We start from the raw sequence: 144179 nt of genomic DNA on the forward strand, positions 1-144179 counted from the left end.
AAAGGGACGTTTGATGAACTGACCGTAACTCCCATTCCCTCTTCCCGGCTGTGCCGCTCGGGGCGGTGGCAGAGGTAATGTTAAGCCTGGGAAGAGGGAGGGGTGAGAGGAAGTTACGTGACTCATTATCCTGCTTTGGTTTTGGTAATAAATGAATAGTTTTCCCCAAGTCGAGTCTGTTTTGCCCGTAACGGTAACTTTAAGGATTTCTCCCCGTCCTTATCTCAAACCTCGAGCCGTTTTTCTTAAATCATCTCCCCCTATTCTCTCGGAGGGTGGGGGGAGCGAGAGGGGGGAGACTGCGTGGTTTGGTTCTGAGCGAGGCTAAACTACCACAGCATTTTAATCCCAAAGAGGGAGAAGTGAACCCAAAAGGTGTGGAAACTTCACACGTATAGGTAAGTGGTTCACACTACAGACCTGCTTTCATTTGTGGGACAGGAATGAACTTGCAAGTTAAATGCTTGAGCTCTAGTATGTGTAGGTGTGGCTGTGAAAGGAGAGGCAAAGTTCCACGGCTTCGGAAGAGCTGTTTAGTTTTTTGTTGTTGTTGTTGTGTGGTTGTTTTTTTTTTTTTTTTTTTTAATATACACACGCCCCTGCAAGAAACACCTGGAACGAGACTGAATTTTTCAGCTACTTGTGAAATCAGAAGAGGTAGAAAACCCCTTAACAGTCTTACTGCTTTATGGTGTTCTAAGTGTACCGGGTAGGGGAGGTGGGGGATGGTATGTGTATATTTAAGTGAAACACACTATTTTTGGTCTACTTCCTAAGACTATTTTGGATTTTTAGAGTGTAGGAACCTTCTTCATTTAGGAGTATTTTTCAATAAGTGAAGTACAGAATTAGCATTTAAGTTGTAAGGGTTTCATTTGGAGGAGGCAAAGAATTAATTCTCTTTTATATTTGTCCTGGTTCTGGCAGAGATGGAGCTAGTTTTCCTCTCAGTAGCCCACGTGTTTTGGATTGCATGTGGAGTTGCATTTGGATTGCATTGAAGAATGTTGATAAACCTGATGATACCAGGACAAAGTACGGCTTTGCAGGGCTCTCTAATGAGCAGGAAGTGGGAAAAAGACAGACAATAATTGACCCAAGCTGGCCAAAGAGTATTCTGTGTCATAAATGTCATGCTCAGTATATAAGTGGGCGTTGGCTGCAGGGAAGGCATCTCTCTCTGTGGCATTGCTCTCTCTGCCTTGCTGGCTCCTTCTGGCTCCTTTGCTTGCTGCTCGGAACGGGCTCTGCTTGGGACATCGGGTGGTGAGAAATCGTGCATTGTTTTGTATTTCTTAATATCCTTATATTCTGTTATTATTGTAGTTTTCCTTCGCTATTCTAGTAAACTGTCTTAATCTCAACCCACGTGTTTTCTTTTCTTCCCAATTCCCGTCCCGTCCCCCCCCACCCCTTCCCCGGGGAAGGGGGAGGATGAGCGAGAAGCTGTGTGGTGACTCTGGCTAAACCACAATAATGGTACAGAAAATGTCTCCTGAAGATTCAGTGGGGAAATTCTTGAAAGCTAATATTGTTGTGGCTAGTATGAGATTTTAGCAGTGTATGATTAACATGGGTTGTTTTAGAACTTTACGCATTCATTTTTCTTGTTTACTTGTTGGTAAAACTTGAAACCCTCAGGCATTTACAGTCCTCAGAAGTGTGTGTATGCTTAAAATTGGGTGGTGTTAAGTTACTTGGAAAAGGAATTAGTCAGAATCCTTTTTACTAAGGAATAAATAACTTTTGTTTGATAGGGTTAGGAGAATGTATGCATGGGTGCTCTCAAAGCAGGTCACGGAGAGAAGTTTACTGAGCAAAGATTGATCCTGAAGCCTGTGTGCGAAGGGAGTGCTCTTATCAGAGTTCAAATTGAACATGAAGTTCAAAGCCTATTCAGGACACGTGATTTGGTCACTAACTAATAGAAGAAAAAGGAAAGCGTGTGCCTTTTGATCTTTGTTTCAGGCAGTGGCTGAAGCAAATGCAGCGTTGCATTTACCACTGTCTGAGCTGTTCAGTGTTTGACTTCGCTGTATGTCTTGGAAGATGCATTTTAGTGTCTTGCCTTGCTCTCAGAAACCCTGGCTGAGCTGCTGCCCAGTTGAGCCTGTGGTGGTTCTGTGTGAAATAGGTCTCCTGAAAACTAGAGCGCCAGTAACTGACATGACTATAGTGATCTTAATTCTAGTTGTACACTGTCTGTATTTGTCATAGTTCAGCCCTGATCAGGACCAGACTACGCAGTCTGTCTCTCGCTCCCCCCACCCTCCGAGAGAATAGGAGGAGATGATATAAGAAAAACGGCTCAAGGTTTGAGATAAGGACGGGGAGAAATCCTTAAAGTTACCGTCACGGGCAAAACAGACTCGACTTGGGGAAAACTATTCATTTATTTTCTAAAATTAGCAGGAGAATGAGACAGGGAACAAGATAACCTCCCCCCACCCCTCCCTCTTCCCGGGCTTAACATTATCTCCACTACCTCCTCTACTCCTCCCGAGCGGCACGGGGGGGGAAAAGGGAATGGGGGTCGCGGTCAGTTCATCACGCGTTGTTTTACGCCGCTGTATCATCGTCAGGGGAAGAACTCCTCGCATTCCTCCTCTGCTCCAGCGTGGGGTCCCTCCCACAGGCCACAGTCCTTCGTGAAACTGCTCCGGCGTGGGTCATCTCTTCCACGGGGTGCAGTCCCTCTAGAACAGCTGTCCCAGCGGGCCCTCCACGGGCCACAGCCTCCTTCAGGCCTCCACCTGCTCTGGCGTGGGGTCCTCCACGGGCTGCAGGTGGATCTCTGCCCCTCCGTGGACCTCCATGGGCTGCAGGGGGACAACCCGCTCCACCATGGTCTTCACCACGAGTTGCAGAGGAATCTTGGCCAGGAGCCATATTACTCCTCCCCCTCCTTCTGAACTGACCTTGGTGTCTGCAGCCGTTCCTCACAACAGGCTGGCAGACACCTCTCAGGATCCTTTTTACATCTTATTCACTTCTCATCTCCTCTCCACTTCTTGCAACCGGGCCGGGCCGAGTCGGGCCCAGTCGGCTGCCCGGCGGGAGGCCAGAGGGTGAGGCCTGCAAGGCCCATGAGGCTCGCGCCTCCCCCTCTCTGCCCCCGCTCAGCTGCTTCACATCTTCTCCTCCTCTTTTTCCTGTTTTCCCCTACTTAAATACGTTATCGCAGAGGCGTTATCACGGGACATTCTGCTACCAATTGGCTCGGCCTTGGCCAGCAGCGGGTCCGCCCTAGGCCCGGCCGAGTCCACTGAACAAAGGGGAGCGACTTCTAGCAGTTTCCTACAGAAGCTACCACCTTAGGCCCCCCTCACTAACAAAACCAGAACAGTATTGATTTGCGTATAAATTATTGTATCAATTTCTTAATGATATTTCGCTAGAAAGACTTAGAGTGTGATTTCTTGGTTGTATCATTTAGGTCTGTAACAAACAGGAAAAGAATGTTTCTTCAGCACTTTGCAGTGTGGCTCTATCTATCAGCATACATATACTTTATGCCTGTAAGACCCCAGATCTACTGAAAAGAAGACTAGCCAGAGCCTACTTCTACAGACCAACAAACACTTTTCTGAACACACTGTAATGGGAAGATCCAAAGCTAAGATTTGTGCTGAACAAGAAGGTATTCAGCAAACTAGTTATAGTTCTGTATTTGAGTGTAGTAGAAGATGCAAGGCAGCCTGTGCTGTCCAGGCTTTGCTCCTTGATGCAGCCCCCAAAAGGCATCACAAAGGTACTGTTGGAACTATGTTACTCTCAGAGCGTTACTGACAATTAAATGTGATTCTCTATTAAACCTGTTGCTATGGGAAATTTAGCAGTGATTGCAGTTTCTGAAATTCAAACATCAAGCATAATGTATTGTATCACTCAAGTTGGAAGTGATAGATAAAAGAGCAAATGAGCAAAAAAAATCCAGTAAAACATCATGTACTACATCACTTGCCAATGCAAGGAAAAAAGAAGGTAGATGCTGATATTTGCTGCTAACATGGAAGGAAAATATATATCATAAAGTGTTTGTTTTACTCTTGCATCATCTCTATCTCAGGTTTAATATTTTGGTGCCCCTCTATTGTTTGTTTTGGGTTTGTTTAGTTTTGGTTTTTTGGGTTTTGTTTTTGTTTTTTTCTCCCCTAATAGGAAAGTGAGAATACATAAAATAATCACACTACCTTTACAAAAGAAATAACATGCAAAAATTCTTGGGATGCAGGATTCACATCTGCTGCCACAAATACAATCACACACACCAGTCAAAATAATTCATTATTATTGAAAGAACTGCCTAGCAAGCCTGGCTAAACCTGTGCCCTGTATAAATTAGGAATGGTACCTATAGCTGTCCTTTGGGGAGAAGGAAGGTATTAGGGGAAGTTCTTGAAACTCTTTTCAAGCTATTTGATCAATGAAGTAATTTCTCCACTGCAATATGATATATTTTAGAATAGTGTGCCTAGATGTAGAAAGAGTGCGGTCTATCAGTTACTACAAGAATGTTTTTTTTGTTGTTGTTGTTGTGGTGCACGAGAGCTTCCAGTTCATTGTTACTTAACTGACAAACCAGAAGATATGATGGGAGAACCTCCTTCTCCTTTGCCTTCCTACCCTAGACTTCCTTACAGACATTTTTGGAAGTTCAGCTGATGCCCTTTTGATCTGGTGAAAAGTAAAATGTGAAGAGTTCTTCATATGTGCAAAATTTGCAAATGCTGGCAAATTTCCCACCCTAGAAAACCAAATGTTGCAGTAATCAGAAATATATTTTAGGAAGCAGAAAAATCTAGCTTGACAAGGGACATCTTACCTACTTTTGGAAACTTCACTTGACCACTTTTCCTCTGTGTCCTGTTAATGAATGATGAAGATTAATGTTCACTAGCCTGTAAGAAGACTGAGGGTAAACACTTTCTGTTTTTAAAACAGAAACAGCAAATACAAATCTGCAGGGGATTAGAGGGTAATGAAAGGGCCTCAGCCATTATGAAAGGTGTAGTGTTACATAATGGCCTTAAGGCCAAAAATCTAGGCCAAGACTGTTGCAAACAAAAAACATGATACAAAAGCCTACAGTCGTTAATAATCTGTACAAAGGAAATTATACAATTAGAGTACGTCTTTTAGCTGTATTTAAACATGTTTTCTTCCCTCATTTTATGTTGTCAGTTTGACATGCATCTGTTAAGAACCAAAGAAGACGTGAAGGGACAGAAAATACCGTCTCTTCTCTGTTTATTTCACATAGGTGCTACACTTTGGGGTAGGTTTTATCTCTGTTGTTTAGTGAAAAATAATAAAGACTGCAATTATTTATCATTTTTTAATAGAGGAGAATTAATAAATTCAAACACTGCTTATTAATGGTAAAGAATCAATCTGAAGTAATGTTAGACGCTCCCAAAGCAAAAGACAACTGTTTGGAAGATGGCTGCATGTGCAAATCAATGGCACTTGTGTAAATTAATTTAGAGGAATCATAGAATGGTTAGGGTTGGAAGAGACCTTCAAAGGTCATCTAGTCCAATCCCCCTGCAAGGAGCAGGGACATCTCCAACCAGATCAGGTTGCTCAGAGCCCTGGTCCAACCCGGCCTTGAATGTTTCCAGGGATGGGGCATCCGCCACCTCTCTGGGCAACCTGTTCCAGTGTTCTACAACCCTCAGTGTAAAAGCACCATATGTAGGTGCTTACTCAGAATATCTAATTAAGCTGATTATAAGTTCAAAGATGAGAACTCTGTATTATAATATTGATTGAACCAAATTAAGACTCTTGCTGTCCCAGAGACTCATGCTACAGAAAAGCTGTGAAAGAGCTATTGGCGTGTGTGGTGGGCAGGTGCTGCCTGCAAGAGTATTTTTTTTTTTTTTGTCAGGGATAAGGAGGGGCAGAAGTATGCTTGTAGACTAGATTTAACTTATTCATTTGTACTTACCGGTTTTAGTTTTTACAGAAGCGGAAACAGTAACAGGGCTGTTTTCCAAGGATTGTATCCTCCCTTGTTCTTTCCCACCTGGGGATGATGAAGTCATTTACTGGACAAAAGGGGACAAAAATGTGCACAGCTACTACCACCAGAGGGATCAGCTGGAAAGACAAGACCCAGATTACAGACACAGAACACACCTTTTCCAGGAGAACATTCACAGTGGAAATGCCTCCTTGAAACTTAGTAACTTGGCCGTGACTGATGAGGGCTATTATAATTGCTATGTGGGAACACAGCAAACTAAAACAGAACTGAAAGTCACACTACGTGTAAAAGGTCAGTAAGACATCAAAAGTGTTTGGATGACACCAGTAGAAATGGGATTGCACCAACAGATTTTCTAGTGTTATTTCTTGCATAGAATCAAAATCTTCCAAGTCAACACAGTGCCTTTTGGGCCTGATGGTATTGTCAGGCAATTCATTTTCTCTGGTGAAACATTCTAACATGAGTTGAAAAATAACAGTGCAGAATTTGTTCTCATAACCTACTGCACCGTGATTTCTAAAGGGTAACTAGGTAGTATACTTGAATTTTAAAACATTACGTGGCTTCTTAGAACAGTATAGACTCTGGCATTGACAGTAAGTAATGCTATGCTTTCCTCTGAAATCAAACACATTATTAAATTTTGTTACCACTTATGTTTAATCTCCCCAATGTTATTTCAAAAGACCAATCACTTCAAGTTGAAAAGGATTTTGAAACTAATAGGTTTTTTTTTTTTTTTAATCTACAGTTTCCTCTTATGCACTAGAATACCATAAGACAGACACAGAAAGGATGCTGACGTGCTATGCCTTTCGCGCTTATCCAGCACCACGCATATCTTGGGTACAAGGCAATACCTCTATCCAAGAAACAGGTCAGGAAGAAACGAGGGATGGAGTTCTCTATTCTGTTAGAAGTGACCAGAATATTAGAAACACAGCTGATCCTTACTACTGTCATATTACTCTCCCTCATGAAGAGTGGACCGCTGAATGGAAGATGCAAGGTAGGAATGAATGGAAGTCTCTTCCTGCATCATTACTGAATGTCCACAGCTGTTTCCAGAACCAAATTGAATACAGTTTTTCTGCAGTGGGGCAACAAGATACGGGATGGTGCCAGAGGTTATCTCTTCCTCTTTAAAACTCATGTGTTGCAATTACAAGGCACCATATGTCCTAGAAGTAAGGATAATCACAATTCTGTAAGTTAGTTTTACTCTGAACATTTTTTCCATATTAGTTTCACATTTCAAGAGTTACGCAATAATCCAACTTTATCAAGAAAAGAATGAACTTGGACAAAATATATGGAAACCGTAGTGAACCTGTGGATTATATGAGGGAGGGGAAAGTTTGCCTGCTGCTCTAGATACTTGTGTGCTTTAGTCTGTTCGCCATCTTTTGCCAGAGTTTTATCAGTACCATTTGATCCCTTCTTTGTACTTCTCTTCAAGTGCATTCTTAAGTACCTGGGTTGAGTGCTGGGGGTGCATAGGAGTGGAGAGCAGCAAGCACTGTTCGCATTTGAGCAAACAGCAGCTCATTTTATTAATTAAGGGAAAACAGGGCTATGAAATTTCAACTCTCCATTTTGTTCTCCTCCTACAATCCCAAGCTTCTACTGGAAATTCAGTTCAAGTAAGTAACTGGTACTTTTCAACCTCTCCTGTTTCCTAGAAAGTATTTTTTAATTGAATCAAGAGCAGTGCGAGAGTAATTCCCTTGAGATGTGCATGGTTCCCTCCATTGCCCTGATTTCCCCCTAAAGTATACCCAGACGCTCTCGGTTCCTAATACCCTGCATGTGGTTCAGAGCGGGAGTAGAGTTTTAATTTACATAGAATAGCTTACAACTATGGAAGCTTTCAATTACGGTATCATAGTAGGTAACAAGTGCACTCTAAGTGTCTATTTTGTTAATCTGTCTTTCTGATCCCTGAAAGAAAAAGGTATATTTCATTACACTTTAGTTTGAATTTCCCTGCATGTGTCTATCCTGTCACTGAAATATTTTGAAAACGTACTGCTTTCCTTTTCCTTATGTAATTAATAGCAGTGTGGGGGACTGTTTTGTTTTGTCCTCATGATTTTCAGCCCCACATCTCTGTTAGAATCATAGAATCATAGAATGGTTAGGGTTGGAAGGGACCTTCAAAGGTCATCTAGTCCAACCCCCCTGCAAGGATTCATTTAGTGTCCTGTTCATTTAGATCCATGCACAGAAACCAAATGTGGTTATACCATGTCGAAATAATGTATTAGTTTCCTCTCCAGCAGACTGCCAGCCACCACAGCCTCCTTTGTTTTTCCTTGCTTTGCAGAAAATCCTTGCTGTCAACTTGATAGTTGTGCTATGATATTAATTTGTCTTATATTAATATTTTATACATTAGCTATTAGTTCCACTTACTTGATCTTTCCTTCCCCTTCCTTTTTTCTTTTTAAAGCTATTCATTAACTACGTGTTCCACACAGACAGGTAAAATACTTAAGTCCACCATAGCTGAAAGTTATTTCTAAGTAAATACAATATTTTAATTCTTTTAATTATGTTGTAACAGCTTTATCCTTTTGCTTTAAATATGCAGCTATCTGATTAGTTGCATTTTCTCTCTGCCTCCAATATGTGGAATTTCATGCTACTTTACACAGTAACTTAGACTAGGCTGAATCATTTTTATTAATGAGCCTCCCAATTAGAGGAGAAATAGGCAAATGAAAACAAACTATTTTTCATAAGTATAGCTAATACCAATTGGAATTTTTAAATGTAAGATAGGTTTGATTTTAAAATCTTCAGATGCTTCTAAAAGCATACTGTGATGCTTGAAGATGATATCAAAATATCAAAGTATGTTTTTACATTTGTCCACAGTAGTATTGGACTTAAAATTCAGATGTTATCTAAATAACCTTAATAGTATTAAAAAAAAAATATGGCAGAGGGTTTTTCAATTATCTCTTTCAGACCAACTCTCTAATGTGGAGGGAAGTAGCATGGTAATTCCTTGTGAATACAGTAGTAACTCTGCAAACATGGAAGGTTTCAGCGTTGTCTGGACATTAAACAGAAATGCAGTGACCTCAGTCCTGGCCTCCTTCAATGGTACATCTCACTCTTACCAGCCTCGAGTCCAGATTAACCAGAATGACTTTTCCCTGATGTTGCACGATCTTACTACAAATGACAATGGAGAATATCTGTGTAATGTTTCAACACTACATTACACAAAACTTACTGTGAGAACTTTGCAAGTTGGTAAGTTGCAGTTATTTCCATTTGGAGGACGGGGACCAGTGAGAGGAATGCAGAGCCAAAGGGTCAATCAGAAGTCTGTAAAAAAAAGTTACCCAAGATGTTTTTGTTTAAAGTCGTGAAGTTTCTTTTTTGCAATCAGCAGCTTGTTGTGGCAAAAATCTCAAAATCAGTGGCTGCCCTCAGTTGCTACCGACTGCCCTCAGAGCTGAGGGCACAAGGGAACTCTCAGAATCGTGTCCTAAATGCTCTGCTGATAGCAAATATGGTCTTTAAAAGGTAGCAGGGAGATGCAGGGAAGCCCAAAGATGTGGTATAAATTTGCCTCCAGAAGAAACCTTGTTGAGGAGAACACACAGCTGCTCTTCTCAAAGCTTTAATTCTACACAACAGGCCTCTTTTAGATCTGAGGATATATATGTCTATATGCATGCCTGCATTTTAATGAATTGTAGTAAATTTCCAGCTCTGAAGTCTTAGTTACAGTTATTTTGTTGTCTCTGGTTTCAAGGAGACTTACTGATTAACTTTTCAATAGATAGAAAGCTCTTACTGAAGGTTAAAAAAAATATCTCCAGCTTTCTAAAATTATAGTGCAAGCGAATTACAGATTTGTTCGAAAATACTATGCTGTTTGGGATGCAGCATCCTTAAATCTCAGTCCAAAGGGAGGAGGAGAAAAAACATTCAAACAGCAGCACATGGGCATTTTACACGATTAAATACAATCACCTAAAAGACAGAACTTTTACAGGGCATCTTATTATTATTTTTTTTTTTTTTCTTTTAAGAAAGAAGAGAACTTGAAACAAGGCAGTGGAACATGAAGAATAGAGGCAACATAGCAGAAAAGGGGCTAGAATAAGTGATAACAACTGCATATTTTTGTATTCCTTTCTCCTTCCTCCCCCGTGATAGCTTGGTTTCAGTCTGAAAACTTGATGTAGGCTGTGCTTTAAATGGCAGTGGCTATATGCAACCTGAAGGAGGGGAGTTAGATTAAATAAAACAGTTAAGCCAGACAAACACCCTTGCAGCTCAAATTGCAACATGGTCATCCGTATCCTATAAACCTAATATTGTGCCTCTGAAGCGGAGAACACCAAACACCTCCAAGAAGTTACACACTTAACTGATGCTCCTACCTTATATGCACGCGTCCATCAGTCTACCTGTGTGTTTACTGGAGACAGACAGGCACACATGTCCAGTCCAGATTTGATCTGGATCATCCTCTACAAATGCTTTTCTCTAGTTGCTCTCTATGGATGGATCTTACAATAGCCATAGATGACACCAATTCCCTCTTTAGTGGCTAAATTATTGTGCTGCTCACAGAATTTTCCTACTTGTGGACCAGAAATATATTATATAGAACAGAAAAGATGCTTACAGGAGAGATTAACATCTTTGTGGCAGCAGAGGCTGAAACCATAGGATAAGCTGGTAGAGACAGTAGGGCATAAAGGAACGAACTAGATTACTATGTTGGATAGTGGTCATGGCACAACAGCTGCTCGGCCATCAGAAGGATTTCAAGGTGCCACTGAAAAGGAGACTTTTAAGGGGAAAAATTAGATGAATTTACAATCAATCACTTCAGAGGCCTTCTCCTATGTAAAGAAAGGTTGCAGCTTAAAGCTGCTCTACCAAAGGAACATGTCTGCCTGTGAAGACAGTGCCAAGCTAAAGATAATGACTAGATTAAATGTTCTGTTTTGGGAATTCTCATTTATAACGTGTTTGCTAGACATCCATAGGGAGTTTCCAGAGGAATGTAGTATTTTTCAAATTCTTTGGATGAGACACAGCAGTGGAAAGGGAGCCTGAAGTAGAAGAACCATACTTAAAAGAGTCTTCCAGGTCTAAGTGTTCTCATGTTGTTGAAATTGTTTGGAGTAACGAGATGCTTGGTGCCACGCAGGACTAACCTCTGCTAGACAGGCTCTTATCTCCTCTGGAATCCGTTGTTGCCACCTACCTGAGGATCTGCTCTTTCTTGTGCCCACCTGGATTGCATGGTTGTTTCATGAACTTGGGAAACATTCTAGATGAAAGTTGCAAAAATTTTGCAACAGAAATTGTGAAATCTATGGTCCAGGCTGGATAACGCTTACGGGGTTGTTCTGCTGGAAATCAGCAGTACTGTTAATGGCACCAAACACTGTAACTGGAGGCAGCATTTACCATACTGGGCAGTTGATTGTTTTTAAATGGGACTTCTATTAAGAAGTCATCAAATCATATTACATGACCATACATGGCATTTTATATCAGCACAATAAAGTAAGATAATCTGCTTTCAGCTATTCACGCTTAAGTCATTAAAGTATCACTTTAAAGTCTTATAGTATGGGTCAAGTAACTTGAACATTGTTGTATTAGTAACATTAAAAAGAAACTGAAACATTCTCCATAAGTCATAGCTTTTAGATTATAGATAAGAGAAAAATCATAGCTTTGATATACTTATTGAACAATAGTGAACATTAATTTGCGATATAAAACACTTCTGTTAAACTTTTGGGAATTTGTATTTTTAAAGAAAATTCAGGTAATCCTGGGATGATTGCACTAGGAGTGATCGTTGCACTGGCACTTATAGCAGGAATCTGTTTCTTGATTTGGTGTAAGGTATGTACAATCATTAGCAGGTGTATTTTTGAAGGTACTATTAAGCTTAAGTCAGGACCTTGAATGTTTGAATAAAACGTAAATTCAATTTTAATGGGTTAAAGCACACAAAAAAACCCCGAAAATACAGGATGATAAGTTTGAGCATAAATGAACTGTCCTAATTCTTGCTATTTTCTCTGTCCAGAAGGCCCTCTTTGGTACACCTAGGGCCCAAATTACTATTTCAATTATATCCAATATCAAAGCTCACCAAAACTTCAGTGTGAAAAGTTATACTAATTTGTTTGCTTACGAGATTGTTATAACTGTATGGTCCCTGATCTCATCTCTCCTATTTACTAGAGTACAGCATCTTCGAGAAGATGCATTTTATTCTTGTGCATTTGTTATACGTTGGCTCTGTCTTATAGTATTCTGTCTTCTTTCTCTGCATTTGTGGTGCGTATCCTTAAAAAAGGAACTTTAGGTCTTAGTCCTTAGGGTACATCTTTCTGTGTCTGACAGTACGGCCTTATCTATGGAGAGAGATACCTTCAGACTCCCTGAGTCTTAAGATTTTGTCACAGCTGAATTTGGTAAGCTTCAGGAAACCTTTTACAATGGTTACCATGAGATTTGAGAACACACCAGAAAGCCAACTCTAAAATGATTGAGTCTCAATCTTTTTTCATTTTTCCCTCTCTCTTAGACATTCACTTGCGTGCTTCTTATTAGTCAATTTTAATGCTTTAGAGATGATAACATACTTTTGAGATGCAGCTGTTTGATTTGAAGAATTTAAGCAACATTCATTTATCTTGGGACCTGTTGAGATCTTTAACATACTGTAATCAGAGGAAGTTGAACAGTTTACAGGTTAACAGAGCTCCAGTTACATTGATGGAGGACTAGATGGAAGGAACAAGAATATTTTTGCTCTGTTATGTGGATGTTTATTTTACTCAGCTAAAGTTAAAATGGAAAATAGTGACTTATCTTTGTAGTGAGTGTGTCTTGTTCTTTTCCCACTGGAGGATTAATTTTACATATCAGGAGTTCTTACAAGCGTTTTTCTTTTGAGTAGAAATGCAGAAGAACAGAAATTATATGAGCACCTGGACATACCAGAAAGAAATCCCTCTCTGCACACACGGATGGTACTGAGGTTGCTACTGAAAAGAACAGAGTTCCTTCACCTTCCCTATGGAGTTACACTGAGAGCCACATGGAAATGTGATTATCTCAGCAACACTCACAAATAACTGAACTGATGGGGGGTGGGGTGGAAGGCAATTGACACTTGTATGTGAGAAGTCGGCATGAAAAATTGGAACTTGGATATCCTAAAGGGACAATTAAAAAGTTTCCACAGAAGAAGATTAAGTTTTGAGGGACTTTTTTTTTTTTTTTTGTATGAGGGAAAGAGAAGGCTGACTGTATGCACTTCATTTAGTACTTTAATGTCAAGCAAATACAACTTCCCAGTTTAAAAGTGGAGAAGATCTAAGAGAACACTGTACTTCTGAGCTGCAGGCAGTTCTGATGGGACATGTCAATCCACAGCATCTGCTCTGTCCTGCAGCTGGTGAGCAAAGGTCATCTGGCTGGTACTAGTAGAAGCTTCTAAACTGATGGTTCCTATGAAAAAGTTTACTTTGTGCTCTCACACAAAACTTATACAGACTCCGATTGGCAGGACAGATAGAAGCTAGGTACCCTGTTTTTTTGTTTTGGATTTGTTAGGATTTGTTCCAACAAATTAGGATTTGTTCCAACATAATGACGTGGGTTGTTGGCAAGATGTTTTCTTCTATTGATCCCTGGCACTTGGCAGAATAGAAACACAACTACATGAATGGAATACACTATACAGTTTCTTTGGATTTTCACTGGATGTTTATTTCTGTAAGTGCTTATATTTTTCTACATCTGCTTTCAGTTGTGCTTGATTATGTCAAGCATCTTCTTGTATCTGTCAGCTTGGACTGTACTTATTCCTCTTCATGAACCTGAAATACAATTGAGATAGTATAGAAGTGTTGAGTAAGTAAGGTAAGTTTAGGGTAAGTTCACAAGTAAATGACAAGCATTAGTGAAGACAAGTTTTTGCTCCCTGATATTACCAGTTTGTACCTGAAATAGACTAGCACTGATCTAGCCAATCTTTGCTGTCTTACTTCAGCTAACAATACAGGTTTGTTGTCCTCATGCTAGTTTATATATCTGTTTGACAGCAGATGACTTCTTTTCAACCCTGTTTAAGTACATCGTGGTGTTCCAACTGAATCACACACGCTTCCTGGAGTTTCCAGGAACAGTGATACTAGTAGTAGTAGACAAGGTATTTCGATTGCCACACAATTAAAGTAGTCTCTCCAGTGCCTTTCTCTTCCCAAAGGAGATGTGTTGTGACTTTTGGGACGGTACTTGCTGTCTGAACATGTTTCCTGGCAGCTACTGCCATCAATGCCGCAAGTTCCTTTTTGTGGAAATGACACCTCTGCGTGTACCATTGAGCTCATTTTTTTTGAGACCTCTGCTATAAGCCAGAGCTGCTAGTTTTCCAACACCAAATCCATCTGACTAATAAAAACAGGCATCCATTTTTTTTCTGTAACTTTTGCCTCTTTGAGACATAGAGAGGGTACTAGTAAGATACAGGGAATAAACAGCACTCTTAAAGAGTATTTAAAAAAATAAACTACTTTTATGGCTTACCTGTTTCAGTGTCTGTGTAATGTGTGAAATTATATGAGGTGAGTTTTATACCTAGATCTGGAATAATTTAAATAAATAATTTAAAGAAAAAGATGTGGAAATTTTTTACTGTTAAAAGCTTCAGATGCAGTATTGTTTGAGAGACCAGATCTTCATCTAGTTTTAATCTGCTAGTGCAGTAATCCCTAGGCTGTATTACATACACAGAAACCTACATTATCAGAGGGAGAGAAAGATAGAGCTTTTTAATATCACTTGCAAAAAAAAGCCCTCAAACTACCCTTTCTGGAAACTTCTGGCTGCTGAGCAGAGAGGTTAAATGACAACATCAAGAGGACAGAGAATTAATTTTGTCTAAGCATCAGATTGCTGTCCTAAAGGCTCACCTTGATATTAAAATAAAGAGTAAACTGAAACTACAAAAATGTAGTAAACAATAATTTATCCTAGTCTACATTACTTTAAGAGATCTTCCTGAATACATAGCATCCACCACTGGGTATTAAACAGTCACATTTACCCCATACAGTATAACCATACCTTTTTCATGCCAATATCTCTTGACTTGCTCCTCAGCTTATTAACTTGAGATTCAGCTATTTCAGCCCTTTCTTCAGCATCATCCAGATCATGTTGCTGTTTTCTGTACTTCGAAAGGTACAGATTGGCTTGTGCTTCCTGGTGAGAGAAAACAGTGCAGCTGATTTCCTCCTGTCCACCTGAAACAAAGCTTTCCATTTCAAGCAGACAAAAAAGTGCTCAGCATGACTAGGTAACAGCTGTATGGGAACCACTTGCCTCCTGGAGAACTGAGTTTGTTGTTTTACAGAGCTGATGTTTCCAGTGGCACTCCCCATGTTAAGTGAAGTGGGAGGCTCTCAACATGGCTTCTGAGGGGCTAGGAGGACAGAAGTCTTTCCTGTTCCTTCCATCCCCCCCTTTCCCTTGCAAATTATATTGCAACCTTAAACTTGAATACCTTTTCTTATATATAATCAACACATATGGTAGATATTTTATTTTATATATATTATAAATGCATTTATACATACAGGGTTTATGTGGATGTAAATACAAATAATACACACACACAATGTATATTTGTACAAAAAGCTTCTATGGATTAAAGACTGTGGGTTTAGAACAAAAAATTTCTCAAAGTTAAAAAGGCCCAGATGTTACTTACAGCTTCCTCTGCTTGGTGCTTGTAGCTCTTCACTTTTAATTGCAGCTTGTCAATCAGATCCTGCATCCTGGCCAGATTTTTCTTATCTTCTTCTGACTGTATCAAAACACCATTAATTGGGCTGATAGTGTAAAAAGGCCTAAAGCATCTCCCACAATGCAATAGGCATGGGTGCCATATACATTATTTTAGAAACGTATAGTTCAAAATACAGACAAGGCCTGTGTATAGATGAGAAAAATTTCTGTAGGTTGACTGAAGATGTATATAAGCCTGGATGCTGAGGACTAAAAAAAAAGTGCCCTCTCCATTTATATGTATGTAAATATAGAGACATATAAACACAGATATATATGTGCACACACTTTCAGAGGTATACACGTACTACACACAGAGTTCCTCTCTCAGGGGTGAGGAGCACTCTTGTTGTTATAAAGCATGTCATTATTTAGTGAAACACTAAATTATTATGTACAAATACACAATTTGCTTATTTTAAAAGTCTGGTTTGGACGGTTTTCTCGTAAAAGGCTCCAGGTTTAAGCTGTCACAGTCCATAAGCAGGACCAGCTAATTCCGCCTGCGCACTGTATTCTAAGAAAACAACCTTCAGCCTCCGTATACAAAAGTCAGAGTAAAACAACAGGTAGGAGGCTAAATAATCTCCTAAAGCAGATGGATGGGATTATCTTCTTAAGAATGCTGTTGAAAGCAGAAGGATTGGTGCTCTGTGCTGAAGACCTTTTTCGAAAGGCAAGCAGCAACAGCAGCTGTTAGCAAAACTGTGGGAGGCTCAAGACCAGACCTTGCTGCTCAGCAATAGGTGACAGAGCCCTGAGACTGAGCAGCCCTGTGCTGACTGATGCACAAGAGACAGCTGAACCCTTCTGGCTCTTTTTAGGAACATCAGCATAGCTGAGAGACAGCTGGGCTCTTTCTTCTCTTGCAGTGCGAATACTCATCGAAGCCTGCTCCGTATTGGTACTGTGCTAAAACTGTCCAAATCCCAGCAATAGAGGCTTCCTAACATTACTTACAATGAGTCAGGCAAGATGATGGTAGCCCTAGGGAGATGTTCCTCCTATGGCTAAAGCTTCCTACAATCAGAAAGCTCTGGGTAATGCCATCCTTCATCCTTCACTGAAACAATGAGGGAACTTAAGACACTATTTGGGAGAACACGTTTCTTTCCAGTGACCTAGCCATTACTGCAGTCCTCAGCATACCTGGTAAGTCAGCTCTTTTATGCGTCTCTCAAACTTGCGGGCTCCTTTTTGGGCATCCGAATTGCGACGGAGTTCAGTCTCAAGTTCATTCTCCAGCTCACGAACCTGCAGAAAAGGAAAACCCTTGCCATTATGCTAAGTTGGTTCACAGTTCAAGAAATGCTAATTTTCTCAGTATTTCCATAGAGTTGAATTTCAGGAACAGATCAAATATCACCTTTCCATTCTGCTTTTTCATAAATGTATTTAAGCTGCACCAGCAGTCAAAGGTGCAGATGTATGCAAAGGTGAAAAAGTTTAACTGAAGCAAGCATTGGAGAGGCTTTTTCTGGTTTTAGATGTTGGAGTTTTTGAATTTTTTTTTTTTTTTAATCAAGAGCTTGGTCATCTGCTGTCTTCTGTGCAGCTCATTGTAGCCAGATGATGAAGGGGAAGCATGCCTCCAAGAACTGCTCACCTGCATTTTGTGAAACAGAGGAAAGCATTCATAATATCCCTTATTGGCCTCTATGAGCTTATCAGGCAGCCCTGGGGTACCTACCTGGCCCCAGTTCAGTAAGCAGGAGGCAGCGGTCTGAAGTTGGATCACAAACTTACCCTGGATTCCAGTTTCTGGATCTGCTTCTTGCCACCTTTCAGGGCTATTTGTTCTGCTTCATCCAGTCGCTTCTGGAGGTCTTTAATGGTTTGCTCCATGTTCTTCTTCATTCTCTCTAAGTGAGCACTAGTATCCTGCTCCTTTTTAAGCTCCTCAGCCATCATTGCTGCCTGAAACACAACCACATTTTACAGCAGCTCTCTTATGCTATTGGATTATGTCTCAGAAGAAATGATGGAAGATGGATCTTGGATTAACCCCTATTTGGATCATTCACTGTACCCAGAGCTCCAGAGAATATCTTGTGTGTGCATATATTGTCTGGACAGAGAAGATGAAAGGACAGAATAGCCTTGGAGGCCTTTTTTCCCCCTCTCTATTCTAAGGCTGCAATTTCAGATTCCCCCTCCCTCCTCCCTTTTTTTTTTTAATTATCTATCTCTGCTATATCATGTCCTTATTTATAATGCCTGCAAGTAAGCCCCTGCCATTCATTACAGATGTTTTACGTAGAAGTTATTCAGTCTTGGTGTCTGGAGCTCTTGAAAGGTAGTAGCTTAAAACAACTGGCAGACAAATTTCCCTGCACAGCCATAGATGAGAGCTGTCTGAGCGGCTGCAAGAGCAGAGCAGTTTCTGCAGTCCGTGCTGGGATAGAAACCTCAGTCTCAACATCTTAAACAGTCCCTGGCTGTTCTGTAAGACAGGTAACAAGGGTGCCAGTTAGCTCATTCCTGCTTTGATATTTGTGCCTGCCACCAAGAGCCATTTGCAGATTTTGTATCCATCACTGAGCAGTCATCAGAAGACAGCATTCATTGCAATCCAGGCTGGAGCTGAATCAAGGACAATCAGCGTCTTCTCTCTGGCAGGCAGTGCTAATGCTGAGAAGCAGTGAAGACCATGGTACAGGAATAGCTTTGTCCAGGCACTCCAGACACATAGCTCACAGAAACCTCCAGTTTTAGCTTTTACTTTATCTGATGGTCTCATGTGATACATCAGCTGAACCCTGAAGACATTGTTTTCTCTAGGTCTGTGGGAAATGAAACTATACCTCCCCAAATTACATCTTCCCTAGAGGAAGAATGCACTCTGTCTCTCCTCCTGGGGTCTTAGATCTCATGTTTTTGCAGTAGACACTAGTTCTAGGGTACCCTGTTTGGAATTCAGTAATTTTGTTTCTCACATCGGATTCTATGTACACCACAAGACCAGTTAGCACCAGTTCAGTCTGAACTGATTTAGCCTATGCAGGTGTATGGTTTACCAGATTCAAAGGCAACATGACCTGAGACTTTGAGGATCAACATTCTTGGGGCAAAAAAAAAAACCCCAGCAAAACAACCCAAACCAAAACCTGAACATCAGGAAAAAGTCCTTCCTCTCTTTCTACCTCTAGCCTGTTCTATTTTGTAGTTTCATCAGTTCCCTGCAGATAACTGTGAAGCACTTTGGACATATGAGCTTTGTAACAAGCACAGAAATGGTGACCTGGGAAATACTCCCTTGGCTGTCCTAAGACATCGCGATACTGAAAAGATGTGAGCAAGGAACCAGCCTACTTACATCTGTGATTGCTTTCTTGGCTTTTTCCTCTGCGTTCCGGCACTCCTGGATCGATTCCTCCACTTCATTCTGCATCTGGGAAATGTCACCCTCCAGCTTCTTCTTTTGATTGATCAGGCTTGTGTTCTTTTATTAAGTTTTTCCCAAAGGAACGGTGGAAAAGGAGGAAAAGTGATGATTAGAGACATAACTCCTCTAAATATCGTAGCACACCAAGGCTTACTGATTTTTGCAACTCCTGGATTACACAGAGCAGTATCTGGGAAAGGAGAGCCAGGTACATGGTGAGGGCTGGGCGTGACTAGCATATGTAGCTTCAAACTGAGGAAATATTAAAAATACTCTAAAAGCTGTAAATATTCAGATTTTGATTCAAATAAAATAATAAGCAATAGGCTGAAATAGCAGAATGAATAAGGCAGTTCATTTTGGAAAACTAATGATTCATAATCAGTCAATGAGACGATTAGAACAGAAGCCTCATGTCATCACTGGGCTGGAGGAAACATTGCAAAACATTGCCAGCCTGTAACACGTTTTTGTTTATTTCTGACCATTATTTGGTGAAGAGAAGCTTTGATTTTGCAGCAGAAATGCTGGCGAGTCAGGGCATGCCCCTCCATGGCCCTGTAAGAACTGCAGTGTCCATCGTGACAAAGTCCAAAGGCCTATCTTAATGAAGACCTCTGATGCGGCAGAGAGCACTTTGCTGTGGTGTAGTTTCCTGCCCTGCACAATACAACTATTGTTAGAACCCAGCCTCCACAGTTTTCGTTGCTGAGTAATATCAGCACCCTGCACAAAACCAGCACCTGCGTTGCTTATCCAAATAAATGTCTCACCATCCCAGTTATGGTTTAACTAAAGCAGGAAACTGGTTTTACAGCACGGAAGAAGGAAAAAAAATATTATCCTTGTTATCTTCCATCATTGCTTTTTCTGGAAACTGTTTAAATCAGTTGGCTGAATCATCAGTTCCAGCTAACTGGAAGGGAGTGAGGTGGCCTATCTACAGAGTGACTTTACTTTCTCTCCTCATTTTCTCCCTTAAAGGAGGGCAAGGTGTGTCTGACTTATGAAAGCTACGGACGAACACTGTCAGTGCTTAACAGAGAAGGCTCAATTTAACCCAGTGAGGGAGAGAGCATGGAAAAAAACCAACCTGAGTGTGAAGAAGGTTCACACGTTCAGTGGCTTCCAGCAGTTCATGCTCTGCCAGCTTCCTTGCCCGTTCAGTCTGGTCCAGCAAAGCCCTCAGCTCATCCAGCTCTGACTGGAGAAGATTGTTTCTCCTGTCTGAGACCGCCAGCTGCTCCTTCAGGTCTTCATTCACGTGTCCCGAGTCATCCAGCTGCACCTGAAGCTCCTATAACAAAACAGATGTTTGGTTTTTTACCAGTGCAACTCCTTTTCAAGCAGCTGTGCTTACATAAGAGGACACCCTCCCCCGCCCCCCAGATTGCAGAGGCTGCATGGAGCCCACCTCAAGAATTTCAGTGTTTATTGGAGAAAGGCTTCCTCCACACTGTAAGCTGAATAGTTTTGTGGTATGTGGTGCAACAAGGGAAAAACCTGTGTGTTCAAATCTGTCAGAGCCTGCAGTTCTGCCCAAAGCAGAACTAGCTTCTTAGGCATGTGAGAGGCAATGACCTAAGAGGTGTCTTAGCAAAGCACTTTTTTTTTTTTAAGCTATTACAAATACTGAAGCAAACAACAAAGCTGAATATACACACACTCCCTGTACCGCAACCAACTGACTCACTCTCCACTTTTAAAGGACTTGGAAGCTCGCAAGAAAATAGTAGATTTTCAGTTCCTCATGCCTTGGCTTTCTGCCCCTCTAGGAGGCTGTTGCCAGCAAGGTTCTTATGACTGGATCTCATCCAGCTTGTATGCAAGTCTTGGAAAAAATCCACGTTTCAGTATTCTCTTAGACCAGTTGTGATGACTAAGGGCTTTCCCTGCACATCCTTGGGAGTAGCTTCTCTCTTAATTAGCATCACCATTGCTGTTTTGCTCTGTGCTAATGAAACCCAGCACGCACCTACCATGGGGTGCTCGGGACTGGCAGCTCTCACAGTACCTTTATTTGTGTCTGCAAGACACGTGCTGACTTTGTTGCTTCTGCAGCATGCCTGTTAGCATGGCTGAGCTGGATTTCCATCTCGTTGAGGTCCCCTTCCATCTTCTTCTTGAGCCTGATGGCCTCATTTCTGCTCCGCGCTTCAGAATCAAGGGTGGACTGCAGTGAATCTATGGCGCGTTGCTGATTTCTCCTGAAAAGGACATGAAGGGAGAATGGAATAATTTTCCTCTCTGCACAGGAGTGTAGAACTACATGCAATGGCACTTCACTTTCTGAAAGTGTCTTATTTCCAGAAATAGAAGTATATTTCTGAATAACATACATAGCACAGGTTTCTAGTGCAGCCTCTAACTGGCTGATGTGCTTCCCACCCTCAGCTAACTCCTGATCTGTAAGCACCTGCAGCATCCTTCTCCCTGGTTTCCTTTAGCAATATTGGAGCAAGGAGTTCTCTCGGATCTCTTGTAACCTCAAGCAAGTTCAAGTTTGAGCCTAACAAGAAACACTTCAAGCTTAGCAGTCACTCACCAATATATTTACTGAATCATTTACTGGAATTTTTTACATCTCAGCCTTTTTATGAAGGCATTAGTGGAGGGGATTAATCAAATAGAAGGTAGGCAGCTACATTCTAAGCTAATTACTCTAAGGACTTTTAATAGTAAATGCCATATATATGCTACAGTTTACTATGTCTTAAAGTAGATGTTGAAGCACATTTCTTATGCTCAATTATAAGGGGAAAAATTCAGGAATAGAAATCTGTGTTATGGACATCTAAAGGTAGAAGAGATTAAGTCCACTCTAATTAACAGCCTGGTCTCCCTGTGAAAGGCAGCTTAGTGTTAATTTAAAGGTTGCAAAACCTATACAGACAGGTGCTTAATTTTCTTGACTCTAGAACAGTTAAGTCCTATGATGAACATTTTGCTCTCTTACAACCAGAAGATAACTCCAAGCACAGAATATGACTCACGCAGGGAAATATTTATCTCACTGCTGGCCAAGTTTTGCTGAAAGTATTGCAGTTTTGGGAAACCACCGACTCAACAAGGAAAACCTTGAGGGCTTTGTTGCTTCAGCGAGATACTGAACTCTGCCCTAGACTCCTAGGGAACAACACAGCATGTCTGCTGAACAACTCAGCAGCAAAACACTCATAACGAAGCTAAGAAAGAAGGCATTGATTAGGGTAGCTTGTCCTGAGATCTCTGTAATCCAAACATCTGCAGGACTTCAGAAGATGGTATCTGAAAGGGCTGAAACATTCTTGCTTTGGACAAAATTAACGTATCAGTCCTTGTATCTATGCTGGCCAAGGTCTTGCACTTCCCCTTCTCTACCCTTTAGCCTACCAACAAACAATGACGTGATTCTTGGATTAATAGCACTGCAACACCAAACAATTCAAGGTAAGAATTTTCTGAAGGACCTCATTGCTGAAAATCTGCGCCAGTGTAGCATAATTTTAAGAGTGTAACTCTTCAGACTAGCATTTGTGCTGGGTGGGAGGGGAGGCAGAAAAGACATCATCCTCCTGTCATCTAATTGCTTTCCATTTTTCCCTTTTATCCCTTTCACCTGCAAGGTCCTCTCCTTTTATATTCATACTTTCTGTACTTCTGCAAATCTTACTCCTTACCCAAATAGTGTACACATAACAGCAAGCTCTGCACCTCCTCCCACAATCAGTGTAGCTATAACTGCATAAATTAACTAAATGAAGAGGTAAAGATTGCCTTCAGATAACATCGGTTTGAGCACCACTGAGGTAGTACTGATGATTTCATCTGTGGTTCCTCTTGGGAAGCAGCCATTCTAGGGGATTAGGAGAAGGCAGCTCTCTAGACCTACTTGTCTCTGTACTGTAAACATACAGACTTAGTGGCCCTTGGTCTGCTGCGACTTTGGTTGTGCCTGTCAGTTGTGTTACTGCTGCTATGTATGATGGGCTTATGTGCATGCTGGCAGAGTTGGAACTGAAAGGAATATTTGAACTTAGAAATGGCAATGTGGTAGGACTACCCTTTAGCTGTCTTGGTTTCTGGTATGGGCAGTACCTGCTGCACCAACTACCTGTGGTGCATTTAACTGGCTTACTGGTTGAGAATATTTCTGGTCTTTTGAGATTTTCCCCTTAAAAAATATGCTGCTTCCTGCACAGTACCTTATATTTTCCATTTCTTCTTCCTTTTCTGTCAGTTTCCTTTCAAACTCTGCTTTAAGCTGAGAAAGTTCAAGCTGAAAACGAAGGGTCTTGCTTTCTTCATGCTCCAAAGCTCCCTGAAATAGAAAGCACCAAGAGCTTGCAGGCCAGGAGTTGCTATATTTTTTTTTTTTTTTCAAATCACAAACTGCTGCACAAAGATGATCCCTTCACACTTTTCTTCTTTTTTTCCAATAGCACTGTTTCCTCCCTGCCTCTCCCTCTAGGCAAGGACATGAGCAGCTTACGTGGCAAAACAATGCATTTATTTGCCTTCTAATGCATGTTGGCAGCTGGAAAACTGAGCAGCAAGCTCCTCAGAGGACAAGTTGTCAAGCAGTCCACAGCTCACAAAAAAATACCTTAGGCCCTGCCTGCATGGTCTTGATATCAACAGATGTTCCCTGCTCTAAACCCCTGTACAGACACCCTCTGGAAATCCATGGGCTTGTAAGGGATAGGCAAAAGCTAAAGCAAGATTGTTGTTGGGAGGGTGAAGGGGTCCACACATCCTCCAGCTCACAAAGATCTCTCCAAATCATGAAGTGCTGAAAGCCTCTCATTTATAGAGTCTTGTTAGGCAGTATGACTTAAATGAAAGAAATATAACAGATACCAGCTTTGTATGACAAAATGCAAAAATACTCTGTCCGCTATTTCCAATTAACATGAAGACAACTCTGTGAAGCAAGAGAGATTTGTTGCTATGTCTTTGTTTTTACATTTCTCTCATATGGAAGTCAAGAACTAAGCTGACAACAGCTCATAGTGAATGAACATCTCTCTTCTTATGAGAGATGATGGAAACAGAATGGAGATTCTGAAGACAAAGCTGTACAAAATCTTTGCTAATCTCTGGCCATCATGCAGCAGCTACAGGTCAGTTGAACGCACACTTCACGCCAAAGAGCCACAACGTACTAACAGGAACAGCATGCAGGAGTACAGCGTCACCAGTGGTGAATGCCAGAGACCCAATTCACAAGGAAGGGAGAAAATCTGCATTAAACCATTTCTTTCACAATTAAAATAAGATACATCATCACTTTACTTTTGTTAGTTCCTACTGTCACTGAGCTTTAGGAAGCCATTCCACACAGTTCAGGAAAGTAAAGTGTGCCCCTTAGATCCCTCAAGAACTGATGTATTCTTTCTAGCAAGAGAAGTTTATTGACAGAGCATATAATCACTCTCCACATCTCAGAGCTGTGGAAGAAAGGCAGGCTCTTTCCTCTGCTCTGATCATGACACCTGTTTGTTTGGCTGTGAAATCCCTGCAAAGTATAAAGCATCCTGTAACAGACAAAAGAAGTTGCACAGCATTTAAGGTATTAATGGATCCCTGTCACTGGGTGATATTAGTTTTAGCAGATATTATTTAGAGTACAATTCAAAAGAATCATAGAATCCCTTTCTATGTGCTGTGTTGCTTCAGCAACACTTACACCCCTTCTTAGCTCTGCAATGCACCAAACTTTCAAAAAAAAACCTGACAACCGACCCCTTTAAGTGAATAAGCAGAATTTCCAGTTGCCTTGTTCCATATTGTTGGTTTGTTTCTGGAAACTGGGATGAGGGATCCCTCTTGGGTACATGCATACTTGTCACTGTAGAAATTAATGCAGTGATCCTAAATGTCTTTACCAAGCTCCTATTGGGAGTCAAAGATTTTCTAAACGGCCTGTTTTCATTTGGTTTCTGAGACTGCTGCTATTTTTTTTTAAGCAGGCTGCAGTATCCAACACAACATCTGAGACCTTATAAAATTTAAAGTCATCAGGAGTTTTGTGGAAATGGGGAATTTGCTGTTGGAAACTAGACACTAGAAATATCTGATAAAATAGTATAAGACCGTAATTCTCAGTAGTTCCTGTTTCCTGAAAGACTGAAATATTCGATACCAAAGTGAGCAAGGACTGGATTTTCAGGAGGTCAGGAGAAGATTTATGAGCTTTTTGAAGGGGGAAAAAGAAAATCAACAACAAAAAAAACAAAACCTACAATGCACCTCCTTTGAAAGGGCCTCCACTGATGATTTTAGAGCTCCAAAAGTCGTAAGTCACTCTTGAAAACACTGGCCAGCAAGGCCAGAGGAGCTGGGTGCAGAGGTTGCACTTGCTAACAATCAACACATTGGCTGTGTTGCTGAGAGGATAAAAAAGGAAGGATCATGATAAAGACACTCTTTCCTCTTCCTTTGAATTTCATTTCCTTACCTCTGCTTCTTCCAGAGCCAGCTGAACTTCTGACTTCTCTTGTTCAACCTGTTTCTTGATTTTTTCTATTTCATGGAGGCTCTTGTTTCCTTCACTAATCTGATTGGTCAGATCACAAATCTCCTCTGAAACAAAAAAAAAAGGATGGGTGGATTTAGTGATCAGAGTGTCCTGAACATACTGCAGTTCATGGAGTGTGAATACAGGACCCGTGCCTCAAACTGCTACCTCAAGGGCTTATCTGTGCACAAGTGCTGTCTTTCAATTACAGCAACTTTTATTACTCAACTGACTTGAAGGCAGAGACTTTCTTGTAAACACTTTTGATGTGGTTATAGTGGTTTAGTTCTTATCTGTGATCTCCAGGGTAGCAACACTGTGCTCTGCTTTGAGAGCTGTCTAGGCTTCATCTGCTGCACCTCTGTCATCTTGTTCCTCCTCTGAGACTGGCACCTCTGCCGGTGAGCTTCATTCACAGGTGAGCAAAGGGAAGCCTGCTTTCCTCTGGCCGTACCAATTTCTATGTTCAAAACCTTCATTACCAGCATCAGTCAGTGTCTCCAAACACATAGGAAAGCTAGTCTCAAGGATGAGACAAACACCTTTCCCCACAGCTGCTACAGGGCACCTGCATCCCTCCAGCTGTCTACTGGTGTGGCTGTCACAGGGCCTGAATGAAGCCTACCTTGGAGGTTCTTGTTTTCCCTTTTCAGCGTCTCCAGATGGTCCAGTGTCTCCTCGTAGGCATTCTTCAGCTTGAAGAGCTCAGTGCTGAGGCCACGGGCTTCCTTCTGGGAAGCCTCCAGCTCAGCCTGTGACTCTTCATACTTCTGCTTCCAGTCATTGATGATCTTGTCAAACCCACGTTGCTTCTTGTCCAGAGAGGCAGCTGCTGAGTTGGCCTTCTCCAGGTCAATCATCATATCTTCCAGCTCATTCTGCAGCCTGTGCTTTGTCTTTTCCAGAGAAGAGCACTTGGCATTGGCTGCCTCAATTGCTTCCTCGGCTTCTTGCAGGCGAGCGGCAAGCTTCTTCCTAGCAGGTGGGAAGAGACAGCGAAATGACCGAATGCCACTGCTGCCATGTTATCCAGAAAAACGGACACCAATGCAGTATCTCAATAAATCATTTTTGAAAGGGAAAATCGGGGGTGGCAAGGGGAATGGAGGGGGAAATCAAGTCTCTAGAGAGAAGAGACTATGACATGCAAAAAACATCTTAAATTATGGATGTTTACATGTGTCAGGTAATTTTGTTCATGTGTGTGTATGTGTGATTTGGTATTGAACTTCTGAACTGTCCAGCTTGCTACTTGCTAGCTGTAACCAGTATGGGCTGGTTGTAAATTTTGATAAGACCTGATCTAAATGAAAATGTCATGTTCCTCCAATTAAGATGGATGAGACAGAACCACCATTAGGAGGCTGGTCACACCTTGGGTTTTTGTTCATAGATTATTTAGATTTGGAACACAGAGGGCTGGGGGTCCTGGCAAGAAGAGGTCCTGGAAACAAGGGAGGGCCCAGAAAGAAGAATGTGAAGATACTAGATGAAGAAAATATACTAGAAGTGGGGGAAGATCCTGCAGATCAGAGATGTGCAGAGGCAGATACTGGAGATGCTCAGAGACCTTGCCCAATAATGCTTCAGACTGGTAACTGGGAGCAGCTGCTCAGCATGAGCCAACATGACTTTCTGCCCTACCTTCCCAGGGCAGCCATCATCTCCCTGCTGGCAAGGGAAGTCCAGATTGAGGGAACACAGCACTGGCCCAGGGCAAAGCAAGTGAGTGTGTGAGATAACCAAGTCGGGTAATCTAATCTTATTAGTTCTTAAATAAACCCTAGTGTCCACATCCACTACCCCATGGACAAAGACTCAACAGAAACATTGACCTGCTCAAGCAATGCAAAGAACAGAAGAAGGACAGCCACAAATGACAGCAATGAGTCAGAGGGATTTTCCCAACCAGATCGCCCTATTTCCTTAGTGCTATAACAAGTTCCAGGGAGCACAGTCCTGCCAGCCAAAGGCACAATGAAGCCCAGGTAACCTACTTACTTGGCATCTTCTAGCTCCTCAGTTCTCTGAATGGCATCAGTCTCATACTTTGTTCTCCACTGTGCCACTTCTGCATTTCCCTTGGAGAGAGCCCGCTGCAGCTCTGCCTTGGCTTCTTGCTCCTCCTCATACTGCTCCCGCAAAAGATCACAGTCGTGCCTGGCTGCTTGTAGAGCGTGAGCCAGGGCATTTTTGGACTGCAGGGATAGAAAGGTTACAGCATTGCAGGGTTACTTACAGCAACATACCAACAAACAGCTCCTAGAAATTCAAATGGAGATTTCAGCCTTTTTTTCTTTTTGCCTCTGGCCTTGACAGTCCAGGTCAAGTGAGGTAAGAAGTGTTTGAAGTCATTCCTCACTGCTGTCATGCTGAGGAAGCTATCAAGACTGACGATAATCTAACACTTTTGGAGAAGCATCCAAACTTTTAAGATGCAAGAGCTGAGATTTTGGCTATCCTACTGGGTAATTTTTATTTAACAATTATGGATGCTGATTATTTTCTCAAACTCTTCTCTTGTGGCTTGCCTCAATCAGGGGCAGGAACTTATATCCGTACAATTACCAGGAAGCATTCTCACTTCTGTGTCTCATTTCAGCTTTTATCCAGGCTACAAATGAACATGAATAGTTTTCCCCATTCCATCACCATGAGTGGGACACAGTCAGAGCATTACCTTGGTTTCCTCTTCTAGCTGTCTCCTAAGTTCTTCAATCTGTTGTGTAAACGATGTTTTCCCCCGGGACAGCTGACTTATCAGTGACTCCTTCTCTTCAAGTTGTCTTATAAATTCACCTGCCACAGGATTTAACCAGAAAAAAAACATAAGATGATGAAATGACAAAGTCCCGGACAACATAAAACTCCCACCTGTCCAATTCTGCTGAGGAGAAGAACTAACAGACTAACAGTGATTGGGGCTGAACTTCTGTGAAGCTTCTTCCAAAGTTGTAACCATCAGATATTTCACCAAGATAGTTTTCCTTATGCTTTTGTTGTTTTTTTGTTTGGTTGTTAATTTTAGTTCAGCTCATGGATTGGACTAGACTGATGTTTATGTTCACGTGCAGTCGTAGCTGGTTTTATTTAGATTTTTCTTCGCTACTTTACGTTGCTTTTCCACAGACTTCTTTTCAGAGGGCTGCAAAGTACCCTGAGAACCTCAGACCAACCAGCATACAGAACAGAGGGATACATATGGAAAATTTCGTTGATCACAAGAAGGGAGTCACTGCAGGGTGGAAACTGCAGCCTTACAGGAGTACATAGAACTAACAAGAAAACATGCAGGAGATTAAAAAATGTCTTTGAAAATATACAAGACAGTGGTATCTGATGAGGATCCAGAGATTAAAGAGTATTACTCTGGCTAAAAAGATAGCAATGACTTAGAGGATATGTGGTATTTTTGGTCAGATGTGAGTGCAATGCCCATGGTCAGACTGAGGAAGATGGTATTCACACAGGCAGCAGCAGCATGTCAACCCCTTCATCTTCCCTCTAGCATTGCAAGATAGATGTACATGTCCTTGTTCCCAAAACTGGGTACCTAGCCAGCACACCCATTTCAGCTCATGAGATGGTATCACAGTATGCTGGTAAATATGGTTATAGGTTTGTTTCAACAGCCAGTCCAGGGCAAGGTCCTCCTACCAAAGTTATAAAAATATTTAAGATAGGAATGTCAAAAGACACAAAGCTACGGCTCCATTCAGCAATCCTAATCCAACCACCTTCAGAGCAGATGCCATTGCACAACACACCTCACCAGTGCAGTGCTAAAACACAGTCTGGGCTGAACATGCACATACCATTCTCACTCTGGAGTTTTGTCTTCTGAGTAGTAAGGTCATTCATGAGGCGGGTCATTTCCTCCAGTTTTGTTTTTGTCTCATTCAGATGGTCTTCATAAGTGCGGCAAAGCTTCTCTGCATTCGCCTAGGGAATCAGGAGAAAAGACAAACAAAGCTGTAGCCTCCAGGCAGCCGTTTGGAAGCTGTAGCCTTCCAAATGAATGCTTTTTTTTTTGTTTGTTTGCCTTTCAGAGAAATGGCAGATAGCAAAGAAACAAGTACCACAGCAGTAGAACCGGGAATGGTAGCCCTGTGTCTGCAGTCCCAGACCACCTTCTGCATTTGTTTTCCCTGACTTGCATTCCAAATGGAAGAACCAGTGTAAAAAGATTCTGCGAGAACTTCAAAAGCAATCACATGCCTATGAAGTTCAGGCATAGCCTCCTTGTAATTGCTAGATGGGAAAATCACCTCCAATGAAAATTGCTGTACTGATTCTGCTTTCAATTGCCATTTATAATAAATTGAGTTTGATGACAGCTTTCTAACTCTCAGAATACTGAAATTTATTTTCTTCACTCACACTGAAAGCACTCTTCAGAGTGCTCTGAAAGCTACCAAGATTATCTACTCAGGAAACAAAATCCACAATTCATCCATAGGAAATAAAAATACATGATGGTCATGCAAGCCTTTGCTTTGCACTCCTTGCTAATATGGGTCAAAACTGTGAACCAACGGCAGGATCTGAGCGGACTCTGCTTAGGATGGGAGATATTCAGCCTTGGATGGCATCACCCCAGTCACCTCCAGCCTGGGGAAGCATCATTTAAGTGACACAGTTTTGTCCTCTGAGATAAGGATGAACAATATGCCTATGGCTGGGGATGCACTATGTGTTTTAGACAGGCCATCTTATTTGCTGTCCCATCTCCATGTAAGAAGGGTTATTCCACCAGCTGGGGAAGGGGGGACTGTGCACATAAGCACCCTCAGTTTGCAAGACACCTTCTTCTAAAACACTCCAGCCCTACCAGGTGTCCTGGGAAACCTTCAGACCAGCCTTAACTGCCTGTGACTTTTGGGGGTTTGGGAAGCCTCAGGACCCTTACTTTTCCCTTGACCATCTGCTCCATGTTGGATGACAGATCATCTACTTCCATCTTCAGCTCGCTTTTCTCCTTTTCCAGTTTCTGCTTGACCCGCTGCAGGTTGTCCAGTTGCTCCCCCATCTCAGCCACACTGTCTGCATGCTTCTTCCTCAGTGTGGCAGCTGTGGCTTCGTAGTGCAGTGTGGCCTCCTCGAGGTCCCGCCGCAGCTTCAGGAACTCTGCCTCACGTTTCTTGTTCATCTCCAGCTGGGCAGCTGTAGCTCCCCCAGCCTCCTCAAGTCGCTCACTTAATTCCTCCAGCTCTCGGGCCAAATCTGATCTCTGCTTTTCCACCTTGGCTCGAGCAGCTCTTTCTGCTTCCAACTCCTCTTCTAGTTCTTCTATACGAGCCTACCAAAGAGACATGAGCACCTTTGTGTCACCTTCATGGTGACTGCAATTGGAATACCTTGAAGCACCTTACAAATTCTTAAACCCTCTGCCAGCCCACACTTTACAACACAGGTGGAAGCACAGCGACTTGCCCATTTGTGTTAATAAATCACATCATGAGCTACAGTAAGAATGAGGAGTCACATCTTTCTTACAGTAGCTTGCTCTACAAGCATGAGTTCCAGCCGTTTAGGACAAGTACATTGACCTTATACTCATGTACTTGACATTCAGTTGAAGTACATGAGAGAAGTTACTTGATAGTAGGAGCAGCAGCAACAAATTGTCATTGAAGGGGAGGGACTCTTTGTTCCCATTGTAAGAGCTCTGTGACTGAAGTAACTTCTCTCTCTGGGAGTGTTAAGATAGGATTTCAAATACAGAAGTATGTAGAATTGAATGAACAATGAATATTCATTGGGAGCAGTCTTTTTTTATGAAACAATTGTTTTGACCAATCTACACTTCATGTCCAAGTTATGCAAATGTTGTTTATTCACAAAAAAGCAGAGCTGATATTTTGGGTTATGACATTTTGTTTAGACTATGCTGACTTCTTTGGCCTGTTCATTTCTGTTGAAAATTTCCTGTGTATTTGAGCCCTTCCTTAAAATTTCAAAACCATGCTTATCACTCCTGAACTCCTTCCCAGCATCCACTCTCAGTTCCATGGTTGGGAACAATATTATTTGCTTAAAACAAAACACCAGAGCCTTTCTGTCTTGCCTGAAGCCGCTAGCATTCTGTTGTCATGTGTCCTGCTGCTGGGAAGGAACCACTATAGACGGAGCATCCTGAGAGCAAAAGGGATCAGTCCCAGAAGCTTTGGTGTTGCACCATTTTGGATCTCAAAGCTTAGCTGCAGCTAGCCACAAAAAGTCTCTGCAAAGCCCTTCAGAAACTCATCCTAAGATATATGAGAAAGAAGCAAGCTGACCTGAAGCTCCTTGATCTTCTTCTGCAGTTGCATCACTATGGCTTGTTCATCTTCTATCTTGGAATTCAGCTGGCTCATTTCAAATTCTTTCCTGCCACAGAAAGGAAAATCCTACTGTGACAATTTTCCCTGTAGCTTCAAATTGGGCTTTTTCTGCTCAATAAAACTTCTACCATATCTAAAAATGAAAGCAATCCTCATGTATTGCTATTTGCATGAAAACACATCTTCCTCTGAGCAGCGGTTTCCAAGTCAAGACTCTGCATCCATTTGTGCAATTATATTTCTGGTTCTTTGTGTTGCACAAAAGTAACATTATTGAAAAACATATTTAACAGAGTCAGGTCTTTCCACAGTACTGTCATAGCTAATCAGGATGAACAACTTTTTAGAAACTTTCTTCAGCTTTCTCCTCTAAGCAATTAAAAACATAAATAACTTTCTTTTTTTTTTTTTTAAATGCTGGAAATTGTAATGAATTCTAATGTTTCAGATGATATACCATGATGCACAAGTAAGAGTGATTTTCCCTCCCTCCTTGGCTACACACTCTCCTCATGGAGTTTTGTTTTAGCCACCATCAGAGCAGGATGACACACCTGAAGGCTCTGAAATGACAGTGGTAACTGTGCTGCTTTATTTCATACAACACAACCAGCCTCTTACTTTTTTAGCTTTTCTTCCATCTGCAGCTTATCGTTCTCCAAGTCCATGACACTCTCTTGGGTCAGCTTCAAATCCCCTTCCAGTTTGCGTTTTGCCCTTTCTAGATCCATCCTCACTTTCTTCTCTTGTTCAAGTGAGCCCTCAAGCTTTAGGAACAAAGTCACTTATTAAATACATTGAACACAGATGGTTTACAACAATCAGGTGGATGCTAAGCCCAGTTTTGTGCTGAGCTCCAGCAAGTTGTGAAGCAGAAGTACTTAAGCATCCTATTTTACATTTTTTTGTTTTCTAGCAGCCAGTGAGCATATTGACTAAAGAAATATAACATAAGGATTAGTTCATGCTTTACATTTGTGCAAGCATTACAGTTCTCTTAGTAGCAAAGTTCTGTTTGACTTCATGCCAGTTACACTGCAAATGCAAACTGCATGGATTTTCCTTCATTATCACACTCCTTTCAAATGCTGAACTACACATATAAGTTTTCATAGCATTCCTGTAATTATACCTTTTACAGACAGTACAAAGACTGCATTTCTAAATCCTCAATCACTTCTAAAAGGACAGGAGTACATTTCAAAGCTTTGCAGCATTTCAGACTCATGAAAACTGTAAGTGATGGACAAACAAGCCAGAAGAAAAATGAAGGCAGAGCTAGCTTACATCATCCACTTGCTGTTCCAGTTTCACTTTAGCTTTGCTCAGCGTGTTGACCTTGTCCTCCTCTGCTTGTAGGTCATCCAGAACTTGCTGATGAGCTTCCTGCAAGGACTTTTTCTCCTTAGTAAGTTTGCTGATATTCTCATCAAGAGTCGCCATTTCTTCTGTCAGGTTTTTGACCTGTGGGAGAAAAGAAGATGGTTTTGTAAGACTTTGAAGCAAGGGATTATCATAATCTGTCTCAAATGGCTATCAGTACTGAAACTCTATGCAGGAAGATGATGGAAAGCAAGGGATCTGTCCCCTCCCCCAACCCCTTGTGGTTTTTTGAGTGAAATTGCCATCAAGGGAGCCAACATGTGCCAGTTATCATTGTGGGTTTAGTACATTCTTTCAAATGTACTGAATTCTTTTCAGTGTCACTCTCATTGTGGTGGACTCCAGCTTCTGATTCTGTCTGGGAGAAGTAGGAAATTAGCTTTACATTTACAAGCTCTAAGAAGAAGAGCTAGAAGAACTCATGGTTACAGCAGAAAATTGTTTAGTTAAAAATGCCCAAACTAGACATAATTCATTAGCTGAATTGCAGCAAAACTCTCTTCAGAAAAAGGGAAACTTAGGCTCAATGGTAACATTTTTTCCCTCATAAGGTCAAATAACTCTGTATATACTGATCCTTCAATGTGACCTCTGTAACAGACAGTGTAAAACCATCAGAAGACCAGTAGCTCTTGTCATAAAGGTAATCCATGCCCAACTTCTTTTGAATACATGGTGAAGTTCTAAAGGTACCTTGTTTTCAGTAGCATGCTTCTCTTTCTCTACTTTTGCAAGTGTTATTTCAAGATCATCAATATCCTTCTTGAGCTCAGAGCACTCATCTTCCAATTTTCTCTTCTTAGAAGTCAGCTCAGAATTCATCTCTTCCTCATCCTCAACCCGCTCCGTCAGTTCTTTGACTTTAGCCTCCAACTGAATCTTGGATTTAATCAACAAGTCGCATCGTTCCTCAGCATCCGCCAGAGTATCTTGCTCCTGGTGTGGCACAAGGAAGAGGACAGCAATGACTGCCTGGCCTTTTTCTTCCTTACTTGTCACCTATCCTCTGCATGGTCAGAGAGCCTGATCCAATACTACAGAGCAACGTAAGGAAAATTTCAGAAGACCGACATGTAATTAATGGAGCAGGATGAAATAGTGGTGAGCATGACTAGTCACATATAAGACTACTTCCATATCTAACTGCTATGGACATTGCCTTGAGCAGAACCTGTTAAGATCTGCATTGCTAGCCCACCTGTTTATATGCTAGAACATGAAAATTTCTATCCGCTTTAATTTTTGGCAAGACTCTGACAAGACCAACAGCTTATTTTAATTGAATTACATGAAAACTCTGGTCTGTAAGCCTTTGAGTTTTAAAGAACATCTAATAAATATATGAGTATATGTGTCTACTCACAGCTTGGAGCTGGAGAAGCAAATCATTTTTTTCCTGAACTAAAGAGACTTGCTTTTCCTCAAGTTCCTTTCTCCTGGCTTCAGATTTTTCCAGGGCCTCCTTCAGTTTCAAGAACTCTTCCTTCATATTGGCCATCTCCTTTTCAGTTTCTGCGGACTTCAGAAGAGGTTTGATCTTAAAGAAAAGCTTCATCCAAGGCCAGTTCTTCACAGCCATAAAAGCACGGATGTTCCACTGAATTACAAGAAGAGCGTCCCTGGTTTAAGAAGAAAACAAACAAAATTCCCTAAAGCTTAGCCTGAATTGGGAAAGTGAGATTTTTGTTTTCTTTCTTAGTTGGTTTTATGGCTTTATTGTCAGTAATATTAGGAGATTGCACTAGGTTTCAAGACATACAAGAAACTTCCTCCATGTCTCTTGATTTTTCAGGGACACAAAAAATTTCCAAATCTGATTTTTACCAGAGCTGCTAGCAACTGATATACAGTTGCTATTATTTTTATCATATGTCCACTTTAAACATTTAATTTAGGGTTAGCTAAGGCCTTAGAGACTGTAATAATAGCTCTATTAAGCATACAATTAAATGCTAATGACTATTATCCACTAAGATTTAAGAGAGTGTCTTCATACCTGCGCTCCACTATCTTCTGAAACTCAATCCGCATCAGTCTGCCACGTGCTCTTGCCTGGATCATCGTTAAGATTTTTGCAAGTCTCTCATCCCTCATTTCTTCTAGATGGCCCAAGAGACCAGCCTTGAAGAACACCTGGTACATGCACAGATGTCATTTCACCGTAATGAATGATTTTATTCTGGAGTTACACAGACCTTACTGAAATCATTCAGAAGAATGGTATTTTTATTGACACATATAAAATAAAAGAGTATAGAGGGCCAAATACTACTTGCATCAGGGACTGCACTGTATAGTTCCAAAGTTGTTTTAAAACTGGGTCTCATCTCCCCAGTTTTGAACAGGCCAAACTATTTTATTGCCACATTTTTATTGCCACAGTACTTTTCAGCTGTGGCAGGATTCAAAGCAGGTCAGCTGAACCACAACTCCCAACTCCCAGATCTCTGCTAGTGCGATCTTGTCATAATTGCATGTGGCCTCTTTTCAAAAGCTGCAGCTGATCTTGTGGTCCATATATGTTCTAGTGTACCTTTATGATTAAATAAGCTGTTGTTTTACTGAGGGCGTGGAACATCAGTTGCTGCTGTGTCCACTTGTCATGTTGCTGCAATAAAAGCTTTGTGGGAGCTTGATTCCTCTAGCACAGCTTAAAAATTAATATCACTTTGCTGCTACATTGCTGGTTCCTTGTATTATTAACTCCTCATTAATCGCCACCACCAGAAATTGTATAATATCCTATTCTGCAAATTAGATATTAGATCTATCACTTTTCTTTTTATGTAAGCATCAATGGTCTTTTCTGGTTACCTTGGTGTGCCCGAAACGATATTGGTTATGGTCAACATCTAAAGATGCCAACAGTTTTTCAGCAGCTTTTCTGCTGTCCACAAACTTATCCTCTGGGATTGCGCCTGGATTCAGAATGCGGTACCTGTTAATAACAGATGAGCAATGAGTAACTTTGGCCTAGATTCTACCTTTTTCCCCTCCTTCTTTCCTGAAAGCTTAAAAAAAAAAAAAAATAAATAAAAACCCCTCAAAACCTAGCGTAATTTCCTACTTTCATCTACACAGAACACAAGGCAAGAGCAGAATTCTGCCTTCCATATTCAGGAAAACTGAATGGAAAATAAGCTTGAATGGAATAAAATATCTCAAATAAAAATGAGAAGACATGCTTTGCTTATTTTGACTGATGGATTAGGACAGGAGTCAACACAGTTCTGTATTACCTTTGTTTAAAGTCAGCATAAAGCACCCTGTTTGGGAAACCCTTACGGCAAATGCGGATGCCTTCCAGGACACCATTACAGCGAAGCTGATGCAAGACAAGGAAAGCATCCATTGCACCTACAGGGGAAAAACAAGGCTAAATTAAATGGAGCTTCTCCATAGGGCTTAATTTTCATGTCACTGAGGGAACTGGAAAAGTGAGGTGTCGTCTCCTGAAAAAGCAGTGCCATTGGATAAGGTGAACAACACAGACAGTATTTAAGCACAATCTGGTGACTCGGAAGCAAGTATTGGAATGACAGTTCATATATGTTAAAATTTTAAGACTGTTGTATTTTCCATACCTGGAGTTTTTGATTCATTGGGGATAATGCATCGTACAAAGTGAGGGGCTGTAGATCTTAGGTTGGTCATCAGCTTATTTAAATTTTCCTAGAACAAATATATATTAAAAACACAATTAGCTTTAGCAGTTTAGTGGAATTCCAGTCATTCATTTCTTTGGTTTGCTGGTTGTTGATTTTATTAAGGTCATCTCTCTAAATAGACTCCAACAAAATTCTAAGCTTACCAAAATTATTACAGAGAAATGTGTTCAAATAAACCAAAGCGTAAGTTAACTTTATTATAGCAATCCACATCAGTTTTAGCAAAGTCTTAAGAAGACATGTGTTTTACTTACAATCCCAGAAATGTCAGAAACAAGATGAACAGCAAGCAAGTTGCAGTATCATCCTGTGGAGCATTTCCGTAAAGCCAACTGCATTTTTGCCTAGTCACTTCCTCTCTCAGTGAGGATAGTTCACCTTTCCCATCTGTTCCTCATAAAAGCTAGGTTTTTGTCTGCCTGGCCAAACATTTTCCCTCTATTGATCTTAATCAGACATCTCCCAGGCAGGTAGCAAGCTAGCGTGGAAGAAACTCATCATTCAGTGCCTACCAGTGGTCACCAAGCTCTGTGGAATCTGTTTTGTCTAGTAAGCAGAAAATAGAGACCATTAGAGGCGGAACACCATGTCATCAGCACAACGGTTCAAACTGAAAATTTCTCATATACCAGTCAGGACAACAAATGAGACAACCTGAGCTGCGTTCTTAGCAGCTTCTTGTGTTCTAGAAAGTGGGTTTCTATTTGTGGATACTTAAATTACTGTCTGAGTCATCCTTCAGCTATATTTACACTTTTTCAGCTGGTAAGATACAGGTCTCAATTTCCCATGATTTCTGTTCATGAGGAGTACCTCAAACAAGATGAAATGACATGACTAGTGGGACAGAACTACTTCCTTCCCTACCTGAGGTTTACCTACATTACAGCTTCCTAATGTTACCCATGAGAAATGGTACTAAAGGTAAATTAAAGGCCCCATTTTCCCCAGGCATGATTCTAGTGACCGTTTTCACCAGGAGCACAGGCAAGTCCCAGCAGAAGGAAATGACTCAGGAAAAAAGAGGTTATATTCCCTTCCATTCAACTTTTGTTTTCCAGGACTGCTCTAACCCTAGGATCCAATTAGAAACAATAATCAGATAGGGACCAGCAAATTACTTGTAATCAGTTCCTACTCCAAAGCCATGCATGAAGCTATAAGCCACAAAATAAGTGATAAAGGTTTTTAACAAAACTTTGTGATACATTCTCAAATAGAATGAAAAACACTTAATCTTCTGAATGCTCAAAAAAGATAAAATGGAGCAGCCTCTCACACATGTGGTTTTAACAGCAGTGTATTCACTTAGCCCAGGTCGATAACTCAGGCCCCAAATAAAATTCCCATGTTGGACTTAAATGTTTTTGTCCATTACAATCCTTAACATTCCTCTTCAATGTATTGTCTTAACTCAAAACATCAGGTGGGGAGAGGTAAACAAACCTTGTGCAATGAGGACACTGTCTGAAAAGAAGCACCTTTCTTGCGTTTCTTTTCTCCACTCTGGTCAGCTAAGAAAAAAATGAAAGAAATAGAAATCACAACATGTATCTCAGTAAGGGGTGCAGGCAGGGCACAAGAGACAGACAAACTGTTCTGATAGTACAACTTGGTTTGAATGAAAGGGATAGCCAATGGCTTGATGTCTCTGATTGCTCAAATATTACACAAAAACTTCTGAACATCAAGCGTTATGTATCACAAGTTTGCAGCTCTCTGTCCATACCCAGGATTCCTGCCAAAGACCACTGCAAGTTTTATGGATTGCATTTGCATTTCAGATTAGACAGCATCACTTGTTATGCAGAAAGTCCGTAAATATGAATAAGGCAGAAAAAAAACTTTTAGCAAAATAGAGTCATTTCTAGTTCAGTAAATAGCCTATAGGGTGAGACAATGTAGAAAAAGCTAAAGAAAAGTAATGCTTATGGAAAATTTATACTATACATTGTACTGTATAGACTGATTCTGACACGTCTGCTATGCAGACACTGAACTTGTGCAAGTAACATTTGTCTAGAAGAGGGAAATTAATATTTGTAATTTTAGATAGAGCAGCTTTGCATCCCCTGAATTTTGCTTGGAGCCTCAGAGTCAAAATCCCTCATTCTCAAAGGAATGCTGCTTTCTGACATGACCTTGATTAAGTTTCACAAGAGCCAAACATGACCCCAAAATGTACAGCAGTTGCTGTAGCTTTCTAAACACTGGACCATTAGATCATTCCCAGGAGGTCTGGCATTCTGTCACCTGTCAACAATAGTCAACATAAAAGGAGAAGTGAGGAGTGCAATGTGTTTGATGCAATTACCCAAAACCTTTCCCCCTTTTGAAAGCGATACTGCCGAGACTGGAAGAGGCTAATCTGGACAGGCTGTTCTTTTCTCCTGACACTGAGGAAAAGCAAGGTAGTATTCTGACAGACGGGAATATCCACAGGCAAATAGGCAGTTAGTAGCTTGCAAGAATTTGCTAGCATCAGGGTTTTTGTTATTTACGTCAGCTCTGCCTCTTATTCACATTATGAAGTCTACAGCCTGCTTTCTTCCTCAGAAAGTGTTTCATGATTCATGACAACAGCATTTATAGAAATGAGGTTACTAATAAACAGGCTGCAAGTGATTGCATCTTCAGGACATAAGAGCTATATCTTTGTAATGAATACCAGTCTTATTTACTTAAGATCAATTTTCTGGATGCTTGCTACTTATCTTCTCACAAATAAAACAGCTCTGTGTAATGCATACAGCTTAAACATGTTCTTAGACATGCATTAGTCTTGTCAAACAGGAAAAAAAAACAACAGCAAACAAAAAGGAAGATGTATTGGCAAAATCTACTTTGGCCAATGTGAAACTGTGTTCAGGTACCCTCAGTGTCTACTTGCCACTAATCCAACAAAATATTCTGAAACACTCTCCTGAACTTCGTATTTTTTATTTAATTCAGGGTGGCTAGCAAGGAGGACTACAGCATGGGGAACAAGGGCTCCTCTTGTTCATAGGCATTTGTTTACAGAATTTTTGTGCAACTGTTGCCCGCATATCTGAACACTTGCATGCTCGAACTCCCACTGGAGTGTTCACAACACACAGATTTCCTTGCTGAAATTGCTCAGAAGTATTACGCATTCAAACTAGCTGAATGGCCTCTTTGGTGTAACCGGCAAACTCCTACAGATGCTGTGTGCATCTAAATAATTAGTCACTGCCTCATTTAGCATTGAGTCAATTGCAGTTGAGAGAATTGTTTTGTTTCTTAAATTTGTTCCCAAGCACGCATCCTAGAAATGAAAGAAAACCCATGTGAGCTGCTTCTGCTTACCACTGTCAGCGCCAACGTAGCTTTCAAACAAGCTTGCCAGGAGTTTGTTGGATGATTTTTGGAAAATACCTACTACAGTTTCATTAAGCGGGTCTTTGTTCTTCTCAAGCCACCCAATGATGTTATAGGGAACCTACAGCAAGGCATTGAAAACAAACCAGAGGTTGAAAATGTCCCCTTTGGAGCAGCCAGTAGTTCTTTATGGTTTGGGTTGAAGCCAATGACCTTTTGTGAAGTGCTGCTCTCACAGCAGTACCAGCCACTCAGTTTTTCATCACTTCCCCTCCAATTCTCTACTTCCTAATTCCCAAACCTCTCTTCCTAGTAATTACCATCTGAATCCCGCACCCCTTCCAAACTCTCTGGTCCTTACGCCTTCTCATGGACTCCTTGCGGCTGGCTGTAGAAATACCATGTCAACAGTGTCCCAGGAACCCTACTGATAAGTGCTGACCTATAAAATGCACAAGTAAAAATTTCACTTCACAATAGCATGCTACACTGGAATGCTCAAGATTTTCTGACATAAGTTTAATGATTAAAAATCTAACTCCTGGACTTTGTGTTTAGTGAGAAAATAAGTTTCATTATTAGTACCATAAGGGGACAGAAATTCTCATTTTCTTTGCTGAATACATTAAGAACTACAGATAAAAATTAGCTTATTGTTCAATTACAATTTGAAATTAACAGCATCAGGCAGGTTCCAGCTCTGCTGCACTGAGGCTTCATATCAACTCTAGTTTGATAAAAAATTTCCTGTGTCCCTCTCCAATTCTTTCTGCTCATTAGGTCTGAAAACAGAGCTTTGAAACTGGTCAAGTTTTGACTCAGGTACCACAGTACTGGATTGTATTCCCATTCACCCCCTCATCAGCAGAGCTGTTAGCTAAACCCTCACAGCAGAATTAACCACATTTCCTTTGGCTGCTTTGACACACTTGTCCTAACGTGAGTAAAAAGTGATGTCTTTTTTTTTTTTTTTTTAACATCCCTGAAGTTAGGCAGAAATTACTCAGTTCATTTGTACAGGGAACCAAGATAGAAAGTTAGATGCTGGTGCTGTTTAATCACTAATCCTATAGTCTGAATCTGACTACAGAAAAAGTTATAAAGGCAAGGCAAGGGATATTTTCAGCAAAACCACTATTAGCCTTCCTCAGTTTATTATTTTTTTTTTATTTGTGTATCCAAGGACCAGATGTCCCGGGGTCTGGTGGACTCTTATGTCTTGCAATACTTGTGCAGAGAGAGTAGATGTCTGCTTTTACTCCTCACTGTTCCTTTGTCCCCCTCTTCATCCTTCCCATCCTCCCTTGTTGTGCGCTATGGGCCAAACCCCACCTGGAAGACCTCTAATACAAAGTCTACCTGCCAGCAGAGGAACTTACTGCACCAGCGTAATGAAGAAGTTCAAAGTGAGCTTCATATTTCCTTTTCTTATCAGGCCTGGGCTTCTGTAAGTTAGGTGACTTGCCAAGATGATTGTCGTAGAGTTTGGCTTTGAATGTCATGTCTGTAGCTTTTGGGAACATGCATTCCTCTTCAAGGATAGACAGGATTCCCAATGGCTGTGGATTTAAGAACATCTTTGTTGGAAAATGCTTAGGCTCTCTGCTTTCAGTAGCTGTACAGCCTTTAAGTTTGATCTGATTTTAAGCTTGCAAAATTTCATCTCATCCCGAGGAAGAAGCCTTTGACTATTCTGTTAAAATAGTAACCACACCTTTGACTATTCAGCATGTCAGTTCTGCCTTAGGAGGCTTTATGATGACTTCCAGAAAGGGCTTCATTTACCTTTCAAGATAGTTGGATCAACTAGCATTTTATTATTCATGTCTCAGAAAAAGATGAACTAACTTCCTAGCACTAGACAGATTGTTTGAGGGACTAGTAACATGTGCAGATGTCCTACCCTTGGAGAAGAAAGTGATCTTGGACTAAAAGAGCACTTAATAATCAGCCTTTCTACTCCAGCTGTTCCAAATGTCTTGCTAATGCAAGACTTGAAATTTCATTTTTCCTCACAGATCAGCGGGGTTAGATGCCATGCCATAAGAGATGGCAGAAAGAGAGATATAGCAGGGGACAGCTGTCCCCACCAGGACCACATTATACTTACAAAGAAGAGAAAAGGAAAGGCATATCCCATGCTGGGAAAGCGGTGAGAGGGAAGCTATAGTTCCAGGCTATGAAGAGCACAAAGGACTTTGCACATCAACATGTAATGTAAGAAACAGGAGCCTCACAGGGAGAGGTACAGGGCATGTCACTGAAACAAAGCATTTGCCCTGAAAAGCTGACAAATAAGTTTGATGTTAAGCATATGTGGAACAAAGTAAATGGAAGAACAGTAGGGACAGAGAAAGACAAAAGTGAAAAGCAAGGAAGATTATACAGCCATACAAATTAACAGTTACAGCTTGTGGTTACTGTTGGCTCTGTAAGGCAAACTTACAGAGGTCAAGCAAAGTAGCCACAAATGCCACAAATACTGATTTTCCTTTGATTCTATATTTCATGTAGAAAAGCAAGAAACCTGTCCTGCTGTTTATCCTACTCTGTTCACTGGAACCTGAGGACATCTCCAAGGGAGCATCATGAATAAAACCAATTCAGTAAATACACTTTATCACTCCTGTACATACCTTCTCAATTAGATCAATGCAGGCCTGCAGGTCCATGCCAAAATCAATGAACACCCATTCAATGCCTTCCTTCTTATACTCTTCTTGCTCCAGGACAAACATGTGATGATTGAAAAACTGTTGCAGTTTCTCATTAGTGTAATTGATGCAGAGTTGCTCAAAGCTGTTAAACTGCAGAAGGAGATAAAAAAGAAGCGTTTGCACCACACTTAACTATGGTAAGGGCTTGATGGAACAGCAGGAAGGAAACTATTTACATCTAAAACCTCTAAACAGTAACTGGTTGAGAAACTACTGAGGAAAACACCAACAGTGGATATACCATGCAATTTACACACAATTCACCACTTGTCCCTTCACCACAATCAGAACATAAATTTCCCCTAATCATTTTGCTCTTTTGTCAAGTTCAATCCCTGTTTTGCCCGTTACTGCTCCCAATTAAACTCAATCCTTATCTCAAATTCCTCGAGCCCCACGTTGGGCGCCAAAATAACTGTCGTAGTTCAGGCCCGATCAGGACCAGACTACGCAGTCTCTCTCTCACTCGCCCCACCTTCTGAGAGAACAGGGAGAGAAAATATAAGGAAAAATGGCTCGAGGTTTGAGATAAGGACAGGGAGAAATCCTTAAAGTTACCATCACGGGCAAAACAGACTCGACTTGGGGAAAACTATTCATTTATTACTACAAACAGCAGGATAATGAGACAGAGAACAAGATAACCTCCCTCCACCCCTCCCTCTTCCCAAGCTTAACATTATCTCTACTACCTTCCCCTCCCGAGCGGCACAGGGGGGAAGAGGGAATGGGGGTTGTGGTCAGTTCATCACGCCACTGCTTCATGGTTGGGGGAAGAACTCCTCACATTCCTCCCCTGCTCCGTTGTGGGGTCCCACCCCTACGCCACAGTCCTTTGTGAAACTGCTCCGGCGTGGGTCATCTCTTCCACGGAGTTCAGTCCCTTCAGAACAGCTGTCCCAGCGGGCCCTCCACGGGCCACAGCCGCCTTCAGGCACCCACCTCCCCCGGTGTGGGGTCCTTCACGGGCTCCAAGTGGACCTCTGCTCCTCCGTGGACCTCCATGGGCTGCAGGGGGACAATCTGCTCCACCATGGTCGTCACAGCAGGCTGCAGGGGAATCTTGGCCAGGAGCCGCTTTACTCCTCCCCCTCACTTCTGAACTGACCTTGGTGTCTGCAGCCGTTCCTCACAACAGGCTGGTAGATGTCTCTCAGGATCTTTTTTACATCTTATTCACTTCTCATGTCCTTTCCACTTCTTGCAGCCGGGCTGGACCGAGTCGGGCCCAGTTGGCCGCCTGGCGAGAGGCCAGAGGGTGAGGCCTGCAAGGCCCATGAGGCCTGCGCCTCCCCCTCTGCGCCTCTGCCCCCGCTCAGCTTCTTCACATCTTCTCTTCTCTCTCTTTTTTTTCTGTTTTCCCTTTCTTAAATACGTTATCACAGAGGCGTTATCATGGGACGTTCTGCTACCAAACGGCTTGGCCTTGGCCAGCAGCGGGTCTGCCCTAGGCCCGGCCGAGACCACTGAACAAAGGGGAGCGACTTCTAGCAGTTGCCTACAGAAGCTACCACCTTAGGCCCCCCCTCACTAACAAAACCACGACAGCATAACACCAAAGGCAAATCCTGTAAAGCAGAGCCAATGCACTCTTTGCTCGGAGAGCAACACGTAGCAGCAACAGCATTAAGCACTTATCTTCAGGAGTGGGTTTTGAGAAACAGAAGTTGTGACGTGCTTTTCTCACATACATTTGTTTACAATGATGATAGAATCACAGAACAGCTCAGTTTGGAACAGACCTTGAAAGATCATCTCATCCAACCTTTTATGGGAGAGGGAGCTCAGATGAGATTGTCTAGCACCCTGTCCGCTTGTTCCCGTGAGTGATCATTCCCACTGTAAAAACTTTCTTTCTTGTATCAAGATGAAGATCTCTCTCTTATATTGAGATATCAATAGGAAGAAATATCATACCTTATAAAAGATGTTTTTCTCAAAGAGTGGGAACAATGCATTGTCCTAAAGCTTGTCCTAAAGCACAGCCCAAAGCATGTGAGATGTTGTCTTTTGCCACCCTCTTCATCCCCAGGAACTATCGGCATATCCAACTGTGCTAAATGCTGAGTGTTTTCTACATCTATTCATGGAAAACCTTGTAAAATCATATAAACTATTTGCTTCATAGCTTTTTCAGGACTTTGCTTTCTGTTCATTTAGAAAAAGAAATATCCACCCAAGAGCTATCACTTGGTATCTTTTATGTCCTTCCACGAAGTCCTCACACATTAATACTCACATCAAAGATTTCAAACCCGGCAATATCCAGGACCCCAATGAAGAACTGTCTTGGCAGCTTAGTGTCCAGGGTCTTGTTGATACGGACCACCAGCCATTTGAACATCCGATCATACACTGCCTTAGATAAGGCTCCAACAGCATACAAAACCTAAAATACATATTTCAAAATACCACTGTATGGAACAGAATTCACTGTGGAACGCAAAGATTTTAGTGCAGTAGCCTATTTCTATACTTACTTATGGTTTAAATGAAATTTCACAATGGTTCTTATAATCACCAAGGCATACTTAATACAACACACAGCTTCTCCATTATCTATGCTGACTTTTCTTCGAATTGTTGTTGTGTATATGTATGTATACTAACACACACATGAAGTGCTAGTAAAGTACCTCTTGGGAAATGGCTGGACAGCAAGTTGCAAATGTTTTAATCTCTTACATTGCCATGGAAGTTAGGTAGCAGAAAGCTCACAGGCCAGATGCCAGCTATGATGTCCAGAGCTATTGCCAGAGTAGGGGAGGTCTGTGCTCAAGTTGCTTATTGCCATTTGCTTCTAATTTTTGGGGGGTGCTATGGCATAAGCAGGTGATAGGAAAAGTCTGCCAAAAATATCTTCTTTAGCCTATGCATGACTACACATAGATGTCTCTCCAGCAGTTTTCTAGTTTCTGAGCCTGTACTGCAGCTTGTCTTCAAACAATATTCATTGTAACCAAAACACTGCAGCATCTTCTACAATACTGCTACAGCTGCAGCTGTGCTAACCCAAGGACTTTTGTTTCCTAAATTAAGAGATACCTTTAAGTAGATACTGCGTTAAGCTGATTTAGGTCACACAGAGCTTAAAATTACATGAATAATGAATGAGTGATGAGTGAATAAATAATCCATGGCTCAACTGTTCCAGGTAACTATTCTCATCCCGAATTAGATCTCAATCCCCATGTGGTTTTACTGCACCTGGTTTCCCTGAGTGGCTTCTACTAACACATTAGAAAAACAATCCTGTCAAAGGCAGCGCTGGCCACTATTCCTTTATCAGTCTGTTTACCAGTTTCCTGTACTTTCACTGTCTCTTTTCCCAAGTTTGGGGATATAAAATGAGAACAGGTGCTAGAAGTACATGTTAATATTTCTAGCAGCTATCTATCTGTCTCTCAGATGTTACAGGCTTGCGGGACAGGTATCCAAAAACCCTGAAAGCTTCTCCTTACCTGTTCAACACTTTGACCTTTGGTCACATACTCATTGCCAACTTTCACTCTAGGGTGCAGTAAACCCTTAATCAAATCAGAGGAGTTGATACCCATTAGGTAGGCAGCTTTGTCAGCACCTGATCAAGAGAAAGAAGGTTTCAGCTGGCTCTGAATTTCTACACAGCAACTTGCCTAGCCAAGAAAAAAAATATTGTCACTTCCAAAGAGAAACTGGATAAACACCTTGCTTTTTAATGATTTGTGTTAGATGTGCCTGTACTCTCCCCTGTGGCAGAGAGGGTCATTGAGCTACCTTAGACCCCCATTGCTGCAAGAATCACACTTGAGAAACCTTCAGGTATAGGGAAAAAAAAAATATCTCCACAGTGGTTATAGACAGTTTCAGGTGCAAGAGGAAGTAAAGAAGCAAGACCTGAAGACATGAAAGAGAAAGCTATGGCAACATTTTTTTTACAATCATTTTGTTCAAATGGTCACAAAAATGGAATTTCGTTGGGTTACTCTTACTGTGTCTATTCACCTTCTACAAAGTAAGGTTATCCACCACTGAAGAAGTCACTGCTACAAATATAGCACAGCACTCGTGGCTGAGCAGGAGCTACATTGTGCAAGAACAAAACAAACAGGCTGCTTCTTCCTCAACATAGTGCATGATACATGCCAGACTTTTGAAGATAAGGAGTAATTTTAGGTGTTATTCTTACTTTCAGTGCCATCAGCCTCTGCCTGCTCTTCTCTGGGTCTTTGTTTGAATTTCATGTTCCCAAAGTGCATGATGGCACCTGTGAGCTTGTAGGAACCAGACTTCTCATCTGGCACAAATCCCAAGATGTCCATGGCTTGCTGTGAAAAGGAAACATGGATATTGTGTCATTTCCCTATTCAAAAGCAATGGCATTTTCAAGCCCCACAATCTACCTTTGCATGGCAGAAATTACTAACCTGCCAGGGGCTGTTATCTCACAAAGCAGCCACTGAAACACCCTGAAGACCCAGCAGTGGCTGGAGAACTCCCTTTATCTAGCATTTTATATATCAAAATTATAAGAACAGTGTGCCCACGGGCATTACATGGAGGAAGGCCAGATTCAAAAGTATAGTAGTTTATTGGGCTTCGTGCTTCATATGAATGCAGTTAAGACCCATTTCTGCTTTCACTTTAGTCCAATATTTTCAGTGATAGAAATTAGGCTCCTGCCAGCACTTTTCCTCCCCACATGCCCTTAATCTATGAAGCACAAAGTCAAATCAACATAGGCTTACATCTGTTGCCATCAATTCTTCTCCATCATCCAAGTTGTCCACTGTAACTACTCCTTGTGAGCAGAAGTGGTAGTCATATGGGTTGGTAGATACCAGTAGCATATCTGTAAAAGAACTGCCAAGGTCAAAAGTGCCATCCATTCAGGATATCAGAGAAAAATGGAGAACAAAAGATCAACTCTGACATACATTTGTGCCCACACAACTGTGTATAAACTTTTTATTTTGTTTCGGTTTTTTTTTTTCACAACTGCAGTGCAGCAACCAACTCTCTCATTCTACTATTGCAGTCTGAAGATCAAAATTTAGAGAAAATGGGAATATTGCATACATGTTTATTACACATATTTTGCAATATACTGAGTTCATAATTTCCCGTATAGCCCTACTTTCTGCCTTCCATGCCTGTAGGGGTAAAAATCCCATCTAAGTAGAGAGGAGAAAAAGATTTTAGCATGGTCCAAGACAGGGACAATGGACATAGTTCCCCCTTTTATAACAGACTCAGAAAATAGCAACTTCCAGGGCTCTTTGCAGAACACACTTGGCTTTTGAAAAAAAGTCTGAATGTGGCACACTCTTTCTCTCCTCTTTTCTTTTCCTTCACATCAAAACCCCAAAATGTGGAGTAGTTTTCTAGAAAGTTAGCCGACTTCAAAACTACAGGGAGAGTCCTGCTCCCCTAAATCAACAGAAGGTTTCACCCACATGCAGCAGATCAAGGTTTGGTCTAGATTTCAATATTTATATACATGCACAAATACCTACATGTCTAAATATGTATATATGTAAATGTATATACGTCTATCAATATATGTATATATAAAGTGATATTCTCTGTAAGTCTCAGTTACTTTGCTATGTAGTCCCTATGTTATGTATTCATTTATCTACATATGTTTTTCCATATATATGTTTTTCTATATACTTGTCTATATTTAGCTCTGTGTGTGTTTATATACAAAACACATGCGTTTCTTGTCTACAAAACAAAACCCCTGTTGGTTTCAGCCTCTTCAAGAGCCTGCAGATGTGCTCCCATGTGCTGTTGCAGAGTATGCAGACAGACAGTTTCTGAGAAAGATCGTATTTTCCCAGCACAGGGATTCACACAGGAATCTCAGTGCAATGCTTCCTTGAAATCTTTCCCGTAATCGTCATTAATTAGGCCACGTAAAAGCTAAGAGGGTTAGGGGCTTGGCCATGAACTGTCAGGATAATAAGTCTTCAAAACAGATTATGATTGGTATGGGTTAGCAGCAGTTTAGTGCAGCAATAAAGTGACTCTTCAATGTATTTTATAACATGTGTTTCTTCAGAGCACAAATTAAAGTCAGCAAACCACATCACTTAAATAACTAGCAAAGCTTTTATTCAAAGCATTAGGAGATGGAAGCAGAGAGACCTCATCTGCTCTCTGCTCTTCTCCAGCAGGTCTACGGGGCACATTCAGCCAGGGAAAACTTGAAAGGGGTAATCACCACGCAATCGGCGCCAGGCAGCTTTGCATTTTCTCCCTTGCTACAAAACATGCTAGGACACTAGTTTTGGCACTTGGGACAGAAACAGAGAACTAGCTTTTCTTCATGGACCTATAAGCAAATCTCCTCCTATGTGAAAATCTGGATAATTAAATTTTTAGCACCACAAATGCTTTTGGAGGCATAGCATTTTCTGGATGTTTCAAGACCTTGGGTTACACAAATTCAGAGTGACCTTTTTTGCCTTTATAATGCTACGTTTTAAAAGTCCTGTCTGAGTCTCATCCCCCTAGTCTAATCTGTAATATCACTTCCCTTTATAGGGTACTTGCATCAATATATCACAGAAAAATTGTCTCTGTTGCTGCCAGTGGAATGGCATCTTTAAAAGAGTGTATTTGACAGTGGAAGTTCAGTTTTCTCAAGCGGAAGCATAAGTGCCTTTCTGAACACAAGTTTGCCCCGTGCCCCCTTCTCAGACACTCTTGATTCAGCTAAAGGTTGCTTTTTAAAAGCTGTAGATCTACATAATTCTTACCCAGTAACTCTGGTTTCTTTCCTGACAGGATCTGGTAGAAGATGTGATAGTCCCTTTCACCCGGTTGCTGGAAAATTACTCGAGATTTCTCCAATAAATCTAGTTGCACAAAGAAAATTCAGTGAGAAAGGCTCTCCGAGCTTTCAGATGAGCAATTGTATTTTTTTAAAAAAGGAGAGAGTTTGCTGCTTACAAATCTCAATATCAGCAGATGACAGCTTGCCTGTGGTTCCAAAATGGATTCGGATAAATTTACCCTAATTCACACAGAAGAATATTCTAATTAGTGCATGTAGTATACACAGAGGGAAACAAAGGATGCTGCTTGAAAGCAATCACTTGGCCCAAAGAATCAGTTTATGCTCACTCCTCAACTTTGCAGAGACAGATTTTCCATAAGAAATACCAAACAATGACATGACACTTTTCTAAGCCGAAATCTATACATACAGCTATGTAATCAGCTTGTGGGAAAAGGATAATGGTGTACTTATCGGCCAGGCTAAGATACAGGAATGCACGTGGCTTCCAGCTTCATGATGCAGGTTTACTGTAATGCAGCACTCGGAGCAATAAGCCTGGGCATGAGACATATGGGCTCCTTTTTTGACTCCTCATTCGCAATCCTAGTTTATATGCAACTACTAGTTGCATATAAATCCTAGTTTATATGCAACTGCTTTGCCCATTAAATTTGCATATTGATCCCCCCAAATTTCATAGAAATCGAGTAGTTTTCATTTAATTTATCATATTCAAACACATCAACTTTTTAAAGTAACTAATCTGCATTCTAGCTGGCAAACTTCTTGTACAATTGTGTAGCTTCCCACAGATGCTTACAAACTCTGACCCTCTCCACACCTTCCAATTTAATTTTTAACTGGATTTGTTAAGGAAGCATGGGCTGCAAACCTAAGCTGTGATCCTCATGCCATTCCTTTTAGACCTCTGAGCCAATGTTAACTGGATATGGTGGAGGCAGAGCTCCCAAGCCCAAAAGGTCTCCTGCAAGCCTAATGGAAATGAAGAGAGGCCCAAGGTCGTGTCAGCACTGAGGGACAAGCAGGAGCTTACCCTGCTTTTAGCTTACCCAGCTAAAAAGCTAGATGGTATGGACAAAAGGAGTACTGCTGCATGTGTGGGTCTGGAGAGGGGGAAGATGTGGGAGAGAGCAGGGACAGCGGTGTACTTCTCACACTTAGTGACAAAGTAGAGCTGTTGTAGAGAGAGGGAATGACTTGGGCTAGTGGAAAACGTGGTAGGAAAATAAGGCTATGCAGCAGTGGCAGTCCTGGGGAAGATCATAGAATCATAGAGTCATGGAATGGTTAGGGTTGGAAGGGACCTTCAAAGGTCATTTAGTCCAACCTCCCTGCAAGAAGCAGGGACATCTTCAACTAGATCAGGTTGCTCAGAGCCTCATCGAATCTGGCCTTGAACGTTTCCAAGGATGGGGCATCCACCACCTCTCTGGTCAACCTGTTCCAGTGTTCTACCACCCTCATGGTAAAAAATTTTTTCCTAATATCTAATCTAAATCTATCTCCCTCTTTTGAAACCACTACCCCTCATCCTATCACAACAGGCCCTACTGAACAGTCTCTCCCCATCTTTCCTGTAGGCCCCCTTGACATACTGGAAGACCGCTATAAGGTCTCCCCGGAGCCTCCTCTTCTCCAGGCTGAACAGCCCCAACTCTCTCAGCCTGTCCTCATAGGTCTGCCATTGCTTTTCAAAGAGCTCTATAAAGCTAGGTTTTGCTTGTCTCCTGATCATGTACAGTTTAAACAACTATTCAGGGTGGATCTTTCTTTGTTTCTTTTTATCTTTAATCCTTCCAGTAGTTTTTCCTGGTTAGGTCCTACTTTGTTATTCTTCCACTGTGTGGAAATCTGACCATTTTAGTGGACAAAATAAGAAGTGACTTATGAAGGCATTATTACAGAGATGTTATTAACTGGCTGCTGTTGAAAAGAACGTCATTGTATTATGTTATAGACTTACAAAACGTGAGGAGTTGTCATTTCTCAGGGTTTTGGCATTTCCAAAAGCTTCTAGGGCTGGGTTTGCTTGAATGATTTGATCCTCCAAGGTTCCCTAGAAATCAAGGTTGAAAAACTATTGATGAACCTACAGGCCACAAACTCAGCTTACATTTATAACGTACATTCACTTCTAGAGAGAAGCCTCCGACACAAAGTGATTTAGCTCCACCCTAGGGGTTGCACAGTGTGAACGGCATAACAGCAAGATCGTCAGTCAATTATGAGTCCTTAAAAGGCCTCAAACATTCTGCTGCTCTCTATTGTTTTGCTTTGTAGATTTGATATTTCATGCCATCTGCATACAAAAGAAATCACTTTATTTTCCCATCTACTGTGAAGCACGTGGGGACACCTAAGTGGATGTATGTAGGAGAGGGGCTATTGAAGCCAGTGGCAAGCACTGAAATGCATTAGATTTGAAAGCACTCAGAACTTGTAATATTCGGGATTTTTGGAGATGAGAAAAGCATTAACTGTCACTTGCACGTACTTCAGTTTGCTGAAGCAAACTGCTTTAGCTGCCTGGGCTCCGGGGATCCATCACTGGGGGAACTACGCAAAGTGAAATGCTGAGGTTCGTGACACAGACTAACACAACCCAGTATCATTTTCATGTGGAAAAGATAAAATAGGAAAGCTGATGACTTACCCCAGTTTTGGTGGCTGGCTGTTGTCAAAAAAGGAACACAATGGAGGAAAAAAAAGAAATATAATGTGAGTACTAACATGAAAGACACCACAAAACATAAAGATTAGCAAGGTTAGATGTCTAGCAGGCACCAACACATCAGCAGGACTTTTTGAAGCCTTCCTTCAGAAAGTACATGCGACTGTAACTTTGCATTCACCATACATCACAAAATAGCCAAGTGCTGTTCCTACCCAGCTTGCTGTTTTAACCCCTGCTCCAAACATCTGCCTGGTTTTGCTCTGGAGATGTTGCACAATGAACAAAAAGGCTAACTAACTGGACGGAGAAAAGAGACTGGTGCCAGGTGGTAAGATTAAAAGGATATAAATGCAAACAGACGTGTTTTAGACAATTAGATCATGCTGCACTTGAACTCTTGGATTATTTGAAAAAAAAAAGGGGTGATGATAATGAAAATAAAATGCGACCTGAGCTGATAAATTACATGGAATATCTTCCAGGTGCAATATCTGTTATTTGCACAATTGTTCCAAGAGCATACCAGGTTTCAGACACTATTATGAGCACCAACCTCATTGCACGCAGAAAGCTGGCTCTGGACCACTCAGTCATTTGTTAATGAGAACCTTGAAGGCCTCAGATGAATGTATATTAGATTTTGGGCATGTGTTCTGCATACAGAATCCAAGCCTGGCTGAAATTTTGGCCTTAGAAATACGGTTCATAGGAATCAGTTAATTCACCACAGAAAAGCGTTGAGCCTTTTAGTGCAATGAAGCTTGTAGTGAATAAGCTCATAGCAACACAAGATAAAAACCAGCATGAATACAGTATTTACTGTAACCTTAAAGAACACTTATAAGCAGAACAGCACTTATCCAAAGAGAAATACAGAAAAGCTGACTGAAAAAAATATTTTGTCAAAACATTCCTTTTTTTCGTGGACATAAAAGCTTTCAACAAAACAGACATTTTGATGAGAAATTATAATCCTAGTCCTTTTGAAGACTATTTTCCACATGAAAAAAAACCCAAGTTCCTTAATCTTCACACTCTCCCCAGCTTTTGACCAGCTTTAACATGATCAGAAACATATTTAATATACATGAAAACTAAAACTCCTAGAAAAAGGCAGCAGCAAGAAGCAGCTGTTCAGAACCAGGAGTGGTTTTGCTGCTCTCAGTAATGCCATGTAGAGGTGTCAGGATCTTTTCCCAACAGTTTCTTCTCTTAACCATGCCTGCTGAGGTCTAGCACATGGTCTAGGGTTTGGGATGCAGACTTGTGAGGTTAGTTGTACACAACAGAAAAACCTTGTGAGTCTGAAATGAAACAGCCACCAGCAGACTTACACTTTTTTTACCAGGTTCACCCAGGGCTGCCACTGTGGCAAAGTACTGGATGACACGTTTCGTGTTGACAGTCTTGCCAGCACCGGATTCTCCACTAAGGGAGGGAGGAAGATAACATAGGCATTGCTCAAACAGCTGTAACTCATCCTTTCACCCTCCTGTCCTGCCAGCTCCTGCACGTGCACAGGCTGCTCTCAGAATTACTGACTCTGATTTCTCCAGCCTGTTGTTCGGCCATTTCAGTGGAAATCACATTACATTGACTGAATGAAGAGCTGAATGCCTACAATAGCAGCAACTAATTCTTCACGTGACTGGGCTCGGAAATCTAGTACAAACCCACACTACACTAAGCTTCCTTTAGGAACATGAGGTTTTATTACAAATATCCAGACTGAGGATCTGAGGTATACCTATATACAGCTAATGAGTTAGAAAACACACAGAAAAGCTGCAGTAATTTGCCGGCATTATCCAGGAGCACGTGTGAACTGTGTAGAGAGACACTCAACTCTTCATCTTTCATGCTTGCTGGTAAATGACGTGCCACTTCTTTTCTGCCTTGGTCGTCTCCCTCCCTTTAAATGTGTCTACCCAACATTCTTAAATATAATTTGCAGCAAGAGGAACTACATTGAAAAGAAGTCTTCTGTGTCCAAAGAGCGCAGCCACAGCAAGGCTAACCCTGGAGGAAGCTTCTTTAACAGCTTGCTGAGTTGTTTTCATGCCTACTTGGGATGAATACCAGATGGGGATCAGAAATGGGCCAGCCTCCATCAGACCCTTAGCTACTTCTTTTCCATGGGGCTCAAGGCAGCCATCAGATGGCCAAATTGCCAGTTACTTGGCTTGGATCAAGTTTCAGGCAATTTAGCTGAGCTTTCGAGGGTCAACTTGTATTTCAGTAGGATTTTTTTCCTTCTAAGTTTTCCACAGCAACAGTTTCAAATCAGTAAAACAAAAGAAGCACTTACGTGATCAGCATAGACTGATTCTCCCGATCTGTGGAAAGGAAAAAAAAAAAAAGATACAAACTTAGTAGGCTGTACAAATTGCTTATTATAATTGCAAAAGAGTACCAAGTATTCCAGAATCAGTCCTGCAAGGACAGGACAGAATCACATGAAGCAAAGATGAAAAGATAAAAAGACAGTACTGCCTAATCCAATCTCCAACAGTACAAGTTCCAGCCCTGCCCTGAATCCTCCTCTCGTGTTTTGTTCAAGTCAATATTAAAGACCTGTCAGTTGAGCACGTTCCCCCTGTGTCTGGGAAACGATAATAAAGAAAGTAATTTCCTGTCATCAGAATGTTTCTTTTCTTGTTCCAGAGTACATCTTTGCTCACATCTGACCCTTCTGCTCCTGCAATACTGGACCAACCCAAGTAATTTTGCTGTTTGTTCACAGGCCATTCCTTACTATGCATATGTACTCTTCTTCAGTTGGCCATGCTACTGGAAGATTTATAGTGACCCACAGAAATAAACATTTATTAGAACATATTGTAACCTAAATATATTATTAACCAAGTTCAGCAGCTGCCCAACCCGTTGAGCCTAAATTATTCTTTTCTTTTTTAATTCCAGTCTTCATGACAGGCTACATATTGTGCAGCCTGGTCATATTTCACCCTAATCTGATAAAAGACCATCTCTTTGCAGTCACGCACACATCCCCTACATCCCCTCTGCCCAGCACCTTCTGTTCCCTCACAGCTGTGGTACTTTCCATTTTATTAAAACCAGGTGACAGCATTCCCACCAAGTCTCTTTGGGATTTACCCTGCTGCCTCTCAGGACCTGGTGTGAGCACATCACTGCTGCCCTCTGCTGATAAACTCTTTTTTTTTTCAGTAACTTGAGGGTCAAGGTGAAAAAATTTCACAGGAAAACTGGAGTTCATTGTCGCTGGGTTGATGCAGCCTGCCAAGTCCCTGCTGCTTGTAGAGTATTTGCACACTTGTTGCACACTGTAAAAGCTCTCAAAAACTCCCATCCAGTACCAATCCTGTCAGCTAAATAAAGCAAAACCAAATTTGAAAGCAGGCAGGGCTACTTACTACGCAGCATGTCATGGTATGCGTTATCAGCGATGGAGAAGATGTGTGGAGGAGCCTCTGAGCGCCTCTTGCCTTTGTATGCAGCAACAACCTCTGACTTGTAGACGGGCAACCACTTGTAGGGATTTATAGTCACGCAGAATAAACCGGAATAGGTCTAGAGAGAAACACAAAACAAGAGTGAAAAAAGCCGCTCAAGGAATGAGAAAAAAAAACCTCTTAGTTAACCAGCAGGACATGGTGTTGCCAGCTTCTGATTTGAGTTTGAATTCTGACTTGAATTTCAGCCTTTGATCTGAATTTCTAACGCTACTCATCTGCTAAGTGACCTCCTAATGGCATAGATATAAAAACTACAGATATTAAGCAGTTTTCTAAAGAGGGAAAAGTATTTTCAAGATGACAGCCAGAAACAGAAACAGCCCCTTCAGCAAAACAAAGGCACACGAAATGGACCTACATCTGATTTGCTGACTTGCTGCCCCACAAGAGTTGTTTCCTCTTGAAAACAGTCATTACGAAGGAAAGAAAAGTTACAGTTTTCCTGTTTGAACTCCGTTCTTAGGAGTAGAAACAATCTCCCACTATTAATGTGATGTCAGGACCGTGGGGCAATTTCTGGTGGGTGTTCAAAGAGAAAATGACTTCATAGTGTTATTCCCCAAAGCTGTGGAGCTTTTTTAAGCTTTTGGAGAAACACGGTTGATGAAAATCTATCTTTATATTTACTCTTTGGGCTATACATCAGTTAGCTGGGGTTTGGTCATTCTGAGGAAGAATGACTTTTCAGTTGTAGTCCCAGGGAATTGGTATTAGCTGATAACTTTTGAGGCACTTAGTCCAGGCTGAAGCAAAAATCTTCAAAGAAATATTTTTATTATTTAGGCACAAGGACTATGTTCACATAAAATAATGAGCTCAATTACATTCTACAAGTTTCAGGTGAAATCCAGGTGTCTTCCCCTAAAAATAGCATTAGGACCTGCTCCAGAATGGCCTTGGCATGAGCCCTCAGTCCTATTTTTCACAAGGAAAAGAAAAACCTCAACCAGTAAATGGGTCAAGGCAAGATGGCAAATTTAACATTCTACCTATACTGATCTGCAAGCAAAGCTATGCTTCAGGCCATACATATCCACACAGGGGTTATTAGAGAAATGCAGAAAATGTTTAACAATCAGAATTTAAATGGGAAAAAGTTGGATTCACTCCTCTGATGAACACCAAAAACCAGAACAGGGATTGGCTAGAAAATCTATAGATTCCCCTGACAGATTTCAGACACAATTGAATGCAGCAAACTGAGAGCAAAAGTTTGTTCTCATAAAATTAGATGCTACTGAACCTTGTTCTGGTGCTGACAGAAATTCTGTTAATGATGTAATGGGAAGGATACAGACCAAGGGAAAAGGCCAGAGTGAAACAAGACAGATGTCAGCACTGAAAATGAATGGAATAAAATTACTGAACTAAAAATAGAGAGGCTCATACTTGAAAGAAGTTATATGTGTGCTCTAAGCCTCGGGCATTGTTTCTTAACAAGGAAATCTCCATGGCTGGTGTTGACATGGATTAATATTACAAGAGGAAAAATAAACTAGGTCTCCCCGAGGCCTTGATTGCTGAAAATATGACACCCCAACCAGACACCATCTTATCCATTTAATTTTGTCTGTCTGTATTCAGACACAAGCCAACTCCAAGAAACTTCTCTCCTGAAAAGATGAGCAAGACCCTCAGTTTTGTGACTTATCAAAGTTGCAAACTGAATATGAAGAACGCATCATGTTCAAACACGAAATCTGCACTTGAAATGCAGGTTTCTAAAAATAGCCTTGTAATGACACTTACATAGATCATCCAGTTGCTGTAGCGCTTTCTCAGATTGTACAAGACAGACGCCTCGTTCAGGTGGGTCAGCATAGCCATGTCCTCGATCATGTCAAATTTGGGAGGGTTCATTGACTGCACATCATCTTCTTTTATAGTCATGGTCTGCAAAGACAAATAAGTACAGCAACACTGAAAAGTACTAGGATTTTCTGTTGCCTCACACACCATATAGGAGAACATATTTTTTTTTCCCCTGCAGAGGGAAGTCCTTCAGCTCGAATCCAGCCTAAGTAGGTAATACTATTTGTTTTCACAGCTATCAGAGCAATGGGGGAAGGTAAAAGTAAGAAGTGAGGTGGTACGGCTGCAAAAGGAGCCATGGGATTTAGCTACAGCCTGGGCTTTTGCCACTGGGTGCCAAGCCAGAACTGGCTGGTTGCGTATGTCTGTTCGCAGACCGCCAGCTGCTGTGTGGTGGCTGATGCTCGCTTACCCACCACTGTGTTGTTGTTTTTCCCTTGGTGGTTTTTCATGTGTCATTCTGATTCACTTACTGGGGGCTTCCCATTCACAGCTTATTTCATGAAACAGGCGACTAAGCTTAAACCAGGTAATTTCTGGAGCTTGCTGCTCCGGCCTTGTTAGTCATAGATCAGACAAAAACCAGTTTTGTACCTTTCCATCTGTCGTCTCCACAGTCACTTTGCCACCGCTGGTTTCTATAATTTCAGCTTCAACATAAGCTTTCTTTTCATCAGGAACCCAACATTTCTTCTTCCCTGTGAAATTAAGGAGACCAAGGGTTCACAGCCTTGCATCAAACAGTGAGACCATGCCTAGCTAAGCGAGATTGCTGGGCTACTTTTCCTGTTCAAGTGACACAAAACCTCTGGGACCACAGCAGATTGGCAGTGCTGGGGAGCTGCCTGCCAAAGCAGAAAGCGTAGGGCTCCCAAATGTTGTCTTCCCTTTGCAACTACCATTTGGCTTCCTCTAGATCCTTCCAGCACACAGTGTCAAAATATTTCACAAATGCTGGCTAAGCCTCAGCCTCCACAGGAAATCCATAATCATTGTCACCAGTGTGCAGATGGAGGAACTGTGATCCAAGCCCAAATTAAGGCGCTTGCTAAAAAGTCACACAGAAAATTGCAATCTGAGCGAGGAATTCAGCCCACATGATTTGCCTGCCAGCTATCAGATTTAACCTTATTCCTGCACATTCTTCTGAGGTTGGTCTTGAAAAAGAGCAATATTAATAACTCGCATTGAGTTATGTATGTGGCTTTTTAGAAGTTTGGAGTAGCTGCACTAGACTTTAGATCTTCAGTTACAGCAGCTATTCTGAATAGTGTATTGCTGTGGGTGTTGGTATATGTGTACTTACTGCTACACCTTAGGGCTCATATAAAACCATTTCCTGAAAAATAAATTATGGGAAACTAAAAGCTAACATCAGATTGTCATACAGCCTCTAAATCAAACAGATGTGCAGGTACAACATTAGGGGATGTCTTGTCAGGCTGCAGAATCTCTCTCATTACAGGAACATCAATGTGTGGCGTTTTTCTTTCAAACAGACAAATAAGTGATCCCTCCCTTTAGCAGAGCAGTACAAATACACCTTGCTTCTAAATCTAGTTAATTACTTACTTACCATAAATTGATAGATTATTTCTGTTCAGTACTACCGAGGGGGCTTTAATAGCTTTGCAGAATGAAGAAACCAGAACTTGGTTGAGCCAGCTACCTCAAACAGCAGCAACAATGGAGGCTTTGCATCCTGCTTTGCTCCACATTCCCACAACTACACTTGGATGCAGCCCTCATCCCACTTAACCAGCCACTGGCAGCAGAAAGGGTGTCACCACTCACCATCGAAGGCTACAGTCTGTGCCATCATCAGCTCCTTCTCGCTCTTTCGGAGGAAAGGAGCAGCCTCCCCGAATTCCGACATGTCCATCATCTTGGCAAGGGTTCAAGGTGGCACGGCTCAAGGAGGAAAAAGAAAGGGACCTGGTCTACCAAAGAAAGGAGGTGTGTGGGGGGAAGAGTTATTGGATGACAAAACAGCAAAATGTGGCAGGTGGCTGATCAAAGTGATAATTAATTTGAAAGGCAAATACCTAACACAGATTTGGAGCTGTACTGCACCCTTAGTTAAACCCTTCTGTGGCTGAGCTTATTTAAAGCCAGCCAGATCCTCTGTGGTTCAAAACCCCTGACATGAGTCACAGCTATCTCCATGGGAGAATTTAATCTCTTCTTTGTGGCACGAATGGTGCTTGAGAGCAGGAGATCAAACGGAGCACTTGAAGCTGTCATTTTGAAAACCGCTTAGTGGGGGCCTCTTCTGGCCCCTTTCAAATTTGCCTGGAGCCGGCGTATGCTCTTCAGCACATCTCCCCGGGGCTGTGCTGCTCAGCCACTTTACAGCACCACGTCAGGCAGGCATTTTGTGGAAATGGTGGCACAAGACTTCACCGCTGCCAACTGAGCACTGCTGCAAGGGTGTGCGCTACACCCTCGGTGCAATTTTGGGGACGTAGGCCCATGCTTGCAATGGAGAAAGCAAACACTGGAGCTGGAAACAGCTCTGCTACCTGCAGCACGCTCCTCTGATGGAGCGATGTTAGAAAAACCAGGCCGAGCACGGCTTGGAGAGGCCCTGGGCTCGGTGTGGCTTCTCAAGTTGCTGGTGTCTCCGGCTGCACCGGCTTGGGTATTCCCGTGCTGCAGGGCACAGCAGAGGGCAAGTCTATCTGCGGCACTGGTGCAAGGGCTTTGTTGTTTTCTAGATGGATTTATTAGTCCAGCTTAATACCTACGCTTGTTTTCTCAAATGACAAGGGCACGGTATTTAGGAGCCTTTTATCATGAAAGAGAGGGCAGGGCACATGGGTGTGCCCTACGTGACTTCACTATATCTATGTTTAAGGATTCAGAACTTTACAAACGGGCCCAAAAAAGTCATACTAAATACCACTGAAACCGGTGGCTTTTTACTAGGAATTAATTTGATTCTTCTGTACTCTCTAAGGTGATTGTAGAAATATGTTTTTATTTATGCACACACACACACATATACGTATAAATACTTACACACACACTCAGAGGATGTAATAAACTCAGGGTGCTGTCCTGAGAATGTCTAAAAGAAGTTCCACTGCTAAAAGGCACCCCTTCCACACATACAATTTAAGAATTTTAGATTTTCTTCTCTTTCAAGTCAAGACACAATCAAATTACTATTTGAAGCTGCATGAGTGACCTTCAGATATTACCTCTTCCCTTATTTTATTTACTCTGCAATATCCAGAGCATCTGGACAAATTTTCAAGAGCCCTGTCAAGACAGACACCCATCTGTCTGTCAAAATTCGATTAATTTTCGTTCTAACAAAATCCTGGTAGGGATAACAACTCCTTACCAACCAAGGCAGTATTTTTTCCCAACACATTTCTGCTGGGGAATCTCCTAAGACAGAAGAGCTGCCAAATGTTCTACATTCAGCCCTCTCTTGCTGCTGCTGTACAAGCTTGAGACCTTCTGTCTTGTTGCTGTAGAGCAAAAACTTTCTTCCTCAGAACTAGTCTTAACTTTTTTCCTTTTTAAAGATTAAGAGACTGCATAAGCACAACTATCACCAATTATTTTAACACCATCTGAGCTGACCAAAATTCCCAACTGGAGACACAACTCCAAGCTAGCATGACAAAGTCCCTCTCCCATGATGGGGAGTGCGTCTTAGCTCCGGTGGAGCAATTAAATTACATCAGTTCATACATTTAAACAGAACAGTGCTAAAGCATGTAAGTGTCATTTCACATTAAATGCACAAATGCCAGAGGAGCCACTCCTGTGTTAATCTTTAGGACTCAGGACAGATTCTCACAAGTCCTAATATACACTAAAGTACTCTAAACCATTTCTGTGTAGTCTTAGCTCCGTTTGCAAATGTTTTAGGGATAATTACTCAGCTATCACCTTCCAATTTTTTTTTCCCCCTATATTCAGGGCAAACCACTATGGCAGACATATTATGGTGCAAAGAAGCACTACGGCAGTGGGGAGAGAATCCCTTTTTCTTCATCACTCTGATGTGCTTGGAGTGACAGCAGAGGTCAGAGCCCAGGCAGTGCACACCTTGCGGGTGCTGAGAACTCAGCAAGGCAAATCCATTGCCAGATATGAGAAACTGGAAGTGTTGCTTGGTTTATGGTCATAGGATTATTTTTAAAAGGCAATATAGTCAGGAAAGACAAGGCAGAGCTAAAGACGTTCACTTTACCTTCAGTCTGTTCTGGCTAATAACAAAAAGAGCCAGTCCTTGTATATGAAGTTTGGAAGATCCTTGAAAATGCCTACTCCCTGTAGAAAGCCAATCTTGTTACACAAACTTAAGTGGCATGCCCAGGACCACTATCAATTTGGTGGTGCATTCAGACTTGGAAAGGAAGGACCTCCTCTGTCTTTCTGGGGTTGTTGGAAGAGCTACTGTAGCTCTAACGGCCCCTCCGCAATAGCAACGACAGCAGGCATTGCCTGTCTTTGAAAGGGAATCCAGTCATTCTCCAAGGGGTTGGATTAAAGAACTCCTTGGACTAATGAGCTGCTTAAAATTAAAAACTGCATAAGCCATCATCTCTTGCACACAATAGAGAAGACAGAAAATATGACTTGCAGGTACTGGCTAATCAGTCCACCCAGATGCATAATTACAGAGGACCCGACGCTTTGCTAAGCAGTTATTCTAGCTGGCTAAATGAATGCGCTGATGTTAGAGAAGAAACACGTATTTGCCATCCTAGCATTCAAGCAGCATCCTAGGATGACTAACACAGTGCTATATGTTTAGTGATATTACTACAAAAACCTTAAGCCACAGTAAAACCTTAGCCACATCTAAACCACGGTACAATGTTAAAGCACAGATGGCTACCTGCATTTAGAAGTGAGAGAGGTTGGTACTCACCCTGGAGAGCACACAGAAAGTGTCACGGCTCCGCCTGGTCCAGGCTTTATATGTCCCTATCTCAAGGTCATTGGTGATAACTGTTTAAAGGCATCTGCAGTTTTCCTCCATGCCTATATTTGTCCGCTGGATCCCGGGTGAGGAGACAATGCCCGAGGAGGGGACACATGTGGCCGCAAAGAGGGGGGCAGGAATGTGAGCGGGGAGAGGCGCGCTCCTCGCCGGCCGCCCCTCGCCTCACCATTCTTGCTCCATGACTTCATGGAAGAAGCTTTTCCTGCCTCTGGGTTTTCAGAGGGGCCAGTATTGCTTTTTCCAAGCGCCTTAGAACTTAATTATCATGGGCATGGGGGGGGGGGGGGGTCGTGTGGTGGAAATTAAGACTATTCAGATGTAACTCCCCTAGAAAATGAAAATTAAAGCTTCTGGCACAAGGGACAAGTGATTAAAAAGGGAATTTTGTTACGTGAGCTGAGCTGCCTTCAAGCAACAAAGCTAGAATGTGAGTTCTCACATCCCAGTCGAGGGCTTTAAATACCCGTCTTGGGCCCCAGAGTTTTAAAAGCCAAGCCTACAGACTGAGGTTTGGGATACACAGGTATTCCCCATTTTATGAAGAAGGCAAGACAGTGAAGAAATTTAAGAATATATTGATTCTGCCTGGGAAATGAATCACAGATAACAAATGAAGTAGGCATCAATTTTAGCAAGTGCTTTGCTTCAGGAAACTAATTTATGAGACTGCATTTAGGCAATGTCTGGCCTTCTTATCGTAAACTCATTTTTCCTGTAAAACAAGCACCATAAGTAACTCAGGTCTCATTTCACTTCTACCCATAAATAGCAAAACAACTGACACATCCAGATTGGCTCGCTTTTAGCAGCATGGGTAGATATATAGTTTCCTTTGGTTCTAGCCTAAACTTAATAAATAGCACAAAGGAAAATAAATATTGTGGATAATGCTTGTTGTCCACAAAGGGAAGACAATATATTAGGGCTTTAAAAAACTCAATTCCAAAGAAGCAAGGGGGAGCAGGGAGGGAGCTTATCCACAGCTTCATTGAATTCTTAGATACCCACAGGAGCAAGTGGTTTGGTTTGTGACTAGGTAAGAAGAAAAACGTTTGCATACTGAATCTGCTATTTTTAAAGCCGTTGCCCTGATGACTGGACAGTGACAAGTTGCACAGACAAAGTAGGTTTGTAAGAAGCAGAGGAATATATGGAAGTGATAAACTCAAAGACAGGAGATTGATGTGGCAGGTCTGAGGATCTGAGTGCTTTAGTAACCTGGTATTTTTAGCATGTGGGGAATGCAATCAGGAGACAGAGAATCACTACTGCTTTGCTAGAGACATGCCCACCTCCGGACAGACTTAGGTTGAGGAGGGGGCCCTCTGCTAAAGCTAGGGGTGAAGCTTTCAGTCCTGGTCTGGATACATCTGTGAAAAGAACCTGCGCTTGAGCTGAAAATGAGCAGCGTGGGTCACACTCCATCACTCGACTGGTTGTTTTGCTCTTCCTTAAACAAGAATTGCTTCTCACCCCCTCCCACTCTGCTGCCTTAGAGGTGCTCGGTGCCCTGCAGCATGGATGTATGTTGATGCTCGATCTACCTCATCACCTTGTTGCTTTATATCTGGCAAAAAAAGAAAACAGAGCTACTGATTTCAGCTGCTCAGGTGAACAGTGAGTAATTGTGTAAAGCGCAAGCAGATGCTCCCAATCACGTAATTTGAAACAAGGTAAATTGTATGCATCACCAAGATATATGGATGCTGTTAATTTGCTATGAAGACTGAGAATTTGATTATTTCATGCCAAGAGGGTGTAACATGCTGATACTCTCTTCCTCTGTCATATTGCCAGTAGCTTTACTTCTAAACACAATATTCCCATTACCACCTACTTTGCTTAGAAGAAGGCATCTATTTTACAAATACGCTGTTATCACTTACGTTTTTTCTGCTCTGCAAATATTCAGCTTTCATCAGTCCTGCACGAACACTACAATCTCGCTCCCACGCCTCCTTTTCTTTTTGGGGCTGCAAACAACTGTTTCCATAGCTGACGCCAATGCAATTTGAATGCTTGTGTTGCTTAGAAATGGACACAGACAGCACTGGTTCAAACATGATCAATTTATTTTTCTTGCTAGCCTGATGTGAATTGATACCACACATGTTATTCCGGTCTTTCTGGAGTTTATTTGTTTTCTTTATAATACGAATCAGAATTTGCAGCACATTTCCCCTAGATTAAATTTGTAGCAGTGACAACCAAAGACATTTGTCTCTTGCAGGGGCTACTTTTAGAAAGGTTAATGCTGGTCACCGTTTCTAGGGAAACAAAGGACTTTGATAAGAAGCCCTTGTGACTAACCTATTTTTAATAACATTACATATTGGAAAGGAATGCAATAACATTTATCAGCTCGAGACACAGATAGTGTCAATATTGTGATCTTATATAGAAAAGTTGGCATCTGGGATCTGTAAAGGCCCAGTTATGAACCCTCTGTGTTTTCTTAGAAAAAAAGATTCACCAGCCAGCTGTGTTTTGACAAAAGCTGGCCTTCACATTACTCTTAATAAAATGTGCATCATAGTAACCTGGCACTCCTGAAAAGCAAGGTGAATGAGATCAAAGGACACAAATTCAAGAAAAAGATGCTTGGAGAAAGAGTCTTCTGAGTCAGGATCCTCTGATCTGCTCCATAAGCAAGCAGAAAGACTATCCCTCTGCGAGATGCATCTAAGTGACTGTATCTAAAGAGACTGAGAACCTATTATTTACCTCGGGGTTTTTTTTGGTCACTGGTCCCTGCTGCTGTTGCAGTCTCAGTTCAAAAGACAAATGGGAAAGAGCCAAAATGATCTACTCAGATACTCTTTGAAAGAGAAAGGTCATCCATGTGGGAATAGTTTTGGCAGAATAAAAATGTGAACATCGTACCCAGCAGCAAATAGCAAATCCAGGCCCATTCTGTACGAGTGGATGTATTTTCTCTTGCGAAAAATTATGGTTGAATTCTTCAAGCCGTTGATGCCCCAAAGAGAAACTGGAGGGGGGTAGAAGATTAGCTTTAAAAATAGTTGCGCTTTCCTACATCTCTAAAGGATGAGAAAATTGGTACTAAACAATACATTTAAAGTATGTTTATGACAGCTACATTTGCGTTATTAGAACTGGAGATCTCCAGGTTTCTGCAAGCCTTTGTGCTCCCCCTGCTGCAGTCCCCAGACTAGGCAGTGGACACTGGCACCTGCAACCTGAGGAGGCATCTGTAGCTTCTGTTCATGCTCCTTTCAGAATCATCATTTTAAATAGTTTCCTCCACTTAATTCTTTGCTGATAGCTACTGCGTGGTGTAGTATTAGAAAGGAAATTTAAGTTTCTCTACAGAAAGCATCTGCTTGCATGCAAACGTGCCTGGGGAAATAACTTCTAAGCCACTAAAAATGTTTGAAGTGCCTTTTAAGCCACTGAAATCCATGATCTATCGGTATCAGTATGCAGACCCCCTGAAACAGAATACCCTCTTCCCACTTTGAACAGCTTGAAGTCACCAGTGACTGCAGAGAATAAATGCATGAAACCACAGATGGAGAGCAGCCGATCTCTTGTAGCCTGGTAGCGTACAGCAGTGTCCGTCCCTCGGCCACGCTGCCAGCCGGCCCCCACCTCTCATCCCGTGCCAAGCGGCGAGCTCCGGGCTGCATCGGCATGCTCCCCTCCTAACCCGGCCTAGCAAAATAAACATTTCAGAGCTGTCATTGCTGCCTCTCCCCTGCTGACACTCGATCATTGTGGTATCTTAAGAACGTTTAAATGGGTCAGGGTTTTAATGGGAGAGCTCGGCTTCTGGGAGCGAGACTGACAGCGCTTTGAGAGCAGATTAACAGCGCTGATAAATCAATCTCAAACTGACTCACAGCCCTAAAGAAAAATAGGAAGATGAAAACAGTAAAAAAGTGAGCCTAATTAAAAAAATGGTCTCAGCTCTTCAGCTCTGGAGATGTACTGGGGAAGGAAAAGAAGGTTTTTCTGCCTCCACATTCTTCTCTGATGTTCCTCCATCCTCTCCGTGAAAAGTTTTCAGTCTGCAATAATCTTGAGCATTCCACCTCGACCGTCAGGTCAGACAGTATGTAATGGCATGTTTTCAGAATTGTTGCATGTCCTTTTCCCAGCTTTCACACAGCCTAGTTGCCATTAGTGAGTTTGGGGGTTCTTTTCCCCTACCTTAGACTGCTCTGCATTATCCATAACCACTGGGGGAAAGCAGGGAGTTAAAAGCCCCAGTAATGCATATAAGTAGTTCAGGTAAATCTTTTCAGCATTCATTAACTAAGCATTTATTTGCACAGCACGTCATTAGAATTACCGTAGCCCATTCACCAACTCTTTTATGCCCTTCTGAAGCTAATAATCAGAAGTATTTTAGCCTTGATCAAAACAGAAAAAAAATAATAATCCATAAACATGTCTCTAGGGCTTGTATTATGTAATCTGGCTTCAAAGACAGAGTGCTTCATTACTCCTACTTCAGCCTGTGACTACGATTCACTCTCTCTGCTCAAGCAGCCTGAAACACACATTTCCATTTCAATAGGCAGCACTGCCCTAAAATACTCCTAGGCCTTCAGACACAACATATTCTACCAAGCTCCTGCAAGACAACTTGCCTTTCTTTTCCTTTTCTCCATTTCAGCCTCAAGAATTCAGAGCTTGCCATTCAGGTATGGGCAGAGGCAGCTGCAGTCCTCACTGAGCGCCTTGCTGCTTTGGAGGTTTATTTTTCAGAGCAGGTGAGAGGGAAAGAAAGGAAAATATTCATGCTCTTTTAGACACAAGTGATTTTTTAGGTTTTTTGCTTCTGTAGCTCTCTGAGTTGTAACTCAGCTTGCTGTCAAGGATTGTTTGCTGTCTTGTGTTTACCTTATGCCGACTGCAAACGATACTAAAACATACAGCGGCAGTTTAATTTGTGAAATAATTGCTGTGAGGGGCTACTTTATTAACATTGCCAGTGCCGACAGAATAAACCCAATTCTGTGTGGCACAACACTAAATAGCAAGAAGGCAGTGCTGGAAGCAGGCTGTGTGAGTTTTTCAGCATTTATATTCTGTAAGCAAAGACAAGGCACTGCCTCTTTCTCAGCACAGCCACGCCGAGCTGGTCACCTCTGCCAGGAAACTCAGGCAAAAATGCTCCTTGAAAAAGTAAGTCCAGTTTTCAAAGAAAATCGACTTCCAGCAGTTTTACTTTCTGCCATGAGCTCAAAAAAGCACAAGTCTCCGCTTCTCACGTGGTCTAATAATTTGATGCTTCCTGTCAGTTGAATTTAAACAACGCCAAAAATGGACATGACATCCTTCTCTCCAGCAGCAATGTTCTATCTAAAGTGACTGGCTGGTGTGTGCATAAATATATAAATATATATATGCGTGTGTGTTTATATAAATATATATATGCGTGTGTGTTTATATAAATATATATATGTAAGTCTGCGGGTCTATCTAGACACATATACATATAGATAGATTTATAAATGTGAAAATAAGTTTATTTTCTAACCTCTCCCTTCCAAGCTATGATGCTCCACACTTACAGGTTAATACTAGACAAAACGAACTTTTTCCCTGGAGACCTGCTGAAGTGATCCTGTGGATTGACGCTGTACCGCAGCCGAGCTGTGGTGGGCTCTCCCACCGCTGCACCCCAACCCTCTCACTACACCAGGCTGCTGCTACCCTGGCTCAGCACCAGTGAGACACAGAGGCTGATGGTGGAGCCAAATTCCTGCCACCAGCAAAACCTCCAAAACGCTTCAGGCTCAGCCTCTATTCTGTACAGGGCTGGCTGAGCACATCATGTCTAACCTCAGATTAGTTTCTGAAAAGGCATGGCAGGGTGAGATTGGAAAGGTGTGAGCTGCAGCACACAGCTTCAGCGCTGTTTGGGGAGGGCAGAGACTGGAGTACTGAGATGCCAGAAGTTACAGGAGAAAAGGTCAGGGAGGCCACGGTGAGAAAAGACTGTGCTGGACCACCCAGAGAAACCCACAGAACACTTTGGAGATAGGCTACACTATATGTCTACACCAAAACCCACCATGAGACCACTGCTGAGATCAGCTGGGCACTGCCTTTGTGGAGGAGGACCACCTTTGCCACAGCAGTAAGCAGCAGCTGAGATTTCCAGTGAGGTTACAGGCATAATTCCCTTTAGAGTCACAGCAGCTCCCCAGCAGCAGCTAATTGTGTTGTAGCAGAACCGATTTTAAATGTTTGGTTTTTTTTTTTTTCTGATTGAAATACACATTTTGTGTTTCTAGGGGAAAAAATTAAGGAGATGTGGAAAAATATAAAATAAAATTATATGCTGACACAAAGCATCTTGCACAAAGCCAAAGCATCTGCCATGCACACATTTTTAGGTCTCACACAATGGTCTGAAAAAGTAAAGGGAAAGAAGAAATTAAATAATGTATTTGGCATAATGATGCAAAGCTAGATTGCTGTAAAAACACTGAGCAAGAATGGGAAATATGCCCTGCCTCACGGGGGGCCTCTGAAGCTTTGCTGGAATACCAGTAGCTCAGCAACATGAAGACACCAAGCAGCTCATCTGATAGGACTGCTATCCCAGTTGAGTAACTTGTTAAATTTTCATCAAAACTCAATCAGTAGAAAACCTCAGGTTTTTATCTATCCAGCCCATCCCACAGAAACTTCTTACCAGCAGCTCCATCTAGTCAAACCTATTCACCAAAAGAGCATTTTGGAACAGTGTTCATTGAAGAGCTGTTGCTGTACTGCCCTGGGGATGCAGATGGTTATTCATCTTGCCTCTCCTGATGCTGGTTCTGCAGGTCCAGTGCCTGTGCCTTGCCTCTGCTAGAAGAGAGAATGGGATCCCAGCAATAACTCCTGCAGAGCAACAAAATAATATTTTTATTTATATAGTTTTAGAAAGATGTATATAATTTCTCTTTTAAATCATCACTGATGTTTTTCAGAAAATCCAAATTTACAGCAGAAGGCTTAGCTGCGAAATTTGACACAGAACTTTGACAAAAACATTGGCTTTTTTGGGAGTATGAAAATATGCTATGGAAAAAAAGAAAAGGAAACTTTCTTTTTTAAGTTGGATTATTCTTCCTCTTGCCTGTCAGGATATATTGGTTCTGATGGAAACTCTGGCCCTTCTTGTTGTACTGCAGTTGATGAATAGAGAAAAGAGACTAAGCAGACTGGTCATGATCACTCTGTTGGACCAGGAGAAACCACAGAGCAAGAGGGCTGTAAGAATTTGACAGCACTCTGGGAGCTGGAGTCCCACTCTTCTCCGTGGGTAGACAAGCTTCTCACTAGATGGGTCATCTTTCACACCTTCTTGGTTTAAAAAGTAAAAAGTTTACTCATGTAAAAACTAACCGCAAGTCGTTCTTGCACTGACCAGTTTATTCTGAATCAAGAACGAGAGGGGCAGATTTTAGATACTGAATGTTTAAGGAGCAATAGCACTAAGTGGCACTATTATTCAAAACAGAATAGGTAGATACATTCAAAGATAATAGCAAGGCTCGTTATGTTTCAAGCTTCATCTCAGGGAAATTTGTCTCATTCTTCATTGGACACACAGACTTGCATTTTAGCTACTTGCAGCTATCAGAAAACCATCCTGAATACACCTGAACTACTTAAAGTTTTCTATTGTCACACACAGTGTCTGTGCCTTGGCAAGAAAAAAGCATGCAAATTGGAATATGAGACCAATCAGTAGAATTTATTTCAATGAGAGAAAGAATTAGAAAACAGACATATAGATTCATTCCCCAGAAATAATAATCCAAATGTCATTTAAGACCGAGTCCGACAGTGAGCACCAATTCTATCGCATACCCATGCAATGCAGACAGGTCTTACTGATTTAATCACAGTGTACACATAAAGTTCAAAGAAAAAAAAACCACCCAAATACTCCCTTAACCAGAAAGGACAGAGTCTTTCCGACTACAGCTTCATGATATGTTTTAATGAGCATTAAAAAAAACCCACAAGTATGAATGAGCAGTTTTGTACAGTTTACGGAAAGGAGGTTCCAAAAGGACTAATGAAACAAAAACTTCCACTCTCTTCCTATTCCCCGTACCACAGCCTGTTTGTTAGCAGTAACAACGTGTGACATGTCACACGGGGCTCTGCTGAACTGAGCTCCAGACCTCTGACACTAAGTCACTGATAAAGTCATGACATGGAAAAAAAGGCCGTCCAAGTCCCTTCACAATAGCCAAGCTCTGAGAGTCAGCAATGCCTGCCTTAGTCCAGTTATCTCCAGTAAGTGTCTCCCACCACCATTATCAGAACCAGAAGTGAAAAGGTATTAGCAAAGGAAAGATATTTTTGCACAGTGCTCTTTCGCTGGATACAGTTGATGTCTGACTGCCACTGCCCAGCTCCGCAGCAATGGGTTGAGCGAGGAGAGCGTGTGTGTGCAAGGGGCATGCGTAAGGACTTCAGCCAGCCATGAAGGCTGCTCGTCACGGCATGCATTCAAAGAGCAAACAAAATGACAGTCATTCAGCCATGCCTTAACATATATTAATATAACTTAATTTCCTTAACATCACCTCCTTTCTCTCCCTGCCCTCACTCAAGGATAGGAAGGTCTAGGAGCTGGCCTATAATCTCCCTCCACACCATTCTCTTTTTGGACCTGGGGGAAGCACACAGCAGAAGCGAGGAGAGCTCATTACTTGTAGGTCTGCATTTACAAAACAAAAGACAACCATTTATGGGTTGTCTTAATCCTCCTTTATTCATTACTGTCTTCAAAGGCATCCCCTTCCTCCCTCAAAAAACCCTCCTTGAAAAAAACAGGATGGACACATCACCTTGGATGTTTTTACAGCCTGACAAAATATATTGAACACTGACATCTAATTCATCATTCTCAAGATTCAGCACTTGTCATGTCTATCAGAATTTCTTTAGAGATGTGAAATACCAAAAGAGGAAGCCAGCACTTGCTATCTTCCTAGCCATAAAGGATAAATAAAAGAAAAGCTAAAAATTCTGCGTGAACTGATGATAGGAACAGATCATTAGTATTAAAAATGCAAATACACAGAGGATATACCGTCCTCCTGCACCAACAGTATTTCCGATCAGTCTAAGTAAATCCAGCCCAGTATTTATGTATTCAACTTGAAGAATAATATATATTAAGAACAGAATTAAAGTTGGGAATATGACAGTGATGCTGCCATTAGCCTCCTACCAAGCATCGCTGATCCAGGATATTAAAAGATTAGATAAAAAGAAACCCAACCAAATTGAAATAAGAAACATATAGTTAGGGAGTTCAAAAAGTCTCAACGTTGCCGTATAGTGAGGACAGACTGTGACTAAGGCATCTGAGTGTTTGTAATCCTACAAGCTTTTTTTTTTAAAGCTGATTCCACCTTTCTGAAGTCATGGAATGAGTCATCACTAGCATTCATTCATTGAGTCATCACTAGCATTCATTCATTTTATCAGGCTTTTTTTTTTCTTTTCTCCCCTTCAGGAAGTTCTCATTTCAAAATGACTACAGGGAGACTGAATGAGCCCCAGCTGGGGCTCCTGCACAAGATTTCTGGCCTTCTGGAGGAGCAGAACACCACGCAGCAGAGCACTATTTAAAGGGCAGGACTACTGGAAAAGCATAAGACAACCGGTGGTGGCCAGTCCTCAAGAGAGGCTTGCACCTATTTTGCATGACTGGAGCCTCACAAAGCAGCCTGTTCCGCTCAAAGTTTTGGCTTTTAATTTGCAATAGAAGAACTGGCTTCGGGCTTTTTTTAAAAGGGAAAACACATGGAAAGAAACGGTGTGAAGATCCTGCTTTCTTAGTCCTGCCAGCACCAAACTTCTGGTGTTCTCTGTGGTTCTGCCTCCCTCCCACAAGCAGGCAAGCTTTCAGTGGTATGGGGGACATTTCAAGCAGCACTATGCAAGCCACTCAACCATCAAGACATTTAACCTTTAATGACTAAAGCTAGGTGACACTGTTAATCCAGCAGTGAAAGTCTGCATGTGCTCTGTCTGCCCCAGAAAAATGCCATTTCAGCCACTGCAGAAGACTGATAGTAAGTTGCATTACCTCTGATATCATGGTGGACCTATTTAAGAATTTTTAGCCTGGCTGTACTCTATATATAACATTAAATACAGTCACTGTTAATAATTTGGCTTAATTGTGAGACAATTTCTTCATATATGTGCAGGCAGAATATTTCAATTATTTTTGATTATATGGAAAGTTCCAAGTGTGTTTTATTTCATTAGGATCATTCAGAACTCAGTAAAACCCGCAAACGCTTAATTCCTTAAATGACAGTTTTTAATTAATTTGAACTCAGGCTAATTAAGAGATTTGCAGATTGCAATATCTAGTACATTTTCAAAAGGCAAGCCTTTACATCTGCAGCAAATACGCTCTATTTTCCGTTCAGATTAAAGATTCAGCCCCTACTTTAAGTGCAAAAACCTCTTCAGCCTTAACAGTGGAATTACAACTGACAGCAAGTAATAAACGTCCTCCATCAGTTCAGGCTCTAAACTACCAACCGTCTCTTGAGAATATCCAAGTCCACTGCTCCCACTTGCACGAAAATCTGGGCACTGTAGAGAGGAACAAGAGGTTCAGCCAGAGCCTTTGGTTGCAACAGCCTTGGCTTAATCTCCCTCGCCCACCCAACACTTGCCAATTTGTGCAGGACTGTGTAAAGGGGGGAACCAACCCCCAGCTCTGGCAGCCACCCTGAGACGAAGTAAGGGAACTGGATTTGCTATGCACCCTATGGGAACACTAGCTTCAGCAGATAACTTCAAAAAGGGAAGATAAATTATTTTGCTAAGTTTGGAGCCAATGAAAATAAGGCTTGTGGTTGGGCTGTAAATCTCTCCTCGCCCACAGTTACTTTTATCCTCACTGATCAATTCCAATTACATTTGACAGAGGGAAGGTGACTCTGGGGACAGTCCTACAAATCACTAGCTGGCTAGAAGCTGGACTCCGAAGCCAACATGAGCAGAAGTTGTTTTTCTCATATTCTGTATACCAGAGCCTGGGCCAACTAGCACCCCCATGATTTCCAAGGCAGCATCACGACATATGGTTTCCACTTCAGTAGAACAACCTCCCCAGGGATGTGGTAGATCCCCCCATCAGCGGAGGTTTTAAAAATGCAGTGGACAGGGTGCTAGACAACACTCCCTCTGCCACAAAAGGTTGGACCAGACATTCTTTTAAGATCCCTCCCAACCTGGGCTGTTCTATAATCACTATGGGCACAGAGGCAAGGAAACTGAGGTCACTTTTACACAGAGCAAAACAAGGGCTTGAGGAGGACAAAGGACCCGATCCTGCCTGTAAAGTTTTGCTGCTTTCAGTATGCACTGCTTTAAATATATGAAAGTCGTTAAGTCCTTGACTGGCATGAACAAAATTGGATTTTCAGCACAACACCTTCACACAGCTGCTGGCAATGAGCTTCCTTCACATATAGATATAGTTAATGTATACAGTGATTGCTGGCTTGATTTCTCCATTTAGAGTGAGTAACGCATATAGCCATAGTAACCAGCTCCTGCCGCTGAGTCTTCCTTCTCTTCTGAAGTCAATCTATTTATGCACGGATCTGTGAAGAGGAGTTTACATTTCTCCTGGTTGGAAGAGTAAGTGAGGGAGACCTGGCGCTGCAGTTCTGCAACACACTGCAGAAATGACACAGAGTGACCTTGGCTATTGTTCTGCAAGTGGTTTTCCGGCACGCCACACGCATCTGTTACCCACTTAGTGACCCACTTGAGTCTATTTAAACCAGCTAACATTCTCTCCGCTAAACACAGTTATTAAAAATGCAACATTGCATGCAGAAATATCTCCAAACAAATTTCCCAATCAAGGTATTAATAGTTTTAAGGTGTTGGAAAACCATTTTCAATGAGTTAATGGAGTTTCACAGCAAAATCTGTTCGTAGCTAGCATTCACATTAGCATTTTGCCGGCCTAAAGGATCTTGAATCTAAAACATTAAAAGCTAAACGTCCTCAAAGATACAAGCATGTCGGAGCCTTTAACAAAAGAGAACAAAATCCATTTTCACTCGTCTAGATTAGCCTTTGTAAGTGTTGCTACCTGAGTGCTGAACTCAGGTCCTAGATCTGATCTAAGATTTATCCCTTTCTAACTGGGTAAAAACAAACACATCCTTTCTTGCCCTTTATGGAGACAAAAACATTGCAAAGGAGGAAGTACATCTCTGCTGCGAAGAACTGAACCAACCAGCAAAGATTACCCCAAAAGGATATGTAGCAAGTACGACTTTAGTTGTTGAGCTCTTTATAGTAAATAGTGATGTTTATATATAAAATTAATGATTCAGATGATAGCTTAGACTACAGATCTGTGCCTGGAAGGGAAAATCCTGCCTCCTTCCCCAGAAAGCACTGGAGAGATTACAGAGATCTTTGCGTAGAGGAATAATACGTAGAGACTAAGAAAAAGCTCAAAGCTGTATATTTTTTACTGTTACACAGTACCTTACTGAATGAAAGGGAAGCCTGGCCGTGTGCATTAACTGTGGAAAGCAACTTATTTTAGACAGCAGTAAAACAGGTTTGACCTAAATTGCTGAGCTTAACTTTACCTTGGGCTACGCACAAGTGCAGAATTTACCAGAGCCCAGCTGGCATCAGTAAGCCCACTGAATCCCTCCGCTTATCCCTAAGTTGTGAGGCATCATTGTAACTATCTAACAAAAAATTATCAGTTCATATCTGCAGTATAAATGGTCATTGTTTAATATTTCAGCCCAGCAGAGTTCTCATCCAAACACACGTCCTTGTTAGAGTTGCCTGGAACCGATGATGTTTAATGAGTCTGGGAGAAATCCAAGAAAATGTTATCACTGAACAACAGACAGAGATTAATGCCAGACTTCAGCTACCTGATTTAAAATTTTTATCACACTTCAACACTGCAATGAATGGAAAATACTTCCCAAAGATTAGTGCCACCCGTCCTATCTCTCCTCTAATCACTTTCTACCTTAAGTTCTGAGAAATGGAAGAATTTTCGGGAGGTGACAGTGGAGGGGACACTCCAGTTTCTATAATGCAAGCCATTCCACACTTCTTAGCTTGTGGGGCAAAAGGCATTTGTATGCCCTGCCTATCCATGGCTGTCATGTAATTTTTTTTTTTTTTAAATTGCACACATCACACGTGTGCAAAATTCGTACAAAATTAAAACACTGACATTTTAAGCACTTTCCCTCTAACCTCAGACTTATTGACAAAAAACCATCAGTTTTATCTGAGCAGGATATTAAGAAAAGATAGAGGACACTGAATGAGTATCGCCCTCCTATCAAGCAGTGAAGTTGTCTCCTGGAGAACCTCTGTACCTCAGGACTTGCACTTGCTTGGGATCAGCCAAGAGGCTTTTCATCCTAGACCGATGGTCATTTGCAATCCTCCTTGTGTACAGGCTTGGTAAGCTAATAAAATTGTACCTGTAGTTTAGATTCTGGCTTCTGTCCTTTCTTCTCACCAACACATGAATAAACATGACAGTTTATCATCAGGCCTTGAGTAGTTAGACTTATAATAAACAAGGCTTGGAAACAGGAGGGAAAGGGGGAAGGAAAAATGTCATTTGAGTACTCCAGGCTTCAGAAATAGAACTAAAATTGGAGGCTGCGCGACCTCGCTTCAGCGCCTGCACACGTAAGCGCTCTGTTTCCAGTGATGCGATTAGATGCTATTTTTCCCCTGGGGGCTCTGCCTCATTCTGCACATGAGATAGGCCTGCGTGGGGAGGAAGGCAAAGTCAGGTGGTGAAGGAGACACTGCTGTCTGCGTGTCCCTTTTCACTCTGTGGCAGAAGGTGTCTTCTGTATGAGTCAGAAGTGGGAAAAGAAAGATGATTTTAAGATTCAAGTAATTGCTTGCTGCATTAGTATGCCAGGGTTCACCATGAAGTATGGTGTGATGGCAAGCAAGCCATTTACACCAACCTTTAGACTGGCAACCACCACAACTGTTTTTATTTTCTATGCAACTGTGTTGAAATCCCCTGATTTGCATGGAAATGCTGAGGGGAAGCGCATGACTACTGCATGCCAGGGCTGCAGCCAAAGCCACCACAAATCATTCTTTGGAGTGATAGAAAACATCTGTGCAAGCAAGCATAAAGTGTTATGGACTAACAAATGGAATTTTTCAGGTTTTCACATAAGGAGTTTCAAATTAGCAGTTGACCCCAATTTGCATCTTGATTCCCTGTTGGTAACACGAAGGTAATCGTATGTAGATACCGTAATGATAAGTACCATACAGAAATGAATGAGCGAGAAAGGGGCCACAGGTGAAATTTTATCTTCATCTGTTAATCACTACATATTGGCAAAGGTTTTTCAGACATACACAAGTGTTCGAACACAGACAAAGCAGCAGCACATGTATGGGCACTTACAAGCTTCAGCTGTGTTCTGCTCACACAGGGAGAGGCAGGAGCAACCTCTGTTCTGGCACTCCGCAGTGTTGAGCAGCCTGTTACCTCTCTGGGGGAAAACAGTCACCTTGGAGGGCAGCGTGCATCAGCCGGCCCAAAAGATTGCGCTCTCTAAGCACAGCATGCCTAAAAATATACAACACTTCAGCCACAGACATTAAACAGGTGAAGGAGTGACAACAGCCTCATGCAGAAAGGATGCTGCTCCCCAGAGTATTAACACCCCCAAGCCCCCAGTAAAAGTGACTTCTGTTCTTGCCAGTGAAAGGCATAAAGGCATCTACTTGGTCTTTGCAGAACACAAGCAAGGCAACAGCACAATACCTTGAAGCATATTCTGAAGAGCTTTTCGGTGTTGAAGCAAACCGTTAAACTGATACTGAAATGAACACAATAGCTCTCCGATTTCCTGCTGCCTTAGAAAGCCACAACAAAAAAAAGTTGTATTGATTCTACTCATCCCTAGAGACAGAAAATTAAAAGCTTCTTTTAAAACCTAGATTAACTTCCACTTTCTAGATACATGATAAAAATAAACTAAATATTTTTCTAAGCCTTATCCTCAAGAGATAAAAACAACTAAGGTACTTGATATGACACATAAGCAAGCAGAAATGGCTCCTCATCATGCCCCCACCCTCCAACCAAGATTAAACAAAATATATTGTAACTGAGCAGCACTGGATTTTTTTTTTCCCCCCTGAGGCTTATCATAAGCCTCTGGATTTTTAAATTACAATAGCCTTGTATTTCCTTCAAAGGTTACATGACATTCTGGGTGTACTGTAAAACACAACTGAAATGCAACACTTGAGTATCAATATAAGTAAGTAATACACCCAGATAGATTATTCTGAAGTAAAACGGAGCCAAAACAACAGCTGCTTACTTACAAAATTAGTTTTTAATAACTTAATACAGTGCAAAACCCTAAACCACATTGATAGCTCAGTTACTCTGAAGAAAAATTTAACTAATATTGTATTTGCTCTCTCATGCAAAGGCTTAGCTATGCATGGGTAAATCAAGGGCTAACCGTCCCTGCTATGTGGGAGATCCCAGCAGTATGAGGTGCTTGTTCTCCACGCAGAGATAACCTTTTCAAAGATGTACTTTGGCCCAGAGGAACAGGATCCTACTGCATTTAATCAACGCATATTAAGTGACAACTCACTGGCTGGAGTTAGAACAGAGATTCTGTATCACAAGCCAACCACATTAAAGGAAAACTGCAGTCAAACATTACAGTACGGTTGCTTAGGTGGGGAAATCTGGGGTTTTTCCACACCTATCAATTTCTTTAGGATCTGGTGACACAATCTGCCCCTTTCCCTGCATCTCATTTCCTTAGCCCAGAGTGTAACTAGCTCTTGGAACTTCCCACAGGAAAAAAAGCAAACCAAAACAGCAAATTGCACTGGCCATCTCCCTGGGCTGCCCACGTTACAATAAGGAACGTGTCAGCCACCTTCATCACATTTCTCAAGCACTGAAGATTTCATTTCTGATGTAGAGTTTTAGGAGATGTTTGAAGGCGCTGCAAACAAGCAGTACTTTCAGAGTCAATCTAAGCAACAAGAGCTACAGTGCCCACTCCTGAGTAACAGATGTTCCTGGTTTTGTCTCTCCTTTCTCTACAGACCCCAGAGGTTTGTATCACACACATCCAGAGCACGCTGAGTTCAGGACTGGGATTGTGTATGGACTGAAAAAATACTTCACGTAATTCCCAAATATGCTTCAAGGTCCTTTATATCTTCTTCCTTCCTGTCCCCACACACTAAAGTTTTTTGTTACCCGCTTTCCTCAAGCTTGTGCAAAGGCTTAGCTCTCAGCCTAAAAAATTCAGATTCAGTTTTACAAGTTTAACACTGTATTTTATATAACTAGGTTGAACACTTCCTATTGCCATTAACACTTCTTGCCTAGCCTTCAGACAATTTTGCCCATGCAGTTCACTCTTCAAACTATGTCAGAGCCTGCACTGCAAGACTGAAATTCTGTGGTAGATGAAGCCAGATTTCATTCCTCCCAGCTGGGTGCCTGACCTGTAATACCTTTTCTTTTGTTTTCTGTTTATCCTGTCAACATTGAGAATGCATAAAGCTAAAGAAGAAAATTGCTGCCCCACTAGCTTTGTTGCATTGTTCTCCCTTTTTAGTGGTTTCTCCACAAACCTTCTGTTTAGAAGGGAAGATAGGCAGAAGGAAGAATGCAGGATGCAGTGATGCTCTTACACTCGTGGAAAAGACGGGGTGGTGGGGCAAACACCACAAAGGTTTTAACAGACACACACTGGTAGTGTGCGACTTATATTTCCATTTACAAAGAAATGGAATTATTAAAAAAAATAATCTATTGTTACGAGCAAAGGGGCTGCAATGTTTGCTCAAAACCCAACACAACCCAGCAGTAATGGGTTAGGAAGACAGACTGTAAACATATAAATGGTAGCAACCTACCATATAAGGGCTCCTGTAATTCCTGAGTTTCCATTTAAAGACAAAAGCTAATGGCCGTAAAAAAACCACCCACCAACCAAAAAACCCCCAATCCCAAACAAACCCCACCTTCTAGACTCAAACTTGCATTTATAGATCAGTTAGAAAGCCATGCATGTCTATAAGCACACATACGTGACTAACGCCGAGCAGGAAAACACGCATGGATGCAGCTGGCTCTTTTTACTACTTCCCCTTTACAAGAATCATTCAGATAAGACAAGATGTCCAGCTGACCACCAACTATTCAGCCAAGACCATCAGTTAAGCTCAGGTCAAAGGGCAACATGTCAGAAGGGACACGAGATTGTTCCTTAGGAAGAATTTAACATATTGCAACTATGAGAACCTCAGGCACAGCACATACAAACAGAAGCTGGACACAAAAATGGAGATCATACTACCTCGTGCTTTCTGTCCTGAAAGGGATGCCCTCTTTGATAAAGGTACCTAATTTTTCCAGCAGGGACCAGAACAATCCAGACAGCCATTCAGGAGGTGAGGAAGCACCTTGCCCTGTTGTCAGGCATGGTTCAGGACTACTAGGATATTTACACCAACAGCCATACTGTTTTCAGTGTGGCATCATAATTCAGCCTAACTAGTCATCCCTCATTTCCATGTACTGCTAGGAATGCAGCCCATTTAGATTGGACTGGGGATAGAAAGCTAGCAGACTGTTCCCAATTTCATCATGCTGCAGAAGGGAAATTGGCGAGAAAGAGTTGGAAAAGAAGCCTGTTTCAGACAGTGAACAAATCTCAGTCTTTCAAAAGTAACCAGATGGGGATGCATGGAGGAGTTTATAAAGCAGAGTGTCACAGTTTCAGTGGAGTTTGACCCATTTTTCATCTGCACTTATTCCAGAAAAGTGTACTGCTAGAGGATTCCTGGAGAACTAAACACATATCTCTGAATTAAGAAAATTGTAAGCATAAACAAGACAAATCCTGGCCAGCAGTTAACACTTTTGGCACTGCTGAGTCTGTAACATAAGTGGTTTTTTTAGACTTCTTTAATTAGAATTTTATATTTTGTTTACACCATCTCTAAGCACTCACAATCAGTGCTAAATACTTCCCGAAAAATCTATCAAAGATCCTATCAACTCTTCATTATATATTGCTTGTTTTCAACAGGCTTACTTACCAGCACTTAGACTTAGGATCACTTCCCACAGCAAGGCCATGCTTTCAGTCTGTAAAGCTCAGAAGTCGTACTGTTTGCTCATGATGTTAACTTCATGTTGAAGTTAAGAAAATTCCAGCCAAAGTTTCACAGGCCTGGGAAGAATGGGGGTGTTTGCCTACATTAAGTTGCATGTGCTAGCACAAATACCACAGCATAAATACTTTGACCACACCAATAAAAAAAAAAAAGTTCTGTCTTGTTTCTAACAGGGATAAGCACATGGGAGGACAATGACAGCATGGGAATTGGTTCAGAAAAAGTTTCATGATCCATCTTCTGTGCAGGCAAAGAGGATCAATTGGACTTAATTCAAAAGGAACACAGCCTGTTTTATCCCAGAGATGGGAAAGACTCCATTAGATCCAAACAGCACAGAAGAAAAGCTTTGTAATTTGAACACAAGACAGACTGCACCAAACCAGAGCAAGTGGTATGCACTGTTACTTGGAACCAGTGGTGAAAAAGAGGTGGAGAGACACAGAAGTAGGGGAAAGTGAAAACTTAAAATAAACCACTAGCAGGGAAGTAGAAAAAGATCAAAGAACACAGAATTGAGACAAAAAAAAAAAAAAAAAAAAAAAAAAAAAGGAGTGGCAAGACGAAGACAACATACTACAGGTGAAGAGCATCAACTCCAAATTGTTTATCATCTTATTATCCCCCAAAAAGTACACTAAAAGTGATCTAGAGAGCATAGAAAACAAACACTACAGAAAAAGAAATTGTTTTTACAGAAGCATTTAAGTAACCTACAAAGCTGTATAGAATTACATGCTGAATGGAAAACTTTCTCCAGATTATGTAGAATAACAGGCAGCTACTTTCAGATAAGGAGTACTAGAGTGCCCGATACTGAGATGTAAAGTTCTGAACCAGACAGCTCAAGAGTCCCCATGCTTGTAAAACAGGCAATTAACAACCTGACATAATACACAGATAATTAAAAATAAACGCTATTAAAAAGCTATTTGTTGTGCTGATGTCAGCTACTCTCTGCACTAAGTGAGGGAGCCTGTGGGGAAAGAAAAAAAACAGTCCAATAGCATATGGGATACAAGCACGTAGCAAGAATATCAAAACTGCACAGGGAACATTATTACAGGACTATTTTCAACACTGATGATATCAAGACACCTAAAAGCAAAACCCCAGAACACAGCTATTTCTCTGCATGAATTAAGTGTAAAAATTCACAGGGCTTTCTACAGTGAAGATATTGCTATATGTTTTGAACAAAATTTTTAATGGACATAAATTTATTTGCTAGTTCCATTGGCCACTATTCATTACCAATTAGAAAAACACTGCCAGGAAAGAACGGAGAAATGCTGTCAAAGCAGCCTGATGTGTCCACATACTTGTTTGCTATGCAACCCAACAGAGTTCACTTGGCTTAGAACAGCATACTGAAGCAGCACATTTCTCCAGGGAAAGAAAAAACAATGAATACTTATACACCACTTATACACCATGCTTATTGCTGTGGATTCTATCATATAAACTCCAAAGATTTGTTTAGTTTTCTGGGGACATGAACCTTATTACTGCATAACCTTACTCTGGTGAGCAGCCTGATGTTTCTGTCCTCTTATTCCATCATTTGAAAATAAAGTCAGACCAGCATTTATCAGTTTAATTAGTATGACGCCTGACATTTCCTACTTGAATTTCTTTACATGAGCAGTTTCTGGCAGAAAGTGAGCAAAAAAATCCATTTACTTACTCTTTTCTCAAGACCGAGAGACTTAAATAGAAATGAAGTCATGTCTGCAAATTTATTATGAAATTCAAATTTCTTAGCCTGTTAGACTGAAGTAAGAAGTTATGGTTAATGAAGCTTTTTTTTCTCAATTGAGTTTGCAGAACTCTACCAAAACCCCTTACCCCAGCAACTTTGATAACACTTCCCCCTCCTCCGACCTTCCTAAGCCCTAACTGTATTTTATGTAAAAAGGCAACCAAGCTGCATGTATTGTGCACAAAGTTGGCAGTCATCCCTCTAATTTACCTCACTTAAGACAATACATAAAACAAAGAAAATAAAGCAATTATTGGTTTTTATTCCCCTGATCTTCATAGAGGCCAGAACAATGTCTATAAATCTTACCTGTGGTTAAGTTATAAAAATATATTTCAGGAATAGGTTAAAGTAGATACAGTTCATCTGATGTTGTATAATTGCAACAGAAAGTACAAGGCTGTAGTTAGACATGAGTTGAACAGATTCAATAAGACATCTATTACACAACGGGAAAAAAAAAAATCAAATCTCAGTATTTTAAAACCTGGCCATTACAAATGAGACACAAATAAAGGCAGTAATGCTACAGAAAAACATATAATATTAGATCACCCCAAACTCTGGTCTTCCTATTAAAATAGAGACACTAATGAAATAATTCTGCTAACCACTAAAAAGACATGTTATTCATGTCACATTTAAACTAAGGACAGTGTTCTGCTACTCAAAAACATACATCAGATTCTAGTACTAGTCTTTAATATGAAAGTACATTTTTTTAAAAACCAACTACCTAAATAATTACACTATGAACAATATATGAACTCTTGTTGGTGTACAGAAGAAAGAGACAATGCTTACAAAAGCTGGCATGCACCAGATAGGACCGTCAAAAAAGTGCAGATCTTTTTTAAAGAATGAAAAGAAGTGTTATAGGATTAGGAAAGTCTTATCGAATATTTAAGAAATATTTGTACATTCAGGTATTTCATTTTAGCATGCTTTCCCTAATTTATGCTATTTACTGAAAAGTCATTCGGACATTGTGTTCTACTTGGTCAAACTTGTACCTCCTCATACTCAGAAATGCCTCCAATATTTACTACATGAAGCACTTGCACCAATACACTGATAAATACAGCTTTCAGTGTTACATGTTCAATAGATATAATCCATTTTATTTTTATGTTTGTACTTTTGACATCAGGAAGCAACACTAAATAAATAATAATGGTATTCAGAAGAGTCAAAATTAACAAGATTAAACGATAAAAGTGCTTTACCTATGAAGCACGCTGCTTGCCAGACAGTCAATAGAAGAACATACAGACAAAAAAGTTGTCAGTGACTCCTATTTCTTTATGTTTCCCTACATACATTTAGGAAGGTTAGTCACGAAAAAGGTTGTATTCAGCTCCCAATACAGATGATAATTCTTCTACCAAGACCGTCAGAAGACCTCTTTACTATACAGTAGCTCAGTTTTTTTCTAGACCAAAGCTTCCACAACTACTACTACTTCTCAATTCATAGTTAAGCTACTTAAATTTTATATATTTTGAGACAGACAGTACACTAGCTTCAAGTTTAAAAATGGTTACATACATTCATACATATGTATAAAATACTAAAACCTTAATAACAGAGCCCTATAAAGTAAGGTTCACTGTTTCTGCACTTAGCTTGCCACCACTTAGACTGTGAATCATGGCAATCATATTGGAATGTTTGTTCAGTTCTTCCTTCTGTAGTTTTACAAGCGCTTCTTTTTCTTCCAAGCGTCCTTCCAACTGGGATTTTTGAACTTCCAGAGAAGATGCCTGCAGAAACAAAGAAAAATGTTATCCTTTCCTCCATTATCAGCTGAAAGCCGAGTGGCCTGGGTGGTGAATTTAAGCAAGTAATTAAAAAGTATAGTTTTAAAATTACAAGCTTGTTTCAGAAATACCTTTCTCAGCTACAGACTGGGTGCACACAAACTGTTACAGCTAGTGCCACACTTCAAAACATTAGACACCATGCAAAAACATTAACCCCAACAATTATCACTGTCCTATTTAAGCAGAAGTGTTCACAGTTAAGCCATCCGTATTTAATTTCAAGCCCTACACCAGTAAATATTTACCAAGAACAAGGGAAATATTTGCTGTATACTGGATAACATTGCCTGGAGAGATGAGACTTTGCTTCCAGGGAATGGAATTACAGCAAATGCTTTGCAAGACAGTACACTTTACAACTGCTGATCGGTTTGCACGTAAAATTAATCTCTGCCTTTTAAGTTTAAAAGCAAGGACATATAGGCTGCACTGAAGTTTTGGGGATTTTTTTTTTTTTTAAAAACATTACCCAGTTAATTTTTATAGCCAAACTGGTCTCTGTTTTTAAAAAAAAGACACTATTTTTCTCTGAGATAAAAATACAAGTTTTATTAGAATTTTAAAGACCAAAAAGAAAAATCAGATGCGTTTTGGTGTATACATAGGTAGCACATGTACTTTAATTCAGGACAGGAGAAAGGGGAGAAAGTAAGCCAATCCACATTTTACAGTAGTCAAAACTACTGAAGAGGAGTGTGCTACATTCTCTTATTTAATACTGCACTACAGGTGTTTTTTTTTTCTTCCAACCATTATGTACTCACACACCACGACTCCTATAGCCTCATTAGAACCTGACCCTAACTTCATTTCTCCTAAATTCAAGCTCAGCTACTCTAAACTCAAAAGGTACGTGATTAAAGCTGAGATAATTTCTTCTTGTCCACTACATAAACTGCCCTAGTTTCTTCAGCCACTTTACCAGTGAAATATTGATTTACCAACTCTATCAGTTATATAGATATAAAAAATTCTGGTGTCTAGAATGCAGGTGCAAACAATTCCTTACCTTGATACTTAGTTCTTTCCTTGCTTGTTCTGTTTTACTTAATTCCTTTCTAAGAGTATCTACAGTTTGTTCTATTTCTGTTTTTTCTTTCTGTTGAGCTTTCAGTTTTTCTTCCAGAACTTTTATTTTCTGTTGCAAGGCTTAAGAAAATGAAGACATTAAAAGATGAGTTGCCAAACTTTGAAAAGAGACACTGCATTGCCTGGGAAACAAGTTTATTGGCTGTTTTTTTTTTTTGTTTGGTAGTTTGGTTTTTTTTTTTTCCTTTTGATTCAACATGGATGCTAACAATTGAATTACTGAGTAGTGTCACCTACTGCTAAGTTTTAGTGGTTGCTTTCAGTCATTTGTGGAAAAGTTAAATTAAGCTCTTGTAGTTTGCAGTTCCTACAGACATGCCGTAAAAAGATTCTGAAGAGACACATGATATTGTGCAGAGATTCAGTGAAGTCCATATAGTCTGGAAAAATCACATTTATGTATCCTTTCAAAAAAATAAAAGTCTATTTGTTTAATTCAACTGTTAAGTTACGTATCTCTGGCTAACTTTAAGATTTGCAAGTTACTTAGCAAGATATAGCTGTTTACCTAGAGAACTTAATAACAACTTCTAGTTAATCTAGTTAGTTCTCTAGGTTCAGTGACCTTTAGGTAAGTGACTTACTTGCTATTTTGCCATCTCTCTCCTGTAGCTGTTGCTGTAGTTCTTTTCTGTGCTCTTCAGTTTCTACCAACTGTGCAGCAGTCCTAACATTGCGGGGAAATAAAATTTAATGATCAAAGTTTAAAGATTAAAGACACTAGAATTATTTTTGTATCATTTTCAGTGCTGTCAGGAGCTTCAAATCAACAAACCTATGAGTTTGCAGGGTGTAAATATAGACAGATTTTTTTTCCTTTTTTCCCCCTCCATAAAACGGTCATTTCCACTCTGATCGAGAACACGTGGTCAAAACTACTGAAAAGGTTCATACTTGGAGCTTAAACACCAGAAACTGTTGCTTTTGATTACAGCCACAAAACATTCAAAATACCATGACAGAACTGAAATTGTCACTCAACTCAAGTCAAAATTTACTGCTGTTAGTGACTGAGTATGCTGAGTTTTTAGCTCTAAGTATGCTTCTGAATTGACAATACCATTAGTAAAACCTGTTTCAGGTATAATCCATGCAAGCGCATCTACACAAAGATTTTCTAGTACCATTCTGAACATCTTCCAGATTGTCACACAACACTAAGCAAAAATGACCATTTCATGAGATACTGCTGCAGACCTCACGAGTTAGGACAATATTTAGTTTCCATGATCACTGAATAAATAGGTACTTCATGAAGCTAATCTACCTTTCCCATTACAAGGCAGCCTAATTTCTAAGGCATACTCTAACTGCCACTTGCCTTGTCTAGATGGCATCTGCTGTCACTCTTGGCTACTTCTTCATCCACTTCATGCCTGCCAGTTTTTAAGCTGCAGCCTTTAGGCAGGAGAGTGGGAGGAGTGCATTTCCATGGTCTCCATTTTATTTATTTGTGGCAGTTCAAGAATATCTATATGATAACTGCTGCCCTGACCTGCCTTTAAAAACAGGCAGGTTTTGTCAGAATATCTCCCCAGTTACACTGAACTTCACATTTACTTTCACTGGTGCAGAGTCCAAATTTTTTCAGTAGCAAACTAATGTATCAGTATGAATTTTTTTCCATTTGAATCAGAACTCAAGGCACTGATTTGGACTGCTCTGATTACTGACAAGGCAAGAGCCTGGAAGGATGAAGTGAACTTCGCAAGGAAAGCTAAGAATAGCATTTTATTTCTAAACTGAATACAAGGCCCACCTAAGAGCATATTTTAAAGGTATCTTCTGCAAAATTAAGTATTAAATAAAATTTCTCAAATAGGAGTCCTATTCCCTTAGCTACATTGGTGAAAGGTACACCAAACCTCTATTTTAAGCTATCAGAATGGCAAAAACCTATAATTAATCCTCAAGAAGACATAAGTAATAGCAGTTTTATGGTTGAGGATTGAGGTTTTATATCACAGACAGAATATCAACCACCAGTATTTCGTAATACAATTTTAAAATGCATTAGTTTAGCAGGGTTGGGTTGTTGTTTTTTTTTTCCTGATCTGATAACATTACAGGGAAACCCTTACAGGCTAAAAGGGATACATGAAAGCCTGGGTGATACAGCATTTAGGAATGCAACAACCAGAAAGATACCTCTCCACCCCCTCAAATGCACCCAAGAATTGGATTGTCTTCATTGCTCTTTTAAAATCTCACTGTCACTGAAGTCTGTGGGTATTCCGCCCCACTCCCAACTAATAAAGGAGCAAACAAAACAAACCACCAAAGTTACTACTACAGTTTTTTATCCATGCACATATAACATACACATATAAAGCAACATTGAAGGATCTTTTGCTCTAACTCCACTTCTTAGATGTTACCTAAAGTACAACTGAAAAATTGAGACTAAAGTGCTATTTAGTTTTATTGCTTACCTTCAACGTGCTTTAAAAAGACTGAGTTGAACTTACCTGTCATTCTGCTGCTTGAGTGATTCATTTAGTTTCTTCATTGCTTCCATTTGTTTATTTAGTGAATTGCATGTAACCTGTAGATCTTTATATTGTTTTTCAGTTGTTTCATGCCTACAAATGAATTAGGGGGTTATTGTTGAAGAGTATAAGTGCTTTTGAAGAGCTTTTATAGTTTGTCAAATAAAAATATTTGACAATCTGTGCAACCATCCCACTCAAGCTAAAGGCAAGGTGCTTTTTTTGGGGGAGGAAGAGGGTTCAGTTGAAGATTTTTTTTTTTGTGGTAGTTTGTTGTTTGTTTGGGTGTTGTTTTTGTTTTGTTTTGAATGAACCTACTTGAAGCAAAGAAAAAAACCTAACAAGCCAAGCTTCAGTGGATCCCTTACATATCCTGCATTATTAATGATCAGGAAGCAATCTTCCTCCAGTAGAAAACTCTCAGGAAATGAGAAAACATACAGATGCCTTTAGAAATTTGACATACACAAACTGTTATAAGTTAGCTATTTGCAGTCATCTTTTGAGGGACGCTTTGAGTCAGTCTATGACCTCCATTTGTCTGGTAATATTTAAAACTGAACATACTGAAGAAAATGCTATGTGCATTTAATAGAAGTTTGAGGCAGATCTCATTCGCTAAGCAAATGTTTTCCTACTTTCCTACCAAAAGGAAAAGTCTCTTCCCTGATGTCAATTATCTGATTGTTTTTAAGGAACAGTATATTTAAAGCATGTAGACTGTTTAGAAAGCAAGTTTTTGCTTTATAAACAGACTGTGAGGATCAGAAAGCTATTTTTTTCCTACCTTGGAGAATTTACAACTGTTAGATACTAGAATGAGGCTGGTTTATTTCACTAGTCAAATATAGGTTCACAAAGCGTATGGCTGCATAAAATTCAACTGAAAAAGGAGGCACTTCCACAGCAATCATACTAGATACTTGTTCAAGAAACACCATAATAGACAAGAGTTCTATATGTTTTTCCTCCGTCAATTACTCCCTTAGTGGCAGCAACATGCCTTTGAAATTGTCTAACATAATGCCTGCTCCTATTATTAAGCAAGAAACTCGCTCTCAATTTTATCAGCTTCTTTGCCTTACTGACATCTAGTGACGAGACTAGCTCACGCGAGCTGAAAAGCCAAAGTTCTTTTAAACCTTTATTCTTCCAAAGCATATTCTATTTTCATAAAAAGTGTCTATCCCTAAGTACTTTTGTGTGTCTCATGTCCTTTTTTATCTTAAGATCTTAAAGAAATAATGCTTATAAATAATTCAGGACATACAAGGTGCCTCCTTCATCCCTGCCTCAGTCTACCTAATTTCAGTCAAATTTGCTACAGAAGTGATCAAAGATGCAAGCTCCTGCCTTATGCAGACTTACTGTATTGGCTGCTTCTCCAGACTATTTATAGTATGTCATCAAGACAGCATGTAAGATCAAAGAAGGAAGCTGAGAGTATGTTATAATACTAATAGAAACTAAGCATTGTTAATTCTGTTTCTCAGAGAACAATGCTCCCTTTTATACAGGGTTCATGCTCTTTCCTGAACTGGACCTTCAACATCTACAACTTCAGTTGTCACTCCATTTAACATATTAACTTCTTAAATGACTTAAGTCAACCTCATTGACAAGCATATAGAAGAAAGAAATAATGAATTTTTCACTTGAACATGAAGTACCATGTAATGTTGCCCTTCTAATGTGCTTAGCCCACTGAAGGGCTTCATCACTCTTTGAATATAAAGTATTTGCTCAGAGATCTTATGTGCCTTACCTCTGAAGAAGATCAACAGAGGATTTTTTCAGTATTTCATGTTCTTCAGCAACTGTTTGTAATTTCCTGTTGTGTTGAAAGAGCTGTTCAATATCAGTCTGTGCTCTTTCAGATTCTACTTGCTGAGCTTTCAGCAAATCATTAAGTTCTTCATTTTTTCGTTCTGCATCCTTCAACATTGCAGCAAGAGTTCTTGCCTTTGAGAGGAAAGACACCCCCCACAAAAAAAAACTCCACAATTATAAGCAGTTCTGTTTCACAAGTTACTTTGTAATAGGCATATTTGAGGCCACAGATCTAACACTAAAATGCCATCAGCTACTTTAAGAAAAGTATTTCTCTCACCTAATATTAAGTACAAATTAACTTGTTCACTAAATTCCTTTAGCTTTCTATAGAAAGTGTGAGGGGAAAGGAAAGAAGTAAAAGATGATATATTTTAGCTATGGATTTAGTAATCCGCAGCCCAATCTTTATTATAACCTTCAAAGAATAGAAATAATTCTGATTTTCCAATGCACACCTCAAATTCATACCCCACAGAAGCAAGCTTTCTTTGAATGTTCATCTTTGACAAACAATTAAAAGGCACAATCAAGAAACAGTTCTTCCTATAGTAGCAAATTCTACATAGAATTCTAGTAAGTGGCTTTATTAATTTTCAAGATCACTACCATTAAATTAACACTAATGGTTAACAAACAATAATCAGTACAGTAGGTTAGTTTTGTTTATTTCTTGTAAGGGAAAGGACATTAAAGAGAACTGTTCTGGAGAAAATTCAGAGGAAAACAGGATGTTTCTGATGAAAATAAGACTGCCTTAACTTGCAAGCATACCTTACAGCTAAGCAGTATAGAGCTTACACACACAATCACAGTTAAAGCTACCCAGACAATTATTACACAGCCTCCCCCCAAGAGTCCCAGAAGGAAGCTCCTGCTACTTACCTCAGACTCAGCCTGGGCTCTCTGACATCGGTACTGAGCCATCAGCCTATCAGCCTGAGCCAGAGCTACTGCCTTTGCTTCCAGAAGGTCTTGCAGCCTAGTTTCTTTAGACTGTCCATGAGAAAAAACATTTTTCATTATCATTTTCTAAATGTATAGTCAGCAATGTACCCATACACATTAGGTTGCACTCACCGCTAACGCTGACAGCTTCTGCTCATAGACATCCATTATGTCAGATATCCTCATATCAGTGATCGGCTCCTTCATCTGTGGAAATGTTTTGCAATTACTGCTACTGTAAATTTGTATTTACTTAGACAGGTAACATGTGCCTCAAGAGCTCAGTAGTTTTGTGAGCTCCAGCTGTCCACTAGCTTTTCAAGTTCTTATTTTCATACCTGGGATTGTCTGCTCAAATGCATTCATCTGACTCTTGCGGAAAGATTGTGAGTAATTGAACTATTTAGGTTGAATAGGATTCATCTGCAGAAGACTATCAGTCCAGCACTATGAAAAGGTAATATCACTCTAAAACAGTTCCCCTTGGTCTAATCTTTCCTGGAGAATTAGCAATCCCCTCACAGGACAAGTAATTTCCCCTGATATTAAGAGCATGAAATGCACATGGCTAAAGCAGCTACAAAGCAACTAACTTGCTTTGAACAGCAGAGAAAGAGGAAGTATATTCAGTATCTGACAGTATGGCTCGCAAAGAAGCGCGCCATACGTAGTGCCTGTTTGAGTGTCTCATTCACAATGAATGTTGCTGCAGAGGGAAGCAAAAGCTTTCTTCTGAAGTAATAAAAGTGCATTTTCAAGAAGGCCACAAGAATTGAACTGCAAATACTAAAGAGCTACAGGCAAGAAGAGACGAGAAAAGTGTTCGTATGCCTGTTTAGACATACAAGAGATGCACCATACTCTTATAAAGCAGCATACGATCTCTATTTTATTACAAGTTGTTTCTTAGGAAATAGAGGGAGGGGGCTCCTTGTATGCATCCCAGCAAGTCGAGGCAGTTGTGACTATAACTGACACCTGCCTCCACATCTTACAGCTAGAAGAGTGTGGGTAACCCCACTGGAGGAAGTGGTTTCAACATTCAACATGAAGCCCAGCTTCTGATGCAGCACAAAGAATCATCACTGAATTCTGCTAAGTAGGTTAGTAAAAGGATTCCTAAATAGGTAGGAATCTAAACTGACCTCAACTGATACACGCACTATAGCCTGACACTTGGATTTTAATTTCCATTCCCCTCAGTAAAAGTGTCAAATACTTAACAACGGTATACAAATTCTACTAACCTTTAGTCCCAAATTAAGTTTCTGTGTCAATTCCTGTATATTTGAAGTTGTAGATTCATCACTTGGAGGACAGGATGAAGAACACTTCACTGAAGTAACGCTGGTCGCAGGTGACAGCATTTGGATTCTTTTTGATGCATGCTTCATTTCTTGTTGTCTGTAAGCATTATTTGCTGCAATGTTTTCACCAAGTCTGTATAAACATAAAGGCTATTAATGAAACAATATGCTACAAATACAGAATCATAGATGGTTAGGGTTGGAAATGACCTTCAAAAGTCATCTAGTCCAACCCCAAATACTGAAAATGAGAACAATTTCATAATATAATTAACTTCTCTTTTGTTGAAAACAGACTACTGGGAACAGTTACATTTGCATTATTGCACAACATTAAGATGGAGTATCAGACATGTTCAAACTGTCCAGGGATATGCAAAGCAGAAAAAAACAAACAGGCTAGCCTATTGTTATAGCTAGCCTTTAGAAACAAGTGCAGTATCTTGCCAGAAAGGGCACAGTGTTCAGCTCTTCTAGAGCAGAACAGATTAGATTGTCTGTCTCTTATTAGCTTAAGAAACAGGTTGTTTCACATGCCATTTTAATTAGGCCACTGTTTCTAAGTAGGAAGATTGAGAAGGTATTTAACATGGATTTTCATTGAGCATAAAAATAAGATTGAATCATGAAAAGGCAGAGTGCTACCAATAAACCTTAGTTTTTCCTTATCTGCAATGCTATTTTACAATACTATATTGAGTACAGCACATTTCATTTTGTAAGTTTTAATCAAAATCTAAGTATGCGGATAAAAGTCAATCACTTAAAATTTGTACAGGGAAAAGAACACAAAAGCTTAGACAAGTAATTACAATTTCCTATATTCCAGTGTCTGTATGTAGCTTGTGGTTGATATTTTCAAGACAGCTACTAAGGACATGTTCCAAATCAGAGAATGAGAAGTCCAAAGAGCTAGTTTTATGAGGCACCAGTCAAAAAAAAGAAAAAAAAAGAAAAAAAATGAAAAAAAAAACAACAGCAAAAAACAACCACCAAACTTTTCTTCTCGATAAATTTCTTAATTACTAAGTTAACCCAGCCACTTCACTGAAGAGCTCTCTCAACTGCTTCATAGCTAAACAAATCCCATTTTTAACTTGCATTTATAGACATGTTATTTGGCTATTCCATTATACAACTGCTGGCATATTGGACTGTACAGATCCTTTATTTTTCCAGCCAGAGTACTTGTTACTGGCCATTATAAAAATGTTTCCTATATCCACAAGATCATGTGATCATAGAATAGCTGAGGTTGAAAGGAACCTCTAAAGCAGGTTGCCCTGGACTACAGCCAGTAGCTTTGACTGTCTCAAAGGATGAAGATGGCACCACCTCCCTGGGCAGCCTTTTCCAGTGTTTGACTCTACTTACAGTAAAAGATTTTTTCCTTATATTTCAAGAAATTAAAAAGGTTTTATTTCCTGTATTTCAAGTCTGTGCCTACCTCTTGTCCTGTCAATGGATACCACTGAGAAGACTCTGGCTCCATCTCCTTTGTTCCTTCCCATCAGACATTTATACATATTGATACGATCTACCACAAAGTCTTCTCAAAACTAAACAATCCCAGCTCTCAGTCTCAGTTTGTATGACATGCTGGTCCCTCAAACACCTTAATGGCCCTTCACTAGATTCACTCTAGTATGTCTATCTCTCTCGTATTGGGGAGCCCAGACCTGGACATACTACTCCAGATGTGGTCTCAACAGGGCTGAGCAGAGGGGAATGACGACCTCCTTCAACCTGCCAGCAATACTCTTCCTAATGAAGTCCAGGGTGCTATTGATCATCTTTGCCATCGAGTCCCATGCCCCATTCAGCAGAAAGGCACATATTTTTTCGAAGGCTGTGTGTACTTCACAACAAGCTGGCATACTTCAGCTTGTTGCCCTTCACATCTGTGACCAGTTTCAACTCCAGATCAGCTCTGGCTTTTCTAACTTCATCTCTGTATACTTGGCCACTGTCTTTATATTCCACCCAGGTCATCTGCCTCTGCTTCTGCCTCTTGTGTGCTTCCTTTTTATAATTTAATTTTGTCAGGATCTCCTTGCAAGTCTCCTGCCACATTTGTTTGATTTTCTGCTGATTGGGATGGACCATTAACGCCTTGAATAAAATGATCCTTTGGGGAGGAGGGGAAAAAGAAATCAACCACCCCCTCTTCTCATCAGGGCTGCATGTCACGGGATTCTTTCAAGTAGATAATGAAAAAGAGGCCAAGATCTGCTCTCCTGAGGTCCAGGGTTGTGATCCTACTTTTTACCCTGTTCCCTCCTCTTAGGAAGCTGAGCATCACCATCTCATGGTCACTGCAACCAAGGATGTCACTGACCTTCAGATCCTTAAACAATTCTTCCTTGTTTGGTAGTAATCAGGTGCAGCAGAATGCCTCCTATCATCAGCTCCTCAATCCTGTGTTGGGAAGTGGCCATCAGTGTGCTCCACAAACCATTTGGATTGCTTGCACCCTACTGTGTTACCTCTCCAGTAGATATCAAGGTATTTAAAGTTTCCTACAAGAACCACAGCTTGTGAACATGAGGCTTCTTCCAGTTGTCTGAAGGCTTCATCTACTACTTCTTTCTGATCTGGCAGCTTGTAGCAGACACCCACTACAACATTCCTTATTTTGGTCTGCCTCGTAATCCTAACTCAAACTCTCAGCTGGTTTATCTGTCCCAAGGCAGAGTTCCATGTATTCCCTCTGCTGTCTCATAAAAAGGGCAACTCTCCTTCGTCACCTTCCTGGCCCATCATTCCTAAAGATCCTGTATCTATCCATTGGGGCACTCCACTCATGTGAGGCATCCCACCACAGGTCTGTGATTCCATAGCCCTGTAACTGCATGTAAAATTCCGGTTTCTCCTGTTTCTTCCCCATGCTGTATGCACTATTTTGCAGACATTTCAGAGGCACCCCACCTTGCTGGTTTCCCAGGAAGAGTATGTGGGCTTCTCCCCCCCACAGTGCTGTCCTGTAGGCAATCTCTTATTTATGTGCATATCGGGGTGACTCAGCTTTAGCCATATTGTGTTGATTGTAAGGTTCCTCCTGTTCACATAAACCCAAAACCTTTGTTTTCCAACCCAGTCTACCACTTTGTCACTTGATTGTTGGTAGTCTTTTCCCCACCCTTGTCATGACTCTCTCTTAACTTCAGATAAAGAAGAAAAAAAAAAGACATTTTTTCTAAAATTTCTCTGATGAACTGAAGGTAATATGCCAAGAAACATGAATATCACTAAGCCCATAAAAATGTCAAATCCTACCAGACTACCACAAAAATAAACTTACACTATGGCAGGAAAATCCGGTAAGGGTGCAGCCTCAAATAGTATTCCAAGTCCCACTTGGACTTGCTCTTTATGATCTGATGTTAAAGCAAACGTCAAAGGCGTAATCAAGCGTTGATCCTAAAAAAATAAACTACTTCAGTCAAAACCAGATAGAACAGTGAACAAAAAAACCCACCCAGACATCACAATATCAAGGCCTGTAAGCACAGAAATGTTTTATTCAAAACTTAAGCTACATTCTTAAAGCTTACCCTTCTAAATCCTGAGCGTGAAGTCAATGGAAGAAGAATTACTCTTAAAAACAATTTACCCTTCAGATTATTTAGAAATGTGTTTTCCCATTAAAGCCAACACACTAGGTAAAAAGACTATTAATTCCTTCAAGTTTTCAAGCACTTGATTTCCATTATCCAACCTTAAGTTTTATAAGGATTTCCTGAGGATTGCAAAACTCTCATTGCTGCACACTAAATTACACAGTTCCCATTCTTGAGAGAAAACTCTCCAAAACAGCGTGAAGTGTTTGACTACCTGGGTTACTTTTCCACCTACAAAACAAATTGTTAAGTTATCATCTGACCAATCATTATCAGAAGTTGTTTTACAAAGTCAGTAATTATATGTATGTGTGTGTATATATATATACATATATATGTATATTTAACAGTAACCAACTCCATAAATAATTATGTGGTTGTGATAACTTTTTTCTAGTTTGCTACCTTTAAACTGCAGTGCTAAAGAAGTCTTCCAAGGATAATTCTTACCAGACAGCTGAAGTATGATTTCACATGCATTACTGAAATAAATGATTGGGGTAAAAGCAAACTGCTCTTATTTTAGAAGAATTAACAATGAGATAACCTTTAAGAAAGGTGCCCAGGGGAGTATATTTTCCTAGAAGTTTTACTGCTTCAGAGATAAGCATGCAAAACATTCAGAACTAAAACTACTGTAATGCAATGCATTTTCCTTCACAGATATGCTTCATAAGACATTTTAAAATCATACCTGTAAAATTTTGTAGAAGCTGACCTCCATACCAGGTACATCCTGCTTCAGTCTGCTCATAAGATCAAGTGTTTTCAAAATAATATCAGCAGCAAGGTTGCTTTTAAACATACAAATAAAAAAAGCAAAGTGGGACAAAAGGAAAGGTAGAGTGAGGTTTGTCAAATCAACACTTATAAATACATTCAGTCAATTTAAAAAGTTAATAAATACCTTCACAAAGAAATTAAATGTGTCTAGCAAAGCAACAATGCCAACACCAAGAGATCACCGAGTTCCTTGGACATGCTGCTGAGCTCCTCCAGCACGTCAAGGATAGCAGAAGTGAAGAGCAAAAAACCAACTTTCAAGTTGAAAGTGAGGAGTGTTTAATTGTAGGTCCAATTCTATTTCACTGGTTTTTGGCTATATAACTCCTAGTTATATTGACACTGAGCTGAAGGAATGTATATTCCCTTTTCAGCACAATAATTCCCTGCCCCTCTCAATATGTGGTATTTTTGAACTCTGGTTGCACAAATTAGGTGCTATGAGTAGTTCTGGTAAGCTACAACTTGGATAAGCTTGAACTACTGCATGAGCTTTAAGATCATTGTTCCACATAAGTGGATCTCCAGCTTATACCAAAAAACAACATCCAAATGTTTAAGCTAGGTTTTACTTATTGAACTGATCAGAAACATTACTTTCTATTGCCAAAAAATTTAAAAATAGTATTGATTTTTAAAAAGTTTGATTTAAAAATAGTATTGATTTACATGCATTTAAATAGTACTTTCAACTACAATATACGTTCCATTGGAACACTATCACAATTGTCATACAAATCTTGCTAAATTAGATTTTAGATAAATTTGTATGCTCACCACATTTTAGAGTCCACTACTTTTGTCCCAAAACCAGTATCAATCCCACTACAGGTAAATTGGTCTTCTATTAGAGACATGCACTGGCTGGCAGTCAGTACCTTTGAGACACACATTTTCAGTATGTCATCTCTACAGAGCAGTAGACTGAGTTAAGAATAAACTTTACATACCTATGCTTAGGCATTGCCACCAAAAGGCAACATTTTCTAATAACGAGGACACAAAAGTTTGTGTATCAAAGCACAGGAGCCTTAAGAAATGCTTTTATAACCCAACTACATAAACCACTTAAGTCACGCTTAACTCACAAACCGAGTAAGCTTCACTTTTCAATTAAAACACATCTACTTGGAAACAGCTAAGAGAAATGACAATAAAATAGGTAGCATAAAGAAATGACGAACAGAAGGCAGTGAACAATCAGTTCCATACAAGAACTAGTTCTCTACAAGTGAATAAGCAAAGACTTTTTCACAGAACTCAGCTTAGATGCAGGATTAGGTCCTGCAGTCACGTCCTCCTTAACACATGATACTGTGGACACCAACGACTCCAAGAAGAGTGCAAAACGGTATCATTCCATGTTATTTTTCCTCGTTTCACTGATCTAAGTTTATGTCATATTTGTCTGGGAGCTGCACTTGACTTAGCTAGGTGAAAATACTATACTGATCAAGACAATGGCCACACACACTCCCATTATAATTTCAACAGCACACACTCATCTTCATTTTTGATCTGCAAAGTGCTTCTATACTGTTGAATAGCCACCACATTTTATCCTGCACCACTGTATTACACAATAATTTCACAGTAATTAGAAAGCTACTTAAGCTCTTTCAAAATGACAGTCCTAAGTAAAATTAGGGCAGTTATTGTCATTAAAAGCTATTAAAATGATTCAAGATGGACCTTTCTTCTAACATCTTAGAGCAGATCATGGTGGAGGAATAAAATTAATTGCCAATAGGCACATAAAAAGGATATTTGTCAGGACATTAATAGCCTTGACCATTCTTTCACACTTTTTCTTCACTAATAGCTCATCCACAATCTGTTCTGGCATCTGAAGATGATCAAGGAGAACAGGGAGCAAAATATCCACAAAGTGTTCGGTTGATGCACTGTTCCCAGTATTAATAACATCCTGGAATAAACACATTTTATTTTATGTCAATATTTAAAACTACAGAACAAGGAAGCCAAGTCTACTCTACCTCTTCCTCCACAAGCCTGTCTTCTAGCTTTCCCAGCCCCTTGCAATTTCAGGTTTAAGACTGCTGATCAGTATCATACTGGAGGAGTAAGTTTAACAAAGAGCACAGAAACAGCAGAAACTTCCTCACTTCTAGAAGTCCTAGAAAGGAATTCTTTGATAACTTTTTATCTACCTCATGACTTTATGAACTGCCATATCTTCCACTTAACTTTCTATGCAGACATATTTCTAAAATACAGGATGTCTTTTAAAAAAAATAAAAAGTAGTTGGTTTATAAACTATGGAATTCTAGAACACGAAGAATTTTCTTTCAGGTATATTTTTATATGCTATTTTTCCAGTAAAATGCCAGTAGTTGTTTAAAAATCAATTAAAATATAGCTGCTATGAAGCTCTTTAAATTACCAGTCTTGGTACCTCAAAAATCTCTTTGAATAGTTGCAATGCTAGAACTGAACAGTCTTCGGAGTCTTCCAGTGGCTGGTTTGACAAGTGTACCAGTGCAACAGAAGGTTCAAAAGTCTTTGAGCGAGTCCCAAATCTGGTATTTGCAGACACTGGCAAGCCAGATGGTTCCAGTATTGCCTGCCGCAGGGTATGACGCAGTTCTATCACAGAACAGAAGGCAAGCAGCAGTTCTAAGATCTGTGTGAAGTGAATGAGAATTCAAATGCTTTTAAATCAAGTACTTACATAGAAATTGCAACTCCAACAGCACAAGTCTAAAGAGATAGCTAAGTTCTATGGAATGCCTTTTAGCACTTCAAAGTTTTCGGAAGAAAAGTTTTATTTTCTTAAAGCCAAGTCAGCAGCAAAAATACAATTCATTAGACTAGTGACGGCTTGTAACAGTATTCAGTGTACTGTTTTCCCTCTTTCTTAAAAAAAAAAAAAGGGATGACTGCTGGCTAGCAATCTAATAAGCAGTAGAAATGTGTATACACTCAGAATGAAGAAAGCTAAGGAAGGGAAAATATTCTGAGACACAAATGGATGCACATGTGCATACTCAGAGACAAAGAGGAAAGCACTCAGGAAAGTTGCTTGTCAATATGTCTCTAAATAAAACCAATAAACAACAACAAAAAAAATCACACAGAGAAACATTAGCATTTATCATTTATTATGATGAGAAACACATTCATAAGAAAGCTGAAGATTCATTTAACAGATGTATTTAGCCCAAATATTTTCAAACATTTCATATTTTAGCCTTTAGCAACAAATAGCAAATGTTTCATTTACATAAGGTGTTAGTGAGACAAAGCTGAATGCTACAGTTTATTGTTTAACTGAATGTGGCATCAATTTGTTCAATTAACATGAAAGAACTTATTCCTAAATCTTTGAAATTAGCATCATGGTTCCCTGATCAGTATTAAGTCAAGTTTTAGCCAATGAAGTGGGGTACACACTGCATTTCTGGTAGATTCCAAAATTCCTTATTAGCCAAAGCACAAAAGGTATTTATGTTGGCTTTTTGCCTGTATGTCTGTTGCCTGAAAGCAAACACACATAATCTGACAAAAAACCCCAACCATTACAAATTCAATCTGACATCCTTTTAAATAACTAGAAAATATAAATCTGGTGAATACCATAGGTCACTTAAAGAGTTCTGAAGTCAGTGTATTTCATTATCAACCCTCATGCACAAAGAACCTACTTATGACTACAGAAGTGAAACTAGATTAGGTGTTGTACTTTCTTAACCTTAAACTGAAAAAAGTATAAATACCTTAGATGATGAATCAGGATCCCTTCCACGAAGAAGATCTAATACTTGACCAAGGCATGAGGTAAAGTGCTCATATCTACACCATATATAGAGAAGGGAAAAAAATTGGAATTTCAACACACAGAGAAATTTATACAGTGATGAAAGAAAGTGCCCTATTCTCCTCCTTACCCCAAACACTTCAAGTACAGTGATAGCTTTGATAACGTAATTTCTATTTAACGTAGACTAAGATTTAAAGATATTCTAAGAATGAAAGCAAATTCCTTAAAATAAGCCAAGACTTCCTAGCTATTTATACTACTAGACTGAAATTCAGCAACTAAATGCTGCTAGCTGAATTTGCAGAACCACTAGTCAAGCCCTCCACAGACCTACTCTGTAATGCCCTCCCGTTACAGCTACGGTATTACAAGGACTATAGCTTCAACAGGCCTGTAAAAGGCAAGGTAGCTATTCATCAAGTTGTCTGAACAGTGTCAGTGATCAGACAAAGAATTACTGAACATAGCTATGTTATGTTCCTATGTTATACTTTCCTTAAGTAACAATGAAAACCACAGATTTTGATTCACACTTCTGTGTGAAGCTAGTAACACAAGAATCCTTTTAGTTTCAGGTACAGCAGTTATAATCAACTAGTAAGATTCAAAAAGCCTCTGCAGAATGTTTTTTCCAATGTTTGCTTAAGAATACAAATAGCATATAGCAAAGGAATTGAACAAGAGCTTAGGAAAAATATCCTGTACTTTTAGGAAGTGAAGCCATACCTGGTGAGATAATTTGCAACTTTAGGATTCTTCAGCAGATCCATGAGTAGATCAACAGAGTATTTTCTTGTTAGAGTACCATCTCCATTTACAACAATATTGAATATTAACTGAAAAGTCTGATGGATATTTCGAGCATGAAAGAGCTGAAAGGAAGAAGAACGTTTTCTATGGACGTGTACTTACTTTGCTGGGTGTCTTTCTTATTAAAACTAACTGGAACTAGACTTTTATTTTACCAGTGTGACTATTAGTTTTGTCTTCAACTTCAGAATAGAACAGACTTCAAAGTACCACTTACTTTTTCTCCTACTTCTTCATTTAAAGTAAGGCTTGATAATACTGAAAGTGCAAACACAACCATAGTCAAACTACTATGGGCCAGGAAACTTATTAAGGTACGATAGAAACTCTTCACATTATTCTGAAGGAAAAAGGAGAAATACAAGCATTATAAATTTTATTCTGTTTATAAAAACATCAAAGTTACAGATTGTACATATTTATAAGTAAGCCATACAGATCACGAATAGTAATACAAAAAACATATTACAATGATGACTGCACTCTAGGAAATCTGTTTCAGTGTTCTACTGCACAATACTGGTGTTCATGTTAATGACTAAATTCTCTGTTGAACTTGTGAAAGGAAAAATGAGAAAACCCATACTAAGGAAGAAATTCCATCATTATTTTAAATAAAGAAGAGAAAGTAATTTTGCTGAAGTCTCTAATAGAAAACAACCACTGAAAGTTTACCCTCATCCCTTCTCTGCTCAGTAATCAGATCTGACAGCATTTCCTTCTTTCTCCTCCTGCCTCCCTTCCAAGGTAAGCAGTACAACATTCACTGCCATGTAGATGAATTTGTATTTCTGAATTGAGCAACAAGTTATGCTTGCACTGATTTATGAAGAGACAGGAACTGGGTAGCTCAGATATGGATGTGTATTTGAGGATTGAAGGGCCCTGACCTGACACCAAGATTAGTGGTATTTTACTGATTTATTTTGTTGGCCAGAGCTTACAGTCTTTATGTTAAGAACATTCAGTTTCTCTAAGGTAGAATGCTCAAATTTTAAATTCACCTTTCATTTGCAGAGAACAGTTGTAGAAATTGAATGCATAACACAAGCTAGGGCAACAATACAGAAATGTAGAGCAGGGAAGAGAATATACAACTTCCTGTTTTACTAGTTATTTTCTACAATATGGGAGAAACAACCACCAACTCTAGAGAACAAACAGATCAGGGCTATTATTGCCGCAAGAAAGTGCATAAGAAATACTAAGGTAATTCCCCAGACTCAAATAACTCCCTCTTGCCCTCAAGACAGAGAATTATGCCACAAAAACCAAAACTCTTACCAAAGATTTTATTTGAGTTTGAATAGATAAGTTGTGACGACAGAGATTTGCCAGGAGTCCTAAACATGGTATCGTTAACTCGTCTTCAGTGGATTGACTTTAAAGAAAAGTACAGAAGTTTAAATAAATATGTTTTATTACAATATTCAGAATTTAATTACAAAAAATTGTGGGGTGTGGCAATGGAGTGGTTGGGGGACTTTTAATTTTGTTTCGGGTTTTTTGTTTGCTTTTGTTTTCCAATTAGGCACCATTCCATCAAGCAAAGCAAAGTTCAGATTGCAGTCCCCATAGTGCGGGCAGTTTTTAACTGAGCACATCCATTAAAAAAGTATCAGAGATCAAAGGTCCTTTATTGCAGGTGCTTTTAATAGTCATTAGATCTCTTACAAGGACACTTGTAAAAAATTTATATTCATCTAACATAAGTTTGCTTCTAATGACAGACAGGAATTTTCTCCTGGCTTTTCTCTTTGTTAGCTCCCTGCTCCCAGGTGTGAGGAAGAGCTAAGAGGCCAATTAATATTCAATCGCTCAAAGCCCCACAATCACTGCATTCGGCAATCTGTAAAAACATGTTTTTTAAGGAGAAATCTGTTAACTTCAGAGCAAAAGTGTCACAGCACGCTCTGGAGACCAGGATAGTGTAGCATGCTAATAGCCTTCAGAAAGTTTAGAAACTTAGCTAGATATTTCCCATAAGAAAAGACAACTGAGTACACACTTACACATGATGCATTAGAAATGAAATTAATTCATCGATGTTGGCACCAGCGCAAAAGACTGGAACATTGTACGTTAGCTTCTGCAGCAATTGAATACTCTGAGGAAATAAAAAGCTATTTACATATGTCTTTCCTATAGCATCTAATTGAAGAATGTTACAAGTTACAAAAGCTGAAATTGAAGAGACAAATAACCAGACACCACAACCGAATTACTTTTCAGACTCTAATGTTAACATAACAATCACACAAGCTGATACAAGCATTTGAGTAATGTCCTGCCACACTACTGTAGTTATTAAAAGCCCAAACAGATGAATAAGGTTTCATTTTGACAGAGGAGTTACCATTTTGGCTCATTCAATTCTCCCCTTTGCCTTGTCAGCAAGCTCATCATTCTGTCAGTCAGAAAGTGGCTTTGTCCTATTGAAAGATCTAGAAGTTTCACCAAAATCCAAAAAGTACTTTGCAATCTCTTGTAGAAAGTACATTTATAGGAAAACAGGTTTGCTGTAAAGACTGTTAACAGATCTAATGGTAGTAAAGTCCCCCAGACAGCATTCTTGCTGCCCCCTTGCATTCACTGGCAGACAGCACTGACCAGAGGAGGCATACATGACCTGCAAACCTTCCATGAGAACTAACAGCCACAGCTTTCCTTTCACTCCTTCACAATTACTTGTCAAAGTATTGATTAGACACAACAAGCTCCAGGCTTTTGTTATGTACACTAGGAGAAATAAATAAATATCTTAACGGGAAAATAGCCTTCCAAGCTCTCAAGCAGTGATTCCTTAAGATAATTTCAAAACCAGTTTTTTTTATTTGGTTGTGGTTTTTTTTTTTTAAAAAAAAATTAATTAGAGCAGGTGAGAAATACAAGCAAGATTAAAGAGACAATACAAGAACTCTACACAGTGCTAAAACCCTGCCATACTAGCCTCAGACAGCAAATATGCATCTTAAATCAACTCTTCCTCAACACATTATTTCAGATAAAGCTTTTAAAGAGTTATTATATGCATACAGTGTCATGCATACTATATAACAGAAGACAAATATTATTAAGCATTAGTTCCTGTTACCTGTAATAAGGCCGGGTCACTAAGGTGAGTAGAACTTCGATGAACCACTCCTGCCAGCACGCTGGTCAGATTGTAGGTACGCTGAAGAGCTTCTCTGGTCTCATTGTCTAAGGCTGGAATTTAAGAATTATTAACAAAATCCGCTACGCAATAGCAAAAGCGGCTGTTGTATTAGCTACAGATCTAAGCAGAAGCCAAAGTCTTTGATTAGTTTTTCATGTATATTTCACAAATAAAAATAACAAAAAATAAATCACAGCTCCTATGCACTTGCATCTCTACCCACTTTTGAACTTACTGCTAATTGAAACACTAACCCTTTCCTTAAAATGCCTGGACACTGAAGGAATGGTCTACCTCCTACCTACAAAGTTTTAGTTCTGTTCGAGATCTTGAATCCTGCACTTAAAAGGCTTTAAAGCTTAAAATCATTTATCTCAGTTTCTTGCTTCACACTACAGCTAGGCAAGCTGACTAAAATCGACACCGTGATCAGGTTATCTAGCAGTAGGTAAACACAAAATGTCAGTTCTGCTTAGGCAGACCTGGAAAAGATGGAGCAAACAAGGATGACAGGTAAAGCAATAGATCAGTTAGAGGAGGACTACAATTCTTAAAGTTTTCCAGATCAAATAGGTTGTAAGAAAATAGTTAAAAATCCCAGCAACAAATACAATTTTAAAGTAATAATTAAAAAAATTATAAAAAGAAGCTCAGAGGCTAAAAACTCAATGAATCAGAGAAGATAAACAAGTGGTCATCATAAGGGACTCAAATCTCAACTAACCACTTACGCACGATGAAAACTTAAGTAGTGAAGGGATGATTTTTCTCTGTATATGTAGTCTACATATGTAGGTTATGGTGAGCACAAAGCTCCCTAGACAATCAAGTCTCACTTCTGTGAAATTGGAGGAAAAAAAAAATCCGTCCCAAGAAATAAGTAAGAGCCAGCAGAATCTACTTCCTCGTTGAGAAAACCTGAGGCACACAGGATCAGACCATTGGAGAGCCCAACTGCTACACAAACAAGCACTCCAATGGGAGGACTTAACTGAGGTGACAACAATTGTTGATGTAATGTGGTTTCTCCCTATCTTTGCATCCCCTAGGCAGGTTTCTTCATTAAAAAAAATGTTGTCTTTTCAAGCTCCAAAAATCAGGGACCCAAGAAAAGAATAATTCCTCACCCTGCCCACTGAGGAAAAATTGTAACAAGCATGATCATAGTCATTCCACAGCAATGACTTCAAATCTGTTTCCCATTGTGATTTAACATCTTACCTGCCCGTGTCCATACAAGTCAAGTGGCTCAGCCAAGCACTCCACTACAATGAAAAACACTTCATCTTTCACAGCTTACGCTTTTTTCAAGTTCATCACCCATGCCACAGAATCAGCACCTGTCTTGTCTTCCCTCTCCCAGACCCAAGATAAAGAGTTCAGACGCAAACCTTACCTAGCTGTGATAGCAAGGTAACCACAGACAATGTTAGAGAAGGGTTTAGGTTAGCATCCTCGAGAAGTTCAACTAGGCAACTGAGACATTCACTTGGTAGAATCTGGTTTGAAGCAAATAGTCGTGTAAGCTTCAGTCCAGAGATAACCTGGAAACGAAGGCAGAAAAACAACCTCAATTACTCAACTGCAACAAAGTATTTAACACAGAAATCAAAGCATGGACTTGCAGTAAATAGATTTTGCCCTGTTTGACAAACTGAGAATTTAAGTGCCACAGGACATTTGTATTCACATTCGATAAAGAAAAAGTTCTGAAAAAAAATCTAGTTTTCGTTCTTGTGTATGTATTTCCTTTACTTTTGGAAAGTACTAAGTTTACATTGTGATAATTTATAAACATATTGAGGCTTATTTTATTGGCTTCCTGGCAGCATTCATAGTAACAGCATTCTTTTTAACCTCATAGCTGTAGTAGAGCAACACTTTTTATTTCTTCACACATTGAACAGAATTAATATCAGGTTACTCTTCCTACATATGTTTTAGCATAGATAAAAGATAGGGCTTGATTTTGGGAGAACAACCAGACTGCTCAGTACAAACATTTATCAGCTCAGCCCAACAGCCTGCATTCTAAAGATGTGGACGTGAACCCAAAGGTGCCACTCTGCAGGAAGGATAAGCAGTAACAGGTAGTGCTGCTTTGGGAGCACTCTCTGCTTGAGACAAAAAAAAAAGAGAACCTGAATTCAGAAAAGCCCATATAAGAAGACGCTGAAAATTATATACCTGTACTGATGTACAGGTAGGCATGAGTTATACTTGCATAAGAGAGCAATATAATGTTGGTTTTGCACATTCCCTGTATACCTCTTTACAATGGATACAGAGAAACCGAATACTCACTCTTAAATGAATGTTTTAGCAGGTACCTTGAAGATTAAGCAATTCAGTCTTGTGTGCCCCCCACAAGAGTTGTACACAGGACCCTACCGGGAGGTCAGAGAAACAAACAGGCCTCGCCCTTAGCAACAAACACTTTTGATTATGCCTTGCATTAAACTGGCAAACTCCAGATACAAGACCAGTTCATCATTCAAACTCTGTTTTTAAGTTGTGAAAATAAGTGATCCTTGTGGGTCAAGATTTAAGGGATATTAAAAAACAAAAAAAAAAGTCCCTTATAAGGCACAATATATACTTAGTCTATGTGTGTACAAACATATTGTATACATCTGTAAATATACACAAACACCATAAACCGTTACAATAAAGGACATAGTAGTAGTCCGGGGTTATTGCTAAAAACGTAAACGTTTCTTCTGTCCGACAGCCGCCCTCGGCCACCAGCGCCCCTGGCAGGCGGTCACCGCGCGGGTCTGCCCGTCTCCAGCCGCTGAGGCGCGGGGGAGGCCGCACGTAGCGGCGGGGGGAAGCCGGCCGAAGGCCCCGCGGCCCTACAGCCGGCGCCGCAGTCGCCCAGGGCGGCGAGGAGCCTGCCGAGGCCGGGCCCCGAGAAGAGCCACCCGTGCCCCCGAGGGAGCGCTACGGCCACCCCCGCATACCCGGCCGCACCGGACCGCCCCTCTTCCACCGCGGCCTGGGGACCCGGGACCGGCGCCGCCCTCACCTCTAAGCTGCGCTGCAGGAGCTCCGCGTTAGGCGGTGTCCTGGCAGCTCGGTACTGCGCGGCTGCCAGTAGCAGGGACTTCATACAACCCAAGGCGTCCATAGCGCCGCAGCTACCGACTCAAACACGGGAGAGACAAAAACCACTCGTATTTCCCGCCGCTGCCGCCATTTTGATCACAGTGTCCACTGAAGAGGAGCGGCCTCCGCCTCCGCGGGGCATGACGGGAGACACCCCCTCCGCCATCTTGCTCTGAGGGGGACGGAAGCGGGGAGGAGCCTGGGTGGGGGGTGCCGCTGCATTGCCCCCTGAGGGAGAAGTGAGGGAAATTCAGGATAAGCAGCAGCTTGAGTAAGTGCCTCCGGGTTCGGGGCTCAGCTGCGCCCGAGGCGGTGCACAAAGTCACGGAATGAGATTTTTCCTAAGAGGAGGTGCATGTGGTTGGGGCTGAGTCTTCCAGACCCCCGCCTCTGGCAGGCAGCCGCAGGATTTGAGCTGCTGCAGGTTTCCACCACCTGCGCCCACGGCCCTGCTGTATTTCCTTGCTGCTGCCTTTCCTGTTTTCGTCAGCCTTTCCGATGCCTTTAGTGCGGGGCTAAATCCGGGCAGCGGCCGGGCGCCCCTCCTGCCTGTGGCTCCCTGCAGTCTCCCGTGGGAAGGGGAGGGAAGAGGGCCAGGGCAAAAAGCCTCCTGGCTCAGGATCCCGACGCGTTAAGGAGGAAAGCCCAAGCTGCCGGTGCAGTGGTAGCCCGGCGGGCTGCCCGCGGGCAAAAAGCTGGGGCTGGGGATCGAATCCGCAGTCCTACGGGCCAGCGTGCCGCGACCTGGCCGCCCCCGTCTGTCAGAGCGCCCCCGGGCGGCGCACAGCGCCCCCTACAGCTCTCACACCCACGGACGCGCCACCTCCCGCGCCCACGGGACTCCGACACAGGGCCTCAAGGCCCACGCCAATCCCACCTGCCCGCCCTGCGGCCACAGCCAGGCAGGAGCAGCAGGGCCCCTCGCCTTCCTCGCCGGCCCCCTGCCCGCTGGTCCCCCTCGGGCCCAACTTTTCCTCTGCTGCCAGAGCGGAAGACTTCCTGCTGCTGCTGCTGCCGAGTACCTGCTCGGAGCCTTGCCGACATTTCACAACAGGCCAGTGCCGGCCCAGGACAGAGGCTGGGGTGCAAAGGATAGCATAGTGATAAGAGTAATTCTTTCTTCACGCACATGAGGCTGCCCATTCCAGTTGGGGCACCCCGAAGGCACTTTTACACATGGTTCTTAGACCTTTCGAGCGTTCAGGTACAACATGATTTGAACCCTCACTGCTCAGCCCACACACAGACAGACACTCCCCCCCTGAAACTGCTAGTTGGGTTGTTCAAAAGTAGCTGCTGGTGTGTGAAGCTTTTGAACGTACTTTTTGGACACTCTTGCACTGATTATTTTCTAATGTACGAGGCCTGTGAAGAAGTGTAGGAATGTGTATAATATTCTTTTTTTTTATTTATACTGCTAACATAGCAAATATATTCTTGCAAAGCACAGCTGAATATTGTAAATGGGTTTCTTTTCGTTCTGAGTCCTTGCTTCCTTCTTTAAATCCTTGGTCCTTCACTTGCTCTGTGCTTCACCTGACCACCTTGGAGATAGTGCCTGAGAAGTGTCAGGAGCGTGGGCTTGGATACACCCTTGGGTCTAGATGCAGCATCCAGGACTGCAGCCACTGCGGTGTGTCCAATCTGAGTCCAAAGCATGGCAGCCTGCAGTGCAGCACGTTAACCTGAGCAACTGCCAGCTGAAAAGCACCGCAGCTCAGGGAATTGCGTGGTCGGGGTCATGAGGCGCAGCCTGGGATCTCTTGTCACTTGGCCTTTTCCTAAGGTTGAACATCAGTGTGACCGACTGAGCACATTGAGGGATACTGAGACTCTCTTCAGAAAACCTGTAGTGTTTTGTACTGTTAAAGACCAGGCTGCTGGAGTCGGGATGTCTCAGCACAGCAGCTGCTCAGTCTGATACATGTGATAACCAACTATCAGGCAGGCTGCGGAATTCTGCAAGTGAAGAGACACATCAGTGTATGTGATTCTACAGAGCAAGGGTTGCTTTTTTCTCTCCAATAGTAACATTTTTCATGGACAATTGCTTTCTTTTCAATTCATGATTTTTGGATACATGTTGGTAATGCCAGAGTTAATTAATACTCTTACTTTTTGTCTCCTTTGTGCTACGAGTACCAGTTGAGCCTGGCATAAAAAACTCTTAGCACTGTTAAATTCTTAATGAAGTCCAAAGCACTGAAAGATCTAAAAGTCCTTTAACAAATAGTGGTGTGAAAGAAATCTAACTAGTATTACCCATAAAAAAGTACATAAATAATTTGTGAAAGATCTTAAACATGCAGCCAATATAAAAATCTTCCTCCAGATCACAAACTGGGAGGGAGTTGGTATTAGTGACTGGGAGAATCAGGACATATGTTCCAGTTCTGGCTTGGGCTGCTAGTTGCAGGCCATTTTCAGAATGAAAATATATATTAAATATTTAAAATTAGGGGTAAGAGTAAAGCAAATTCTTACAAAAAAAAAAAAAGAAAACCACATACACCTTATAATGCAGAGTTAATGATAGCAGTTAATGAAATGTAGTAAGCATTCTCATTTATACAGTATCTGTTAAAAAAAGAACACATGTTCATCCTAGAACTTGCATTCCTTTTGTAATCTACCAGAACCATTCATCAATATTAAAAGTATTTCAAACCATTTACATGTTGTTGATTAATTCTTTATGGCATGGATTTAACACAGCCTTTTTGTTTTAATTTGGACTATTCCAAACTACAGGATAATACTAGTATTCCTTGACATAGCTGAAATACTATCCACTTATCCAAAAATGAGGTAACATGAATCGTGCACAAAATAACAGAGTTTAGAGGTTTTTAAGCGTCACATGAAGCCAACAGAGTTTTAATCAGCATATATAAGTTCTACCATAAACGACTGCTTTATGCACATTCATTTATTGAGCTTGCATTGCTGCTTACTAACAGATTGTTCATTTTAGCAGTAGACGTCTTGGACAATTTGCTGGCTAAAAAACCAAAATACACATATGTGCACACAGATACATCTCCCCCTCCTGTACATATATTGTAAGAAACTGTGTCGAATGTTTGTCTCAACATTGTAGAAACACCAAACCACCACCTGAACAATGGAACATCAGTTAAACCATAGGACTAGAGTCGTCCTGTTATCTTGCAAGCCAATTCCTGTTTTCTTCCTATTGTCCTGTGAACCTGAATGCAGAGCTGATTTTGAGAAATTTAGCCTTACCCCAGGCATGCGCCCAGACCTGAGACCAGAAAAACAGAGGGACCTAGAGACGGTAATGGGCGTGCATATCACCATGAGGTGAGGGGTGCAGCCAAGCAAACCAGCTCTTGGAATATGCGACGTGATTCTTGGAAGGACAATGAATATGCAATGAGACAAACAATAAAAGGATAGAAACTATCAACATCAGACAGAACGTTCACCACCGAGTCAACTGGACTGTCGGGACGTTGCAGCTCCGTGGTGGTAGCTATTGCAACTGAAGCTCTTTTCCCTCTTTCCTTTCTTTCTCTCTCTTGCATTTGCAAACTTCTTGTCCGGTTAATAAAGTTACCTGGCGCTTGACTCCATTTTGAGTCTTAATTCTGTTCCTGAGAATACGAACAAAACCTCGCTTCGGTGTGTGAGAGGTTGGTTCAGCCGCCCTAGCCTCTCAGACTTGTCTGAGGTTGGCTAGAATGCAAGGGGGCCTTCCTCTCATCCGAAATTGGAGCGTGACATATGTGTACGTATGCATGTGTTTGTTCTTTCATGGCTGAACAAAAATATATAGTAGCTTGTACTGGATCTACTGTCAGCCTCACCTCTGTGCCTGGCAAGGTCATGGAGCAGATTCTCCTGGAAACCATGCTAAGGCACATGGAGAGCAAGGAGGTGATTGGTGACAGCCAACATGGCTTCGTTAAGGGCAGATCGTGCCTGATCAATTTCGTGGCCTTCTATGATGGGGTGACAGCGTTGGTGGACAGCATTGGGCAAGGGATGAGAAACTGATGTCATCTACCTGGACTTGCGCAAGGCATTTGACACTGTCCTGCATTACATCCTTCTCTCTAAACTGGAGAGGCATGGGTTTGATGGACGGACCACTCGGTGGATAAGGAGTTGGCTGGATGGCTGCACTCAGAGAGTGGTGGTCAACGGCTCAATGTCCAAGTGGAGACTGGTGACGAGCAGTGTTCCTCAGGGGTCGGTGTTGGGTCCGGCCCTGTTCAACATCTTTGTTGGCGACATGGACAGTGGGATAGAGTGCACCCTCAGCAAGTTCGCCGACGACACCAAGTTGTGTGGTTCCGTCAACACACTGGAGGGGAGGGATGCCATCCAGAGGGACCCTGACAGGCTGGAGAGGTGGGCCCGTGCAAACCTCGTGAAGCTCAAGAAGGCCAAGTGCAAGGTTCTGCACATGGGTTGGGGCAATCCCAGGCATAAATACAGGCTGGGCGGAGAATGGATTGAGAGCAACCCTCAAGAGAAGGACTTGGGTGTGCTAGTGGATGAGAAGCTCAACATGAGCCAGCAATGTGTGCTTGCAGCCCAGAAAGCCAACCGCATCCTGGGCTACATCAACAGGAGTATGGCCAGCAGGTCGAGGGAGGTGAGGTCGAGGTTCTGCCCCTCTACTCTGCTCTGATGAGACCCCACCTGGAGTATTGCATCCAGCTCTGGAGCCCCCAACATCAGAAGGATGTGGACCTGTTGGAGAAAGTCCAGAGGAGGGCCACAAAGGTGATCAGAGGGCTGGAGCACCTCTCCTATGAGGACAGGTTGAGAGAGTTGGGGCTGTTCAGCCTGGAGAAGAGAAGGCTCCGGGGAGACCTGATAGCAGCCTTCCAGTACCAAATGGGGGCCTACAGGAAAGACAGGGAAAAACTCTTCAGTAGGGCCTGTTGCAATGGGACGAGGAGTAATGGTTTTAAAATAGAGGGAGGTAGATTCAGATTAGATATTAGGAAAAAATTTTGTACAGTGAGGGTGGTGGAACACTGGAACAGGTTGCCCATAGAGGTGGTGGATGCCTCATCCCTGGAAACATTCAACGCCAGGTTGGATAGGGCTCTGAGCAACCTGATCGGTTGGAGATGTCCCTGCTCCTTGCAGAGGGGTTGGAGTAGATGATCTTTAAATGTCCCTTCCAACCCAAACCATTCTGTAATTCTATGATTCTAGTGGGAGAAAATACAGCTGCTCTGACAGTCTGCAAAAGGAAGAGACTGATTGCAGAGGTACAGATCCACAGTGGAAAAGGCCTTGCTGGTAGCTTTTCCCAGCTGATCCGTTGTGCTGTGGCACAGCCTGAAACAGCAGCTTCCCAAATCATCATGTTGCAGAGCATTCAGGGTAAGACAGTGACATAATCACTGTCATCAATGTCTGCAAATAAACAAACAAACAAATAAATAAGTAAATAAAATGTGTTCTTGTTGCAAATGACTCTTCTGAAAGCCCAGGGTAAGCAGGATGGCCTGTTGCCATGTTGCCGGGCAGGTGTCAATAACTCAAGTTGGTTTCTTGGAATTCGCTCTGCTATTGCAGGGCCAACAGTTATACCCCGTGTCCTATGGACTGGGTCCTCCAGGTACCCATATGGAGGCAATGCCTACATTGCCTTTTCTGAGCCAGCAAGCTCAGAAAGGGTTTGTTTTCCTCCCTGTGAGTCCAGACCAGGACATTGTTCATCTTCTAGACAAGTTTATGTTGCAGGACCAGACAATAAAATATGTATTACGCTGGATTTTTACTAAAAATGTATCCATGCTTCTGCAGTATTGTCCATCTCCCTGGAGTGGAAATGAGAAGATACCATAAAAACCTTTTCTAAAGTGTATGTGGCACATCTGCCTTAGTGATACAAGTGTTAATATAATGTTGGAGACACTGGAGAGATCTCTTTACTACTATTGCGTTCAGCAAGATTGTTGCTGCACTGGTCCCTAAAAATGGGGCTTAGTGCATGAAGTGGTGGGGAGAGCTCAGCCCTTCCTGTCCTGTCTGCCTGACACAGGGAATGGCAGAGCTGTTGCACTGCTGTGGTGCACAAAAACCCAGCATCTGTCCTACAGACAGGAGGTATGACTGCAGCACAGAGGGGCTGGCCCACACCACCGCGTTTTAGCTAGCATTAGTGCTGAGGTATAAAACACACAGAAGGTTGGATACTTCCAAGAATCTTTTCCTTTATGATAACTACTTAATGAAAGGATTTCCCTCCCTGCAGCATGCCTGACCCTGGCTCTTACTACATGCAGTCTTCTAGTTAGAGGACCTAGAAGAGCTTTCAGGTGATTTTGCAGCCTGTGACCTGATGGATACTGTAGCTGAGCATCATACAGCAGTAATATGAAAAATGGCTTTTGAAAGTGTATGAGGGATGCTGGCGAGTTACCAATAATATCTCTATTAATCCTCCCCAAACCAAGGACATAAAGATGACATGGGATTATAAAACATGGTCTACCAATTTGTTAAAACCTCCATCTTTATTGTATCTATTTGCATAATATTTCTGACAGGTAAAAATGTTGTATCCTTATTTTATACCTTGGACTTGTGAGCATAAGTTAGCAGAAGATCAGAGACTGAACTCTCTGGTTTCAAGGCTGTGATCCTAAGCACAAGCCTATATGCTTCTTATTTTCAACAGACTAACTTAAAAAAATAGTCATATTTTAGTACAAATCACAACAAACCACAAGTTGGCTAGCATTTTTTTTCCCTCCTTTTTTTTTTTCCCTCCTCTTTTTTTTTCCCTAGCATCTCAAAAATAACTGAGTTAGAATTTGATATAAAAATAGGTTTCAACCTGGACAATGAAGATAAAAGACAGCCTCAACTCCCAGTGAAGTGCAGGGGCCTGGCAGCTTGGCAGAGCCACATTGGGTAAAACTGGTCCTCAGCTTCCCCTAGCCTAGAAGCATCAACATCCACGAAGGAGTGAGCTGTGGGCAACATCATGCTTTGCCTTCTGTATCTCCTGCAATTTTAACTTGTTAATTTTTAGTGGATGAGGGTATGTAACCTGTGAGCTGGGAATAACTGTTTTCCAGTGAGCAGGAGAAAGAAGGAAGGATGTTGAACTTCTGTCCATGCAAGCTATTCTCAGAGGACATGTAATGACTATTCATCAGCCTTGTCAATGCAACGTCTTAAAAAAAAAAAACAAAAAACAAAAAAAACCCCCACAAAAACAAAGCTAAATTTCTCACCATCATAAGTGTTGTCCATTTCTGACTTGAACCTCTGGCTTCTTCGTGAGGCCTTTGGTTTCTTTACTGGGTAGCGGAGGTTTGTTATTAGTCCTTGATTTGGCTTTTCATAAGTATATATTAGGTCCTTTAACGTTCTGAAGATCCTATCTGGAACACCTTCAGACGTCTGCAAGGAAAGAAAAAGAAAGTTTGGTTGCAATTGCCCTTAACGTAGACTCCCCTAAATTAAAGGAATGATAAGTTGTTTCTTTTTTTACCAAGGAGCTGTTTTGTAAACAGATTTCATCACAGAATATTGTACCATCCTTAAAATACTGGGGACACCTGACCAGTGTTGTCAAGCAAAGGACATGGGCAGAGGCAGCAGACATGTCTGAGGAGAGATATATGGATATATGAAAGTCACAGGCACTAGCTTTCACTTTTAGGCCGGAGTTTATTATTTGTCTCAGATTTGTGACTTGCATTGGAGACTCCTGAGGCCACGCATGGAAGATGGCATTCCTAAGCGGGACAACAGCATCCTCACAAACTGCTTTTTAGCGTGTGGGTTCATACAGCTGGACTGAACTGCTTCCATGGCACAGCTCCCCAGTGATCTGCACAGGGACTTTGCAGCGCTGGTGGCTTCAGGACAGGGACAGACAGCAAGCACATTAATCAGCTCTAATCAGAGTGAGGGTTCTACTACTCGTCATTAAAAGTGAACGGGGCTTTGGTTTAGCTTCATTTGCTTTTTAACAAAGAAACATGTCTTTATTTTCTTTGCTTTTCTGCATCCTTTGTCTTCCCATCAGCCCTGTCTCATGGCTGGGACAGCAGACTTGAATTGACCAAAGGGATATCCTGTCCCGTATGACATTGTGCTCAGCAACAAAAGCTGAGAAAAGTAGGGACATTAGTGGTTGTCGCATTTTTCTTCCAAAGTAACCATGATGTGTGCTGAGGCCCTGCTTTCAGGAGGTGGCTAAACATCTACCTCCTAATGGAAAGTAGTGGCTCAACTCCTTCATTGCTTTGCTTGTATGCACAACTTTGTTTCAGCTATTAAACTGTCTTATCTTGATCCAGGAGTTTCCTCATTTTTGCTTTTCATGTTGTCCTCCCTACCCTGTCCCGTGAAGCGGGGGAGTGGGGGAGCAGCTGTGGGAGTGCTTAGCTGCTGGCCGGGGCCACCCTACTCCACTCTACAAAGTTCATGGATGAATCTGGCCCTTAAAAAAACCCAAACAATCTCCCCTCCACCATCAATATATTATTTCAGTATATTATTTTAGTAAGCCAAAACAATTTGACTTAAAACTTTGAAGAACAGAACTCGTCTTTCATATTCTTGGCAAAACCTCGTAAGGAAAATTGGGTTTGAAGAAACTAAAAATGTTGAGTTATTATCTGCTGATAGGCATGGCAGCAAAACCCAAAAGAGTGGCTATAGTCCAAAATAGATTATTTTTTTTGTCAACAAACCATTCAGTTCTTCATGGGAAATTGTGTCTTTTGTATTCATTCCAAACCACTAATAAGCAAGAAATTAGCTGCATATGAGAGCGTGGTGTGTGCTTTATGGAGTCAGTTCCTCATTCCACTTAAATCGTACTTAATTGTTGGCAGTCCTGTTGGCTGTCCTGCTACAAGCAGAGGAGTGAGCCAGCTTTTTAAGCATCCTCTCACCCTGCCTAGGGATTTGATTGATGCGGTCTGCTGTTACACTTGTTCAAGCAATGAGCTGCATTGCATCTGGGGTCATCATTTCAGGTGTCCCAGAATCGCACAGAATTATAGATAGGTCTCTTAAAATCAAAAAGACCATTCCAGTATTCAAAATCCCTACAAGATGCTGGGTGAAATGGCAGAGCTTTCAAATAAAAGAAAGCTAATTAGGAACAGCAGCAAGTAATGAAAATGACATTTTTCTTCAAAGCTATGAAAAAGAAATGGTTAAGTCAGAAAGCAGCTGGTCAATAAATAACAGATCCACTTGGATTATAAGGGATTTCTACAATGATAATAGCTACTTCTGAGCTCATATGTAATAATAAGTACAACATTAAAAAGTCAAGAATTGAGTAGAGAAGAAAGCAAACTTGGAAATATTTTCTAAGGAAATGTGTTCATGTACATGGATTTTTTTGTCAGGTCTTGAGTGCAATCTTTACATATTAAATTAGAGTTACTCACCTGTATTTTAAAATATCCTTGGTGTTCTCTGAAGATACGGTAAGTGTAGATGAGTTTTTCAAAGCTGTGAAAAACAGTATTGTACATATTATGCTTTTCATCAACTGTCAGACCACTGCAACTTGCTTGAACTGCTACAGCTGATCCTGACAGCCACATTTTGGTTTTGCTTGCTTGCTTGTATCTGAAAGTAAACTGCAATACAATTAAAGACTAAAAACAAAGAAAAAAATCTAAAGAAATGCCTGATGCTAAACCCCATCAATTATATATATATATGCATTCATTTTTCCATTTGATTCATATATTGGAGCCTTCAAAATACGGGAGATTCTCTTAGTCATATGTTTAATCTTCTGTTAGCCAAAATCAGTCATGCATATTGTTTCCTTAAGCCTCAGAAACCCAAATATTACTTTATCATACCTTGCTAATTCAGATCTAAACCCCTATGCATCGCTATGCAGATCTGTTTGATTTTGGACCAAATTTATCGTGCTCTTTACTCTGCAGAGTTAGGCCAGGAATGGGAAATGTAGCTAAGAGTGCTCTGTTCAGTCTGCAGTCACTGCACTTTGCTTAGCATAGATCTCAATAAAGCATGTCCAGCTAGCTCACCTCCACATCGGCTAACTGCCCGTGCTTTCCTCCAGCTTCTTTGGTGCCTTTCCTATGCTGAGTTTTGTACTACTACGGCTCCACTAAAATAGATCTGGTAAGTCAAAGCAATGAAAATACTTCAAGTTTATACATCCAGAAAAAAGGGCTAGATATCACCGAGAAGTTGTATTACTTTTTCTGAGGCAGTAAAACACAAAATATAGCCTGGAACTCCACTGCAGGTGCCATGTAAGAGAAGAGTCCTTACTTCCATAGGATGCCTAAGTCCTTGTTCCTCACCAGCAGAATTGCTTCACGGCACCTGAACCCACTTTGTGCAAATGTCAACATGGGAATAAACTGCAGGCAAAGGGCTGGCACACGTGTCATTGAGAACTGCAGTATCTCCATCAGCAGTGAGGAGAAGGGGAGCCGTGGCCCTGTCAACTGTCAGACTTTACACTGCGTTGGACTAATCATCAGAGAACATTTTCACAATGGAAAGACAGTGTTAACATGTACCCCTCCTTCAAAAATGGAGCTATAAGGAAAACCTAAATAGCTACAAAGACAAAAGTGAGGTGCTTTGTTGGATACCTGGAGAGCCAGGGGCACTTAGTGAACAATCCAGACCGAATGGAAGTGTTATGTTTTTGAGTAGCAGGCCTCAAGGACATCAATAAGGCCGCTTGTGAGAAAGTAATGAAGCCACCTGTAAGAAAGTACTGAAGCCACCTGTGAGAAAATAATGAGGCCACCTGTGAGAAAGTAATGAAGCTTCCTGTGAGAAAGTAAACGAAGCAGCCTTGAGAAGAAGGAAAACAGCTGGCATACGTGACTGGGGGCTGAACGTGAAGCAGGGTGCAGGTGGAGAGAGCCGTGTGCGTGAACAAAGAGACTTAACGAATCATATTTTAGCTAGGAGCGCGTGCATGATATAGTTAGCCAATTCGTAGAGAGCTTGCGCATGATACGGAATTAGAAGGGCTGTATTAACTGGGATGTATCAACAATGAATTGGCATTTGCTTGATCACATTGGTCGTGAGCAGTGTCCGTGACTTCCGCGTCAGCAGTGCTTATCTTTCCCTGAAGTCATACTCTAGGGGAAAATGGGCTGGCTTCCAATTAATTACCACATCCATAAGAGAAGCAGTCACCTTTCAAAAAACTGATCTACAGCTGAGAACAAGTATGAGAGATTCATCTGGGATATGACACAAGACTGCAGTGCTGTATGGAAAGAAGCACATTGGTATGGAGTGATGCTCTGAAAGATTGTCTCTGCTAATGTCTTCTATCATATTGGTGGAATTTGAGGGGGATGTGAGGGGAGAGAAAGAGAGAAATAAAACCATATTAATCTAAGTAATGGTAAAGAATGGTTCTTTAGAAAACTTGCAGTTCACCTTTCTCGTGAGATCTACTGGCATTCCTCCAAAGAAGAGAACAGGTGAGGAGGTTGCCATGGCATACACAGGAGTGTGAATTTACAGGATATTTTTCCTGTATTCTGCTTTCCTTGTGTGAGCCCTCAAGCAATTGTGACACGAAAAATTCATACCCTTATTCCCCCTACTCTGCCCCACACAGTGACCCTTTGAGGTGTCTATACATTCATGTATTCCGGATGTGATCATGTACCAGGCTACTTCAACCTAGAATATGTTTGATTTGACCAGAATGTAGCTAGAGATGTATATGATACTGGACATATACTCAAGAGCATGGCGATATTAGGGACTTAACAGTGAGCTGAGTCTCTGACCCCTGCTGCTGGGTGGTGTGTTGGTTTTGGCTGGGATGGAGTTAATTTTCTTCATAGTAGCTAGTATGGGGCTATATTTTGGATCTGTGCTGAAAACAATGTTCATAAGATAGGGATTTTTTACTTACTGCTGAGGAGTTCTTACACAGAGTCAAGGCCTTTTCTGCCTCTCACCCCACCCCACCAGCAAGTTGGCTGGGCCAAGCCAGCTAGTGACGGAATGTTCCCTGATAACGCCTCTGCAATACCATATTTAAGAAGGTGACAATTTTTTTAAAAAAGGAAGATTTGAAGAAATTGAAGTGAGGGGCAGAGAAGGGGAGGCGTGAGCCTTGTGGGCCTTGCAGGCCTCACCCTCTGGTCTCCCTCCGGGCAGCCGACTGGGCCCAACTCAGCCCAGCCCGGGTGCAAGAAGTGGAGAGGAGATGAGACGTGAAGAAAACTGAGAGGCGTCTGCCAGCCTGTTGTGAGGAATTTATTGTGAGAGTCACAGCTGCAGATGCAAAACTAAGTGAAGAAGGAGGGGGAGGAGTAATGCGGCTCCTGGCCAAGATTCCCCTGCAGCTCGTGGTGCAGCCCATGGTGGAGCAGGCTGTCCCCCTGCAGCCCATAGAGGCCCATGGAAGAGCAGAGATCCCCCTGCAGCCCGAGGAGGACCGCACGCTGGGGCAGGTGGATGCCTGAAGGAGGCCATGCCCCATGGAGGACCTGTACTGGGGCAGCCAGTTCCTGAGGAACTGGACCTTGTGGAAAAAAATGACCCACGCTGGAGCAGTTTCATGAAAGACTGCAGCCCACGGGAGGGACCCCACGCTGGAGCAGGGGAGGAATGTGAGGAGCTCTTTCCCCGAGGAGGAAGGAGCAGCGTAAAGTGACAAGTGATGAACTGACTGTAACTCCCATTCCCTCTTCCCCCCTGTGCTCCTCAGGGTGGGGGAAGGCAGTAGGGATAACTGAACGTAAAGTTAACCCTGGGAAGAGGGAGGGTGGGAGGTAGTTACTTTGTTCTCTTCCTTATTATCCTGCTTTGGTTTTAATAATAAATAAACAGTTTTCCCCAAGTCAAGTTTGTTTTGCCTGTAATAGTAACTTTAAGGATCTCTCCCTGTCCTTATGTCAAACCTTGAGCCGTTTTTCTTATATTATCTCTCCCTATTCCCTCAGAGGGTGGGGGGAGTGAGAGAGAGACTGCGTAGCTTGGCCCCAAGTAGGGCTAAACTATGACACACATTAACTGCTAAATGCTTATGAAAAGCTGAATATGGTACAAATTAATAAAGAGCCTGGTTTGGGCACAGGGGAGATCCAGTGGCAGAAAAACAGGGTGAGAAGAACTTTTTTTTTGGTAGAATGACATGGTGAGCCATAAGGAGAACAGCAGCAAGAGCAGTATGTCTGTACTGAAGCACTGTCAGAGACCTGGGACAGCTTTGGATGAAAGTGGCAGTGTGCTATGGAGGATGATGTATCAGCAGAACTGCACGCCTTCCTGATTAGAGAAGAGATGCTTTTGAATTGGTTCCATCATTCTGACTCCCAGATCCTCCATGGGAGTGCCCTCCCCCCACACTCCAGTCAATAGAGGACAAAAAAAGTTTTCTGTAGCTAGTAGATGAGTATCTCTGCTCATGGATCAGCTAATCTGAGAGGTATGCATCATTTTGTGCATCAGCCATATTAGGTGCTAAGCAATGGATTAGAATTGCATCTTAAAGCAAGAGTTGTCTTGAAAAAGCGCTAAGAGTTTCAGTGTTGATTGCCTCCAGTCTTAGGATGACAGTTTTTGAGGCAATTCTGAGCCAATACACTATTACCATTGTTCTGGTTTTGTTAGTGAGGGGGGGCCTAAGGTGGTAGCTTCTGTAGGAAACTGCTAGAAGTCGCTCCCCTTTGTTCAGTGGACTCGGCCGGGCCTAGGACAGACCCGCTGCTGGCCAAGGCTGAGCCAATTGGTAGCAGAATGTCCCGTGATAACGCCTCTGCGATAACGTATTTAAGTAGGGGAAAACAGGAAAAAGAGGAGGAGAAGGTGTGAAGCAGCTGAGCGGGGGGCAGAGAGGGGGAGGCGCGAGCCTCCTGGGCCTTGCAGGCCTCACCCTCTGGCCTCCCGCCGGGCAGCCGACTGGGCCCAACTCGGCCCGGCCTGGCTGCAAGAAGTGGAGAGGAGATGAGAAGTGAATAAGATGTAAAAAGGATCCTGAGAGGCGTCTGCCAGCCTGTTGTGAGGAACGGCTGCAGACGCCAAGGTCAGTTCAGAAGGAGGGGGAGGAGTAATGCGGCTCCTGGCCAAGATTCCTCTGCAACTCGTGGTGAAGACCATGGTGGAGCGGGTTGTCCCCCTGCAGCCCATGGAGGTCCACGGAGGGGCAGAGATCCACCTGCAGCCCGTGGAGGACCCCACGCCGGAGCAGGTGGAGGCCTGAAGGAGGCTGTGGCCCGTGGAGGGCCTGCTGGGGCAGCTGTTCTAGAGGGACTGCACCCCGTGGAAGAGATGACCCACGCCGGAGCAGTTTCACGAAGGACTGTGGCCCGTGGGAGGGACCCCACGCTGGAGCAGAGGAGGAATGCGAGGAGTTCTTCCCCCGACGATGATACAGCGGCGTAAAACAACGCGTGATGAACTGACCGCGACCCCCATTCCCTTTTCCCCCCCTGTGCCGCTCGGGAGGGGAAGGTAGTAGAGATAATGTTAAGCCTGGGAAGAGGGAGGGGTGGGGGGAGGTTATCTTGTTCCCTGTCTCATTCTCCTGCTAATTTTAGAAATAAATGAATAGTTTTCCCCAAGTCGAGTCTGTTTTGCCCGTGACGGTAACTTTAAGGATTTCTCCCCGTCCTTATCTCAAACCTTGAGCTGTTTTTTCTTATATCATCTCCTCCTATTCTCTCGGAGGGTGGGGGGAGCGAGAGACAGACTGCGTAGTCTGGTCCTGATCAGGGCTGAACTACGACAACCATCCATCCCATATGCTATCTGAAGACAACCCTTGCTTTCACCTCTGCAAGCCAGTATCTGGTTTACTATTGCTGCCACTCCTACAGTTTCATGATAGCATTTGTTAATGAGCGAGTCAAAGTCAAATAGACTAAACACTGAAGTTTTTAACAGTTTTTAACACCAAAACTCCACAGAGGCTAGCTGGAAGTCACATGCTTTTTCATATGCCTGCCCAGAACACTGTCACCAGACACAAGCATGTCTGCAAGCTATCACAAGGCAGATCTACTTTGCCCTTCAGGAAAGCAACTGTGTTAGTGTGGCACCAAGCTTGACCTTTATATTAGCTTGTATCTGCCCACAACGTGCTCCGTAGATGTGCCCTCTGTTACATCAGTAGTTCAAACTCACTGCACCTAAGCAGCCCTTCACTTTCTCATCTACCTCTACTGCATGAGATCTCAACAGCCATCTTCCCATGCCAGGGACTAATACTGCCATTCTTCGTCTGCGCCAGGATCCCTATTTGTCCCTTCCAACAGGATATGCATGCTCTTTCCCTCCCACAATCCCTGCTCTCTCCACACCCCCTGTGTTGTCTCCTTCCACACCATACTGAAGACAGGTTCCTGCAGCTGCCTCCTCCAGGGCTCTGTTGGTCACCCACTTGCCATTTCTTTTCTCCTTACTCTACCATTTCATGGATCTACTTTCTTCTACCCACCCACCCCATAGTACTCCATTTCCCTCTCCCTTTTTTTCTCTTCTCTGATTTGTTTCAAAAGAAATGCATTTTTGGTTATTGATAAAAAACATTTTCTGATTTTTTTTTCAATTAATTAGATGTGGTATTAAAATTTTTTTCATGTCACATTCAAGCATATCCTCAAGAAGAGTGTAAAACCTCATAGGGTCAAACAAAGAAAGACTTAGAGTTACTAATTTATAAATTTAAAATGCATTTATATGAGAAGTGTAAAACTTTTTAAAAGGGAAATAAAACTTCTTTAAAGGGAAATAAAAGTACTATTCCCTGTAGGAAAATAAAAGAATAAAATTGTAATTGTAGTAATTAAAGTTAAGCAATTTTTCTATGCTTGTCATATGAGTTTGAACAGGTCATTAGAACTTTCTGTCTCAACTTATGTTCTTAGATCAGATAAAATTCTTTTGAAGCACAAGGCTAACCTTTCATCAGATAGAAAGCCTGTGAAGATGTGTTTTGTAACCTACTGTGAGACTTTTCAGTCTCAACAGTGGTAAAATGCTATTTACTCATCATTACAAAGGCAGCAGCTTTGAGTAAGGTTCATACCATATTTTGGCAGGCTAAGCTATTTTCTCTGGGTTCCCCTTGTTGTCTATAGAGAGACACCAGCATCAGCAGGTTACAGTTCATCTATTCTCTGTTGTATAAAATGTATTTTGCAAATGCTACACGCTCCCCACTCACTATAAAGAAAGCCTAAGGCAACCGGCATTACTTATACACAACCCCTTGAAGCCTGTTAATATTAGGGAAGAACTATTAATGATAGAGAAGATGGATGCTTGTCTTCGGATCTGTCTGAAAACTCATTAAAAATATACTATTAGAGTACTTACAAAACACAGAGACACAAGGCTCCTTCCACGCTTTCACTCTCTCTTAATAAATAGCTACCATTCTTTCCATTCTTGCTCAGCAGTTCTTCACAGGCTCTTCTTGTTATCTTTCCATGAAAAAATGGCAACTCCATGGACAAAAGAAAACAAGATCTCTCACCTTTCAAACCAATTCCAGAGCAAGTCATAAGCCTGGAATTAAAAGACTTATTTCAAATGTAACTCCCTGCAGACAACTGAAATTGGAGGTGCTGAGTTCATAGATGAGTTAATCTGTGTTGTCATCACTGACCTGTCCGCAGTGAAGTTGGCTATCAGCCTGTGCTTACAGCTCATGAATGCAGTGAAGGCAGGAAATGGAAAATGGTTTCTCTATGCTGCTCACAGTCCACATCAGAAGGCAAGAATCTTTTGTCACATTATGTCAGCAGGATTGACATTTGAGTTGTGTATCACACTTCGAAGCTATAAAATAGCTAAGTTGAGACCTATGTATAGTTATATTTTTAATTTAAGTTTTATGTTTGAAGTTGCTCAAAGCCCTGCAAATAGGGTTCTTGCTCATAGTTTGGAAAAATGCTGCTTGGTTTAATTCCTTTCCTTGCCAGACCTGCCCTCTAACACAGTTGCTTGGTTTTTGTTGTTTTGTTTTTTTCCTTTTTTTTTTCTTCATTTTTCAAATTTTGGTGAAAGTTGGTCAGCAATGAGAATGAGATTTTTCAAAACAAGGTTTCTCCCCCCTACTCCCTTCTTATTTTTAAAGTATAGCTATTTTGTTAAGAAGTTCTACTGCCTCTGTGCCATGATTTTAGGAAACATGGCAGGAAGGAGAAGGGGATCAGACAGTGCTTTTTGCCACTCCGGGGAAGCTGCTGTCAATTCAACATGGACAGGATACAGCCACGTGTAGAACTGCTGCTCCCTGATGGATGAAATGCTGCCCAGCTCCACAAGAGATGCTGTGCCAGGCATTTTGTACTTTCCCTGCTGGAATCCAAGGACCAGAGGAGGAGCACAGGGACCTGGAGAAGCAGAAGGTAAGAACAAGGCTGGGCACTGTTTGTGAGGGAGAGCAAATTGAGGGAGGACCTCAAGATGTGGGAGGAGCAGTGATTCAGGTGGTGAGAATGGCAGGAGAGAAAGAGTCCTCAAGGGAGGGGAGAAGGATCTGGGACCCCTGCAATACAGCTCGCTCTCAAGGTCAAGATGGAGTCCAGATGCACGAGTGTTGACACTGGGGAAGGTCTTCCTGGTTTCAAAATATGTTGTCTGCACATTCACCTCCCAGCTCTGACACTTAGGGCCAACTTTTTCAAACTATTAAGTCCTCGTGATGTGTCATGATTTCACTGTTGCCAAGCCATGCTGGTGACCCCCTCACACCAAGGCAATGACACCCTGCAATTTCTGTTCAAGATGGTAACATCCGGCACCACTACTGCCACCTTACCGCATTAGTATTGGTGACATTGGACCTGTGTGGTACAATGCCAGGATCCACTTTGCTGATCCACTTTGCTTCTTCCACAGAAGACATGAAAATGCCAAAAGATGACATTTGGACAGGCTGAGAGAGTTTGGGCTGTTCAGCCTGGAGAAGAGAAGGCTGTGGGGAGACCTTATTGCGGTCTTCCAGTACCTAAAGGGAGCTTATAAGAAAGATGAAGAGAAACTTTAGCAGGGCCTGTTGTGATAAGACAAGGGGTAGTGGTTTTAAAATAAAAGGAGTCAGATTCAGACTTGGTATAAGGAAAAAATTTTTACACTGAGGGTGGTGGAACACTGGTACAGGTTGCCCAGAGAGGTGGTGGATACCCCAGCCCTGGAAACATTCACCACCAGGTTGGAGGGTGCTCTGAGCAACCTGATCTAGTTGAAAAAAGATGTATGTGGTCCTTGCCGGGGGGGGGGGAGCGGGGGAGGGAGCTGGATTAGATGACCTTTGAATGTCCCTTCCAACCCAAACTATTCCATGATTCTATGATATTTCCCCCTTCTTTTCCACAGATCCTCCCCCATTTCACAAAACTCCAAGAAACTTGTTATGGCAAGTACTCAGCAGTTAGGATATGCCAGAGTTACAGCATGCTGCTCGCAATATCTTAGTCCTCCTCCATTTGTGAAAATGAACTATGATAAAGGATCACGTGTGATGGTCGGCATGGACAATAATATGATTGTGGTTTTTTTTGTATGTGTCATCTACCTCACTAAAGCCATAGATAGGGCTATCCTACAGGAATAACTTAGGGTTGTATAGGGGAGGAGGAAATTACCTATAGGAACTCTTTTCTTTTTTATTCAAAATTAATAGGTGAATTTGAGAAAAGAAAATGAGTGTTTGTGATGTCCTGGTCAGCCTCAGTCACGAAGCCATGGAAAGCTCCAGAAAAGTCTTGGCAATTCTCTGTTCACGCAGAGGTTTAAGGAGAGTTCAGCAAAATAAACTCTAAAACTATGTAAGGATTTTGACAGACAGTGTGTGAGATACAGTGCCCACTAGCCTCTTGACCACAGAGTGGGAAAAACATCCTGTGTTAAAAACAAGGTAAATACTGACTGAACACTAGTTAGCAAGGACAGCTATGTTGCACATGCAGCTGTTACTTTCATGTTTCCTACTCTGACAACTTCATACACACAAAAATCTTAAATTAAAGTTAATGTTTTTAACTGCAAGTTAATCTTGCATGACACAAAGAGCATTTCCAGGTGGCATCTTAGTTAGTTCAGATATAAAGCAAAAAGGTACAGCTTTGTGTCAAAGAAATTTAGGGAGTTATGAAAAAAGATTCCCCTAAGAGAGAAACCTAGAAATGGCAAGTTCAAGTTGAAGCTAAAGCTGAGGTCTGTACTGCAGTGACCACAGATTACCAGTAAAACCATTCCTCATCCCCAAGAGGACAGTGAGAGTGGGGGGAAAATATATACACCTCCCCTGCCTTGCAAGGGTCCTTAAGAGCATGTGGCAAAGGTTTTCTTGCTGTCAAATACACTAGTATTTTCCTATGTGCTAAAACTGTCTGGAGCTTTTGTCTACACATCTTACAAATAAAAGATTTCCATGAGGTATTATTGTAAGATGAATGGCTCTTCCGGAAGCCCAGCTCTGCAAAGGAAGACCGGCAGCTGCTCTGTGCTGCCCTGCTTCAGGGAGGTTCTCTCCCCTTTGTGTTGAAAGGAAAGCAGATAGGAGGCAACTGCAAATTCCTCTTTCAGGAAGGTAATGCCTACATGTTCCTCAGAATTTTCCCTAAAGACCTTATTAGCTAGGTGCAGAAACAGAAAATGGTAATTTCAGTAGATCTTTCAGATCTGAATCTAGAAGTTACTTAAAGGGAAATGGCAGCCACACATTACCCACAGAGAGCTTAAGTAGAGTGCTCTTCTGGTGACAAAAAAAAACCCAAAACCAAACATGAGAAGGAGAAGGTACCTGAGGAGCTGGGGGCTCCTTTCAGCAGCAGTCACCATCCACAGCCTTAACCACCTTCCTCCTCAGGCAACACTAGGAACAGCAGGTTCGCTTTTGCACAGCCTCCTCCTTTTTCTGACAACGACTGATGCAGTTGTTGGTGCCGGTCCTTCAGTCAGCGCACTTCTGTTTCATTGACGCTCTTCAGAATCTTTGAACTGACTCTGGGAAAGATATGGCAAGGTTTGAGATGATGTTGAGGCTCAGGCAAAGGGTATCGGGCAAGGGGAAGCAGAGAGCGCAGTTTGGATAGAGAAAATGCACCAGTGGTGGGAAGACCAAGTGTGGAGAGGTGATTCTATGTGAAGAAGCAGCAGCAACAACTCAGGGGACTGGGGTGAACAGAACAAGGAGCAAAACAATGGAGTGACAGGCAAGATACTGAAAAACCGTTGAAAGGGAAGAAGCAGTGGACCTCAAAAAGCCCCGAAAAAAATGCTTAAGTGGATTTGGGACATAAAGGAGGCTTTAAATCAAAGAACTTAAATGATAGTGAATTTGTCAGAGAGACCTTGCAATGACTGAATAGGTTCAATGGAATGAGAAATTTTGGAATAGCAATAAGGAACTACAGTTGAGAGAAGGGCTAATATTGTTGTGGTATAAAAACTAAGGATAATCAGAAAATTAATGAAAAAAATAATTCATGTAATATTTGTAGGACTAAAAAACAAGAAGTGGACAGGACCTTGAGAATACTGACAAAAAAGATTTGAAAAGGAAAAACTCAGGTTGAAGGGAGAAAGCGGTATGCCTGTGGTAAAATAATTCAATACTCCAAACAGAAAAAGATTTTAAAGAAAATGAAACAAGGACAGCAAAAGGGTTAGAATTGGGAGAAGGCCTTAGCATAACTAAAAGGGGCTGGAGTAGATGCCAAAGATTAATAGATCTGGTCATAAGTAACTGAATGTAGTGAAAGACACTAACAATCAGCCGTGATCACCAATACATGTAACCTCCTTTCTTATTGCAAGCTACAGGCAGTTACTGAGCTTGCATAGTATCAGTGCAATGGTGCTTACACTGGTGAAAAGGACAAATTTTGAGCTTGGTACTCTGGATACTACTATTGATGATAGTCTGCTCAATCTTTCTAAGTCTAAAATCCACTGAACTGAATAATCTCTAAAATTCTCTGAGGGTGTGGATTTAGGTGCTTAAAATAGTGCCTAGTACCGTAGAAGACATCCTAAAACATCTGAGACAGTCACACAGGGCTGGCAGGTGTGACACTGGACTAGCATGGGCAGACCCATGACCTTTTGGAGTGACAGACAGAGGTCAGTCAAAGTAACTACAGCATCTCAAGCAGCACTTGATGGTGCTGCATTGCTCCTGTCGTGTCTAAGAAAGCCAACGCCATTACCTGCTTCTTAAAGAATTAGTTTCTGCTCTGGACACAAAAAAATGAAGGTGAAACCACAACTTCTTTTCAAGAGAAGGCACAATGGGCTCAACAGCTTTCTCTTCTGAGTAATGTTTGCTTTCCTCACTATATTTTTGCACCTATCCAGCAATTCCCTATTACAAAACCAAGTATTTTCTCCATTCCTCTTTAGAAACACTTCCTTTGTGCTTTCCAGGAGAAAAAGAAACTCAGGCTGCTTCTGCCTCTGTCCTATCAATCACAGCACTGAGTCAGAACCTGGGACCACGGATTTTTTAGTGGTGTGGAACTGCATAGTTGGCTTTGTTAAACTTCAGCAACGACTCAAATTTTCCAACCATCATGGTAAGTGCCTGTTAGGAAGTGAAGAAATTTCCTGTGTCTCTGATTAGGGGGTCTGCCTCATGCAACGCACTCTGTTTGTGCACAAGCATGGTCCCATATAAAATATATTTCTGCTGGCCGGCGGCAGTGGCAATGATGTGTTTGACGTGGCAAGATGAGAGCTTTGCTCCGGTTAATCTAAAGTCATTGTTTTAAAAATCTTTCCCCTTAGAAAGCATCATGAAGTGAAGAGAAAGGAGTTGTGCAGTGGTGGATTTCTAGTTCCTTTTAAGATTTTCAGTTCTCTATTCAGATAAAGAAGTGTTATTCCCAAGCGGAAGTTCTAAATGTAAAACAGAAACTTCAGACCCGAAAACCTTCTTGTGGTTCACCATGCACTGTGCACGATGCAAGAACAGCTCCGGCAAAGTTGAGAAGTTAAAGGATATGTCAAGGCAATACAGTTTCCACAGCTCCCTGACAGTGTTCAATAGAGGAGGACACCCAGGAATTAATATGATCCTTTTACCTTACCTTATCTATCTATAGTGTTCAAAGGGAGCTGAAAATAGAAGCTTGGCTTAAAAGCAGAAATAATAAGAAATATACCAGAGAAAGAGGGGGAAAGAAGAGAGAGGCTGTAAATACAGTTTGGTCTGTCACTAAACTATAAACGTGATTCAGCAGCCAGACACAGGAACCCCACACTGTCTCTTGAATGCGTACAGGTACATCTGTATGCTTTGCTCTGGCACTGGTGGGCTGATCCAGGGCAAAAATGCAAGGCTCTGGCAAGGAGAAAACAGGACTTGCAGATCACAGCCTGGGATAGCTGTTGATGGACGCTGTGTAAATACCTGGAAGGTGGTGGAAGATGTCCTTGTCAGCCACCACAGAGCTGTGCCGTGAGCCTCACCACGACTTGTACTGCACAGCATCAAATCTTTACCATGTAACAATATCTCTCTGTGGGCCAAATTTAGCTGTAAACTCTGTGTAACCATTTCCTGACAAGTAACTCCAGTTTAATACATATAGCAAGTATTTTTGGCTTACACAAACCTGCATACCCAAGGTGCCATCTCAGCTGAGTCTGAGCGGTGATCAGAAATGTGAGCTGATGGTATTAACTATAATGAAATATGTGTATATTTCAGTTTATGGGCTAGGAGGATGCAGACAGAGCGAGCAACACCTGTGCTTCTTTGCTGCTGTTCACTGATAGAAATTTCTGGACTGCTTGATGTCTGAGAGGCTCTTGTTTGAATAGAAGCAAACTGGAAGGGGTGTTGCCTGCGTGACGGTTAGGAGCAGAGTCTTTCTCAGTGAATTCAGGATACTGCATGGCGTAATCATTTTTGTTATTGTATTTTGTTGCTCCCCCATCCAGAGTGGGGCCAGGGCTTTTGGTCAGTGCAGAGGAGAGGGTTCTTGGAAGCTGATGAAGTTCCTGGAAGCTTCACCCTACCTGGTGAAAACCACAATGTGTGACCCTGGTCTCATTTCTCACATGCAGCTCATTCTCATATTGGCTACGCCTGTAGTGGTGACAGAGTTTGAAGCCACTCTAATTCATGTTGTGGATGGTTTGTGACAATAGGAGCTTTTCATTTCAGAAGAAAAGAAGACCGAGAACTGCCCCAAGTTCTATGTAGTTTGTGATGAGAGGCTTGCCCCAAAGCAGTGAGGCTTGTGTGGTTAAGGCAATCACACCAGGCTGAGCCTCTGGACATCATCACTCAAATCTTAGCTACAGCAAACCAAGATGTGGCTGTTGTGAATCTGCTTTTAAAATCATTTTACTGTGCTCCAAAATAGGATTTGGTTGTTTTTTCTCCTCATCCACTGAAGGAGATTTCACAGTTCCTAGGATAGCCTCTCGCAGTGACTAACTAGCCTTTCAGATGCTAGAGAAAGGGGGAAAAAAAGCAAAGCTCTTTTTCCTGAGGAACTGCCTCTTGGCCTGCTTCTACTCCTACATGGAAAAGAATAGCTAGATTATAGCTTCCTAACAATCTTCTATACATCAGAACACTTACATCATTTAGTCAGTCTCGTGTTTTCTTACTAAATGCAACCACTTCCTTCAGTCTTTCCCCACAAGTCACATTGCAATTGTTCTCTTTGTTTTTCTCTGACACCACTTTGTCTAGTACTTCTATAAAGTTTGATCCCTGTAAGTGAAGAAATCTTTTGACTGAAGGGCAGGATACTTAGCTACTCTTTCTTACACAGAAGAGCTGTTACAGAAACAAGGCCTGCAACTTTTTTGGCAGCAGTGCCAAATCGTGAGTGACCGTAACTATAATTGGTTTTCTGCCATACTGCTGCCTTTACCCATTTTCAGTTTTTCCTTCTGTTAGTTTAAAACTTAGTGGGACCTTTTCATAGTGCCATCTCATAGTATTGAGGACACATATTCGGAGCTTTGGTTCTACCACCTCTCTTGGCTGCAGCTCTAACACAGCAAAGCTCTTCATAGCACTTTTTTAAGAATAGGAAGTCTGAGGAAGAGCTAGGTTGCTTGACAACATTGAGAGTTAAGTGTTCAATGAATAGTTGGGGAAAGTGTGTGTTGTAGTTCAGCCCTGATCAGGACCAGACTACGCAGCCCGTCTCTCGCTCCCCCCACCCTCCAAGAGAATAGGAGGAGATGATATAAGAAAATATAAGAAAAACGGCTCTAGGTTTGAGATAAGGACGGGGAGAAATCCTTAAAGTCACTGTCACGGGCAAAACAGACTCAACTTGGGGAAAACTATTCATTTATTACTACAAATAGCAGGATAATGAGACAGAGAACAAGATAACCTCCCTCCACCCCTCCCTCTTCCCAAGCTTAACATTATCTCTACTACCTTCCCCTCCCGAGCGGCACAGGGGGGAAGAGGGAATGGGGGTTGTGGTCAGTTCATCACATGTTGTTTCACGCCGCTGCTTCATGGTTGGGGGAAGAACTCCTCGCATTCCTCCCCTGCTCCGTTGTGGGGTCCCACCCCTACACCACAGTCCTTTGTGAAACTGCTCCGGCGTGGGTCATCTCTTCCACGGGTGCAGTCCCTTCAGAACAGCTGTCCCAGCAGGCCCTCCATGGGCCACAGCTGCCTTCAGGCACCCCCCTCCCCCGGTACGGGGTCCTTCACGGGCTCCAAGTGGATCTCTGCTCCTCCATGGGCCTCCATGGGCTGCAGGGGGACAACCTGCTCCACCATGGTCGTCACCACAGGCTGCACGGGAATCTTAGCCAGGAGCCGCATTACTCCTCCACCTCCTTCTGAACTGACCTTGGCGTCTGCAGCCGTTCCTCACAACAGGCTGGTAGATGTCTCTCAGGATCTTTTTTTACATCTTATTCACTTCTCATCTCCTCTCCACTTCTTGCAGCCGGGCTGGACCGAGTTGGGCCCAGTCGGCTGCCTGGCGAGAGGCCAGAGGGTGAGCGGTGCAAGGCCCATGAGGCCTGCACCTCCCCCTCTGCGCCTCTGCCCCCGCTCAGCTTCTTCACATCTTCTCTCCTCTCTCTTTTTTTTTCTGTTTTCCCATTCTTAAATATGTTATCGCAGAGGCGTTATCACGGAACATTCTGCTACCAATGGGCTCGGCCTTGGCCAGCAGCGGGTCCGCCCTAGGCTCGGCTGAGTCCACTGAACAAAGGGAAGCGACTTCTAGCAGTTTCCTACAGAAGCTACTACACCTTAGGCCCCCCCTCACTAAACAAAACCACAACATTCCACCCCTCGCCTCTGCGAATTACGTATTTAAGAATTCTAATTAAAATACGCACACATCAACAGAAAACAAAAAAGAATTCCCCGCACCAAGAATCAAAATAATATCCTCAAAACACCAACAGTGGATAGACCATACAATTTACACACAATTCCCCACTTATCCCTTCACCACAATCAGAACATAAATTTCCCCTAATCATTTTGCTCTTTTGTCAACTTCAATCCCTGTTTTGCCCGTTACTGCTCCCAATTAAACTCAATCCTTATCTCAAATTCCTCGAGCCCCACGTTGGGTGCCAAAATAACTGTCGTAGTTCAGCCCTGATCAGGACCAGACTACGCAGTCTGTCTCTCGCTCCCCCCACCCTCCAAGAGAATAGGAGGAGATGATATAAGAAAATATAATAAAAACGGCTCTAGGTTTGAGATAAGGACGGGGAGAAATCCTTAAAGTCACTGTCACGGGCAAAACAGACTCAACTTGGGGAAAACTATTCATTTATTACTACAAATAGCAGGATAATGAGACAGAGAACAAGATAACCTCCCTCCACCCCTCCCTCTTCCCAAGCTTAACATTATCTCTACTACCTTCCCCTCCTGAGCAGCACAGGGGAGAAAATGGAATGGGGGTCGTGGTCAGTTCATCACATGTTGTTTCATGCCGCTGCTTCATGGTTGGGGGAAGAACTCCTCGCATTCCTCCCCTGCTCCGTTGTGGGGTCCCACCCCTACGCCACAGTCCTTCGTGGAACTGCTCCGGCATGGGTCATCTCTTCCACGGGTGCAGTCCCTTCAGAACGGCTGTCCCAGCGGGCCCTCCACGGGCCACAGCCTCCTTCAGGCATCCACCTCCCCCGGTACGGGGTCCTTCACGGGCTCCAAGTGGATCTCCGCTCCTCCGTGGACCTCCATGGGCTGCAGGGGGACAACCTGCTCCACCATGGTCGTCACCACAGGCTGCAGGGGAATCTTGGCCAGGAGCCGCATTACTCCTCCCCCTCACTTCTGAACTGACCTTGGCGTCTGCAGCCGTTCCTCACAACAGGCTGGTAGATGTCTCTCAGTATCTTTTTTTACATCTTATTCACTTCTTATCTCCTCTCCACTTCTTGCAGCCGGGCTGGACCGAGTCGGGCCCAGTCGGCTGCCTGGCGAGAGGCCAGAGGGTGAGCGGTGCAAGGCCCATGAGGCCTGCACCTCCCCCTCTGCGCCTCTGCCCCCGCTCAGCTTCTTCACATCTTCTTTCCTCTCTCTTTTTTTTTCTGTTTTCCCATTCTTAAATATGTTATCGCAGAGGCGTTATCACGGAACATTCTGCTACCAATCGGCTCGGCCTTGGCCAGCAGCAGGTCCACCCTAGGCCCGGCTGAGTCCACTGAACAAAGGGGAGCGACTTCTAGCAGTTTCCTACAGAAGCTACCACCTTAGGCCCCCCCTCACTAAACAAAACCACAACAGTGTGGGAGATCAGGGTTAGACTGAAAGCTGTGTTCAAAAGCAGCTAAAAGCAAAGCTGATGAGCTTGACAACAGATATGAGTGAAGCAGGAAGCTGAATGGTCATTTGTTTTTTGACCAGGCAGCAAAAGACATCAGATAAGAAAACAGAAAGCTATATTCTAGCTAAGTTTCCTGAAAGTGTGAGTTCTCATTGAGCTATGTTGCTAGGCAGTCACAATACTGTGGCTTACTGTACAAACTGCATCAATAAAGGTTTTTGCAAGAAGTACTGTTATAGTAACAAATTACATTTAGTTTTCATAGAATCATAGAATGGTTAGGGTTGGAAGGGACCTTCAAAGGCCATCTAGTCCAACCCCCCTGCAAGGAGCAGGGACATCTTCAACTAGATCAGGTTGCTCAGAGCCTCGTCCAACCTGGACTTGAACGTTTCCAGGAATGGGGCATCCAGCACCTCTCTCAGCAACCTGTTCCAGTGTTATACAACCCTCAGTGTAAAAAATTTTTTCCGAGTATCTGATCTAAATCTACCTTCCTCTATTTTAAAACCGTTACCCCTCGTCCTATCACAGCAGGCCCTACTGAACAGTCTCTCCTCAATTTTGCAAAATTCTCAAGTGCAGCATGATATCTACACCAGTCTATACTTTTGCAGTGTATTGTGCCTGGGTACAAAGTTTTTTTGTGATGTTTGTTGATGGCAAGATTTACTTTAGACCAAAAAAAAAAAAATCGTTATCCTGTAAATTCAAGAAGAAAATTTAATTAGCATGTCTATTACTTATGGATTGCTGCTAGAGCTATCTGTGCAGTGCCAGAATAATTCCCCAAGGCTCCAGAATCCTGCCAGTAGCTTTCTAATAAAATCTAAACCTAGGAGGAAAAGCCTGATTTATAAACCCTTTAACATACTGTATTTTTTCAAAGTATAAGTAAATTGAAAATGATCCTTCAAAATGCAAACTTCTCTGTCCTAAAATTAGGTTTAAAAAGTCATAGAACCACACAATTTTAAAAGGTTATGTATCTGTAAAATAAATAACTATGTGTAAGTAGTGGGCTTTTGTCTTGAAATTATCTAGAATTTTGCTTCAAAATTTACTTGCAAGATAGAGTCACAAAATAACATTTTCCTCCTCACTGGCAATTTTGTTGTCAGGGGTTTTAGTGATGCATATTCATTTACTCCCAGAGCTTATAATATTTCCAATTTTTGTATTTAAGTTAATATACTTGGGGGGGGGGGGGGGAGAAAAAAATAAGAAAAAAAAAAAGAAGACCTGAGAGAGGAAAAATAAAAAAGGTTTTCATTGACATGAGAGTTTTCAGTGTCTTTAAACTGAAGAAATTGGTGGCATGAAGTGGCCCCTCAAAGAGACCTTGTTGCCTCCTGAGACTTTGGCCAGCTAGGGAGAATTCCCTGATGCTTGAGGGATGTGGAATCCCACTGGCACTGGAGCACTTCAGCTGCTGTGCAAATGCAGAGGAACCATTCAGCCTGAATGGAAACACAATCTGGGTGCTAGATACTACCAAAATTGCCCTGTAGACTTCAGTGAAACGCCAAGAAAATTATTTACTTGAAGTTCACTCACGGCACAGGTCTTTATAAGAAGTACTTAGACTTCCCTGTAACAAATCTACACGACTATGATAATATGGTCTTCAAGACCTAGAAAGCACATTCTTTTTCACAAAAGTGTCTTCCTCCCTCAGTTTTGACAGTCCTGGTTCATGTTAACTCTTATACACCCTGAAAATTAAACTCCTAAGACATCATTGGTCTCAAATATCACATAAAGCAATTAATGAAATGCATTAAGACACAGTTCACATCACAGTGTGCCCAAAGTACCGCCTTCCTGTTAGATGTGCAAAAAAAGCTGTGGGAGATGATAAAATCCACTTACACTTAATCGTATTTCTACACTTCTGCTGCATAATACATCCAACATAGCTTCACTGTAAAACTCGTTTGTAGATTTTGTCTTACTTTTTGACAGCATGACTCTGACTAGGGTGTTCATCTGTCCTTCACATCTAGAGTAATATCAACAATAACATCTTTTTTACCTTCTCTGTTTACTCTAACTAAGAGATCTTTTTACTCTTTCTAATATTTTCCTAGTCGCTGAGTTGCCACTGTCCTGTCCAGAGCACTGTGTGCCTGGCAGCTACAACTTGACACTTTAGAAGAGTGGCTTGTCATAGTGCTGCTGGTTTCTTATCTTTGCATAATCCTGAAAACAACAGTTTTTCCTGTAGTAATTAGGCACTGCATATTGTAAAGAAAAACAAACAGGATGACAACATGCAAACTTCAGAGGGCTCTTGTGTAATTTTCTGAACCACTTTAATGTCAGCATTTAATTGTTATCCTTCAACTACAAAACTTCCCTCACATATTCCTATTCCTTTACTGACTTGGCAACACTATGAAGTGGTGATCAGAGAACTAGGCTCTATAAGTACACAATGCAGTGCATGCACAGGACAAAATGATGGTCCAGACTCTCAAGAGTTTACAAGGCAAGTTCACATAGAGCCTAGGCTTGAATCCAAGTCTTCAAGCAAGGCAGACAGACACGAATCATCATACAGAGGCTTATACATCAGAGTATCAACTAGGCTAAAACTCAAATAGGAGTTTAAGTCATAGACATAGAAATAATGAGGTCAAAAGAATAGGCTAGGAGAGCTGTTTAAAGTAGAATTTGTCGAGCATATTAAAAGCAAAGAAGGCATTAGAACTACCCACTTGGTTTGAACAAAAAGCTGTATTCATATCCCACCTCCAACAATGGTCACTAGCAGATATGTAGAAAAAGAAAGTGTAAGAAATACACTTCTGTACAGAAGTGAATACAATTTTTGTACAAGAGAGGATAAAAACTGTGGAAGGACACCTAGGATAAGAATCTTATCAGTGAAGATGAGTAGGAAAGGACATGCCCCGGGGCTGGTAGACAGAATCTGCAACATTCAGATGAAGACTGAATATGGGAGCCTAGAGATGCCCCACTGAAGGTGACATTCAGCTTTGTGTCCATTTTGTTGCACTCCATGGTGGAGAAGATAAGGGGAGGAATGGTTGTAAGGAAGGCTGGTTTGGTAGACAGAGATTCCAGGGAATGAAGCACTTAACTTAGACCAAGGGGTTTAACCTATGAGAGTCTGTCAGAGTGTTGTTAACCGCTTGTGGATGCATTTGTGACTGCAACAAAAAGAAGTCGAAGAAAGCTCTCGGTTAGAATCTGCTGGGATTCCTCAAACAGAAGCCAGAAAGACGCAAAGGGAATCCCTTGTGCAAATAGCAATAGGGCAAATCACAGGATAGAAGGGAGAGAGACAGACAAATGGGCACCGAATGAGCAGGATGCAACAGGAAGCGTAAGTGAGATCCTGGAAGGAGTCCTTAAAGTGGGGGACACTAAAACCATGGGAAGAGTGACAGATGCCTCCAAGACAGTTACCACCATGCAACAGGTTGCTGGATGAGTTAAGTCACAGGTGAAGGGAAAGGTGGAAGCAACCTATCAGAGGAGGGAAAGGAGGGGAACTAGTTAAAACAAAAGATGGTTGAGTGAGACAAATTCTGATTTTCCTTAAAAACAATCAAAGACTGAAGAGAATAATATAAAGGGGAAGATATCTAAAGACCATTTAATCTTATTTTGTTTAAAGACATATGAGAAAACATTGATTGTACAACAAGTGATTTATTAGAGCAGTATGAAGTATTAGAACTACAACTTTAATGTAAACATAACCCATGAACTGCACTGCAATATGGTTTTCCTGCACTGTTTCAGTTTCTCTGATCAAATTCATGTGGCCGGTTTTGATCTTCTACAGCACAGATGTATTTGAGCAGGGGAACTTTTATGTTTTTCAAAGGCAGTTTCTAAAAATGACCTGAGTGGAGGCCATGTGAGGATTCCCACCTGTTCTGTGGATTTCAGAACCTAAAGAGCATCATGTTGGCAGCTTACTATTTACCTGCAAAGGCACCTCCCCATCTTAGTGAGAAACATTCTCCATAACCCCTAACTGGTCTTCTACTAGTTTTCATTATTGTGCAAAGAATTAGATTAAGATTTAGGAAACCAGATTATAGTTTACTTCTTCAGCCAAAATTAGCTCTTCTTGATCCCCAGGGCAGTTAGCCAGCTTCTGTTCTTTTCGACACAAATTAGTAAAGGTCAATATTTATCAAGGGCTTTACGTTTTTACAGCATGCTTGGATTTGAACTGCTGAGCCAGGCAGGAACACTTTTTCTGTCACTTGATTAAGTGACAAGAAGGAAGGACTTGAACTATGGCAGCACAGCTGTAACTCACGAACTCTTGCTGATGGAGCTCTCAGTTCTGTTTCATTTTGACTCCCTTTGGCAGATGAAGCTTCCCGCTCCTACTGTTGCTACTATCAAATTCATATTCAAACCCAAATGCTCCATCTCACAGCATGAAGGCTGTGTGAAATGATTTTCTGACTTGATGTCTCTGAAAATAATTCCACTGCACTGGTTAAATTAATCATGAAGAAGGAAGCAGGAATGAAAATTAGTGGCATGAACACTTCCATTTTTCTTTGGAAATCTGGGAGTTGATCAACAAAGCTCACTTAAGTCCTGTAGAGGAGAGAAGGATAAGAGTATGTCATCACATAAAGACTGTTATAATCTATGTATGCAGATGTGCTCCATTAAAAAGCAGCAAAATAAACCTTGTTATTCAGTTTTCCCAGTGTCTCAGCTCTTAGCTCTGCAATCTGACATGCTAGTACTAGAAGTATGACAAGTGCTCACTGTTCTGTTTCGTTGAGTCCGTCCTACTAGCAGCTCACTGCCTCACTTCTGTGATCTAGAGAAGACGCATGTTTGCATAGGAATTCACAAGGACCTTATTTCTCACCTGCAAAGAAAAAAGCTGTTATAGGACACCACTTAAAGTATACGCAAAAAACCCCAAGTGCTTTCTCACTGTAATTAGGACAAAGAGAAAGAAAATGCAATGTGGAAGCTCATCAGTTACAAACTGCAAGAGCCCTGAGCGTAGACCCCCACGGGGGCAACTGGCAGGGCTGCGGGGGATCCTGGGTGCCCTCAGGGGAGTGCAACCCAGACCCAGAAGCTGCTTTCAATGAAGGCACACCAGGAAACCCTGGTCCCAGCAGGACCTGCCTGGTCCCACCCGTGAGTCTCAGCCCACCCCATCCCCACAGAGAAAGCCCTGAACATGACTGTAAAACTGTACAAGTGAAACATCTGGATTTACAGCAAAACCAGGTTTTACCCACAGGCTTCCTTGCAAATTTGGAGATCTCAAACTGAAAAGCAATTTTCAACAGAGCTGTCAGCAAACTGCCAAGTAGATCCGGTTTCTTGTGCACCCTCTGAGAGAGCCCAATTAGACCCCTCTGCTTCTCAACCCTGGCTCTTTACTACATACTGGGTATTTTGTTTTAGCTTGGAGTTATTTTTTGACTGCTGAAAAATATGGAAGGTCTGTCAGGCTTATTTATCATGTTGAAGTGATTCGACAAATTGCCCTGTCAAACTGAAAGGAGCTTTGTAGGTTTCCCAACAACTTTCGTAAAATAACATCTCACTCGGCTTGTTACAGACGTAACCACGTAATGGTTACACTTAATATTGGGCAAACAGCAGGTAGACTTTTGATGTAGACTTTGGATATAGACTTTGGCTTTAGAAAATTTAATTGTTCAACTTTAGACCCTCAAAACACACAAGAAATTCCTTTCATAGTGAGAAAGAAAACAGATTCCTGGGTAATGTTACAGAATTTGTCCGGTTCTTTGTTTTAAACTATGACTAAACTATGTATAGAAACTAAGAAGGAGCCAACAAGGTAACTGTTATAAAACCACAAAACAAAGAGATCTCCTGCCTGTATTACCATGTCATAATTAAGCAATACGCATCTATCTATATATCTATCTAGAGAAAGGCAGAAGGGATTTTTCTGCCATTCTAAGACTAGTCCTACGAGGTGGTATGAGGAAACTAGATCTGTAATCTAGACTGACATCAAGAGACTTCCTCAGGGCTCCCTTGCCTAAATATTTTTTGATTGGAATATGCTGTCACTTTCTTTCCCCTTTTTACATTTCACTTAGCTGAGTTAAGAGAAAAAGGAAGGCTCTTCTTCCTCATCATGGGAAAGAGTCAGGCTGATGGGTGCATGGCACTGTATGTCCTGGTGACTGATAACCCCAAATACACTGCATCTCTTTTGCTGTGACTTTACTCCCTGGATTGAGGACTGCAGCAGGATGCTGCAGCCCCCAAATTTTAGTATGTCCCATTTTCATGGACCCATTCCACTTCTGTATAAGGAGAAAAAAAAATAATATTCTTACTTGTTAAAGAACAGGGATAGAAGGCAGCAAGGCAGAGTTTTTCACACCCACCTCAGCATGAGGCTACCTACCCTGGTTTCTTCAGAGATATCACTGTGATGGTGCAGGAGGAGCAGGGCTGTCCCATGGGTTGCACAGCAACTGCGTGAGCAAAAAGCAGTGTTGTGCCCTTTCTCAAGGACTTCCTTTGGCTCCAAAATCCTAGATGCCCTCAACACAGCCACTCTACCAGCTGTCTCAGGAAGGGTTGAGACTTACTCTGCGTAGTGATCACATGGCAGACCCTGGATGCGGATGTGCACAGCTGCTCTTCTTGGAGATGGGTGATCCAGGATTAGCTATGGTAGTCATCAAGCTTCTCTCACCTTTATGTCTTCATTTCCAGGAGATAAAAAACCCTTTCACAAAAACAACATAGTGAGATCAGGATATGATAGCTAAACACCCTCACATTCTCATCCTTGGGTCTCCCTCTGCTAGGGGAAGAGCAATTTCTCCAAGAAGATGTAAAGACATACTTTTGGGAGACATGAAGGTCCTGATAGGCTCAGTGTTGCCTACCAGTGATTTTTCTGCAACCCACACAGTATTTTATTGTTATTGTTCAATTATCCTATCTCAGTTTGCACTGTGCTTGCAGAAAAAGAACAACAAAAAAAGAAAAAGTTAATTTTAAACTTGCATGGTATGCAAAGATGACACATGTACTCAAGCATCTAGTGTAAAGTAACAAATTGGTAGGAGTGGGAGGTAGCCATGATCTCAGCTTTGAAATAGCTTTACAGATACTGAGAAAGGCTGAGTGTGGGATTGCCAGTACAGCAGAGTTGCTGGGCGTCCCTAAATAATCTATAATGCCCTCCAGGACTCTAAACCTTCCTTGCTCTTCTCCTTCAGAGCACCAGGGAAACAAAGTCTAAGCACAAATGACAGCACCGCTGCGGGTCCTGACTGCCCTTTTGGGGTTTGCATGAAACATTTGCAACTTCTCCACAGGGCCAAGAGATGTAACCCAACTGGTTTTGGATGTCTGACTAAATTACACAAACTATGGCCATGGAAGCCATGGCCACAGAGCCATGTTGCCCAGTCCCTGACACTGGCTCTTCACCCTGGAGCCAGCTGAATCTCAAAGTTTCTGCCACAGCTGCAGGTGATTATATTCAGGGGCAGACCTCAACTTACACTTCAGTTCTCAGGTAGATTCAGACTAGTTCCTTGTCATTACAGGACATTAATTAAATCTCTTGGGTCTAATTTAAAAAAAAAAAAAAAATTCTTCATTGCTTCACTTCTCTCATTGCTCATTCCAGATTGTTTACCTCTATCTTTCTGGTCAATGGCTTTGCCAAGTGTTTGTTCTCCACAGATTATGGAGTGGAGTAGAATTAATGCTCCTCAGATACTCGATCCACCATCCCTGCAGCATTCCCTACGTTGTAACAGCTGTGAAGCTGTCTGCTTGAAAACAGCAGGTTAGCTGTTTTCCAACAGGGTTCCCAACACAACCCTTACCAGCAAGGCTGGAAATGCTTCCTATATGTGCCTTGTCCCCCACTCTGATAAATACAGCAAGGGCAAGGATATGCCACCTGCATTAGCTTGGAAGTTCCCAAGGATTATCTTGTGAGTGCATTGTGCCTTCTGGTGTGTCTTTGAACAGCTGCAGTTCAGGTTGTGAATACTTCAAGGCTTGGGTTTGATTGTTAGACTACTTTTATTTAAGCCTCCTTCCACCAGTCCCCAGTCTTCTTTGCATTTTCATATTTAAGATCAGTTTTACAAAAAAAAAACCCACAAAGGCAAGTGGTAGGCCCATGTTCAAAACTGAGTAATAATAACTAGAAAGCAAGCCATTGTTTCACTGAAAAGCACTGTTCCCAAGGAGTAAGGTATTAAACATAGGCTAACAAAGGTCTCTCTGTTCCTCTAAAAACAGATTTGAAAGCTATTAAAAATCTGTATGCTGTCTCTAGATGGCACTGTGACTCTATATAATGGTTAATCTAAAAAGAACATCCTTATTAAAAAAGTGTTTGCATTGCCAATTGGGTAAGAACTCACAGCTGCCAAGTGACTAGCTTCAGTTCTTTATATATCAGATGTGTAATAATAGTTGTATTTATAGTGCTTAATTACTTCTTGGGTCACAACACGAGCTTGTGCTTCACGAGATATGCTCTTCAGTTTGTTCAGTTAATACTGCAAATACAGCCAGCTGGGTAATGCTACACTTACATTTTCTTTCCTAAGTAAAGTAAATTGACTAATTAGGGACTCACTTGACTACCATTCAGTTCTTGTACTCTCAGGATGTAGTTATTATCTATAGCCAGGTTGTTATGCCTGATTAGAAACACTTAACTGAAGGATTAATTGGCTGTTCACAATAGCTGGGTATCTGTGTGATCAATCAGCGTTAGTGAATTCACTGCTAGCCATCATCTTGCTAAAGGCATGGGGAGATACATTATCGAATGTCTTAAATCAGTAAAGAAAATATTTTTTTTTGCTTCCAGAATGGAAGTGGACATCTTTTAAAAGTGTTAAAATATGAATCAATGTTCCAATCTACATTACTATTCAGAATTGCTACTTGCAGAAACACTAGTGTAGGTGGTGGCTGATGCACAAACCAAAAGCAGATTCAAGATCATAGGGATCTTCTATATTATCAGAGGGACTGGTATTTAATCACCTCCTGATTTATATTGATAAAAACCTCTAACATTATTTCCTTAATGGAAAGCAGTGTGATAGCTGTCATGATGAAAGATCAGGCTTAGCACTTTGGATAATTATTCTGTGTGTTTGGGCTGCAGTTGGATATCAGCTCTAAGAATGTTACAGAATTAGGATGAGAGAAGAAAGAAGCTTGATCTATTCCAGCCCGCCAAGAAGATCAATGCATTATATAATCCTCTCTCATTTGTAATAAATACTTTTAAATAGTGGTATGTGTTATCATTATGTGAGCATGCTAGGTTTCAACAGGAGATACAGACAAATGTTATAATGAAGACATAACAATAGGAATAAAGTTATCAAGTAAAAATGACAAAATTATTTATGGTCACATACCAAAGAGTCCTAAGCTGTTCTACCTCTCACTACTGGGCTGCAAAGCTGTGTGTCTTTCCTAACTTAAAGGCAAATGTTTCCAATTTGCACAAAGATTATTTCACTGCTCTAAAACCAAGGAGAAGCCTAAATCAAGCCCATGGTGCTATACCTGAGGCAGTCAGTTGATTCAGTTTCTGTTATACAAAGAATGGATGCAGATTGTGTTCAGATTTGGCGACTGTGATTTCTTAGCACACTTGTCAACAAAGAGGATAAGAGGACTCGGAGAAATAATGGTCGCAATTGAATTCCATTGAAGTTCTAAAGAACCCTCTCCACGTGGCTAATTTTGTTACAATACTCAAGAGGGACGAGAGACCCTTACA

General features: G+C 41.5%; 4 protein-coding genes across 11 annotated transcripts; 1 reads left to right on the plus strand and 3 right to left on the minus strand.

Moving 5' to 3' along the window:
* Positions 1-309: 309 nt before the first annotated feature.
* Positions 310-76254, plus strand: HHLA2 (HHLA2 member of B7 family). Of its 6 annotated transcripts, XM_086762691.1 has the most exons (7): positions 3442-3751; positions 5185-5278; positions 5963-6283; positions 6747-7004; positions 8969-9259; positions 11802-11890; positions 12957-13149. In XM_086762691.1, exons 1-7 carry the CDS (start codon positions 3725-3727, stop codon positions 12981-12983), a joined length of 1107 nt encoding a protein of 368 aa, XP_086618817.1. In that variant the 5' UTR covers positions 3442-3724; the 3' UTR covers positions 12984-13149. The 6 variants fall into 6 exon arrangements, with proteins under 6 accessions (XP_086618799.1, XP_086618817.1, XP_086618836.1 ...); XM_086762673.1 differs by lacking the exons at positions 3442-3751; positions 12957-13149 and adding an exon at positions 310-398 and having other exon boundaries at positions 11802-12189; XM_086762710.1 differs by lacking the exons at positions 11802-11890; positions 12957-13149 and adding an exon at positions 76204-76254.
* On the minus strand, positions 13746-59870 carry MYH15 (myosin heavy chain 15). Its single transcript, XM_086762649.1, has 42 exons — positions 59735-59870; positions 58535-58638; positions 57878-58021; positions 56027-56183; positions 54940-54967; positions 53966-54059; positions 52611-52628; positions 51921-52013; positions 50107-50170; positions 49914-50012; positions 47895-47998; positions 47336-47474; positions 46629-46747; positions 45407-45556; positions 43087-43257; positions 41830-42009; positions 40439-40571; positions 38558-38625; positions 37028-37115; positions 36683-36800; positions 36258-36381; positions 35440-35576; positions 34807-35062; positions 34137-34379; positions 33348-33524; positions 32682-32827; positions 32016-32106; positions 30647-31036; positions 29553-29679; positions 28418-28536; positions 27739-27935; positions 26363-26712; positions 25678-25802; positions 23423-23538; positions 21253-21445; positions 20332-20535; positions 19170-19295; positions 17600-17770; positions 17003-17107; positions 15777-15872; positions 15131-15268; positions 13746-13881 (listed from the first exon to the last, which is right to left on the minus strand). Exons 1-42 carry the CDS (start codon positions 59823-59825, stop codon positions 13864-13866), a joined length of 5811 nt encoding a protein of 1936 aa, XP_086618775.1. The 5' UTR covers positions 59826-59870; the 3' UTR covers positions 13746-13863.
* A 6887-nt stretch (positions 76255-83141) lies between the features above and the next one.
* Positions 83142-107762, minus strand: CIP2A (cellular inhibitor of PP2A). Of its 3 annotated transcripts, XM_086762723.1 has the most exons (21): positions 107566-107762; positions 105934-106081; positions 104475-104587; positions 103393-103487; positions 102665-102761; positions 101598-101720; positions 101297-101442; positions 100527-100602; positions 99206-99433; positions 98556-98715; positions 97566-97707; positions 96700-96799; positions 95687-95805; positions 92326-92518; positions 91211-91285; positions 91016-91126; positions 90066-90262; positions 88280-88393; positions 86396-86478; positions 85732-85871; positions 83142-84662 (listed from the first exon to the last, which is right to left on the minus strand). In XM_086762723.1, exons 1-21 carry the CDS (start codon positions 107665-107667, stop codon positions 84492-84494), a joined length of 2733 nt encoding a protein of 910 aa, XP_086618849.1. In that variant the 5' UTR covers positions 107668-107762; the 3' UTR covers positions 83142-84491. The 3 variants fall into 3 exon arrangements, with proteins under 3 accessions (XP_086618849.1, XP_086618858.1, XP_086618862.1); XM_086762732.1 differs by lacking the exon at positions 101598-101720; XM_086762736.1 differs by lacking the exon at positions 85732-85871.
* A 5169-nt stretch (positions 107763-112931) lies between these two features.
* Positions 112932-124126, minus strand: SH2D1B (SH2 domain containing 1B). Its single transcript, XM_010128150.2, has 4 exons — positions 123966-124126; positions 117059-117122; positions 114878-115046; positions 112932-113045 (listed from the first exon to the last, which is right to left on the minus strand). Exons 1-4 carry the CDS (start codon positions 124097-124099, stop codon positions 113008-113010), a joined length of 405 nt encoding a protein of 134 aa, XP_010126452.1. The 5' UTR covers positions 124100-124126; the 3' UTR covers positions 112932-113007.
* Positions 124127-144179: the final 20053 nt, after the last annotated feature.

This window comes from Chlamydotis macqueenii, chromosome 1 (assembly GCF_036417535.1).
Source record: "Chlamydotis macqueenii isolate bChlMac1 chromosome 1, bChlMac1.mat, whole genome shotgun sequence".
Classification (NCBI taxonomy): domain Eukaryota; kingdom Metazoa; phylum Chordata; class Aves; order Otidiformes; family Otididae; genus Chlamydotis; species Chlamydotis macqueenii.

Coding starts and splice junctions, on each gene's coding strand:
- HHLA2 (XM_086762663.1), top strand. CDS start 3,725: ATGCAGCCCCCAAAAGGCATCACAAAG. Junction 3,752..5,184: donor CCCCAAAAGGCATCACAAAG/GTACTGTTGGAA, acceptor TTATGTTGTCAG/TTTGACATGCATCTGTTAAG. Junction 9,260..11,801: donor TGTGAGAACTTTGCAAGTTG/GTAAGTTGCAGT, acceptor GTATTTTTAAAG/AAAATTCAGGTAATCCTGGG.
- MYH15 (XM_086762649.1), bottom strand. CDS start 59,825: ATGATGGACATGTCGGAATTCGGGGAGGCTGCTCCTTTCCTCCGAAAG. Junction 54,968..56,026: donor ATACCATGACATGCTGCGTA/GTAAGTAGCCCT, acceptor TCCTTTCCACAG/ATCGGGAGAATCAGTCTATG. Junction 47,999..49,913: donor AAAGAAACCAGAGTTACTGG/GTAAGAATTATG, acceptor GTTCTTTTACAG/ATATGCTACTGGTATCTACC.
- CIP2A (XM_086762723.1), bottom strand. CDS start 107,667: ATGGACGCCTTGGGTTGTATGAAGTCCCTGCTACTGGCAGCCGCGCAG. Junction 106,082..107,565: donor TCCTGCAGCGCAGCTTAGAG/GTGAGGGCGGCG, acceptor CTTCGTTTCCAG/GTTATCTCTGGACTGAAGCT. Junction 95,806..96,699: donor GCTTCTACAAAATTTTACAG/GTATGATTTTAA, acceptor TTATTTTTTTAG/GATCAACGCTTGATTACGCC.
- SH2D1B (XM_010128150.2), bottom strand. CDS start 124,099: ATGGAGTTGCCATTTTTTCATGGAAAGATAACAAGAAGAGCCTGTGAA. Junction 115,047..117,058: donor AAGGATATTTTAAAATACAG/GTGAGTAACTCT, acceptor CTTTCCTTGCAG/ACGTCTGAAGGTGTTCCAGA. Junction 113,046..114,877: donor AATGGACAACACTTATGATG/GTGAGAAATTTA, acceptor GTTTATTTGCAG/ACATTGATGACAGTGATTAT.